The sequence below is a fragment of the Gymnodraco acuticeps genome, unplaced genomic scaffold, assembly GCF_902827175.1.
Source record: "Gymnodraco acuticeps unplaced genomic scaffold, fGymAcu1.1, whole genome shotgun sequence".
Taxonomy (NCBI): Eukaryota; Metazoa; Chordata; class Actinopteri; order Perciformes; family Bathydraconidae; genus Gymnodraco; species Gymnodraco acuticeps.
Genome location: NW_022991358.1, coordinates 251,312 through 386,607, shown reverse-complemented (window position 1 = coordinate 386,607; position 135,296 = coordinate 251,312). Strand labels below are relative to the sequence as shown.

The following is a 135,296-nucleotide window of genomic DNA, read 5'->3' as shown; positions in this document are numbered from 1 at the left end:
TGTGGTAAACAGTGATTAAAGATTAAACTGTGATACGAGTTCTGTGGTTATCAACCAGCGATCATGTTTAATATTTCTTTTTGTAGTCCTCGCTGTACGCGTCCGCATATCGGCATCGCAACCACAACCTCACACACTGGTACTGAAAAGTTGAGTAAAGTTAGAACGATATTGGCAGATTCGGATTTCACGGATCAATAACTCATGAACAAAACGTTATTCACACACAAATGATGTCTCCTATGTACCGTGGTAAGGTTGACAACGAACTACAATCATATGTTGATAAAAAAAAACAATATGCGCCGTCCTCCGAGCTGGACACATTAAATTGGTCTCTTTCAGCAGCCGGAGATGAAACAAGTGCTCAGGGACCGTCTGCAAAGTGCAACTCCGAAAAAAGAAAATACAATAATATTCAATAACGTCACTATTATACAGTATATTTCTACCAAACTCACTACACACATCAATAGTCTCCTGGTGGTTGGACTACAGCAGAGAGTTTGAAAGAATGTGCTTTGGAATAATTTGAATAATTTTGGTGAATATTTATAGTGTCAAATCTTCAATAAATATGGTATAATCTTCAATAGCGTCACTATTATACAGTATATGTCTCCCAAACTCACTACACACATCAATAGTCTCCTGGTGGTTGGACTACAGCAAAGAGTTTGGAAGAATGTGCTTTTGAATAATTTTGGTGAATATTTATAGTGTCAAATCTTCCATAAATATGGTATAATCTTCAATAGCGTCACTATTATACAGTATATGTCTCCCAAACTCACTACACACATCAATAGTCTCCTGGTGGTTGGACTACAGCAAAGAGTTTGGAAGAATGTGCTTTTGAATAATTTTGGTGAATATTTATGGTGTAAATTCTTCAATAAATATGGTATAATCTTCAATAGCGTCACTATTATACAGTATATGTCTCCCAAACTCACTACACACATCAATAGTCTCCTGGTGGTCAGACTACAGCAAAGAGTTTGGAAGAATGTGCTTTTGAATAATTTTGGTGAATATTTATGGTGTAAATTCTTCAATAAATATGGTATAATCTTCAATAGCGTCACTATTATACAGTATATGTCTCCCAAACTCACTACACACATCAATAGTCTCCTGGTGGTTGGACTACAGCAGAGAGTTTGGAAGAATGTGCTTTTGAATAATTTTGGTGAATACTTATAGTGTAAAATCTTCAATAAATATGGTATAATCTTCAATAGCGTCACTATTATACAGTATATGTCTCCCAAACTCACTACACACATCAATAGTCTCCTGGTGGTTGGACTACAGAAGAGAGTTTGGAAGAATGTGCTTTTGAATAATTTTGGTGAATATTTATAGTGTCAAATCTTCCATAAATATGGTATAATCTTCAATAGCGTCACTATTATACAGTATATGTCTCCCAAACTCACTACACACATCAATAGTCTCCCGGTGGTTGGACTACAGAAGAGAGTTTGGAAGAATGTGCTTTTGAATAATTTTGGTGAATATTTATAGTGTCAAATCTTCCATAAATATGGTATAATCTTCAATAGCGTCACTATTATACAGTATATGTCTCCCAAACTCACTACACACATCAATAGTCTCCCGGTGGTTGGACTACAGAAGAGAGTTTGGAAGAATGTGCTTTTGAATAATTTTGGTGAATATTTATAGTGTCAAATCTTCAATAAATATGGTATAATCTTCAATAGCGTCACTATTATACAGTATATGTCTCCCAAACTCACTACACACATCAATAGTCTCCTGGTGGTTGGACTACAGCAGAGAGTTTGGAAGAATGTGCTTTTGAATAATTTTGGTGAATATTTATAGTGTCAAATCTTCAATAAATATGGTATAATCTTCAATAGCGTCACTATTATACAGTATATGTCTCCCACACTCACTACACACATCAATAGTCTCCTGGTGGTTAGGTCCCCAACACATTATATCATATATTTTGCATTTAAAAGGTCAAATGCTTATTTTTAAAAGCTTGGTTTTACATTTGTATTACCCTCTACTATAAAACATCAATGTTATTTACCCAGGATATTCAAAATGCTAAATAATTAGTCTGATTTTAGCACAAGTAGGCCAAATTGTTGTGTCCCAAATCATGTTTGCTCAACTTCTCTAACAGATATAAACAAAGAAATCAAATTCTACATTTTTGTCACTATTGTATAACCCTTTTATTAATATTCCTCACCAAATTTAAATTGTTAATTCAATTTTCTTGATTTAATTTTTTTTTAAAGTGTGTGTCTCCTGTTTTAATGTCCCCCCTGTTACTCTGATTTGAATCCCTCTGGACACGGCCCTTTACTATTCTACTATTTGTATGACTCAAGAAGAAGGATACATTTTGAGTGGGAAAATCATCTTCAAGAAGCAGAGTAAGTATGCACTCTTCCTTCAACGATTTTTTTAATGTTTTTAACGAACTTAACTATTGCGGTAAAGCATAACATGTCCACCCTGTTATGCTCATTTTGTGTGGAAACTGATCAAAATGTTTACATTTAGAAAAAAATGTGAATATATCTATCAAATATCTTTCTCTGTTGTCACAAGTGCTAGCTTGATTATCATCACACATGTAGCAATAGCCAAGTTTAGCATGAAATGTCCACCTTGTTACCGTCTACCCTGTTACTATTTTTCACAGTAACAGGGTGGAATTATTTAAACATAATATCCTGAGTTTAACCAAAACATGTTTCTTATACTTTAACAAGCCATCATTCAGATTAAATTAAAAAAATTATGTTTTTTTATTTGTATTAACCTAGCTGAAGTTAGTTAGTATTTGATCAACTGAAATGTTACTGAATTAAAACTACAAACAAATGTTATTTGTTCCTGTGATGTAATATTACACATTTTAAAATGACAAATGACTATTTTTGCAAACCAAAACAAAAACCCAACTTAGTGTTACATATTTGAACACAGTTTTTTATTATATGTGCTTCTAAAAAGTTTACTTTTTATCTTTTTATATTGAGAAAAACTATTTCGCTTTGCCTTTCCTCCTTTAGGTTAGAGGAAGTTTGAAAATAATGGGAAGAGTTAAAAAAGGAAAGAGGGCCCAGAGGAAGGACTTATGGGCAATGGCTGGTGGAATGGAAGCATTGGTCCGAGGACTGAAGAGTGTTCACATTACCAAAAGAGATACAGGACATTCTTCATATATTTGGTCGGAACTCGCTATAATCCTTTTTGGTCATGATGATAAGAAACACCGTCATTGGCTGTGGGTTGTATGGACCAACAATCGAAAAGGATTGAGGGATTTGATCAATAAACGTCAAAAATCATTAGAGCAGAAGGAAGTTCAGGTAATGGAGGAAAATCAAAACGAGAGAGATGTTGGAGGGGAATGTTCTGAAGACTGTCTTTCAAAGGACTTGCCTCTGAGCATGATTCAGCATAAGGTATCAGATGAGGACATAGACAAGAATGAGGCAGAAGACAAACAACAAAGGATGTCTTCTCAGAGTGGACTTGAAGATGACCAGTTATCAGATGAGGACATAGACAAGAATGAGGCAGAAGACAAACAACAAAGGATGTCTTCTCAGAGTGGACTTGAAGATGACCAGTTATCAGATGAGGACATAGACAAGAATGAGGCAGAAGACAAACAACAAAGGATGTCTTCTCAGAGTGGACTTGAAGATGACCAGTTATCAGATGAGGACATAGACAAGAATGAGGCAGAAACTGAAGAACAGAATTTGCAAAGAGGAGCACAAGATGTCAATAAAAACACAGGCACCAAAACACATTGGCGGAAGTTGCCAGTAGTATCTAAAAGGTTCGGAATAACAGTAAATAGAAAGAAATGGCAAAAGATTGTTCCTTTGACGGGTTCAAACAAACTGAGGCAACCGTGGACCGACGTGTTGTACAAGAGTTTCCGAGAGAAAAATCCCTGTTGTACGCTTGCCTTCAAGAGTCACCACATAAAAACTCCCAACAGCAGGAAAATTAAAAGTCCGTACTTAAACATCTGTGCAGTTTGTACATTCCCTTCCTGCAGGGCCAAATTCTTCTTTAAAATCCAAAATCAGCCAGTGGGAGACACCCTTGTTAAAATATCTGTGCTGCAAAGAGGGAAAATGACACACAAAGCAAATGAGACAAAATTCCGACCAGCAGCAAACAGAAGAAGAGGCAGAATTGCAAGAGCCCTGCATAAAGGAGTGAGTCAAGTATTTTACAGTAAACTTAAAAAAACACCTGTTGCTGAACTGATTTCAGGAAACATAAGCCGTAGTCTGAACAAAAATGTTCTCAAAGTGATACGTTCAGAAGTAAGAAGAGGTAAAAGAATCCATGAGGATGTTTTCATGGAGATGTACCTCACACAAATGATCATTAAGGAATGTGACTCAAATGATCGCAGGATGCCTGGGTACATACAGCATTTTCAAGTTGACCCATTTGGAGTACATATGTATTCTGAAACCGGAGTAAACATAGTTGTGCAACACCTGAGAAAGAAGACACCGCTGACCCTATATCTGGATGCTACAGGTAATGTTGCATCCAAAGATCCAGGTCAGACCAAAAGAGTGCTTTATTACTGCCTCACTCTTCCTGGAGGTGGTCAGCAAGTACCTCCCCTCCCAGTCTGTGAAATGCTGACAAATGAACACTCCATTCCACCAATCACATTCTGGCTAATGCAGTTCCTCCACAAACTGTCACAGTACACTAACATAAAAGTACATCAGGTAGAAACAGACTACAGCTGGGCCCTGCTCCAAAGTGTTCTCCTTTCTTTTAACAAAGAGAGCATTGTCAGTTACTTGGACAGGGCTTTCGCTATCTGTTCAAAGCTGAAGTCATGGAAGGAAATCAAAATGTTGACAGTGCTACACATTTGCTCTGCACACGTGCTGAAAGCTGTAGCTCAGTCAATTGGGAGAAGGACTGCAGACAAGGGTTTGAAGGAATTTGCAACATTTGCATTTGCGAGGTTGCAAAATGCTACTTCAATGACCACAGCACTACACATCTTCCGCTCACTGTGCACTGTGTTGATTGGAAAGCACAATTCCAATGCTGTCCTGATCCATCTGAAAGCCATGAAGGACTTCATAAAAGAATGCAGGATTCCCGACATGGAAGAGGGGGACAAGTTAGGAGACAGTCCCTTAACTCAGGAGGAAGATGATGAAGAAAGAAGAAATGCCCACACAATTGTTGGCAGATCTCCCTTCACATATGAGTTTAGGAAGGTCATGGAGGAGGTACAGGGAGAGCTTGAAAAAGAGGAGGTCGAAACCCCACAGGATGAAAATCCATACTTTTGCCCTGGCATTGTTGATGTCCTTTTTGACAACTATCTAGGGATTTTTCCCCTTTGGAGTGGGCTGCTGTTGGGGAATTTGAAAAGATATGCAACTGACACAGAGGAAGACACATTTGGCCAAAGTAAAACAAGGGACACAAACTGCCATGTGGAGAGATGGTTTGGAATAGTCAAACATTCTATTCTAAAAAAGCAGAGACGACTGAGGCCAGCGACATTCATCAGAAAGATGTATGGCTCTCTCCAGGGGAGCTACAGAGAACACATAATGGCACATCACTTATCTGAGCAGTTACTCCTCAAAACTTTGCTACCAAAAGACATCAGTCAATCGAAGGAAGGTTGGGCAAAGAGAGATGGAGCAAAGCCTCGCACTTCCAGCTCCAAATATTACACCACTCCAGACATTCTTCCAGTTCCAAAAAGAGCAAAGTTAACTCTGAACACTGGTGAAGATATTCAGAGCAGCACAGATGTGGAGAACAGCAGCAACCCCACAAGTAAAGGGTCCAAGCCGGCAACAGAGGTATTGTTTTGCTATATTAAAATGTATGCTTTAAAAAGAGTAACAAAGTAAGCACTCCACTGTATAATAGTGACGCTAGTGAATATTATTGAATATTATTGTATTCTCTTTTTTCGGAGTTGCACTTTGCAGACGGTCCCTGAGCACTCATTCCTTTTCCGGCTGCAGATAGAGACCAATGTAATTTGTCCAGTTTTGAGGACGGCGCATATTGGCTTTTTTTTATTATCAACATGTGATTGTAGTTCGTTGTCAACCTTACCACGGTACATAGGAGACATCATTTGTGTCTGAATAACATTTTGTTCATGAGTTATTGATCCGTGAAATCCGAATCTGCCAATATCGTTCTAACTTTACTCAACTGTACTGAAAGTGCATCAAAGTGTTCCTATGCAGCCAAATATACCAAAAGATTTATGCAAACGACAGAAGAAGCGATCGAAATGTGTATTTCCTGGTTATTCGACAAAGGCCACGCCCCTGGTACATCTGCCTATACGTTATAGAATATCACCAGTTGTTCGGCCCACATCTTATTCGGTAACACCGGCCCCCGGGCCGTAGTTTGGACACCCCTGGTTTAAAGTGTTAATTAAGAGTAAAGGGAACAGACCTGCTCTGTGTATCCGAAGCTGAGGCTGTAAAACAGCGTCCAGTAGTTTCTGGAGTCTCTTGTTCTCCTCTTTTAAACGAGACAGCTCCTCTTCGTACTCTGCTATCGTTTTTTCAAACAGAGCAAATATCTCTTCAGCAGTGAGTCGCTGCTTCTTCAACGACAGCAGCATTTGGACTTTACTCATGTTTCCTAGATCACCTGTTCCTGCAAACTCCGTTAAACACACCGTTTCTCTCTCCATCAAACTCTCAATCTGACTAGTGTTGCCAACGTGTTTCCAGCTAGCATGCTAAGCTAGCTCCTATAGTCCGCGGTAAACGCTCCAGAAAAAAGAGCACAGAGTCCATTCGGAGGTTTATCCAAACACACAGATGATGGATCAGTAGAGCTGGAGCTCACACACACTTTCTCAGGAACACAGAGAGAGAACCGTAGCGACGAGACGCCTCCTGGACCCAGGGTGACTACCCGATCTGAATGCCCGATTTTCAATGCGCATCTGCTTCTTCTTCTTCTTCTCTCGTTTTTGGCGGATTGCAAACAACTTAAAAGGTGCATACCGCCACCTACCGTACATGAGTATGAATCATCATATCATTCCACTCTTTAACCTATGATCTAATCAAAATAAATCAACAAAAACATAAAATAAATAAAACAAAATTAAAAATCTATGTTCTTTCCTGACCTAATGTTAAATCATTTTAAATCAAACAGTGCCTTTCTGGTAGCTCTTACTCCCTCTCCTTTTGTTCCCAAAACACCAACCACACTCCATTCCCTCTCTGCCTCTAAAACTTCAGCCTTTAGTTGTTCTCTTTCCGCTTTATAGATGTCACAATGTAACAAGATATGTTCTACATCTTCTTTTACTCCACAGTTCCCACACTTGTTACTGTCACTTGTCCCTATGATCAAGGCCGGATTAACCATATGGGCAACCTGGACAAGTGCCCAGGGGCCCTTGAGCAAAGAGGGCCCTCAGTGACAAGATACACATTTTTTTTAATTATTTTTTTTATCTTGTCTTTTTCGGGCTCAACCTCACTCATCATACATTCTTTTAAATGACACTCACTCTTCACCATAAATAACACAGCTTTTCTATAGGGTGAAATTAATATATTTTCTGAACCGTCTCTGTACTGTAGGTCTCACTATGTATGCGCTCAACTTTATTACTACGCAGCGGCGGTGTATAGCCGAATCACAGCCCCACCCTCACTCATGTCACATTTTGTCACGTGAGCTGAACAAATGGATGGTGCCGGTAGCAGCCAAACGCCCAGCAGGGCTGCGAAAAGAAAGAAAAAGAAGAGAGAGTGGCGGCTGCATTAAAAAATGTCCCAACAATAAATAGCTTTTTCAAAAAAGCAAAAAGTTACGAAATAGGTCAGCAACCACAAGGAACGGTGGCGGTGGTCACGGAGGATGTTGTTGAGCTAGCGAGCAATGTTAGCCTTGAGCCTTGGATTTTGATGACCTAATCACAGACTTTTCAAAGAGAAAGGCAAGGAAGAAACACTTCTAAAAGGTAAGATCCACTGCCTCTCACACACACTCATTCTCTCGCGCTCTCTCTCACACACACACACACACACACACACACACACACACACACACACACACACACTCACACTCACTCTCTCTCCCTCTCACATATACACACACACACACACACACACACACTATCTTCCATCACATATACTGATCACTTAGTTGAGCAACCACACAATTTCACTATATATTTTACTTTTGTAACTCTCAATGTTTGTGACTAATAGAAATCCTTGTGTACTTGTACAGCCAGCCAGTCATATTTTGGCATTAAGAGATCTTATCCATTTTATCTTTGTCTTGTGATTTCTGACTGAAAGGGCAAAAGGCTAGACCTACTTTGGTTGAACTATGTGGCTGCATCCCTGCTTTTGACAAATAGGTGTGCGATTTTACATACCAGATTGACATGTTGGGTAGGCGTGGTGTTACTTGTTGGTACGTGGGTTTGGGGCAGGGGCAGACTGGCCATTGGGAATACCGGGAGTTTTCCCGGTGGGCCGGTGCTGTACGTGGGCCGGAGGGCCGCTCGGATTTGGAAAAAAATACAATACGATGCTGCGCATTACATTCCCCCAGCCCGCCACTGGTTGGGCGGGGGGGCATGAGCGCTCAGTGCCCAGGGGCCTCTGGAGGTACTAATCCGGCCTTGCCCATGATATACAGCGTACCATTGAAAGCCGTGTGATTTATTCTGAGTCTCGCTATCATGATTTCCTCCCATCTGTTTCTTTCTTTATAAATATTAATTGTAATTGTCTTTTGTACTTTGTGATACTCTTTGCCTTTCTGGTCTTCCTCCCACCTTTTCTGCCAGATCTCCATCCCTTTTTTCTTCATTACTGCTTTTCCTTCTCCTTTTCCAAGTTGAACTGGTAATGTTATTTCCTTAGTGCACTTTTTGCTCATTTATCAGCACACTCGTTCCCTTTCACCCCCTCATGTGCAGGCACCCAGCAGAACTGCAGATCTACCGCCTCTGTGAAGTCTTAACAGGCTGTGGTTAAGTTCTATGAGAATGTCTTCTCAGACAGTTGTTGTTGATTGTATACTTTTTAATATGGACTATGAATCTGTGCATATCACCACCCTATCTGGTCTGACCTCTTCAACCCACTGTAATCCTATTATTACAGCAAACATTTCTGCTGTGTACACTGATAATTGATCAGACGCTCTTTTTGAAATCGATATTTTAAAGTCTGGGATGTATATACCAACTGCAAAACACTCTTCCTTGTTTTTACAGAACCATCTGTATACATTTGTAGGTAATTGTAGTACTTTTCGTTCAGGTACATACTTGTTTTAATTCCCACTTCATTTATTTGCCACTCTTTTTTCCTTTCTACAATACTCATATCTATTTTAGCTTCTGGGAAAAGCCATGGGGGAACACTGCTAAATGGGGTTGCTTTGGCAAACGTGATGGTCTCCACTCCATATGCCCTCGTTCTCTCCTTACTCGTCCAGCCAAACCCACGCCCCTGGGACTTTCCATATTCCCAGCAATCCTGTAGTATTCTTTTTGAAATATTTTCTTCTCCACTTCCTTGTAGCCTGACCCAGTATGACAGAGCAAGTTTCTCTCTTCTGATCTCCAGAGGTGTCTCTCCTGCTTCTGTCAGAACTGCATTGATAGAAGATGACTTTATCGCTCCAATACACAGCCGCAATGCTTTATATTGTATTCTATCTATTTTTAAAAGTGATGTTTTTGCTGCTGCTCCATACGCTATACAACCATAGTCTATTGTGGACCTCATAATTGATCTGTAAATGTCTATTAATGCTTGTTTGTCTGCGCCCCAGTTGCATCCAGCTACAGCGCGCAATAGATTTAATACATTTTTGCATTTTGTTCCACTTGATTACTATGCATTTTCCATGTATATTTGCTATCAAACCACAGTCCTAGGTATTTGAACTCATTCACCTTTGTCATTGGACGATCATTTAATGTTCGCTGTTGGCCATCAATCTTGCGTTTGTTTGTAAATACCATGTAGCATGACTTGCTTTCTGACATTTTGAATCCACAATTATATGATCACCTCTCCACTTTTTTAATCGCTCTAGCTATATTCTCCATTACGTATTGGGCATGTCTTCCCTCATCCAAATAGCCCCATCATCTGCGTATAGAGCCGATTGGATGCATGTGTCTAAGCATGTAAATATGTCATTAATCATGATGTTAAACAATATTGGGCTAACTGCACTCCCTTGGGGGATACCATTTTCTATTTCAAAATAATTGGAAATATCTGCTCCAACCTTTACTCTAAATGTCCTGTCTGTTAAAAAGGCCTTTACCCAATTGTACATTCTCCCTCCAATACCAATTCTACTCAATTTGATCAGTAATCCATTCCTCCACATAGAGTCATACGCCTTTTCAATGTCAAAGTACACTATTGCCATTATCTCTTTCATTTTCAGTGTTTTTTCCACATCATTACTCACTCTTACATTACATGTTACTAAAGCATATATTGTGCACCGCCCTTTACGAAATCCGCTCTGAAAACTACTCAGCAGCCCTTTCTGTTCCAGTACATGTGAGAGCCTATGGACAATGATCTTTTCCATCCATGTACATAGGTGTGATGTAAGAGCTATTGGTCTATAGTTACTAGGGTTAGCTGTATCTTTCCCTGGCTTATTGAATGGTAGCACGACTGCTGTTTTTCACACACTTGGTATATCTCCTTCTCTCCAGATTGTATTGAAAAGACTCAGCCCCATTGTCATAGTTTCCATAGGTAACAGTCATAGCATAGCTGGTCTTGTCCTGGGGCTGTATATCCTGTACCTTGTAAGTATATTTTGAGTTCTGACATTGTAAATTCCACATCAAGAGCTGACCTATTACTAGTGATGGCAAAATGAAGCTTTGAATGAAGCATCGAACCACTTGGACAATTGTGTCGGAAATAGGTTCATTTCTCGAAGCTTCAGTTACAGCGACCTCTCCTGGTGAAGTGCAAGGCTGCAGTGGGTTTAACATATCTTTGCCTTGAAAAATATTCGATGCACACACACACTAAGACTGAATATCATGTTCTATTTGCAATTAAAGATTGGTAATTGTGTGTATTGGGTTATTGAGAAGAGACTAGAGAGTGCTAGACATGTTTTTGGGAGGAGAGGGCCTTTTATCAGTTATTAAAGTTGAAAAGCAATGATTCAAATACATCCATTCCAGGCTTTGAACCAGCTGCGCGGAGGACATCGCCGCATTTGGGCCGCCGGCTGTATCCACTGGGCTATCTATTCCTTGAAATATTGAAGTGTTTTTATATTACTGATAATTGTCTTTTTGTTCACAACTTCTCCACATTTCGAAGTGTTTCCCGAGCCAGAACGACCTATCTTTCTTCCTGGTTTGATCTATAATGATATCAAATGCAATACCAACAACAACTCAACAGCAACAACGCAAACTACAACAACAACCCACACATTGAGCATTGTTTAGAGCGGTCATAAAGTGTTGAAGCGCTCAAATTCGAAACTGTTTCAACCTGTCACCTGTCAGAATCGAGACGAGGCAATGCATTGAATCGCGTGAATGGACCGCGAACCAGTCAAGTGATTCATTCAGGAAATGAAGCAGTTGCTGCTTCGGACGTCACATGTCACGTGATTTAAAGCAGTTGCTGCTTCGGACGTCATATGTCACGTGATTTGAAGCAAGCTTCGAAGCACTGCTTCTATGGAATAGGAAGTCCAGGGTTGAAGCTCCGTTCGAAGCTTCAGTGTCAAACTGCCATCACTACCTATTACCCTGTCTCTTCTCCTTCACGTTTTCATTCTCTGCTAGTAACTGCTGTTTTTGCTACCTATGAATATCACTGAGATGCTCCCCACTATGTAGGCCTACTGCTGCAAGTGTCCTTCCTAACATATCTGCCTTCTCTTTATCTGTCACTGCCAGCCTCTCCCCATCAACCAAAGCTGGAATTGTAATGGGTTTCCTTTTCCCACTCATCCGCTTAAACATGGAGCAGACATCACCTAATTGTATTCCTCTGCCAATGGTAGAACACAATTCTCTCCATGTTTTCTTTTTTGTGTATTTGATTGTCCTTCGAGCAGCTGGCCTTTTCCTTTGATACTCTATAACATTGTTTTGTGTCATGATTTTCTTTAATTCTCTAAATGCATAATGTTTCTCTTTAAAAGCCCTGCTGCATTCCTCATTCCATCATGGCACCACTTTCTTCCTACCCTTGGTTGTTGTTTTGGGTATACTGTTCTCTTCTGCATTTAGTATTTGTTGCGTGAGGGGGAGAAAAAGAGATCTCCGTCCTCCGTGTTTTATTCTTATATGATTATATAGAGTCATTATTCATTTGTTTTAAAGCTCAATAAATAACAAAGAAGACCTTTGACCGGCACTTTTCTAATTTTGTCCGGAAGATTTCAACTTTAACGGATATGTTGACTGGCGAAAAAAAATCTAACTGAAACTCTGCCGCACGGTCCCCTCGTCCCTTGGAAGAGGCGGAGAGGTGGGTGTTTGTCATCTGCTGGTGGACTAACGGAGAGAATTACAGTGCTTGCCTCAACGGGGAGGGATTGCAATGAATAACAGCAGCAGGAGCAAACGCTTGCCTCGGGGATGGAGAAAAATAGCCACAGCGGAGAATAAACAGAAAGGGAACCATGCAAGGGAAGTCTTCTTCGCTGCTTTTGTGGCAGAGTACAGCGCCACTTACAGGCCTGGCATATGTACTACAGCGTCTCCAGCGCTTTCGAGTGACAATGGCCGGCCGTGGCCCAACCCCACATTCCCCTGATAGGTGGAGAGTTGGCCATATAGGCGGAGCTCCTCGTTCCTGACGTCAGAGCATTTTCAAATCTGTATCAGTCTGTATCAGATCCATTGCAGCCCAGTTTTTAGAGATTTGGGTATAGAGGAAAAGAGAGAGGGTTGTGTTTTCTGACACTTGGTGAGTTCCCTGACACATCGGGGACACATATTCATGTATACAAGATGTACAAAAGTGCATTTTGCATGATAGGTCCCCTCTAACTTTATCTCTGGTAGAATTCTGATCAGGCATTAGCTCCGCCTCCACTTTAAAAAAAAAAAACTAAGGACCCAAAATCCGCGTTTCTCTAACAGGGCTGCAAAAGAGGGGTATGAGCAGTATGAGGCATGGCTACAATGGGTGAACTGTTTGGTATTTTAAGCAAAAAACTTCACAGACATGTTTTGTATAGGTATGGCCCTACAATATATGTTTCCAATATAGCATATTAGGTCCACTTTAATTTACATCAGAATCAGAATTATTTTCTTTTTTTTTAATAATGTTTGAGAAGCCCTGCTCTATATCATCAGGGGATTGCACCTCCCTACTGTATATGCCACACCATCTTTGAGAAACGTGACACACACTCCACCATTTTGATTATTAGCTTGCATTATACAGCTAAATCCTGGAATGACAAAGTCTAATTGAGGTCGTGACTAGATTTCTTGCACACATATTACCTCAGGGACTATCTAGATCATATATATATTTCTTGAATTCTTGACCATTAGCTATCAGGCTTCTTGCGTTCCACTGTAGTATCTATCAATCAATTAATCAATCAATCAATCCATCAATCAATCAATCAATCAATCAATCAATCAATGTTTATTTATATAGCCCAATATCACAAATGTTACATTTGTCTCAGTGGACTTCACAGTTTGTACAGAATATCAGTATGACAATATGACACCCTCTGTCCTTAGACCCTCATATCGTACAAGGAAAAACTTCCGAAGAAAACCCACAGTTTAAAGGGAAAAATGGGAGAAACCTCAGGGAGAGCAACAGAGGAGGGATCCCTCTCCCAGGACGGACAGACGTGCAATAGATGGCGTGTGTAAATTGAAAAGATAATACATTTGCAACATAGGTAGTCCAAATGTTTAGAAATGCATGTGTGTATAATAGGAAGATGAATCCACGAGGATATCCATCCAGGACCTATGATCCAGGACCACAGCCACGATTCAAGATCCAGGGCTCGCGATGCAGGACACAGGACCGCAGGATCATCCATGACTCCGGATCCCAGCATATATAGACACCAAAAAGAAAGACATTTGGGGAAGCTGGGTTAATCGGAACATGAGAGTACACAGGTATAGACAGAGAGAAGGAAGAAGTAAGATGTACCCCGACAAACTAAGCCTATATCAGCAAAACTAGGGGCTGAATCTAATCAGCCCTAACTATAAGCTTTATCAAAAAGGAAGGTCTTAAGCGCACTTTTAAAAACGGATAGGTTGTCTGCCGCCCGAACACAAACTGGAAGCTGATTCCACAAATGTGGAGCTTGATAAGAAAAGGCTCTGGCTCCCATTCTACTTTTAGAGACTCTAGAAACAACCAACAACCCTGCATTCTTGGAACGCAATGCCCTAGTAGGACAGTAGGGTATAATGAGTTATTTAAGGTAAGATGGCGCCTGCCCATTAAGGGCTTTGTAGGCGAGAAGAAGAATTTTAAATTATATCCTGTGTTCTATAGGGAGCCAGTGTAAGGCAGCCAGAACAGGAATAATGTCGTCCCTTTTCCTAACTCTGGTTAGTACACGAGCTGCAGCATTTTGAATCAGCTGAAGTGACTTGACTGACTTCTTGGTACACCCTGATAATAAAGAGTTACAATAATCCAGCCTTGAAGTAACAAATGCATGGACTAGTTTCTCTGCATCGTTTTGAGGCAAGATATGCCTGATTTTTGCAATGTTACGTAGATGGAAGTAGGCGGTCCTTGAAATTGATTTTATGTGGGCGTTAAAGGATAAATCCTGATCAAATATAACACCAAGATTCCTTACAGTCTCACTGGAGACCAAATTAATGCCATCCATAGTTAGTATATCCTTAGATAATTTGTTTCGTAGATTCTTCGGGCCAAGTACAATAACTTCAGTTTTGGTCGTGTTTAACATCAAAAAGTTTAAGGTCATCCACGTTGTTAAGTCCTTGAGGCAGTCTTGAATTTTATTTAGATGATTAATTTCATCAGGCCTGATTGATAAATATAGTTGAGTATCATCCGCATAACAATGAAAATGTACAGAATGATTCCTTATAATATTGCCTAACGGAAGCATATATAATGTGAACAAAATAGGTCCGAGCACTGAGCCCTGTGGCACTCCATGGCTAACTTTGGTTTGCGTGGAAGATTCATCATTGACACATACAAACTGAGAGCGTTCAGATAGATAGGACCTAAACCAACCTAAAGCAGTTCCCTGTATGCCAACTAAGTGCTCTAGTCTTTGCAATAAGATATCATGATCAATAGAATCAAATGCAGCACTGAGATCGAGCAAAACAAGAATAGAGACACGTCCCTTGTCAGAGGCTATTAGAATGTCATTTGTGACTTTAACCAGAGCTGTCTCTGTGCTATGATGTGTTCTAAAGCCAGACTGAAAATCTTCAAATAAATCATTGTTTTTTAAGTAATCACACAACTGTTTTGCGACTGCTTTCTCAAGAATTTTTGAGAGGAACGGAAGATTAGAAATAGGTCTATAATTGGCTAAAACCTCTGGATCGAGGTTGTGCTTTTTAAGAAGCGGTTTTATCACTGCTACTTTGAATGATTGTGGAACATAGCCTGATAATAAAGACATATTCATAATATTTAATAAAGAAGTGCTAATTAATGGAAAAACTTCCTTCAACAGCTTAGTTGGAATTGGGTCTAACATACACGTTGATGGTTTAGAAGAGAGAATCATTGAATTGAATTGTTCAAGGTTTATGGCTGAAAAGCATTCTAGTTTACTATCTAGTGTAATATTAGAACTTACATTTCCGGGAGCTGTTGATAACACTATACTGGTCAAAGGCAAGAGGTCATTAATTTTGTTTCTAAGAGTAACAATTTTATCGTTAAAAAAGCACATAAATGTTTATGTTTTTAGGTATAAAATGTTATATAATTCACCCTTCTCTAAAAGCCTTCAACAATGACAATATTCATAGTAATTTAATAAATCCTTCCAACACACATTGTAAAAAATAGCCTACTGTAAGTTAAGAAATCATTCCAATATGTACATCTTCTGATGTAACAACAATAACATTATAAATAGTAACATAGCTGAACATGGTATTGCTCATTTAGCTTTGAGTGTTACTGACCTGAGATGTTTTTATTACATGAATTAAGGTGACTGAGGCTTTTTAACATAGACAGAGCACAACTGAAACATGACATCTGAAACGATGTAACAACATAATACACCTTTGGGAATGCAGCTTGGGATGTGAGGAGTGAATGACACGGCTTAGAACGGCGTGTCGCCTACTGAATGAAACGGCAGCTTAGTTGTGTATTTACACAACTAATGGCCCATCAACCACAGCTCTCCCCCCCCCCCCCCTGATCTTTCTTCTCCAGCAGCTAAATTAACTGTAGGTTACTAATTGATTGATTGATTGAAAAGTTTATTAACAGCTTGTATATTGGGTACAGTACAGTACAGCTCAAAACATACAATTGTTAAGGGGATGCAGACCAGAGAAAGACTTTCGTCTTGTTTACATCAGGGTCCCCCATTTCCAATTCATTATATCATTTAAGACATATAAGACATATTTGACATACAGATGGCTTATTTACAATTTACATACAGGTGGTTTTTTACATACAGATTGCTTATTTACAATTTTCATTTTAGATTTCGTTCTAATACATCCTAACCGGACATTTAAGACATACCAAGTCTACAGATATACAGTTAGTAACAGAGTCTAAAATGCGAGTATATACATAGATGGGGGGGGGGGGGGGGAAGCTGTCCATTGAACGACAGGTTGAGATTTGTACCATTACCGGGGCCAGTTTTGCAATGCTCTCCCCCGAAGGTGCTCTTTAAGAGAGGTTTTGAAGGTAAGTATAGTACATATTCTGAGTGACAAGCTTACAGTTAGACACAACACTGTCATTGCAAGTGACCCTCAGTTAGTTGACTTTTATGTTCAACTGCTAAATTCGTTACTGATAAAAAAAGGGCTTCTACTGTACCTAATTACCTTAACACTAGAACCGCCAGAGGTTTTTGTATAGGCCTACCTAAAACCGTCAAATCCCGCCATTAGAATGCAATTGTTAACAACATAGAGTGCTACATAACACACTTTCAGGAAAAGTCACGGACTGGGAGACTTTAATATTTTATTGAAAAAAAGTTACATTGCACACACACAACACACAACACACATCACACAAATTGACCCGATTGGCGGTTCTAGTGTTAAATAAACTCACTAATTAATTAAACCAGTTCAATACGCATTATTCTTATTCGCATCATTCTTTATGAGCGCAGAAATAGTCTTAAAATCAGACCTGTTTTTTAAATGAAATCTGACGGCAGGCAGTTAGCTCTGATCACCTATGATAAATGCGCCACATCTAATCGCTGGCCATTCAGCCACAGAGCTCCCTCTATACAAATCAAACTGTATACGGTGTGAAAGCACCTATTGTTTTAAATAATGGTCAGAATGTGACCTGTGAGCCTTCTGAATTACCGTGGGACAGCACATTCTAAACTAAAATGTTCAATCAATAAAGTAACATCTTATCTTATCTTATCTTAATAATATCTTCATATTAATAATAATAATAAATCATACAGTATGTGTCCGAAAGGGAGCAGGAGGAAGCAAACACAAAAATATACAAAAAATATACTGCATATTAAAGCAAACGATTGTAAAGGTAAAAGTATGAGCATAACAAATAAAGAAGTGTAATGTAAACATTCACATTATTATTATGATTATTTAATATATGAAGACTATATATTATTGAATTACAAGATTAGATATACTTTATTTGATCTAAAATATTGATGTGTTCAAATGTTCTTCAAAACACAACTGAAAGTCCATGAAACTTGTCTTTCTGTATTTGTGAATGAAGTGCCATCTCCTGGTTAAAACCTGAAATTGAAAATCTGGCAACGACCTCTTGGAAAATAGTGGGAGGGCTGAACATTCCTCGATACTGGTCTTAGGCAGGTCGTAGGCAGGAAGCTGTAAGCTGGAGTCTAAAATGAGGTGCTACATCTGTAGTGTAATATTAGAACTTAGGTTTCCGGGAGCTGTTGATAACACTATACTGGTCAAAGGCAAGAGGTCATTAATTTTGTTTCTAAGAGTAACAATTTTATCGTTAAAAAAGCACATAAAATCATTACCACTGAGTGCTATGGGAATAGAACGCTCAATCGAGCTGTGGCTCTCTGTTAGCCTGGCTACAGTGCTGAAAATAAATATTGCATTATTCTTATTCTCATCTATTAATGAAGAGTAGTAGGCTGCTCTCGCTTTACGCAGTGCTTTCTTATATTCATTGAGAGTAATATGCCAAATTAAACGAGATTCTTCAAGTTTAGTGCAACGCCATATCCTTTCAAGTTGTCTCGACTTTTGCTTTATTTTGCGGGTATGTGCAGTACCACGATTAAGGATCTAACCCTCATCCTGAATTTCATTTTCCCCAGCTCCATGTATGACATGAGGAGAGTCAATGTACAGTTTATGCAAATCCGGCAAAAATAACAGTCTAATGCTACCGTTTCTGTATGTTTCCGAGTTTTCCGATTCTCTCTGAGCTATCTGCAACGCATCTCCGACTTCAATTCCTTCTTCCGGTCTGCAATCCACGTCACGCCAGCCCGACTCGCTCAATCCAGCCCGGACGTTGCATTACCGCCTACTAGCCTACTGGATAAATAATAAAACCGCCCTTTCTTCGTTACTGTACTGTACTTATACATCTTTCTGGTATCAATACTTCACTTCGTACTCCACTACTTATTGTTCTGAGGACTTTTTACTTTTACTTCTTACATTTGTAACACAAATACCTGTAATTTCTACTTCTTACATTATTAAAACAGGTTTGTTACTTTAGTTTTAATCTGTATTTGGTGGCATGATCATTATTATTTAGAGTCTTCAGCGTTGCTGACATTAACAGTTTCTAATAATAGGAAAAACAATAATATGAAAAGTGTTAAAGTTTATTGAAATGGTAAAACACAGTGGAATATTTTCTTTTTAAAGACAGAAACTTAAGAAACTATTAAGGTGAAGCTTAATCTAAGACGATAAAGGACTGTTTATTTACTGTCTGCTGCATTCGACACGGTGAATCATCAGATCCTCCTTCGCACTCTCCAAAAACTTGGAGTTTCTGGCTCTGCACTTTCCCTCCTCACCTCATACCTGAAAGACCGTACCTACAGGGTGACTTGGAGAGGGTCTGAGTCCGACCCTTGTCAATTAACTACGGGGGTCCCTCAGGGCTCTGTTCTTGGTCCCCTCCTCTTCTCCTTGTACACAAACTCGCTCGGATCAGTCATTAGCCCGCATGGTTTTTCTTACCACTGCTACGCTGACGACACCCAATTAATTCTGTCCTTTCCCCGCTCAGAGACCCAGGTCGTCGCACGCATCTCTGCTTGTCTAGCTGACATCTCTCAGTGGATGTCTGCTCACCACCTCAAGCACAACCTTGACAAGACTGAGCTGCTCTTCCTCCCGGGAAAAGATTGTCCAACTCTTGACCTGAAAATCAACATCGGCACCTCAGTTGTTTCCCCGACTCAGACTGCAAGGAATCTGGGTGTGACCCTAGATAACAACCTGTCCTTCACTGCAAACATCGCTGATACAACCCGCTGCTGCAGATACACGCTTTACAACATCAGGAAGATACGTCCCCAGCTGACTCAGAAAGCGACTCAGGTTCTGGTCCAGGCTCTCGTCATCTCACGCCTAGACTACTGCAACTCCCTCCTGGCTGGTCTACCTGCATGTGCCATCCGACCTCTGCAGCTCATCCAGAATGCAGCGGCTCGTCTGGTTTTCAACCTTCCTAAATTCTCCCACACCACTCCGCTCCTCCGCTCCCTTCACTGGCTTCCGGTAACTGCTAGAATCCACTTCAAGACACTGGTACTTGCTTACCGTGCTGCGAATGGATCTGGCCCTTCCTACATCCAGGACATGGTTAAACCGTACACCCCAGCGCGTGCACTACGCTCTGCATCAGCCAAACGACTCGTTGCGCCCTCGCTGCGAGGGGGACCCAAGTTCCCATCGGCGAAAACACGTGGGTTTGCTATCCTGGCTCCAAGATGGTGGAATGAGCTCCCCATTGACATCAGGACGGCAGATAGCTTGCACATCTTCCGGCGCAAACTGAAAACTCATCTCTTTCGACTCCACTTCGAGCGTTAGAACGATTAACGAAGCACTTTTATACCAATAAAGGACTGGATTACCTAAAGCCAGTTGAGTAGCACTTGAAATGTTTGGCTCTATGAAACCTGATATACTTATATGATTCTGTTTTCTTCAAGGTTGTGTCTTCCTGGTCGAATGTACTTATTGTAAGTCGCTTTGGACAAAAGCGTCAGCTAAATGCAATGTAATGTAATGTAATGTAATTTACCAGATCATCCCCTCAAACAGGTTGTGAATGATGAGGTGAGACTGAGTCACCATGATCAGCAGAGTCACATGAGCCCAACCAAACTGTGGAGACAAAAAACATCATTAGGAAAATATGTTTACAATAATTTGCCTGACAACCAACCCAATTATATTCACGAGTGTCCTTGTTACAAATATGTATTGATAGATTTGATGATGGTACAAAAACATTATGATGTAAGTATTTTTTTTGTTTTGTTTGTATTGCTCCGCTTGCAAGGTTGGATGAACCTTTATCAAACACTTCTTTTTTTGAAGGTATCACAGTTTCTTTCTTGTTAATTTACAACTTTATGAGTTATCTCCCAGACTAATACGCCCTTCCGCTGGCTTTTAACCAACATAGGCCCTCAAACACTGTGATATCCTTCTCTATGTGAACATAGAACCTGGATTATGACCAAAATCACAGGAGTGATGTGTCGTGTACGCTGAGTTGATCTCATCCGCTTCACAAATGTTGTCTTAGATGATTGCTTTCCCTTTGATTTAACAGGCACTGATTTTTCTGCTTGAATATTTCTGTCTGTGAAAGACTTGAGCTAAGTTCACAAGTGTTTAAATCTGCAGGGTATCTTCCAGTCGTCTTATTAATAAATGTCAGACTTGCAGTGTGGTATAAAAGGCAAAATAACAAAAGTGAGTCTCTTTCTCTTTTCTGACTTTTTTTTATGGGTATTTTACTTTATATTAAATACATAACAATAACAGTGCAGAACATCTAACCTCACTATGAATCCAGAACAATACACCTGCAGGAGTATGGATAAAGCGAGAGGTTTGCATGCATTTTGAGCCGATTTGGGCAGAATCCAGCAGAGTGGATCGTGATGTTCATCCTAATGTCTATGTAAAGAAAAAAAGTCTAAATATTTAAAGATAAAAGCTGTGAAACAATCTCAATAATTGGCAGCATGCTGAGATAGGAAGTTTTAATATCTTAAGAGAAGAGCTTGGATATTAAAAGATACAAAATCCAAACTCTTTTGGCTCCTTCCTGTCTTTCTACTGGGTCTTTCTTGGCTTTGTACTGGCTATCTTCTAGCTCTATTCAGGTTTTAGGAGTTTCTTTCTAGCTCTGTCCCTGATCATTTTCAGAACCTGAAGGCTCTATACGGACTATCCTCTGGTTCTTTTCTGGATCCATCCACTATCTCGTCTCTGTCCAGTGAATTACACTTGTGTTACTGGAGCAGGTAAAGCATACAACAGATACTTTCAGCATTATCGGAGCACAAAGTGGAAGCTTGGATGAAACACAGCGGACTTCTAAACAATGAACACCCGCAACTTAGAAGAAATAAAGTTGGGTTTTATGTGTTCTAATATTGCAATGCAAACCCATGATGTAATGACAGTAATTAAGAATAGTTTAGTCATTGAATGCTCATTTCAGTAGATTTAATCAAACAAAACATGAAGATATTGGACATGGCCTCAAGACTGTAACCTCTTCACATTCTGTTGAAATAGTCAATTACTAGCCATATCTTACACATTGCTGTTTTGAATCATTAATATGTGGATGACAGTTGAACTGGAAAATGTAACATGTGTGCCACCTGCTGGAAAAAAGACGTATCGCTCTTTTGGCGTCGTTTGGTCAACAAAAACAGAGTTAAACTCTCATTTCATAAACAATCTTTGAGTACAGACACCGTCCTGCAGAGAGCACACAACCCAACAGCACGTTTTTGGTCTAGCATCACTTTACAAAACGTTTGCATTAAGACACTAAGACTAGCTGGTCCATTGTAAAGGTCAGTCCACCTTAAATGAGCAGTGGGTGATCAGCAGGGGAAAGGCAGGACACAGGAACTTGGTCCTGAGGAGATGTAACAATTATTAAACAAGAAAGTTGTCGAGTCAAGGGGTCAAATAAATAAACATTTGTGATTATTAACGAATCGGTTGCAGGCTGGTGAAATCAGGCTTAGGGAGTAACTAAAACCAAAACTAAGGAGCTCATTGTTGATTTCAGGAGGACAAAAAAAGGAAGTCCCCCTCCACAGAGAAGCAGTGGAGAGCGTGGAGGACCTACGGTTCCTTGGAGTCAACATCTCCAATCATTTAACTTGGACCTCAAACCTGGTGAAAAAGGCACAGCAGAGACTGTTTTTCCTGAGGAAACTGAGACAGGCCAGGCTTCCACAAAAACTGCTGGTAAACTTCTATCGGTCGACTATTGAAAGCACCCTGACCAGCTGCATAACTGTGTGGTACACCAGCTGCACAGCCACAGAGTGGAAGGACCTGCAACGGGTGGTGAAGGCTGCTCAGCGCATCGTTGGGACTGAGCTGCCCAACCTTGACAACATCTACAAAAGTCGACTGCAGAAGAAAGCCAGCAGTATCATCAGAGACGTCACTCAGCCCGGCCACTCACTGTTCGAAACGCTGCCGTCCGGCAGACGGTTCAGGTCAATAAAATCACGCACCAACAGACTGAAGAACGGCTTCTTTCCCAGAGCTGTGGCCTCCATCACTTCCATCCCTGTCCAGCCAAAAAACTCACTATAACTTTGAACATGCACACATACAAACACACTACCTCCCATCAAAGACTGTAGCCAAAAATATCATATTATTTATCTGTATATTTCTTAACTATCAAATTGTAGCTTTTCAAGTGGCAAGGGGCGTTATGTATGAATGCAGCATGAGTGCTCGAGTTGACTGCCTGAACCAGCTCGCAGGCTTCGCCCCATTAATCAGAAAATCAGTATGACAAAAACATTAAACATATTGTCCACTTATATTGATAAAGATAGAGTTTGTTTAAGTCTTATATGAATGCCGTGCAACAATGTTGATCCAGTCAGGCAGATTTTTTATCCTCAGTTTGAATTTCATTAAGCTTTGAGGACTGACAACCAACACACTTGTGTCTATTGAGACACATACGCCATTTAAATCTTTTGTCACAAACATTGCAGCTGTATATTTCCTCTCCTGTGTGGATTCTCTTGTGTTCCTTTAAAATTCTACTCCGTGAAAAAGCCTTCTTACAGACTGAGCAGCTGTATATTTCCTCTCCTGTGTGGATTCTCATGTGTTCCTTTAAAATTCCACTCCGTGAAAAAGCCTTCTTACAGACTGAGCAGCTGTATGGTTTCTCTCCTGTGTGGATTCTCATGTGTTCCTTTAAACTTCCACTCCGTGAAAAAGCTTTCTTACAGACTGAGCAGCTGTATGGTTTTACTCCTGTGTGGATTCTCATGTGTCTATCTAAAGTTCCACTCAATGCAAAATATTTGGTACAAACTGAGCAGCTAAAGGGTTTCTCTCCTGTGTGGACTCTCATGTGTCTTTTTAAACTTCCACTCTGGGAAAAATGTTTCTTACAGACTGAACAGCTGACTGGTTTCTCTCCTGTGTGGATTCTCATGTGTAGCTTTAACTCTATATTCTGTGAAAAAGCTTTCTTACAGACTGAGCAGCTGAATGGTTTCTTTTCAGCACTCCGTTGTGGATCACTGACAGATTCATGTCTATTTTTCAGTAAGTTTGAGCCTGATGCAGGTTCTCTGGTCTCCTTCCAATCAGCACTGTCTTCAGTGTCAGGTTCAGAAGAGTCTCCAGTGTCAGGTTCAGAAGGGTCTCCAGTGTCGTCCTCAGTCTTTGGTTGTAAACTGCTCTCTGGATCTGAGTTCCTGGCTGGTTCTGGTCCTCGACAGTCATCTCCATCAGCTTCTGTTTCCATGTGTTCAGTTTGTCTTTGATGAGGCTGTGAGGACTGAGGTTTCTCTTTATCATCTGCACTCTTCACAGGGTCAGGAGTGAAGGTGGACTTGGTGATATCAGCCTCCTCCAGCTCCTGAAGCTGCTCTCCCTCCTGACTGATCCTGAGTCCCTCCTGTTCCTGCTTAATGTGTGTGGGGGGCTCTGCGTCCTCCTGGTCCAGACTGGTGCTCCATTCCTGCTGGTCAGGGGGAACCTCTTCTTTAACCGCCACCAGCTGCTGGACGTCTGCAGGAAACAGGAAACACAGTCAGAAAAAAACTGTAAGTGTTAGCATTTAAAAATCTAATCACCATTCAAACGGGAGACATTTTTCAGCCCTAATAATGCCTTTATTTGTATACTTTAATATTATCTTTCTTAGTCCCACGTATTGTGTATTTTTGGTGGCTCAATTCACCTCACGTAGCACAGCCCCATTCCACTTCCAGTTAAAAATGAAAAGGGGTTATACAGACTATACAGAAAAAAACATGTTTCTACCCCTGGCTCCATACATTTGTATTATCGATATAGTTAGATTCCACCTTCATGATTATGGATCTGTAAGTGAATTGTTTTCTAATACGACCCTTTTATTTATATTAGGTATTAAAGTTTTTGCATAAATCAGGGCGTGGTCACTTTGATGGACAGGCACGTGCCTCACTGTCAGCTAACAGCAACTTGTCCACTCTGCTAGGCTACAACCATAGAGGCTACAACGTTAGTTAGTCGTAGTTACTGTACTTGACCCTTTAGCTTTAGCCGTGATTGTGGGAATATTGTTACAAATACCAGACAATTAAAATGTCGTGCTGTGCGCTTGAATGTACTAACAGAACTTCCAAGAAGTCTACTCTCAGCTTTTTTCGGTGAGTAAAATGATAATATTATACATGTTAACCCCGTTAGCAGGTGTTTGTGTGCTTGTTAGCTTAGCTTGTTGTGTAGCTTATTAGCCAGCTAAGGACGTAACCCTTTATACATGTGTGTATATATATATATATATATATATATATATATACAGTTTAGTTTATGATTCAGCCTTGGGTAAGACTTTTATAGTCTATGGCTATGACGCCCATAATGCTAAATGGGAGTTAAAAGGGGACCCAATTATCCCAGTGGTGGCCGCCGGAGTCCGCCGCCGAAGCTAACCGGAGCCGTAGCTAGCCCTTTGCGGCTCCGTTAGCTTCGGCCAGCGGCGGAGCCCGGCGTTATAACTGGAGATCAAGGAATGCAGCGAAACGCGGAATTGGTTCGCCTGCAGCCTTCTATAGTATTAGCTAAAGAAATGATGTTGAGCAAGGCTTATTAAGCTGAACATCGCCACAATTGTTCTGCTATGTATCGGTACTTATTTTATTTTCTTAACGTGTGAATGACAAGCATTAAGAATAACACCAAATAGCTATTTATCTTGCATATTGTCTCGTTTGATTATGAATGTAACGTTTATATAGTGGAACTACACTGTTTTATCAAAACCAAAGTGCCACGCAGTAACTTGGTAGGCCCATGCATGTATTTCAGCAGGAAATGTGCAACCTAGATGACATTTACCAACACAGACTATATAGAAATATTGGTAACAGTTGTTCATGCGTTATTAAGTGAATATGGCATTAACCCTCCTGTTGTCTTTTGGGTCGGTTTTCATGTATTTTTGAATAAAGGTTTCCTTTAGGTGATCCAGACAGGCTGGACCAGTGGGTGCTGAACATCAGCAGGAATAAATGGACCCCCAACGTTTCTTCTCGCCTGTGCAGTGAACACTTTGAGAGTCATCACTTCAGCACGGACTCATGGGTACAGATCCTTTTTTTTTTTAAATAACTTGGTTCCATTTGTGAGTGTAAATTGTTGTTACTAATTAAATACATGTTATACATCATACAATGCTAAATAATTGTTATGGCACAGCTTGCACATCAGTGATGAGTAATGTTCTTTTGATTAAAGGCCAAATTAAGATTTTTCCAGTTAAGTATAGAAACATAGAAATCGAATATCTTTGCAAACCATCACATTTCTCTTCAATTTATGCAAATACTCTTTATCATAGATAGAGAATTGCCATTTTCCCCCACATACTCTATGTTAAAAACAGATGAATTATATTACCTTTTTTTACATTATTTTAATAGCAACATTCATTCATCTGTTGTCATCTTATAACTTATTTATCTTAACAGCTATCACTGTAAAAAAAAAAGGATTTAATTTCATTTTACTATACAATATTTATCTTTACATTCTGTTCTTGCATATGTCTTATTATATTTACGTGTATATAGATTTCTGCCTGCACTCATTTATTATTCTTAAGTTAATTTTGAATTTATTTTATTGTTTTATGTCCTATATAACTATGTTGCATTGTTGGAGGAGCTCGGGACAGATGATTTTCATTGCCATTCCTACACTGTAGCCTATGTGCATATGACATAAATCCTTTGAATCTGAATCTTGGAAACATTTAATTGTTGAATGGATTAACTGCACAGTTAACATGTTGGCCCTCTATTGTCTTTTATAATGCACTCTTAAATTTAAAACAACATTATTCAAAAGAAAGTTGAATATCTACAGACCTCAAAAAGTTATTTTATGTGTTTTTGTTTATTATTTTTATTAGGGAAGGAGATGCCTGAAAAACACTGCAGTGCCCACCATTTTCTATTTCACCAATGGCAAAGAACAACAGCCTAGAAGGAAAAGCAGGGTGAGTAACAATGACGAGGTAAGTGACAGTCCTAGTTCGACTGTTAACAGCAATGAGGAGGTTGCAGATGTAGACCATGGTAGTGGTGAAAACAGTCTTGCTGCTGATCAGAGCAATATCATTATGATACAAGACACACCTGAAGAAGCCTTTGTTGTTCCACATGTGGAGCATAATGACATTCCAACAGTGAATGCTTGTGAGGATGTTGGTTTGGGTAGCAGCAGCCAACAAACAAAACAAATTGGAAAGCAGGCAGACTCCGCCTCTGTTCACTCTTACACTTGGGCTTTAAACTAAGACGGGTCATACTGAATAGTTTGTGCACACATTTTTAACATGTGATCTTTCTTTCATGTAGGACGCTTGAGGGAAGCTGCAACGCCTCGGCCAATGTGATGTCTTCTCCACGTGAAAGAGATTGAAGGCATAATTTATAACTACATTACATTACATTACATTGCATTTAGCTGACGCTTTTGTCCAAAGCGACTTACAATAAGTACATTCGACCAGGAAGACACAACCTTGAAGAAAACAGAATCATATAAGTACATCAGGTTTCATAGAGCCAAACATTTCAAGTGCTACTCAACTGGCTTTAGGTAATCCAGTCCTTTATTGGTATAAAAGTGCTTCGTTAATCGTTCTAACGCTCGAAGTGGAGTCGAAAGAGATGAGTTTTCAGTTTGCGCCGGAAGATGTGCAAGCTATCTGCCGTCCTGATGTCAATGGGGAGCTCATTCCACCATCTTGGAGCCAGGATAGCAAACCCACGTGTTTTCGCCGATGGGAACTTGGGTCCCCCTCGCAGCGAGGGCGCAACGAGTCGTTTGGCTGATGCAGAGCGTAGTGCACGCGCTGGGGTGTACGGTTTAACCATGTCCTGGATGTAGGAAGGGCCAGATCCATTTGCAGCACGGTAAGCAAGTACCAGTGTCTTGAAGTGGATTCTAGCAGTTACCGGAAGCCAGTGAAGGGAGCGGAGGAGCGGAGTGGTGTGGGAGAATTTAGGAAGGTTGAAAACCAGACGAGCCGCTGCATTCTGGATGAGCTGCAGAGGTCGGATGGCACATGCAGGTAGACCAGCCAGGAGGGAGTTGCAGTAGTCTAGGCGTGAGATGACGAGAGCCTGGACCAGAACCTGAGTCGCTTTCTGAGTCAGCTGGGGACGTATCTTCCTGACGTTGTAAAGCGTGTATCTGCAGCAGCGGGTTGTAGCAGCGATGTTTGCAGTGAAAGACAGGTTGTTATCTAGGGTCACACCCAGATTCCTTGCAGTCTGAGTCGGGGAAACAACTGAGGTGCCGATGTTGATTGTCAGGTCAAGAGTTGGACAATCTTTTCCCGGGAGGAAGAGCAGCTCAGTCTTGTCAAGGTTGAGCTTGAGGTGGTGAGCAGACATCCACTGAGAGATGTCAGCTAGACAAGCAGAGATGCGTGCGACGACCTGGGTCTCTGAGCGGGGAAAGGACAGAATTAATTGGGTGTCGTCAACTAGACAATTTTCCAAAAGTTATGACTTTTATTGGCTTAGGCAGTAATGGATTACATCTAACACGAATCAAGATCGCATAGAAAAAAAGGAAAGTGTAATCGTTAGTGACATAGGAAAAGATGTAATCGGATTAGTTTGACTTTTTTTAATAATAGGGAAACTCAGGATTACAATCTTATTCAAAACCTAAAAAGAGCATATAGTGTTTGTTGTAAAAAGATCAAATTGTATCTCTTCTCTGGAAGCGGTACTGTTCTGTAGGCTAATACTTTAATTGTGAATCTATACACCTACTGCCTGAATCTGCTTTATGGTATTATATTATACATTTAAGTAAAAAAATCATATTAATATTTCTTCTCTCCTGTGTTTATTTGCATTGCATTTGATATTGAGGTAATCCAAAAGAAAAATAAAGTTATCAGGTTACATTACTTTTATATCTTGATACTCACATTAAGTTACTGGTTGTGTTTTTGGCAAGTAGCCCTCCCAACCCTGAACATAAGTTATATCATTTTAATTACCGATACAGTTGTTGCACATCTTTAATTTATTTTCTAGTGTACTTAAGTCATAAAATTATTCTTTACTTTTCATAAAATGCAAGATGTAACTTTCAATGTGGCTTCTGTATTTATCACATTTTCAATGTGAAATAGATCTGATTAAATACAGAGTAAAAGCACAATCTTAAATGTCGACATTTATCATTTTCCTATGCTTATTGTTAATGTAGTGGTGTTATAAACAAAATGTTGTCGTAAAGGAAATTAAGATGTTTTTTATTTGTTGACAAAAGATTTAAAGTTGATGCTCACAACATGTGGGAACATTTATGGAGAAAAATGTTTCTATTGTAAAACAAATATTTATCTGCATACTGAACAATTTCGAAACTCTCTAAAAGGTATTATCTTTTGTGATGTTACGACCCTGTTGGGATTGTGGGTATTGCACTTCATAATTACATTCTATGGTATGCTTATGACATATTTGATGCCAAAACACATGGGATTAGGGGAGACCTTCTTGTTGTTTGCATTGTCACTGATAAATGACAGCGTTTCATTCATTGTCAAGATTTTGTGTTTTTAAACTTGGGACTCTTTTCAGACTGCTACGGCTTGGGAAAAGATTTGAGCCTTAATGTGTAATGTTTTCTGTATTGTATGGTAAGCTTATCCTTTCATTTGATAGTCCCATTTGGATGTGATAGCTAACATTTTCAGTAAGCAGTAGACAAAAGAAGTGAAAATATGAATGTAATTTATTTTCAATATTTACATAAATACAGAATTATTTTAACAAATAAACAAAAAACATCATAACAAATACAAAATAAAAGGTTTGACAGACAGCCATGCCCAGCATGGGCCTGGAGAGCTACAGAGTCCATTGGGGGAAGAGGGGGGGGTGGGATGTGGGGAAGAGGAAGAGCAGCCATGTTAACAGTGTTATGGCTACAGATGTAATATCTAACTCAACATTAGCCATGACAGTCTGGGCTTAGCAAGGGCCTTAGAATACATACTCTAAAGGCCAAATCCAAAAACAGTGATACTGACATTTTAGCAGTTCACAGTCTTTGGAGGTGGTCTTTCAGGCAATTGGCTAGTGACTTTAAAAAAATATCATTTCCCCTAGGGGTGAAATGAACTCTATCTCGCAAAAAAAGCCCAGGACTGTCATGTCTAATGTTGGAGTGGTCAACAATGACACCATTTAGGCTATGAACAAAAGTAGCCATAACACTGTTAACAAACTTCCGGGCCTTGTCAATTTTGACAGCATTTGCACCAGCCCTCCACAGGCGCCTCTGGTTGATCTGGGAGAGCATGATCTTCATGCCAGGGTGCCGATGGTGAAGCTGGTGCAGGTCCTCCTTCATCTGGTTCAGCAACTGAACACTGGGCACATCCCCCAAGTCACAGTGGATGAGGAGGACATCCGGGACTGCTATTCCTCGCAGGGAGTAGGAAAAGAAAGGGAGGACACCTCTCCAGCGCAGTCCACCCCAACTGAACCAGCACACCCTCAGGTCGAGGCCAAGGTTGCTGCCGATGGTCTCTGTAGCTCTCTGGGCTCCACGCCGGACGTAGCTGTCTCCGATTATCCATACAGTCACTATGGGAGGAAAATAAATGAGTGTAACAAATGCTTCAGATAATGAGGAATATCAAAGTAAGTATAAAGGGTTGCTCATGTTGTTCCTTTGACAATAACATACAAAATAACTATGAAATCACACCTGTATGGTTAAAAGTAACAAGAGAGCAAAACCTCAAAAAACAGATTAACAGCACACAGTTTATATATATATATATATAAATATTTATATACTGCGTGCTGTTTATCTACAATTGTGCACACATGTATATATATATATATACACACACATATATGTATAGTATGTTTGTGTGTAATGTCAACCATCTGAAGTCATGTAAAGTAAGCCAGGACCATCAACTTACAGGTTGTGCAGTTTGGCGTGGAGGAGGTTGCCATCTTCTTTTTTCTTAATGCTGAAAGAAATAAAAATGGTTTAATCAATATAAAAGCACCTTTCTTTTTCTACAGTCATATTTCATTCATTACATTTAATTCATGCAACACTGGCCATATCTCTGCTAGTTTACAAAGTTTAGTTACAAATGACATTTATATTTGAAAAACGGTGAAGCACTTAAAAAACAATTGTATAGTGTAGGTTCAAGAACATTTAAATCAAAAGGACAAGTTTTGTAAAGTTACAGGGTATCTTACCTTCAGAATATGCCGGGAACGAGGAGCAGTGACCGCAAGCTGGGTTGTTAGCATAGGCAGGGTTGTTAGCATAGACTGTGTTGTTAGCTTAATACTGAGAGCATGTTAGCTTAGCTTCTTAGCCTGAGCTAGGTCTGGAACATCACGCTCGTTGGCAGCAGGTCCCGCCCTGTCCCGCCTCGGCTCCGCCTCTTTGCCCTTATTTGGAGCAGGCGGGAGTTAGACTCTGACGTCACTGTCGAGCCGTTAGTGGCCGACTCCGCCTACTAAGGGCTTCACGGCAACTCTGCAGAATCCTATGGGTGACGTCACGGACCCTACGTCCATTTATATATACAGTCTATGGTTTTAACACAACCGGCAGTTAAAAGAAAAGTGGACGAGCCGTCGACAAGTCTTTCAGCTTTAATGCCAAAATCAACAAAGTGTGATGAGGCATATATCTCCCTTGACATCTAACGTGTTTGGTGCAGAGATCTCTCTTTCTCTCTCTCTCCTCTGTGTGGGGGGCGGGGCATCTCGCTCACAGACGATGTGGTCAATGCTCGTTTGCCATAAGTATTTTCACGGAAACACGAGCAATCTCTCCGTCAGCTGGCCAAAAGGCATCATATTCATACGGAGAAATGCACCGTTTTCAACTTCCTTAACTCGGAGTTCTGTTGCCCCAATTACGTGTAAGGTGGGAGAAGTACTCAGAAGGAGGCCCGGACTGGCTATCGGGAGGACCGGGAGGTTTCTCGATGGCCTGGCCTGTTGAGTGACCTGCTGATTTTTTAAATGTTTTATTAATATATTGTGAACGCAACGCTGTGGGTTTTCCTCACACAGGGTGACGTCTGTCTAAATTATGTGGCCTGCCGACATGGCCTATCCCATACCGATCATAAATCAGGGTGTGTGTATGTGTGGCGCGAGCGAGAGAGAGCGAGAGTGTCCACCGGTTACTTGTAATTTTGTTGTTAGCATCTGGTTAGTGTTAGAAATTAAAATCAATGTTTTGATGGCATAAAGTACCTTAAATGTACCTTCAGTTTAAATGCTGTTTTATACTGAAAAACCAGAAAATTATTGTGCACAACCAGTTAAGCTTTTATTCTGAAAATCCGTCATCTCCGGTTAGCATGTGGCTAGTTTACCATTTCTTATAGAGGTTAATTTAGTAGCGAAATGACATGGAGTGATGCACACCGAAACCTACTGATTTTAACACTGCAACTATAGAAGTATTATTATTGCTGAATATTAAATGAAGGTATAGTTTCTTTGAATAAAGTTATTGTTTACAGACGTGGGTAAGATGTGACAACATCCGGAATGACCAGAAACCAAACCAGCCGTGAAGTATTTTCTAGAATATTAACTACAACGTTTAGAATGTGTTAAAGGAAAAGTGATGAAAGACAATATGAGGAGAAGAGTCGTGTTTAAGTATATATTGAATGTACAAAGCCTGAATCCTCTGTTTAACGTAACAACGGACATTAAGATGTGGAGGGCCGACCCGCAGGGAGGAGCCTACAGAAGCTATATAAGAGCAGCACCTGAGCGGTTCGGCCTCTTTTCTCTGCTAGCGAGGGCCAGAGACAGCTGCTTTTCTGTCGGACAATATCCTGTTTGTGACTGTACCACGCTTTTTATTAATTAAAGTACCAATTTGAAAACATCTCAGAGACTCCATTTAGTCTCCTTTTTAAGCTTCTCTTTCCTGGACGCGAGAATAACCATCACAGTTAACAATTGGTGCTCCGCGACGTGATTCTCGTTGGACAGAAGAGACTACACAACCAGCTGTTTTCCGGAGACGCGGCTTCCGTTCGACACAACGAGCTCGAATACTTGGTAAGAGGAAACCTGTTAAATCAAATTCTTCATAGTTTATGCAGTACAAAATAGGTTTGTGTTGGACGGAGGCCAGCGGATCCTGAAAATAGCTGTGTATTTAATGTCAAAACAACCAAATTTATAACAATAAGAATTCCATAACACATGGCGTTGCATTTTCACAATCAGGGTGAGTTCCAATTTCTTTTTTTCTTATATCTAACCCTGCATGCTATTAATTTGTGTGTGTGTAGTATTTTAAAATATAAATGTGTGAGGCCATTGTACTTTGGGTAGGTGTCTTGTTGTGTTTTCATGTAGGTGTCTCTGGTTACGTCAGTAGTTAAATTAGCCTATGACGTAAGGATATATAAGTCCATTTAACGATTATTGTTAAGATCTGTGGGACATAGCGAATTGATTAGGGATCAAGTAATTGAAAACAAACAAGGCATAGCGAATCAACTTAGGGTTGAGTAACTGAAGACAGTGTTAGTCGAAAACAGTTGAGAACTGTTTTAAAAAAGTCCTTTTGAGGAAAGGCTTGATTAAGGTGTAAGCTTTATCAGTGGTCATAACTGTTCTAGTTTCAACCAAGATATTGCGGGTGGAATACGAGATGTGGAGTTACAACAGCATTACGTTAAATTGACGACGGTCATTTAATAGTCGCTGATAAGTTACCATAATACTCCCACCTAGCGTGTCGAAATGGCAGCAGTTGACCAATAGTGGACTATAAAGTCAAATAATACGTAGATAGGTTTATAGCTTATGCGTAAGGGTTCCTAACTTTAAGTGATGATATCAATAAGATAAAGCCCATTTTTTTCATAGTAAACTAGATAGAAATGTTATTTTAAACTGCAGTGTTGTTTTGTGTTCAATTTTCTTGACAAGATTACACCCCGCCATTATTTAAACTCCCCTCTGAGAGCCACGAGGTGTTTTCAAATCCCTTTGTTCTTCAGGTCAAAGGTTGGAAAATCAGTTGCCATCTTGTCTTGTCCTCATGCTGAAAATAAGCCACACGGCAGTCGCCATTTCGTGAAATGCTAATTGAAAGTACTCTGTTTGTTTTGACACACAGTCCCACTCACATGAGGCTAGGCACTCCATATTGAGAAGGACAAATCATATTTATTGGCAGAAGTTGGAACTATAAAATAGACAGGTTATCTTACCGTGGGAAGTTTGGTATTTGTAGGAGTCTGGTTTTGAAAATATTGTTGTTTGCAAGTGCGTATTGGCGGTTTATTTGAGATATTCTTGTTTGCAAGTGTGTATTGGCGGTTTATTTGAGATATTCTTGTTTGCAAGTGTGTATTGGCGGTTTATTTGAGATATTCTTGTTTGCAAGTGTGTTTTGGCGGTTATGTGCTGTGTTGTTTAACCATATTCACATTTTCTTCCCATTTTTAAGGAAATAAGCTTCTTCTTGTTAAAAAGAGGTCAGTTTTGCAACAGCTATCCCTAGTGGATTAAGCTGGAAATTACAACAGCGCACTCTGCTGGTAATACAGAATTATTACAAAGATATTATAACATTTTGAAGCTTAATTTTGAGTGTTATTGATGAACACATTCGCCGGGACAGAATTACAAAGTGGTTTCTAATTAACATATGAGAAACTTTACATCATAGACTTTCAAACTAGACTGTAGAATATTCAAACACCAATTGATTAAATCTAACACAAATTATGACATTTACATAGTTCCATACATTTCAGTATGCACTGTACACAGTAGATTTAGATTTTCACAAGACTTCGATTTTCTTATCTCAAAGTCAAAAACGATACACTGTACAATTTTTATTTTAAAATTTCAAAAAAATGTTATCTTTTAATTTATTAATATTTTACAAAAAAAAAAAAAAAAAAACTTAAATCATAAAAAAAAATATATATATATTCTAAAAAAAAAAAAAAAAAAACCTACCCAGATTTAAAGTTAAGTTCGGATGACATAGGATATTATTTATCAGGAACGAAGGTGCTAGTCGGAGGATTAGTGTTTCAATCTTTGATAACTTAATAATATTCATTCGAATAGTTAGAGAACATGTCACCAAAAGAAACTAAATTGAGACTAGACGCAGAGCCAGGCTCAACCGCAGATATCAAGGAAAGGGTAATAATCTGATCAGATGCTTTAACCTTTCCAATTAAAAGAACTATCTGGAGTGAAGATGAAGAAAGATTTATAAGAGTTACAAGTCTGATACTCCATCTGGAATATGCCAGCCTATTGGCACACAGCATAAATGTGGTCCGAGTAGCAGACCTGCCAGTGAGGGAAGACATAGCAGAAAAAACAAGACACCGTAGCTTGTAGGAACAAGACAAGGAGAAGGGAGGGGAAACTTCCAGAGAAGGCAGGGCAGACACCTCCAACAATTCAAGCTCAGGAAGAACCAGAGAATGCAGAGCAGACACCTCAAACAGTTAAATCTCAGATAGTGCCAGAGAATCAGATGCAGAACCAACAACCAGGAGGTTTCCAAGGAGGCACAGGCAGAAGACGTTTACGGTTTGAGGGATGTTACCATTGCAACCAAATGGGCCATTGGACCAGAGATTGCCCGCAACTACTAAGGCAACATGCACCAAACAATGGCCCTCCATGTAGTTACCCTGGGGGAGGTTTCCATGACTACGACAGAAGCAGGGGGTCTCAGGGATGTCAAAGACGAACAGCATTGCCAAACATGACCCAAATGCCACTGACACCCTGGTATCAACCACAACAATGAGGAAGCTCAGAGGGCCAGACCACCAGGTGATGCATCTTCAGCACAAGGGTATTTTGAAATCCAGCTACATTGAGCCATATATGTCACCACAGAAGGGAGAGGTTTAATGTTTAATGTAAAAACAGAATCGAGAGTAGCATTTGCATTTACACATAAAGCATCCACAGAATAGAACATTTAGCAGACTATTTTTGTAATTATGAGAAGGAAAGAGATTACGAGTGATGTTGTTCCCCCACACAGAAAACTATTGTGTCCACACAGCTAGTGAGGTCAAGACGATGGGGTTTCCACCCAAAAATATGAAGACGGAAACCTAGTACTCGCCCAAGACGGAGGATCCATACCAAATCCTCCTGTTTACACCGACTGCAGTTCAAGGGGCGGCGATACACCTGACGTGGAGCTGTTGAGACCTAAAAACAGAAACTCGCTTCTGCTGTGGTGAAGTCTGGCTACAAAGGGAGGTGTCCGATAGGGTCGCTTGTCTCAAACCAGTGAAGAAGTCAACAAGAACCCAGCAGAACTAGAGAGTGACTGTTAGCGGGAGAACAGTGACGGAGCGACAGAGACTGGCACAACATTTTCCAGCCAGTACATAGATAGACCCCGTCAGAAGACCGGGGCTGTGTTTAAAGGGGAACTTCATTTATTGTTAGTGGAAGTGTAGTTTTTTAGTCAAACAATTATGTGATTTATGGAGTCAGATTACATTTTTCTCAAACACAATTTTATAATCGGTCTGAAGTATCTGTTTTAAGGCAATGAGCTGCAGATTAAATAACATAACACTGATTGAGAGCTTGGATGAAGAAGTTGTAGGGTTTTAACAACAGTTTAAAGAATCAGTTTTTATTTATTTATTCTTGAGTAATTTTACTGATTTATAGTGTAGTGCGTAAGGCACTATCTCATTTTGAGTGAGGGGCACCAGCCCTTCATGCATGTCACCCTCTGTGAGAATGGTTCGTATGTTTCCCTCTAGTTTAGATAAATATTATTTTATCATATCTTTGTTCAGCAGTATCAAACAATCCTCTAATCCTAGAATTATTGAGACGCATTAGCGACACCAGGGGTATTGTTTTTCGCAGCAACAATGATGCATAATACCAGGACAAAAGCCATTATTGCAACATGTAAACCATTTTTGTGCTAATGGCAGATTTGAGTGAATATGTTTTTATACCATCAGAAAGCCACACATCATACGATATTTTGTACGCCTTATGGGTACACGGAGAAGTTATATTTATTTAATGCAACGTTATGGGTTTTACATGTCCTGTTCAGAATAGGGTAATCATTGCAATATTAATTGAGCATGTTCTGCTCAAAGGAGGGAGTGTCATGATTATACAGATATGTTGATTTCAGTGACGTTGTAGTTAATGAATAATAAAATGTAGTTAATAATAGGTCTCATAACGACAAAAGGTATGCCAAAGCTTGGGCCTCCTCCAAGGAGGGAGTGGTCCAGTTTTGGATATTAGACGAATAGAAGTGATGAATATGTCAGAACTCTGAGTAATATTATCCAAGTTTTGTCTACACAGGCTAGGAAAGCTACAGAGATACAAGACGAGACACCAGAAGAGACTCCTGTTCTGCCAGGTGATTGGGTGAGGGTGAAAGTTCACAAAAGACAGTGAGCTGATCCCCGGTGGACGGAACAGTGAGAAGTTGTAACGAACTTCACACGCGCTCCGGTTTAAAGGTAAAGAAAAAGGAGCAAATTGACACCACCTCACACATTGTCACCCTTCACTGGCAACTTCCAGAACATTATTGGGAGTTAGGACTGATTTGGCAGAGCTGGAACAAAACAATAAATAGAAATAAGATAAAGATAGAAACAGCTCAAAAGACGAATTGTCTATAGATTTTTATAGATAGTACACTAAAGTGAAAACCTATTTTTGTTTTACATCTGAAAAAGAGTCAAATTTTAGTATACGTTATTATAGTACTCATTATTTAAATTCTGTAACTGACACAACCAGGGAGAAAATAGAGATGATGTCAAGAACAAAGCCAAAGCTATTGTGGGGTCCCCTAGGGATAAGAGTCAGAATAGCATTGTTGATTGTGCTCATTACACTTGGCACCTTTCTGGTTGGATGGGGAGTACAATATCAAGTAAGACATGGATCCATTAGTCCACTCATAGAGAATGCCCACATCACTAACAAAACTCCAGCTGTGTTTCAGAGACTTTCACTTATCCCCAGAGCCAAAAGATCAGCTGAGCAACAAGAGGAGGAGTTAGAAATACTTGGTCCCAAAGGTGAGGCGGTTATAATCAAGATGATTCACCCCCCATATATGCAGTTCTTGTATCAAATGATGAGATGGGTTTAAGTGATTGGGATATGTAGGTGATGGGAATTTACAGATTAGGGGAATCTAAAAATACACTGGATCCATGTTTTAGTCTGTGCCAGAAACACCCCTGTTAAGTTTATGGACAACCAACCGGTGAACTGAGCACAATTATTGAAAAATGATTACAGTAGAAACAGGCTACTAACCCACAAGTACAGCTTTGTACGTACAAACTCTATGAACAAAATTCCCCAGCAGATTGTGGCGACATTGCAGATATGTTCAGTCACAAAAGTTACTTATGTTCTAAATAACAGTGAGATTTAAAGTAATGGAGAAAATATGGGGACGTTCTTTTATAGTGTGTGAAATATGTGGTGCTTGAAACATGTAGGTATTTTTAATCTATAGAAGAAAATGGTTTCCTGAAAGAGTTATTTGGAGTAGCCATGTTACAGTGGGTGGAAACAATGTTTAGGGATATGGCACAACCATTAGTAGACATTAATTGGGTTTAGATGACATTTAACATCTAAGACAGATAGTAAGATTAGGAAAATAGAGTGGAAAGGATTGGATATATTTTACCTCAGTGTGTTAGAATTAGCTATAGGTAATGCTGCCCGAGATCTCTCTCTCTCTCTCTGCCTGTCAGAACGCTACGACCCCATCTTCAGACAAATGACCTCACCACAGGAGACTCCTCCTCCGATTTAAAGACAGACAACCCGAGCTGAACCAACAACCACCTGAGGCATCCAGAACCATCTCCACCTGAGGCATCCAGAACCATCTCCACCTGAGGCATCCAGAACCAAACCAGCATGCTGACAAAGAGGCAAACTCTCATCGGTCCCTCAAACAGGACATGAAGTTCCAAACTGAGCCGCGAGATTTGGCACAAGAGCAGAGTGGGACATGAGAGCAGAATACACCACTCCATGCAACAGCCAAGAGACTGAAAAGGAGGAGATGAAATGCAAAGCAGTTTGGCCACTGAAAAGAATTACAGCGGGAAGATCCAAGTGCGGATGGACTGAGGAGAAGACAGGATGGAGGAGGAGACAGAACCAGAGGAGTTGGCATGGGCCAGCAGAACGTGAGGGGGTCGTGGCTTGACGACCAGAGGGGGAGAGAAGGAACACAGGAGTGAGTGAGTTTACACATAAACACACTTATTAGAAAATAATCCTAAAAACACACTGAGGGTAGAACATATTATTCAATCTTTTCATAATATAAACAAATTATTCTTATAGAGATTCTTATTCATGTGAGAATTTGGGGAAGATTTAATTTGTTACAATATAGATAGCAGGCAAATCTTTATTTGAATGGAAAATGTTAAAGGTAGAGCTGGAACCAAGCCAAAGAAAGTATTCCAATCTAGAGTATTGGTTTCACCATTGTAGCATGGTTATTACCACAGGAGAACTGTTAAGGTGGAAACAACATTTGTTTGTCGTCCAAGATGTAGAGTTTTAAAAAGACACTAGGCAAAGAGCGATTGAAGATTTTAATTTTGAAAAAACTAGTACAATTGGGAGTAATACATGCGGGGCCTTGGATCACTCATTTTAATGGTGCATATTTTCAACAATAAATATCGTTCAGGGAGAAGGGGTTGCTCAACCCACCCTGCAGATGTTTTAAATCTTACTTACAGCTTCAGAGGGAGCGCACGGCACCAGAGTATGAGTTTTAAAAGACAAGTGCCACCACCTCCTAATGCTCCTCCATTTAATCAGTGATGACCTGACATTTAGAGATGTTATTTAAAAGGAGAAACATATCTGCCATGAGTGAAAATTCCTGAATTGAACTACAAACCATTAATGAAATGACTTCTGTTTTTGAAGTCCTTGTTAGAGCACCCAAGGTTCCACACACTGTTTAAAGGGGGTTAGCATAGTTATTTAAGTAGACCAGAAATGAAAATAAATTAGTATAATGAGTTATTGATATTCCACCGGTTTTCACACCATTTCAGGGACTTTATCACTGTATTAGAACAGACCACCCCAAAGCCAGTAGGGCTAAGAGACCAGTCCCAGGGGGAGTTTAGGCTCCAGGGTACAAGGATAGCATAGGGGCGCCCAGGGGAGGCCTAAATGTAGCACTAATTCCATGTCCTAAAATACCGATTGATTACAACGGCCTCTTCTAGAGAACATATTACTTTCATACCTTAAATGGTATGAAAGGAGGGAGGGTACATTTCTCATGAGGAGACAGTTACAAATGCTAGCAGAACAGGACGATCCACCCCCGTATACAGATGTAGATGAAAATGACGAGTTAGTTTGAATGATGTTAAATGATGTGGATGTTCAGAGATGAGATTGTTCAATGAATGTCCAGCCGATGTGACTCTTTAAATGATTAAATCATCTGAAGAAGTGAGCAAAATAAAATGCTAAAATGGAGTGAATCCATTTCACTGAACTCTATACTATTCCAAGATAGTGTATTTTTATTTTTAATTACTCTATACTATTCCAAGATAGTGTATTTTTTGTTTTATTATTACATTACACTGGTACAAGATAGTTTATTTCATTTTTATTATTTTTCACTGTTCTATATGGTAGATTTCATGTATTTTCGAATCATTACAATTCTAAAATGAATAGTTTATTTTCACTTTGTAAAAACAAGTGCCTTAACACTGAGCGTGGTATAAGAACGGTTTCTGTGAAAGGAGGGAGGAAGAAATGTTCTGATACCAAGCCATTGCTGCTATTTTGAAGAGCCATATTGAATGTTAACACTAGAAGTTATGCACAAGGGAAAACTTTTATGTTTGAACACAGTCAAAGTATTTTTGTATTTTTGTAAAGTTGAGGATATTCGCACTATTCCATTTTGATTGTATGTTTTTGATATGAATTATGTACTATGCAGAGTTCAGATGAAGAACTCATTGATTTCAGTATTATACACACCTTTTAGGTGTGTAAGGAGGGACTGTTAGAAATTAAAATCAATGTTTTGATGGCATAAAGTACCTTAAATGTACCTTCAGTTTAAATGCTGTTTTATACTGAAAAACCAGAAAATTATTGTGCACAACCAGTTAAGCTTTTATTCTGAAAATCCGTCATCTCCGGTTAGCATGTGGCTAGTTTACCATTTCTTATAGAGGTTAATTTAGTAGCGAAATGACATGGAGTGATGCACACCGAAACCTACTGATTTTAACACTGCAACTATAGAAGTATTATTATTGCTGAATATTAAATGAAGGTATAGTTTCTTTGAATAAAGTTATTGTTTACAGACGTGGGTAAGATGTGACAACATCCGGAATGACCAGAAACCAAACCAGCCGTGAAGTATTTTCTAGAATATTAACTACAACGTTTAGAATGTGTTAAAGGAAAAGTGATGAAAGACAATATGAGGAGAAGAGTCGTGTTTAAGTATATATTGAATGTACAAAGCCTGAATCCTCTGTTTAACGTAACAACGGACATTAAGATGTGGAGGGCCGGCCCGCAGGGAGGAGCCTACAGAAGCTATATAAGAGCAGCACCTGAGCGGTTCGGCCTCTTTTCTCTGCTAGCGAGGGCCAGAGACAGCTGCTTTTCTGTCGGACAATATCCTGTTTGTGACTGTACCACGCTTTTTATTAATTAAAGTACCAATTTGAAAACATCTCAGAGACTCCATTTAGTCTCCTTTTTAAGCTTCTCTTTCCTGGACGCGAGAATAACCATCACAGTTAACAATAGCTAGCTGCTTTAAGGAGCCGTTTCAACAACAAGGTGAAGGGAGAGTCCTCTGCTGTCAGACTGAGAGAGATAACTACAGCTCAGGTGAGGTTAAGGACTCTCTGAGTGTTTAGATAGTTAATTTATGGCGCGTTTCCACTGCAGCGCGGAGTTCGCTTTAAGCGTGCCGAGCCGTGCGGGGCCCGTTTTTGGTTGCGTTTCCACTTGGCCTAGTACTGGCTAGCGGGTCCTAATTCACAGTTTTTCTGGCCCCATAAATTCGTGGTTCTAGGGCCAGGAACAACCAGGCTGAGTCGGGCTAAGTATGCTAAACTAGAGAGAGAATCGCTGGCAACCCCCTTGCCAGCGATTCTTTACAACTACAACAAGATGAACATATTTGACCGTGATTTAATTGTAATACATGTTTCAAAATGATGCCGAAGTAACAACATACTGATACCGGTTAGTAAAATCCATGAATTAATGCTTTGACAAGTCTGCAGACAGACGGCAGGAGAGACACCCTTTTAAAATGCATGTTTTCTAAATGGAGCTTGGCTAAGCTAACGTTATATATGAAACCAGCGACTGTATTCGCCATGACACAGACAGTCTGTGGTTTGTACTTCTTTAACTTTTGTCTAGTTTCTGAACTAAATTAGGAGCTGTGAGCTCTGAGGGCTAACGGCTGTGTTGTTTTTATGGGGCTCTCATTGAAGATGACATCACGGCTCCGCCTACACTGCGTTACTATAGATACTACCCCAGTTCCTAAACTGTAATGGAAATGCGCCATAAAGTGAGCCAGTCCTAACGAGGCCTAGCCATACCGAGCGAGGCCGTGTAGTGGAAATGCGTCATAAGTCTAAGTCATCTCTGTGGGTCTCAAACGGTTTGGTCACCATTTATGTAAACACATATTTCCATTTGAGGGGGGAGTGATTAGTCAAATATGCATGACTAAAAAGAAAAAAAAATGTAAATGGGTGAAAAAAAAGGTAAGAAACTTAAAAAACTTGTTGAGAGCTAAAACTAGTCTTTGCTGCTGCCTCAAAGAGGAGCAGGGAGGAGCAGGGGGGAGAGGAGGGAGACAGGTGAGGCTTATTCAGAAGCCCAGACACACTCACAACTATAAATGAACCAAAAATAAATAAACAACTTTCAAAAAAAGTGTTTGTATTGGATATGGTATGTTTTTGGTTAGTTAGGCTTTGTTAGGACTGGCTCACTTTATGCTGCGTTTCCATTACAGTTTAGTAGCTGGGGCCAGGGCCGCCTTAATGCACGGGCTGACCTGGGCTGAAGCCCAGGGGCCTACGGAGATCGGGGGCCTATCTAGAGCCAATTAAAACAAAAAATTAAAAAATCAAATTATTATTTTTTTTAAATAAACAAAGTCTTGGCTTTCAGAATATGACATTTTTATTTCCAAAATCACACGATAAATACATTTTTGAAGCTTGTAAAGGGAAGAAGACTGCTCTCCCTCGCCACTCTGCTGTTCCACAGCAAATTATTAATGTAAGAGTATAGTAATCATAGATAACACAGCAGGGTCCGTTACAGTTTGTTTTTATCTGATTTCAAATAAACTAAGTCTTGGCTTTCAGAATATTAAACTTGTTTCGGCAAATTCAGATGATAAATACAACTTTGAAGCTTGTAACGGCATAATTACAAGCGGAAAACAGAGTAATTTGAAACAGCCAGTGTTTCTCGTGAGTGTTTTCCCCGGGAAACAAACACAATACACACAAACGCAAAAATACACAAACACGTATACACTAGGGCTGTGCATCTTCACTGGTCTCACGATTCGATTACGATTATCCTGTCAACGATTCGATTCAATTTGATATCCCGATGCATCACGATTCATACCAATGCGTTGCATCCTCAATTTTCTATATTACTGCACATGGCTTATTTTTCATCAATGCATTCATGCAGTAAATACATATGAACTCTCTTTTTATTATTTAGAAAGTGCTTCAGAAATCAATAACATAAATGTCTTGACATTCATTTATAAACCAAAATAAATGAATTGTATAGGTCTAGCCTCCCTATATCTGTGTGTGAAGTTGTTCCATCCTCAAAAACAAAAAAATAATGCTTCTGCAGTCTAGCTGCAGCTTCTAGCAACGGTCTTCTGTTAAAAAAAGGACACTGAATGTCCTGAATGTGGCATCACACACAGGACTTGAGTCTGAACACAGCAGACAACAGGAGTATTTACAACAGCATATAACAACTAAAATACTGCATGTGGGTGCACACTTACATTCTCTGTCTTACTGTTACATAAATCCCATGAATGAATGAGATTAAATTAGCTTCATTATATCTCAGTGATTAAGTGAATAATAACGTTTCTATCGGGTCACTATCAGCCTGTCACTCATTATTTTCAGGGAGGGGGCGGGATTTGGAGGAACGGAGAGGAGACGGTGCTCGCGGAAGCTTTTTTCCTCTTGCCTTCACAAACTTTACACACGTATATATCGTCTGAAAATTGCTAGAGGACATTCATACTTTGCAATCCAAGACTTAATTAACTGCTACGACTGCTACGTGTTTGGTGTTGCTGTGCCGCTGTCACGTCTGTTCCCTGATCTCTGCGTCACCGACCGATTTGATATTAAAGTGACAGAAAAAAAAAACTTTATAGTAAAGCCGCGGCCGGAAAATCAGGAAGCAACGTTACTACGCTATAACCGATTATCTTCCGTCACTGCATCGAGACCGAATCGTCCACGTCCGCATCGCAATGCATCGTAGAAACGATTATTTTCAACACCCCTAGTATACACACACATTCGTGAGCTTCCCCCAGACCAGCAGTAATCCAAACGAAAATATCTTCCCTCCATACTATTTTGATCATTTGCTCCGCTAATCAATCAGATCGATGGTTTCCAGAGATTTCTCTCAAAAATGATGACTCCGAAACAGTCAGTGGGAACCACTTAACAGCCAATTAGAATGAGAATATGTTTCACATGTGACTTATACAAATTGCGAGTGATTGAGTAACAGATGAAGGTTGTTTAGGAGAAAATGTCGGAGAAGAAAAAGTTTGAGTGGCGCTCGGAAAAGGAAATTGTTGAGGGAAAAGGAGTTTCGAGACAAGCAGCTATTACAAAACATGTCGAAGCTTACAGGTTATTTTAAACCTGTAGGCCAGGATGAGGAGGAAGGACAGATGAGTTCTGTACCGAGCGGCAGCGGTGCCGGTGTCGGTACCATATGTGTTCGGGGTACCATATGTGTTCGGGGTCCGTCTCTTACCAATGACGTCATGACGTCATGCATTGTGATTGGCTGTACGGTAATTTACCGGTAATTTCGATGTATATTTCCATTGAAAATGCTAACCGCTAGCCGCAAAGCTAGCATCGCAGCCACTGCTCCGTTTTCGGAGATTTTGCACACGTTTTTCACAAACATTTTCACACGCTAGGAGTATGGGAGTACTTCCATTCGCTTCGTCTTGGTCTGTAGATGTGATTTGATGTGTCGTGTGTCACCCAAAAATAACAATCGACAGTGTAAACATAATTATGTAAATAACCCAATTTGTGTTCTGTGAAACGGAAAAGGATTTTACATTGTTTTTGTTACTTTCGTTGCAGTGTCTTAAATGTAATTTAGGTTAACTTCCTGTTTGAAGTTGTTGCTATGGAAACAACATGACGGAGAAAAAAGTAATATCTTCTACATATAATAACGGACAAAGTAAAGAATGAAGTGTAGGCTATGTTTAAATGTTCGGAATTTGACCGTGTATGATGATCCTCTTGAGTTGCCTTACAGCCAATACGTCACTCATCTGGAGGAGAGGACCAGGCGCGCGTAGAGCAGAGTGGAGAAGTGCGATCACAGAGCCTGCCGAGGCTATAAATGACTTTGATTTGTTGTTTAAATAGGGGGCCTACAAAACCTATCAGCCCCAGGGCCTGATGGCAGGTTAAGGCGGGCTTGGCTGGGGCAGTAACTATAGTACGCAGTGTAGGCGGAGCCGTGATGTCATCTTCAATGCGAACTACAGAAAAACAACATCAGCCGTTAGCTGTTAGCACTCAAGCCACATTTCACCAATGACGTCATAGGAGCCAAATCCTGGATCTGCTCGTTTGCACCCCCGTTTTCTTTTGTTGAGATGTGGGTAAGGAGGAAAAGTGAGAGGGTTGTATTTTCTGAATATTTGAGTCTCCTTACACACCAGGGACACATATTTATGTATAAAATACATCAAAAAGTGCATTTTGCATACTAGGTCCCCTTTAAGTAAAAGTACTTAAAAGTATTCTCAGAAAGATGTACAGCACCTTCTTATGTAAAAGTAATGATACTGCAATAAAATGTTCCCTGTCAGTGTTTGATTTATGACGTTTCTTGATTATTGTCAGTGTCGCATTTTACTGTGTGCATGTTTAAGGTTGCACTTCTATAAATGATGATAGAAGAGGGAACCCGCAATCTGAATACACCCAAAATGTAAGTTTGTATTTCTTGTCTCAAGATGAAAAAATAAATACATACATTTAACAATGAATTAATCATTAAAAAATACCTTTATAATGGGGAACATTAAAAAAATGAAGAGAGATAATTAGTGGAACAACTGCAAAAGGAAACATTTATTATTTTATTAATTAAATATTTTCCACATTTATTTTGTAGATTACTTTTTGGTCAATATAATTGCATGATAATTAATTTATTAATTCCTTATATGTAATGTATTCACTTGTCTTTAAATCAAAGAAATTATTGTTCAGCTTGAAAAAGAGTTGAAAGTGTTAACAAAATGAGAGCATTTTGCTGCAGTGCTCACATGAACCAACACAGAACATAAGTGGGGGGACAGAAACATGGAGAAAGGTACCAAACTCTTACATGAAGGTTTGTATGCATGTAAATGGTGTGCAGAGTCAAAACCCTCAAAGTACACCCTGTAGCGAGTAAAACTCTAACACAGAAAACGCCAAAACGCCTCGTTGGAGATACGTCATTGTCAATTTTATTCTTCCGGGTACATCATGATGTCATGTCGTCCCCGGAACGAAATGGACCAATCCGTGGAGCTGTTACGTTACGTCCGCGGAGCCGTTACGTTAAGCCCCCGCTGATTGGTCCAAATTGACCAATCCACGGACTTCCTCACACACTCAGTGCATGCAGCTCCACTGATTTCTCCTCCCTGGCTGCAGGCTGATAACAGACAGTTGGGATCGCGGCGAAATTCTCTCTGCAGACCCATTCTCTCTGCAGACCCATTCTCTCTGCAGACCCATTCTCTCTGCAGAACCATTCTCACAGCGTTTATCAACCTTTTTCTTACTCAATATCAAGCCACACTTATTGTTTTTACTTGGGCTGTGACTTTGTGTGTGCTCAGGGTGAGTTTGGCTGTGTATCGCTAAAAAAGGAAATCACACCTCCACGGAGCTCAGCGCGATTCACAACGTCCCGACCAATCGGAGCACACTGGGCTCACAGGGAGGGGGGGGGCAAGAGCTGCAACGAGCCGTTTAGTGGAGAGAGTGAATACTGCTGAATAGACATACTTTACAGAGATGCTGTATGCGAAACCAATGTGAGTTTGGAAAATTGCACAGTATAAATCTATTCTAGTAGACCTCAACAATGGAATTATGATCAGTGGAAATGGCCATGACATGGGACCTTTAAGTTATAAGTTAGCTAAATTAGGCTTAATACATTAATATGCTTTAAGAAAAAAACAGCCTATATCAAAGCTTTCTATCGGGTTTCATTTATCGTGTACAGCTCATCCCTTAAAAACAGAAGTCTCAGAGTGATTATAATAACATGAAATATGAAGGGTCTATTTCAAGCTTGTTGCGTTAATAAGTTATTAGGCTTTTTTTCATCAACTAAGATTTGTTAGAACATTTTATCAGCATGAATTGACTGAATTTATTTTAAAAGTGAGCTTATTAACACATGAATACTAGTGTGTAATATGGCTGTACATATATATTTAAGAAGTACAATATGAGAAAAGCACATTTTATTTGTGGGCCATATTTCCCAAATACTTTTTGAATTAGCTGAGGGCCGGTGTTCCCGAATAAGATGTGGGCCGAACAACTGGTGATATTCTATAACGGTATAGGCAGATGTATCAGGGGCGTGGCCTTTGTCTAATAACTAGGAAATACACATTTCGATCGCTTCTTCTGTCGTTTACAAAAATATTTTGGTATATTTGGCTCCATAGGAACACTTTGATGCACATTCAGTACCAGTGTGTGAGGTTGTGGTTGTGATGCCAATATGCAGACGCGTACAGCGAGGACTACAAAAAGACACATGAGGTGACTGGGGATGTGTGTTCAAAACATTGCAAGCTTGAATAAATCATTTAAACCATTTATTTTTGCCAGACTTATTACTGAATATCATTCTTAATGTGATACCAAGTCCATCTGAGACCTGTGTATACCTTCAGACAGCCTACAAGTGAAGCACACGTTGTTTACTCACAGTTTGAAAGCAGCGTGGAGAAGTCTTCAGCTGTGGAGCCGTGATCCGCCCAGGATAAACTGTGATACGACTTCTGTGGCTTGTTGTTCTTGTTGTCAGTCTTATATTTCATGTATCGTTATTACAACTACAACAAGATGAAAATATTTTACCGTGATTTAATTGTATTACACGTTTCAAAATGATGCCGAATTAACAACATACTGATACCGGTTAGTAAAAACCAAGAATTAATGCTTTGACAAGTCTGCAGACAGACGGCAGGCGAAAAACCCTTTTAAAATGCATGTTTTCTAAATGGAGCTTGGCTAAGCTAACGTTATATATGCTCCGACCGTCCACACTCACAACAACGGCCTATACAGACATAAATAAACCAGCGACTGTATTCTCCATGACACAGACAGTCTGTGGTTTGTACTTGTTTAACTTTTAGTTAGTAGTTTCTGAACAGATCGTATCTGTCGCCGGCTGTTTGAAGAGCAAGCATGGGAAACAAAAGACAGCATTTACCTGTTTGCATCCAGCTAGCCATGCCTTTCTGGTGTACAAGCTACGTGAGAAGCCTCGTTGATACGTTTTGTCTTTTTCACGAGCTTGCTGCGATATATACAAATCGGGTTGGTCCGGTCCAAGGTCTTTAAGCAACAGTTTATCTCCCAAACTTCTCCTTTCGAAAGGATTGGAGATTAGCTCTTGAACGGAATTGGGCGGGGACCGAGGTCCGGCGACTACACCTGCACATGAAGCCATTCTCATCCAACTACTGCGTCACCTTGGTCACTCACGAGTCTAAAAAACAACTCACGTCAACGCACGTAAGCAACGTGGGCGCCAACGTGAGCGCCCTCGTGACCAAAATATTTGACGGCGCTGATTGGCTGAAATTATGTTTCGGCGGCACAGTTTACTATTGAGACTTTTGCAACGTGCTGGTTGCTGCTGTTTGGCTCGGGGGCTCCGCCCGGTAATGATAAACTAATGCCACGGGCAAGGCCAGGCAGGAATCATGTGACTTATCAGTAACTTTAGACATCGTAACACAATTTAAAACGAGATTTTATTGTAGATTATACATTTTACTGATACCAATTGTATGATATTTACCTTGTTCATTAAAAATAGAAATATAAAATATATGTTTTTTAAAAAAAAATGTATTTAATATTTTTTTTGTATGTGGGAAGAGGTGGGGCGGCGCCCCTAGCGCCCCTATGGGCCGGCCGCCACTGGTACTCACATAGGCTACGTTGAGAACTAGAAACACATATATTCATACTTTTTCACTGTTGTTAACATGTTTTAGTTTCTAACTTAACGTTTATGCGTTTATCTATGTGGTCTTTGTTCTCATGTGTTTTATCTATTTCTGTGTAACTTGGTAATATTAATATAAATTCCTTGTTATTGTTGTATTTCCATGACCGGTGATGATTATAGCTACTACATAACGAAACACATGGCCTGATTTGCATATGTGAACTTAATGTGTGCACTAGAATAATACGTAAAATGACCACTTATCACAACGTAATGTAGGCTCGCAGGCTGATGAACTAGGATATGATCTCGTGGGTCTTAATGATGCTCAGTCAGTATATACTATTTCAAAGCAAATGCCTACTGTAATATTTATATTATATGGCTTAAAGTGTGCATACATTCGCTCACATTATAAAAGATGGTCGGGTTGAATTGTTTAGACTCTTTTAACAATGTTAATGTGAGAAAATAAACTGGAATGATAAATTACATCGTATTGATCCGTGGCTCACTCATAACGTGCATGGCAGGAGGGATTTTTGCTATTGGGACTGGGGTTTGAGTACAGCATGAACTTTGTTATTTTCATGTCAACGGACATTGAATAATATTTTTGAAAAGAGGATTCATAATATTGTTTGCCGAGAACAAAATTAACGATCAAGCAGCATTTTAAATTCTAAATATCCCTGCAAATGTAGCAATAACATTTCTGCTTCTATCTTTGCAAAACGAGTAAACAGTCAAATGTGATCTGGATAAGTCTGGCAAAGTGCAGAATACCGTTTTGATAAGGGGGATACATGTGTGTAGTCTTTAATATTAAACATGATCGCTGGTTGATAACCACAGAACTCGTATCACAGTTTAATCTTTAATCACTGTTTACCACAGCTCTCCACGTTGCGTTGGAGATGGGTGTAAAGTTTACAACTCAGACAGACTGAATGTTTCACTAACAGACGGTATGAAAGTATAAACGGGTCTCAAATCAACTCGATATCATATTAATAACGATATACGATACAAATATAAGACTGACAACAAGAACAAGCCACAGAAGTCGTATCACAGTTTATCTTGGGCGGATCACAGCTCCACGCTGCTTTCAAACTGTGAGTAAACAACGTGTGCTTCACTTGGAGGCTGTCTGAAGGTATACACAGGTCTCAGATGGACTTGGTATCACATTATGAATGATATTCAGTAATAAGTCTGGGGAAAATAAATGGTTTAAATGATTTATTCAAGCTTGCAATGTTTTGGTCACCTCGTGTCTTTTTGTAGTCCTCGCCCGCATATCGGCATCGCAACCACAACCTCACACACTGGTACTGAAAGTGCATCAAAGTGTTCCTATGGAGCCAAATATACCAAAAGATTTATGCAAACGACAGAAGAAGCGATCGAAATGTGTATTCCCTGGTTATTCGACAAAGGCCACGCCCCTGGTACATCTGCCTATACGTTATAGAATATCACCAGTTGTTCGGCCCACATCTTATTCGGTAACACCGGCCCCCGGGCCGTAGTTTGGACACCCCTGGTTTAAAGTGTTAATGAAGAGTAAAGGGAACAGACCTGCTCTGTGTATCCGAAGCTGAGGCTGTAAAACAGCGTCCAGTAGCTTCTGGAGTCTCTTGTTCTCCTCTTTTGAACGAGACAGCTCTTCTTCGTACTCTGCTATCGTTTTTTCAAACAGAGCAAATATCTCTTCAGCAGTGAGTCGCTGCTTCTTCAACGACAGCAGCATTTGGACTTTACTCATGTTTCCTAGATCACCTGTTCCTGCAAACTCCGTTAAACACACCGTTTCTCTCTGCATCAAACTCTCAATCTGACTACTGTTGCCAACGTGTTTCCAGCTAGCATGCTAAGCTAGCTCCTATAGTCCGAGGTAAACGCTCCAGAAAAAAGAGCACAGAGTCCATTCGGAGGTTTATCCAAACACACAGATGATGGATCAGTAGAGCTGGAGCTCACACACACTTTCTCAGGAACACAGAGAGAGAACCGTAGCGACGAGACGCCACCTGGACCCAGTGACTACCGATCTGAATGCCCGATTTGCAATGCGCATCTGCTTCTTCTTCTTCTTCTCTCGTTTTTGGCGGATTGCAAACAACTTAAAAGGTGCATACCGCCACCTACTGTACATGAGTATGAATCATCATATCATTCCACTCTTTAACCTATGATCTAATCAAAATAAATCAACAAAAACATCAAATAAATAAAACAAAATTAAAAATCTATGTTCTTTCCTGACCTAATGTTAAATCATTTTTCCTACCCCAGTTTCACTCAAGAATGTAAACAGTGCCTTTCTGGTAGCTCTTACTCCCTCTCCTTTTGTTCCCAAAACACCAACCACACTCCATTCCCTCTCTGCCTCTAAAACTTCAGCCTTTAGTTGTTCTCTTTCCGCTTTATAGATGTCACAATGTAACAAGATATGTTCTACATCTTCTTTTACTCCACAGTTCCCACACTTGTTACTGTCACTTGTCCCTATGATCAAGGCCGGATTAACCATATGGGCAACCTGGGCAAGTGCCCAGGGGCCCTTGAGCAAAGAGGGCCCTCAGTGACAAACAAAACAAACAAAATTTAATTATTTTTTTTATCTTGTCTTTTTCGGGCTCAACCTCACTCATCACACATTCTTTTAAATGACACTCACTCTTCACCATAAATAACACAGCTTTTCTATAGGGTGAAATTAATATATTTTCTGAACCGTCTCTGTACTGTAGGTCTCACTATGTATGCGCTCAACTTTATTACTACGCAGCGGCGGTGTATAGCCGAATCACAGCCCCACCCTCACTCATGTCACATTTTGTCACGTGAGCTGAACAAATGGATGGTGCCGGTAGCAGCCAAACGCCCAGCAGGGCTGCGAAAAGAAAGAAAAAGAAGAGAGAGTGGCGGCTGCATTAAAAAATGTCCCAACAATAAATAGCTTTTTCAAAAAAGCAAAAAGTTACGAAATAGGTCAGCAACCACAAGGAACGGTGGCGGTGGTCACGGAGGATGTTGTTGAGCTAGCGAGCAATGTTAGCCTTGAGCCTTGGATTTTGATGACCTAATCACAGACTTTTCAAAGAGAAAGGCAAGGAAGAAACACTTCTAAAGGTAAGATCCACTGTCTCTCACACACACTCATTCTCTCGCGCTCTCTCTCACACACACACACACACACACACACACACACACACACACACACACACACTCACACTCACTCTCTCTCCCTCTCACATATACACACACACACACACACACACACTATCTTCCATCACATATACTGATCACTTAGTTGAGCAACCACACAATTTCACTATATATTTTACTTTTGTAACTCTCAATGTTTGTGACTAATAGAAATCCTTGTGTACTTGTACAGCCAGCCAGTCATATTTTGGCATTAAGAGATCTTATCCATTTTATCTTTGTCTTGTGATTTCTGACTGAAAGGGCAAAAGGCTAGACCTACTTTGGTTGAACTATGTGGCTGCATCCCTGCTTTTGACAAATAGGTGTGCGATTTTACATACCAGATTGACATGTTGGGTAGGCGTGGTGTTACTTGTTGGTACGTGGGTTTGGGGCAGGGGCAGACTGGCCATTGGGAATACCGGGAGTTTTCCCGGTGGGCCGGTGCTGTACGTGGGCCGGAGGGCCGCTCGGATTTGGAAAAAAATACAATACGATGCTGCGCATTACATTCCCCCAGCCCGCCACTGGTTGGGCGGGGGGCATGAGCGCTCAGTGCCCAGGGGCCTCTGGAGGTACTAATCCGGCCTTGCCCATGATATACAGCGTACCATTGAAAGCCGTGTGATTTATTCTGAGTCTCGCTATCGTGATTTCCTCCCTTCTGTTTCTTTCTTTATAAATATTAATTGTAATTGTCTTTTGTACTTTGTGATACTCTTTGCCTTTCTGGTCTTCCTCCCACCTTTTCTGCCAGATCTCCATCCCTTTCTTCTTCATTACTGCTTTTCCTTCTCCTTTTCCAAGTTGAACTGGTAATGTTATTTCTTTAGTGCACTTTTTGCTCATCAGCACACTCGTTCCCTTTCACCCCCTCATGTGCAGGCACCCAGCAGAACTGCAGATCTACCGCCTCTGTGAAGTCTTAACAGGCTGTGGTTAAGTTCTATGAGAATGTCTTCTCAGACAGTTGTTGTTGATTGTATACTTTTTAATATGGACTATGAATCTGTGCATATCACCACCCTATCTGGTCTGACCTCTTCAACCCACTGTAATCCTATTATTACAGCAAACATTTCTGCTGTGTACACTGATAATTGATCAGACGCTCTTTTTGAAATCGATATTTTAAAGTCTGGGATGTATATACCAACTGCAAAACACTCTTCCTTGTTTTTACAGAACCATCTGTATACATTTGTAGGTAATTGTAGTACTTTTCGTTCAGGTACATACTTGTTTTAATTCCCACTTCATTTATTTGCCACTCTTTTTTCCTTTCTACAATACTCATATCTATTTTAGCTTCTGGGAAAAGCCATGGGGGAACACTGCTAAATGGGGTTGCTTTGGCAAACGTGATGGTCTCCACTCCATATGCCCTCGTTCTCTCCTTACTCGTCCAGCCAAACCCACGCCCCTGGGACTTTCCATATTCCCAGCAATCCTGTAGTATTCTTTTTGAAATATTTTCTTCTCCACTTCCTTGTAGCCTGACCCAGTATGACAGAGCAAGTTTCTCTCTTCTGATCTCCAGAGGTGTCTCTCCTGCTTCTGTCAGAACTGCATTGATAGAAGATGACTTTATCGCTCCAATACACAGCCGCAATGCTTTATATTGTATTCTATCTATTTTTAAAAGTGATGTTTTTGCTGCTGCTCCATACGCTATACAACCATAGTCTATTGTGGACCTCATAATTGATCTGTAAATGTCTATTAATGCTTGTTTGTCTGCGCCCCAGTTGCATCCAGCTACAGCGCGCAATAGATTTAATACATTTTTGCATTTTGTTCCACTTGATTACTATGCATTTTCCATGTATATTTGCTATCAAACCACAGTCCTAGGTATTTGAACTCATTCACCTTTGTCATTGGACGATCATTTAATGTTCGCTGTTGGCCATCAATCTTGCGTTTGTTTGTAAATACCATGTAGCATGACTTGCTTTCTGACATTTTGAATCCCCAATTATATGACCACCTCTCCACTTTTTTAATCGCTCTAGCTATATTCTCCATTACGTATTGGGCATGTCTTCCCTCATCCAAATAGCCCCATCATCTGCGTACAGAGCCGATTGGATGCATGTGTCTAAGCATGTAAATATGTCATTAATCATGATGTTAAACAATATTGGGCTAACTGCACTCCCTTGGGGAATACCATTTTCTATTTCAAAATAATTGGAAATATCTGCTCCAACCTTTACTCTAAATGTCCTGTCTGTTAAAAAGGCCTTTACCCAATTGTACATTCTCCCTCCAATACCCATTCTACTCAATTTGATCAGTATTCCATCCCTCCACATAGAGTCATACGCCTTTTCAATGTCAAAGTACACTATTGCCATTATCTCTTTCATTTTCAGTGTTTTTTCCACATCATTACTCACTCTTACATTACATGTTACTAAAGCATATATTGTGCACCGCCCTTTACGAAATCCGCTCTGAAAACTACTCAGCAGCCCTTTCTGTTCCAGTACATGTGAGAGCCTATGGACAATGATCTTTTCCATCCATTTACATAGGTGTGATGTAAGAGCTATTGGTCTATAGTTACTAGGGTTAGCTGTATCTTTCCCTGGCTTATTGAATGGTAGCACGACTGCTGTTTTTCACACACTTGGTATATCTTCTTCTCTCCAGATTTTATTAAAAAGACTCAGCACCGTTGTCATAGTTTCCATAGGTAACAGTCATAGCATAGCTGGTCTTGTCCTGGGGCTGTATATCCTGTACCTTGTAAGTCTATTTTGAGTTCTGACATTGTAAATTCCACATCAAGAGCTGACCTATTACTAGTGATGGCAAAATGAAGCTTTGAATGAAGCATCGAACCACTTGGACAATTGTGTCGGAAATAGGTTCATTTCTCGAAGCTTCAGTTACAGCGACCTCTCCTGGCGAAGTGCAAGGCTGCAGTGGGTTTAACGTATCTTTGCCTTGAAAAATATTCGATGCACACACACACTAAGACTGAATATCATGTTCTATTTGCAATTAAAGATTGATAATTGTGTGTATTGGGTTATTGAGAAGAGACTAGAGAGTGCTGGACATTTATTTGGGAGGAGAGGGCCTTTTATCAGTTATTAAAGTTGAAAAGCAATGATTCAAATACATCCATTCCAGGCTTTGAACCAGCTGCGCGGAGGACATCGCCGCATTTGGGCCGCCGGCTGTATCCACTGGGCTATCTATTCCTTGAAATATTGAACTGTTTTTATATTACTGATAATTGTCTTTTTGTTCACAACTTCTCCACATTTCGAAGTGTTTCCCGAGCCAGAACGACCTATCTTTCTTCCTGGCTTGCTCTATAATGATATCAAATGCAATACCAACAACAACTCAACAGCAACAACGCAAACTACAACAACAACCCACACATTGCGCATTGTTTAGAGCGGTCATAAAGTGTTGAAGAGCTCAAATTCGAAAATGTTTCAACCTGTCACCTGTCAGAATCGAGACGAGGCAATGCATTGAATCGCGTGAATGGACCGCGAACCAGTCAAGTGATTCATTCAGGAAATGAAGCAGTTGCTGCTTCGGACGTCACATGTCACGTGATTTAAAGCAGTTGCTGCTTCGGACGTCATATGTGACGTGATTTGAAGCAAGCTTCGAAGCACTGCTTCTATGGAATAGGAAGTCCAGGGTTGAAGCTCCGTCCGAAGCTTCAGTGTCAAACTGCCATCACTACCTATTACCCTGTCTCTTCTCCTTCACGTTTTCATTCTCTGCTAGTAACTGCTGTTTTTGCTACCTATGAATATCACTGAGATGCTCCCCACTATGTAGGCCTACTGCTGCAAGTGTCCTTCCTAACATATCTGCCTTCTCTTTATCTGTCACTGCCAGCCTCTCCCCATCAACCAAAGCTGGAATTGTAATGGGTTTCCTTTTCCCACTCATCCGCTTAAACATGGAGCAGACATCACCTAATTGTATTCCTCTGCCAATGGTAGAACACAATTCTCTCCATGTTTTCTTTTTTGTGTATTTGATTGTCCTTCGAGCAGCTGGCCTTTTCCTTTGATACTCTATAACATTGTTTTGTGTCATGATTTTCTTTAATTCTCTAAATGCATAATTTCGCTCTTTAATAGCCCTGCTGCATTCCTCATTCCATCATGGCACCACTTTCTTCCTACCCTTGGTTGTTGTTTTGGGTATACTGTTCTCTTCTGCATTTAGTATATGTTGCGTGAGGGGGAGAAAAAGAGATCTCCGTCCTCCGTGTTTTATTCTTATATGATTATATAGAGTCATTATTCATTTGTTTTAAAGCTCAATAAATAACAAAGAAGACCTTTGACCGGCACTTTTCTAATTTTGTCCGGAAGATTTCAACTTTAACGGATATGTTGACTGGCGAAAAAAAATCTAACTGAAACTCTGCCGCACGGTCCCCTCGTCCCTTGGAAGAGGCGGAGAGGTGGGTGTTTGTCATCTGCTGGTGGACTAACGGAGAGAATTACAGTGCTTGCCTCAACGGGGAGGGATTGCAATGAATAACAGCAGCAGGAGCAAACGCTTGCCTCGGGGAGGGAGAAAAATAGCCACAGCGGAGAATAAACAGAAAGGGAACCATGCAAGGGAAGTCTTCTTCGCTGCTTTTGTGGCAGAGTACAGCGCCACTTACAGGCCTGGCATATGTACTACAGCGTCTCCAGCGCTTTCGAGTGACAATGGCCGGCCGTGGCCCAACCCCACATTCCCCTGATAGGTGGAGAGTTGGCCATATAGGCGGAGCTCCTCGTTCCTGACGTCAGAGCATTTTCAAATCTGTATCAGTCTGTATCAGATCCATTGCAGCCCAGTTTTTAGAGATTTGGGTATAGAGGAAAAGAGAGAGGGTTGTGTTTTCTGACACTTGGTGAGTTCCCTGACACATCGGGGACACATATTCATGTATAAAAGATGTACAAAAGTGCATTTTGCATGATAGGTCCCCTCTAACTTTATCTCTGGTAGAATTCTGATCAGGCATTAGCTCCGCCTCCACTTTTTTTTTTTAAAACTAAGGATCCAAAATCCGCGTTTCTCTAACAGGGCTGCAAAAGAGGGGTATGAGCAGTATGAGGCATGGCTACAATGGGTGAACTGTTTGGTATTTTAAGCAAAAAACTTCACAGACATGTTTTGTATAGGTATGGCCCTACAATATATTTTTCCAATATAGCATAATAGGTCCACTTTAATTTACATCAGAATCAGAATTCTTTTCTTTTTTTTTTATAATGTTTGAGAAGCCCTGCTCTATATCATCAGGGGATTGCACCTCCCTACTGTATATGCCACACCATCTTTGAGAAACGTGACACACACTCCACCATTTTGATTATTAGCTTGCCTTATACAGCTAAATCCTGGAATGACAAAGTCTAATTGAGGTCGTGACTAGATTTCTTGCACACATATTACCTCAGGGACTATCTAGATCATATATATATTTCTTGAATTCTTGACCATTAGCTATCAGGCTTCTTGCGTTCCACTGTAGTATCAATCAATCAATCAATCAATCAATCAATCCATCAATCAATCAATCAATCAATGTTTATTTATATAGCCCAATATCACAAATGTTACATTTGTCTCAGTGGACTTCACAGTTTGTACAGAATATCAGTATGACAATACGACACCCTCTGTCCTTAGACCCTCACATCGTACAAGGAAAAACTTCCGAAGAAAACCCACAGTTTAAAGGGTAACATGGGAGAAACCTCAGGGAGAGCAACAGAGGAGGGATCCCTCTCCCAGGACGGACAAACGTGCAATAGATGCCGTGTGTAAATTGAAAAGATAATACATTTGCAACATAGGTAGTCCAAATGTTTAGAAATGCATGTGTGTATAATAGGAAGATGAATCCACGAGGATATCCATCCAGGACCTATGATCCAGGACCACAGCCACGATTCAAGATCCAGGGCTCGTGATGCAGGACACAGGACCGCAGGATCATCCATGACTCCGGATCCCAGCATATATAGACACCAAAAAGAAAGACATTTGGGGAAGCTGGGTTAATCGGAACATGAGAGTACACAGGTATAGACAGAGAGAAGGAAGAAGTAAGATGTACCCCGACAAACTAAGCCTATATCAGCAAAACTAGGGGCTGAATCTAATCAGCCCTAACTATAAGCTTTATCAAAAAGGAAGGTCTTAAGCGCACTCTTAAAAACGGATAGGTTGTCTGCCGCCCGAACACAAACTGGAAGCTGATTCCACAAATGTGGAGCTTGATAAGAAAAGGCTCTGGCTCCCATTCTACTTTTAGAGACTCTAGAAACAACCAACAACCCTGCATTCTTGGAACGCAATGCCCTAGTAGGACAGTAGGGTATAATGAGTTCTTTAAGGTAAGATGGCGCCTGCCCATTAAGGGCTTTGTAGGCGAGAAGAAGAATTTTAAATTATATCCAGTGTTCTATAGGGAGCCAGTGTAAGGCAGCCAGAACAGGAGTAATGTGGTCCCTTTTCCTAACTCTGGTTAGTACACGAGCTGCAGCATTTTTGAATCAGCTGAAGTGACTTGACTGACTTCTTGGTACACCCTGATAATAAAGAGTTACAATAATCCAGCCTTGAAGTAACAAATGCATGGACTAGTTTCTCTGCATCGTTTTGAGGCAAGATATGCCTGATTTTTGCAATGTTACGTAGATGGAAGTAGGCGGTCCTTGAAATTGATTTTATGTGGGCGTTAAAGGATAAATCCTGATCAAATATAACACCAAGATTCCTTACAGTCTCACTGGAGGCCAAATTAATGCCATCCATAGTTAATATATCCTTAGATAATTTGTTTCGTAGATTCTTCGGGCCAAGTACAATAACTTCAGTTTTGGTCGTGTTTAACATCAAAAAGTGTAAGGTCATCCACGTTTTTAAGTCCTTGAGGCAGTCTTGAATTTTATTTAGATGATTAATTTCATCAGGCCTGATTGATAAATATAGTTGAGTATCATCCGCATAACAATGAAAATGTACAGAATGATTCCTTATAATATTGCCTAACGGAAGCATATATAATGTGAACAAAATAGGTCCGAGCACTGAGCCCTGTGGCACTCCATGGCTAACTTTGGTTTGCGTGGAAGATTCATCATTGACACGTACAAACTGAGAGCGTTCAGATAGATAGGACCTAAACCAACCTAAAGCAGTTCCCTGTATGCCAACTAAGTGCTCTAGTCTTTGCAATAAGATATCATGATCAATAGAATCAAATGCAGCACTGAGATCGAGCAAAACAAGAATAGAGACACGTCCCTTGTCAGAGGCTATTAGAATGTCATTTGTGACTTTAACCAGAGCTGTCTCTGTGCTATGATGTGTTCTAAAGCCAGACTGAAAATCTTCAAATAAATCATTGTTTTTTAAGTAATCACACAACTGTTTTGCGACTGCTTTCTCAAGAATTTTTGAGAGGAACGGAAGATTAGAAATAGGTCTATAATTGGCTAAAACCTCTGGATCGAGGTTGTGCTTTTTAAGAAGCGGTTTTATCACTGCTACTTTGAATGATTGTGGAACATAGCCTGATAATAAAGACATATTCATAATATTTAATAAAGAAGTGCTAATTAATGGAAAAACTTCCTTCAACAGCTTAGTTGTAATTGGGTCTAACATACACGTTGATGGTTTAGAAGAGAGAATCATTGAATTGAATTGTTCAAGGTTTATGGCTGAAAAGCATTCTAGTTTACTATCTAGTGTAATATTAGAACTTACATTTCCGGGAGCTGTTGATAACACTACACTGGTCAAAGGCAAGAGGTCATTAATTTTGTTTCTAAGAGTAACAATTTTATCTTTAAAAAAGCACATAAATGTTTATGTTTTTAGGTATAAAATGTTATATAATTCACCCTTCTCTAAAAGCCTTCAACAATGACAATATTCATAGTAATTTAATAAATCCTTCCAACACACATTGTAAAAAATAGCCTACTGTAAGTTAAGAAATCATTCCAATATGTACATCTTCTGATGTAACAACAATAACATTATAAATAGTAACATAGCTGAACATGGTATTGCACATTTAGCTTTGAGTGTTACTGACCTGAGATGTTTTTATTACATGAATTAAGGTGACTGAGGCATTTTAACATAGAAAGAGCACAACTGAAACATGACATCTGAAACGATGTAACAACATAATACACCTTTGGGAATGCAGCTTGGGATGTGAGGAGTGAATGACACGGCTTAGAACGGCGTGTCGCCTACTGAATGAAACGGCAGCTTAGTTGTGTATTTACACAACTAATGGCCCATCAACCACAGCTCTCTCCCCCCCCCCCCCTGATCTTTCTTCTCCAGCAGCTAAATTAACTGTAGGTTACTGATTGATTGATTGATTGAAAAGTTTATTAACAGCTTGTATATTGGGTACAGTACAGTACAGCTCAAAACATACAATTGTTAAGGGGATGCAGACCAGAGAAAGACTTTCGTCTTGTTTACATCAGGGTCCCCCATTTCCAATTCATTATATCATTTAAGACATATAAGACATATTTGACATACAGATGGCTTATTTACAATTTACATACAGGTGGTTTTTTACATACAGATTGCTTATTTACAATTTTCATTTTAGATTTCGTTCTAATACATCCTAACCGGACATTTAAGACATACCAAGTCTACAGATATACAGTTAGTAACAGAGTCTAAAATGCGAGTATATACATAGATGGGGGGGGAAGCTGTCCATTGAACGACAGGTTGAGATTTGTACCATTACCGGGGCCAGTTTTGCAATACTCTCCCCCGAAGGTGCTCTTTAAGAGAGGTTTTGAAGGTAAGTATAGTACATATTCTGAGTGACAAGCTTACAGTTAGACACAACACTGTCATTGCAAGTGACCCTCAGTTAGTTGACTTTTATGTTCAACTGCTAAATTCGTTACTGATAAAAAAAAGGGCTTCTACTGTACCTAATTACCTTAACACTAGAACCGCCAGAGGTTTTTGTATAGGCCTACCTAAAACCGTCAAATCCCGCTATTAGAATGCAATTTTTAACAACATAGGGTGCTACATAACACACTTTCAGGAAAAGTCACGGACTGGGAGACTTTAATATTTTATTGAAAAAAAGTTACATTGCACACACACAACACACATCACACAAATTGACCCGATTGGCGGTTCTAGTGTTAAATAAACTCACTAATTAATGAAACCAGTTCAATACGCATTATTCTTATTCGCATCATTCTTTATGAGCGCAGAAATAGTCTTAAAATCAGACCTGTTTTTTAAATGAAATCTGACGGCAGGCAGTTAGCTCTGATCACCTATGATAAATGCGCCACACCTAATCGCTGGCCATTCAGCCACAGAGCTCCCTCTATACAAATCAAACTGTAGACGGTGTGAAAGCACCTATTGTTTTAAATAATGGTCAGAATGTGACCTGTGAGCCTTCTGAATTACCGTGGGACAGCACATTCTAAACTAAAATGTTCAATCAATAAAGTAACATCTTATCTTATCTTAATAATATCTTCATATTAATAATAATAATAAATCATACAGTATGTGTCCGAAAGGGAGCAGGAGGAAGCAAACACAAAAATATACAAAAAATATACTGCATATTAAAGCAAACGATTGTAAAGGTAAAAGTATGAGCATAACAAATAAAGAAGTGTAATGTAAACATTCACATTATTATTATGATTATTTAATATATGAAGACTATATATTATTGAATTACAAGATTAGATATACTTTATTTGATCTAAAATATTGATGTGTTCAAATGTTCTTCAAAACACAACTGAAAGTCCATGAAACTTGTCTTTCTGTATTTGTGAATGAAGTGCCATCTCCTGGTTAAAACCTGAAATTGAAAATCTGGCAACGACCTCTTGGAAAATAGTGGGAGGGCTGAACATTCCTCGATACTGGTCTTAGGCAGGTCGTAGGCAGGAAGCTGTAAACTGGAGTCTAAAATGAGGTGCTACATCTGTAGTGTAATATTAGAACTTAGGTTTCCGGGAGCTGTTGATAACACTATACTGGTCAAAGGCAAGAGGTCATTAATTTTGTTTCTAAGAGTAACAATTTTATCGTTAAAAAAGCACATAAAATCATTACTACTGAGTGCTATGGGAATAGAACGCTCAATCGAGCTGTGGCTCTCTGTTAGCCTGGCTACAGTGCTGAAAAGAAATCTTGCATTATTCTTATTCTCATCTATTAATGAAGAGTAGTAGGCTGCTCTCGCTTTACGCAGTGCTTTCTTATATTCATTGAGAGTAATATGCCAAATTAAACGAGATTCTTCAAGTTTAGTGGAACGCCATATCCTTTCAAGTTGTCTCGACTTTTGCTTTATTTTGCGGGTATGTGCAGTACCACGATTAAGGATCTAACCCTCATCCTGAATTTCATTTCCCCCAGCTCCATGTATGACATGAGGAGAGTCAATGTACAGTTTATGCAAATCCGGCAAAATAACAGTCCAATGCTACCGTTTCTGTATGTTTCCGAGTTTTCCGATTCTCTCTGAGCTATCTGCAACGCATCTCCGACTTCAATTCCTTCTTCCGGTCTGCAATCCACGTCACGCCAGCCCGACTCGCTCAATCCAGCCCGGACGTTGCATTACCGCCTACTAGCCTACTGGATAAATAATAAAACCGCCCTTTCTTCGTTACTGTACTGTACTTATACATCTTTTTGGTATCAATACTTCACTTCGTACTCCACTACTTATTGTTCTGAGGACTTTTTACTTTTACTTCTTACATTTGTAACACAAATACCTGTAATTTCTACTTCTTACATTATTAAAACAGGTTTGTTACTTTAGTTTTAATCTGTATTTGGTGGCATGATCATTATTATTTAGAGTCTTCAGCGTTGCTGACATTAACAGTTTCTAATAATAGGAAAAACAATAATATGAAAAGTGTTAAAGTTTATTGAAATGGTAAAACACAGTGGAATATTTTCTTTTTAAAGACAGAAACTTAAGAAACTATTAAGGTGAAGCTTAATCTAAGACGATAAAGGACTGTTTATTTACCAGATCATCCCCTCAAACAGGTTGTGAATGATGAGGTGAGACTGAGTCACCACGATCAGCAGAGTCACATGAGCCCAACCAAACTGTGGAGACAAAAAACATCATTAGGAAAATATGTTTACAATAATTTGCCTGACAATCAACCCAATTATATTCATGAGGGTCCTTGTTCCAAATATGTATTGATAGATTTGATGATGGTACAAAAACATTATGATGTAAGTATTTTTTTGTTTTGTTTGTATTGCTCCGCTTGCAAGGTTGGATGAACCTTTATCAAACACTTCTTTTTTTGAAGGTATCACAGTTTCTTTCTTGTTAATTTACAACTTTATGAGTTATCTCACAGACTAATACGCCCTTCCGCTGGCTTTCAACCAACATAGGCCCTCAAACACTGTGATATCCTTCTCTATGTGAACATAGAACCTGGATTATGACCAAAAATCACAGGAAGTGATGTGTCGTGTACGCTGAGTTGATCTCATCCGCTTCACAAATGTTGTCTTAGATGATTGCTTTCCCTTTGATTTAACAGGCACTGATTTTTCTGCTTGAATATTTCTGTCTGTGAAAGACTTGAGCTAAGTTTATAAGTGTTTAAATCTGCAGGGTATCTTCCAGTCGTCTTATTAATAAATGTCAGACTTGCAGTGTGGTATAAAAGGCAAAATAACAAAAGTGAGTCTCTTTCTCTTTTCTGACTTTTTTTTAATGGGTATTTCACTTTATATTAAATACATAACAATAACAGTGCAGAACATCTAACCTCACTATGAATCCAGAACAATACACCCGCAGGAGTATGGATAAAGCGAGAGGTTTGCATGCATTTTGAGCAGATTTGGGCAGAATCCAGCAGAGTGGATCGTGATGTTCATCCTAATGTCTATGTAAAGAAAAAAAGTCTAAATATTTAAAGATAAAAGCTGTGAAACAATCTCAATAATTGGCAGCATGCTGAGATAGGAAGTTTTAATATCTTAAGAGAAGAGCTTGGATATTAAAAGATACAAAATACAAACTCTTTTGGCTCCTTCCTGTCTTTCTACTGGGTCTTTCTTGGCTTTGTACTGGCTATCTTCTAGCTCTATTCAGGTTTTAGGAGTTCCTTTCTAGCTCTGTCCCTGATCATTTTCAGAACCTGAAGGCTCTATACGGACTATCCTCTGGTTCTTTTCTGGATCCATCCACTATCTCGTCTCTGTCCAGTGAATTACACTTGTGTTACTGGAGCAGGTAAAGCATACAACAGATACTTTCAGCATTATCGGAGCACGAAGTGGAAGCTTGGATGAAACACAGCGGACTTCTAAACAATGAACACCCGCAACTTAGAAGAAATAAAGTTGGGTTTTATGTGTTCTAATATTGCAATGCAAACCCATGATGTAATGACAGTAATTAAGAATAGTTTAGTCATTGAATGCTCATTTCAGTAGATTTAATCAAACAAAACATGAACATATTGGACATGGCCTCAAGACTGTAACCTCTTCACATTCTGTTGAAATAGTAAATTACTAGCCATATCTTACACATTGCTGTTTTGAATCATTAATATGTGGATGACAGTTGAACTGGAAAATGTAACATGTGTGCCACCTGCTGGAAAAAAGACGTATCGCTCTTTTGGCGTCGTTTGGACAACAAAACAGAGTTAAACTCTCATTTCATAAACAATCTTTGAGTACAGACACCGTCCTGCAGAGAGCACACAACCCAACAGCACGTTTTTGGTCTAGCATCACTTTACAAAACGTTTGCATTAAGACACTAAGACTAGCTGGTCCATTGTAAAGGTCAGTCCACCTTAAATGAGCAGTGGGCTATCAGCAGGTGAAAGGCAGGACACGGGAACTTGGTCCTGAGGAGATGTAACGATTATTAAACAAGAAAGTTGTCGAGTCAAGGGGTCAAAGAAATGAACATTTGTGATTATTAACGAATCGGTTGCAGGTGGTTGAAATCAGGCTTAGGGAGTAACTAAAACCAAAACTAAGGAGCTCATTGTTGATTTCAGGAGGACAAAAAAAGGAAGTCCCCCTCCACAGAGAAGCAGTGGAGAGCGTGGAGGACCTACGGTTCCTTGGAGTCAACATCTCCAATCATTTAACTTGGACCTCAAACCTGGTGAAAAAGGCACAGCAGAGACTGTTTTTCCTGAGGAAACTGAGACAGGCCAGGCTTCCACAAAAACTGCTGGTAAACTTCTATCGGTCGACTATTGAAAGCACCCTGACCAGCTGCATAACTGTGTGGTACACCAGCTGCACAGCCGCAGAGTGGGACCTGCAACGGGTGGTGAAGGCTGCTCAGCGCATCGTTGGGACTGAGCTGCCCAACCTTGACAACATCTACAAAAGTCGACTGCAGAAGAAAGCCAGCAGTATCATCAGAGACATCACTCAGCCCGGCCACTCACTGTTCGAAACGCTGCCGTCCGGCAGACGGTTCAGGTTAATAAAATCACGCACCAACAGACTGAAGAACGGCTTCTTTCCCAGAGCTGTGGCCTCCATCACTTCCATCCCTGTCCAGCCACAAAACTCACTATAACTTTGAACATGCACACATACAAACACACTACCTCCCATCAAAGACTGCAGCCAAAAATATCATATTATTTATCTGTATATTTCTTAACTATCAAATTGTAGCTTTTCAAGTGGCAAGGGGCGTTATGTATGAATGCAGCATGAGTGCTCGAGTTGACTGCCTGAACCAGCTCGCAGGCTTCGCCCCATTAATCAGAAAATCAGTATGACAAAAACATTAAACATATTGTCCACTTATATTGATAAAGATAGAGTTTGTTTAAGTCTTATATGAATGCCGTGCAACAATGTTGATCCAGTCAGGCAGATTTTTTATCCTCAGTTTGAATTTCATTAAGCTTTGAGGACTGACAACCAACACACTTGTGTCTATTGAGACACATACGCCATTTAAATCTTTTGTCACAAACATTGCAGCTGTATATTTCCTCTCCTGTGTGGATTCTCATGTGTTCCTTTAAAATTCTACTCCGTGAAAAAGCCTTCTTACAGACTGAGCAGCTGTATATTTCCTCTCCTGTGTGGATTCTCATGTGTTCCTTTAAAATTCCACTCCGTGAAAAAGCCTTCTTACAGACTGAGCAGCTGTATGGTTTCTCTCCTGTGTGGATTCTCATGTGTTCCTTTAAACTTCCACTATGCGAAAAAGCTTTCTTACAGACTGAGCAGCTGTATGGTTTCACTCCTGTGTGGATTCTCATGTGTCTATCTAAAGTTCCACTCAATGCAAAATATTTGGTACAAACTGAGCAGCTAAAGGGTTTCTCTCCTGTGTGGACTCTCATGTGTCTTTTTAAACTTCCACTCTGGGAAAAATGTTTCTTACAGACTGAACAGCTGACTGGTTTCTCTCCTGTGTGGATTCTCATGTGTAGCTTTAACTCTATATTCTGTGAAAAAGCTTTCTTACAGACTGAGCAGCTGAATGGTTTCTTTTCAGCACTCCGTTGTGGATCACTGACAGATTCATGTCTATTTTTCAGTAAGTTTGAGCCTGATGCAGGTTCTCTGGTCTCCTTCCAATCAGCACTGTCTTCAGTGTCAGATTCAGAAGAGTCTCCAGTGTCAGGTTCAGAAGAGTCTCCAGTGTCGTCCTCAGTCTTTGGTTGTAAACTGCTCTCTGGATCTGAGTTCCTGGCTGGTTCTAGTCCTCGACAGTCATCTCCATCAGCTTCTGTTTCCATGTGTTCAGTTTGTCTTTGATGAGGCTGTGAGGACTGAGGTTTCTCTTTATCATCTGCACTCTTCACAGGGTCAGGAGTGAAAGTGGACTTGGTGATATCAGCCTCCTCCAGCTCCCAAAGCTGCTCTCCCTCCTGACTGATCCTGAGTCCCTCCTGTTCCTGCTTAATGTGTGTGGGGGGCTCTGCGTCCTCCTGGTCCAGACTGGTGCTCCATTCCTGCTGGTCAGGGGGAACCTCTTCTTTAACCACCACCAGCTGCTGGACGTCTGCAGGAAACAGGAAACACAGTCAGAAAAAACTGTAAGTGTTAGCATTTAAAAATCTAATCACCATTCAAACGGGAGACATTTTTCAGCCCTAATAATGCCTTTATTTTTATACTTTAATATTATCTTTCTTAGTCCCACTTATTGTGTATTTTTGGTGGCTCAATTCACCTCACGTAGCACAGCCTCATTCCACTTCCAGTTAAAAATGAAAAGGGGTTATTTATTCTGGTTTAGCACTAGCTGCAATGTAAACAATGAATTGTATTTGGGATTGTTCACAGCTACACTACGCCTATAGAAAGGTAATACTAAAAATATATTGTAGGGCCATACCTATACAAAACATGACTGAAGTTGTTTGCTTAAAATACCAAACAGCTCACCCATTGTAGCCATGCCTCATACCCCTCTATTCCAGCCCTGTTCCAAAAAGGTTGATTCTGTGACCATAGCTTTAAATGGAACAGCTGCTGCTAGCCACGCCCCTTTGTAGCATCATGCAGCTTTCCTCTGCTAAGAGAAACTCAGCTAAACGCTGTCGTGATTTAATGCCATATTATGTTCCAAATCACTTCAAGCATTATGTCTCCTGCAGACATCATGCTGAATACACAGACACACAGCTGCGAGAGGGGATTCAGCTAGACCAGTGGTTCCCAACCTGGGGGCACAGTGCTATTGCAGGGGGGGGGGGGGGGGGAAAGAAGTTGTAAATAAACATTGTTTGCTCGTAAAATCAATAACATTGACACAGTTTTAACCAAGCGGCAAACTCTGGGGAAGAGCAGGGAAGCCAATACGGAAGTGCCACACACTGCAGTTCATATATTGGCCGATAGGCGATGGCTGCAGAAAGGAGCAATTTCCATAGAGCCCCATGTTAAAATGCCCAATTTTACAGCAGAAAAAAACATGTTTCTACCCCTGGCTCCATACATTTTTATTATCGATATAGTTAGATTCCACCTTCATGATTATGGATCTGTGAGTGAATTGTTTTCTAATACGACCCTTTTATTTATATTAGGTATTAAAGTTTTTGCATAAATCAGGGCGTGGTCACTTTGATGGACAGGCACGTGCCTCACTGTCAGCTAACAGCAACTTGTCCACTCTGCTAGGCTACAACCATAGAGGCTACAACGTTAGTTAGTCGTAGTTACTGTACTTGACCCTTTAGCTTTAGCCGTGATTGTGGGAATATTGTTACAAATACCAGACAATTAAAATGTCGTGCTGTGCGCTTGAATGTACTAACAGATCTTCCAAGAAGTCTACTCTCAGCTTTTTTCGGTGAGTAAAATGATAATATTATACATGTTAACCCCGTTAGCAGGTGTTTGTGTGCTTGTTCGCTTAGCTTGTTGTGTAGCTTATTAGCCAGCTAAGGACGTAACCCTTTATACATGTGTATATATATATATATATATATATATATATATATACAGTTTAGTTTATGATTCAGCCTTGGGTAAGACTTTTATAGTCTATGGCTATGACGCCCATAATGATAAATGGGAGTTAAAAGGGGACCCAATTATCCCAGTGGTGGCCGCCGGAGTCCGCCGCCGAAGCTAACCGGAGCCGTAGCTAGCCCTTTGCGGCTCCGTTAGCTTCGGCCAGCGGCGGAGCCCGGCGTTATAACTGGAGATCAAGGAATGCAGCGAAACGCGGAATTGGTTCGCCTGCAGCCTTCTATAGTATTAGCTAAAGAAATGATGTTGAACAAGGCTTATTAAGCTGAACATCGCCACAATTGTTCTGCTATGTATCGGTACTTATTTTATTTTCTTAACGTGTGAATGACAAGCATTAAGAATAACACCAAATAGCTATTTATCTTGCATATTGTCTCGTTTGATTATGAATGTAACGTTTATATAGTGGAACTACACTGTTTTATCAAAACCAAAGTGCCACGCAGTAACTTGGTAGGCCCATGCATGTATTTCAGCAGGAAATGTGCAACCTAGATTACATTTACCAACACAGACTATATAGAAATATTGGTAACAGTTGTTCATGCTTAATTAAGTGAATATGGCATTAACCCTCCTGTTGGTCGGTTTTCATGTATTTTTGAATAAAGGTTTCCTTTAGGTGATCCAGACAGGCTGGACCAGTGGGTGCTGAACATCCGCAGGAATAAATGGACCCCCAACGTTTCTTCTCGCCTGTGCAGTGAACACTTTGAGAGTCATCACTTCAGCACGGACTCATGGGTACAGATCCTTTTTTTTTTAAATAACTTGGTTCCATTTGTGAGTGTAAATTGTTGTTACTAATTAAATACATGTTATACATCATACAATGCTAAATAATTGTTATGACACAGCTTGCACATCAGTGATGAGTAATGTTCTTTTGATTAAAGGCCAAATTAAGATTTTTCCAGTTAAGTATAGAAACATAGAAATCGAATATTTTTGCAAACCATCACATTTCTCTTCAATTTATGCAAATACTCTTTATCATAGATAGAGAATGGCCATTTTCCCCCACATACTCTATGTTAAAAACAGATGAATTATATTACCTTTTTTTACATTATTTTAATAGCAACATTCATTCATCTGTTGTCATCTTATAACTTATTTATCTTAACAGCTATCACAGTAAAAAAAAAAAGGATTTAATTTAATTTTACTATACAATATTTATCTTTACATTCTGTTCTTGCATATGTCTTATTATATTTACGTGTATATAGATTTCTGCCTGCACTAATTTATTATTCTTAATTTAATTTTGAATTTATTTTATTGTTTTATGTCCTATATAACTATGTTGCATTGTTGGAGGAGCTCGGGACAGATGATTTTCATTGCCATTCCTACACTGTAGCCTATGTGCATATGACATAAATCCTTTGAATCTGAATCTTGGAAACATGTAATTGTTGAATGGATTAACTGCATAGTTAACATGTTGGCCCTCTATTGTCTTTTATAATGCACTCTTAAATTTAAAACAGCATTATTCAAAAGAAAGTTGAATATCTACAGACCTCAAAAAGTTATTTTATGTGTTTTTGTTTATTATTTTTATTAGGGAAGGAGATGCCTGAAAAACACTGCAGTGCCCACCATTTTCTATTTCACCAATGGCAAAGAACAACAGCCTAGAAGGAAAAGCAGGGTGAGTAACAATGACGAGGTAAGTGACAGTCCTAGTTCGACTGTTAACAGCAATGAGGAGGTTGCAGATGTAGACCATGGTAGTGGTGAAAACAGTCTTGCTGCTGATCAGAGCAATATCATTATGATACAAGACACACCTGAAGAAGCCTTTGTTGTTCCACATGTGGAGCATAATGACATTCCAACAGTCAATGCTTGTGAGGATGTTGGTTTGGGTAGCAGCAGCCAACAAACAAAACAAATTGGAAAGCAGGCAGACTCCGCCTCTGTTCACTCTTACACTTGGGCTTTAAACTAAGACGGGTCATACTGAATAGTTTGTGCACACATTTTTAACATGTGATCTTTCTTTCATGTAGGACGCTTGAGGGAAGTTGCAACGCCTCGGCCAATGTGATGTCTTCTCCACGTGAAAGAGATTGAAGGCATAATTTATAACTTGAGACAATTTTCCAAAAGTTATGACTTTTATTGGCTTAGGCCAGGGGTACTCAAATACAAATCTTAAAGGTCCAAAATAAATGTTTCAATAAGACAAAGGTCCGTTTATTACGGTCATTCAAACTTTTAAACAATTGCAACAAGATTCTTTAACACGAGGTTGCAAAAACAAAAATAATCTGTATGCAGCCGTTTTCATTGTTATTGTGTCTGTGCTTGACCCCTCAGAGTCGCAGTGTAAGAGCTGCACAGTTATGAATAAAGGCAGCTGCACCCTCTTTCATTCAGCATTCCCATTATTGCTTTATAAATGTCTTGCCCCCTTGTGTGTCCACTGAGGTTCGTCAGGCCCAACACATCTTCAACAAACTCCCCCTTTGCCTCATCATAAAAACCCACAAACACCAGCAACTGAGCATTGTCAGTGGTGTCAGTGGACTCACCCACAGCTAAGGAAATGCACTGTGCATTTTTTATTCCATCACAAAGCTGATGAATCAAATCACCAGCCAGTATTTATGTTCTTCTGGTTGCTGTGCAATCTGAGAGGGGCTTGATTTGACCTGTTATTTCCTCTTTTTGTTTGCCTTCAACATGGTCTCCATCACTTCAGTCATACATTCTTTTATACTGCAGTTATTATCCAGTGGAAGGTCCTTACCTACTGGCCTAGTTCAATCAAAGTGGTTACTTTTTTTTGGCTGGGCAGTGTAGTTTTACACACCGTCTGATTTGACTTTCTCAGGACTTAAAACAGTTTTTTGGGGGCAGACCCCCTCAAAGAAAAAAATATATTTACATACGTAAGGTCATCATCTTAATAGTTGTGTATGCTCATCCGTGAGCAGAGCATCAAGTTCACACGTCTATTACAGCTGAATGCGGCGATTACCATTTTGTTCAGCAAAACGCCTCACAAACGTATTAAGATCAACAGCTTCAGTGCGTTTTGATTCAATGCTGAGTACAGCCAAACTGACAGTCTCTTCTCTGTCATTGTAGACCGCAAATACCTCATTCCTTCAGTGCTTGGGTCCGAATGCTTCTCGTTTTGCGCCGTCCAGTTCAAAATGAAATCGCCGCCAATCGTATGTCCACGCTCGCGCCAGGACCGGGGGAGGGGTTACATGACGTGCATCTTGTGCTGCATTCACTTGCACTCGGACATTAGAGACTTTCTCTCATAAATGTCCGATGAGCCACAACTTTTCTTTCAAAACAAAGCTGCCAACTGGGGTGGCAGCTGGGGTGGCAAGGCCTATTTTTAGGGTGTCAGTTGCCACCCCAGTAGGTGAAACTAGGCTACTAGCTACAGTACAGATGGAACTAGATGAGCTGTTAACTCTCGCTCTGAATTTTTTTTTTTTAATTCTCGCTCTGACTTAGACAGGTTGAAAGAGACACACACATTTTCCCCACCCGCAGTCCGCGAAGACCCGCCCTACTGTGCCTCTGATTCGCAGATTGTTTGGGGGGAAAAAACGCTGACTGGATGCTGAATGTGATTGGACCAAAGCGTTGACACACACAGGTGGAACACAGTGGAACAGTCAGACATGCAGAGCGCTGTTTGCAGTGGACATAGCGGAGCATTTTGACTCGTTGCGAATGCGTTGTGGCGATGTCTCACATATAATACAGAGAGATAATACATATGAAAAGTATAATTTGCTCAGAGTCCGGAGACAGTGGTGGTTCGGTCCGGATCCGGACCGGAGTCCGTAGTTTGAGGATGCCTGGCTTAGGCAGTAAGCCTAATCAAGATCGCATAGAAAAAAAGGAAAGTGTAATCGTTAGTGACATAGGAAAAGATGTAATCGGATTAGTTTGACTTTTTTTAATAATAGGGAAACTCAGGATTACAATCTTATTCAAAACCTAAAAAGAGCATATAGTGTTTGTTGTAAAATGATCAAATTGTATCTCTTCTCTGGAAGCGGTACTGTTCTGTCGGCTAATACTTTAATTGTGAATCTATACACCTACTGCCTGAATCTGCTTTATGGTATTATATTATACATTTAAGTAAAAAAATCATATTAATATTTCTTCTCTCCTGTGTTTATTTGCATTGCATTTGATATTGAGGTAATCCAAAAGAAAAAGAAAGTTATCAGGTTACATTACTTTTATATCTTGATACTCACATTAAGTTACTGGTTGTGTTTTTGGCAAGTAGCCCTCCCAACCCTGAACATAAGTTATATCATTTTAATTACCGATACAGTTGTTGCACATCTTTAATTTATTTTCTAGTGTACTTAAGTCATAAAATGATTCGAAACCTTTACTTTTCATAAAATGCAAGATGTAACTTTCAATGTGGCTTGTGTATTTATCACATTTTCAATGTGAAATAGATCTGATTAAATACAGAGTAAAAGCACAATCTTAAATGTCGACATTTATCATTTTCCTATGCTTATTGTTAATGTAGTGGTGTTATAAACAAAATGTTGTCGTAAAGGAAATTAAGATGTTTTTTATTTGTTGACAAAAGATTTAAAGTTGATGCTCACAACATGTGGGAACATTTATGGAGAAAAATGTTTCTATTGTAAAACAAATATTTATCTGCATACTGAACAATTTCGAAACTCTCTAAAAGGTATTATCTTTTGTGATGTTACGACCCTGTTGGGATTGTGGGTATTGCACTTCATAATTACATTCTATGGTATGCTTATGACATATTTGATGCCAAAACACATGGGATTAGGGGAGACCTTCTTGTTGTTTGCATTGTCACTGATAAATGACAGCGTTTCATTCATTGTCAAGATTGTGTTTTTAAACTTGGGACTCTTTTCAGACTGCTACGGCCTGGGAAAAGATTTGAGCCTTAATGTGTAATGTTTTCTGTATTGTATGGTAAGCTTATCCTTTCATTTGATAGTCCCATTTGGATGTGATAGCTAACATTTTCAGTAAGCAGTAGACAAAAGAAGTGAAAATATGAATGTAATTTATTTTCAATATTTACATAAATACAGAATTATTTTAACAAATAAACAAAAAACATCATAACAAATACAAAATAAAAGGTTTGACAGACAGCCATGCCCAGCATGGGCCTGGAGAGCTACAGAGTCCATTGGGGGAAGAGGGGGGGGTGGGATGTGGGGAAGAGGAAGAGCAGCCATGTTAACAGTGTTATGGCTACAGATGTAATATCTAACTCAACATTAGCCATGACAGTCTGGGCTTAGCAAGGGCCTTAGAATACATACTCTAAAGGACAAATCCCAAAACAGTGATACTGACATTTTAGCAGTTCACAGTCTTTGGAGGTGGTCTTTCAGGCAATTGGCTAGTGACTTTAAAAAAATATCATTTCCCCTAGGGGTGAAATGAACTCTATCTCGCAAAAAAAGCCCAGGACTGTCATGTCTAATGTTGGAGTGGTCAACAATGACACCATTTAGGCTATGAACAAAAGTAGCCATAACACTGTTAACAAACTTCCGGGCCTTGTCAATTTTGACAGCATTTGCACCAGCCCTCCACCGGCGCCTCTGGTTGATCTGGGAGAGCATGATCTTCATGCCAGGGTGCCGATGGTGAAGCTGGTGCAGGTCCTCCTTCATCTGGTTCAGCAACTGAACACTGGGCACATCCCCCAAGTCACAGTGGATGAGGAGGACATCCGGGACTGCTATTCCTCGCAGGGAGTAGGAAAAGAAAGGGAGGACACCTCTCCAGCGCAGTCCACCCCAACTGAACCAGCACACCCTCAGGTCGAGGCCAAGGTTGCTGCCGATGGTCTCTGTAGCTCTCTGGGCTCCACGCCGGACGTAGCTGTCTCCGATTATCCATACAGTCACTATGGGAGGAAAATAAATGAGTGTAACAAATGCTTCAGATAATGAGGAATATCAAAGTAAGTATAAAGGGTTGCTCATGTTGTTCCTTTGACAATAACATACAAAATAACTATGAAATCACACCTGTATGGTTAAAAGTAACAAGAGAGCAAAACCTCAAAAAACAGATTAACAGCACACAGTTTATATATATATATATATATATATATATATATATATATTTATATACTGCGTGCTGTTTATCTACAATTGTGCACACATGTATATATATATATACACACACATATATGTATAGTATGTTTGTGTGTAATGTCAACCATCTGAAGTCATGTAAAGTAAGCCAGGACCATCAACTTACAGGTTGTGCAGTTTGGCGTGGAGGAGGTTGCCATCTTCTTTTTTCTTAATGCTGAAAGAAATAAAAATGGTTTAATCAATATAAAAGCACCTTTCTTTTTCTACAGTCATATTTCATTCATTACATTTAATTCATGCAACACTGGCCATATCTCTGCTAGTTTACAAAGTTTAGTTACAAATGACATTTATATTTGAAAAACGGTGAAGCACTTAAAAAACAATTGTATAGTGTAGGTTCAAGAACATTTAAATCAAAAGGACAAGTTTTGTAAAGTTACAGGGTATCTTACCTTCAGAATATGCCGGGAACGAGGAGCAGTGACCGCAAGCTGGGTTGTTAGCATAGGCAGGGTTGTTAGCATAGACTGTGTTGTTAGCATAGGTTGTTAGCTTAATACTGAAAGCATGTTAGCTTAGCTTCTTAGCCTGAGCTAGGTCTGGAACATCACGCTCGTTGGCAGCAGGTCCCGCCCTGTCCCGCCTCGGCTCCGCCTCTTTGCCCTTATTTGGAGCAGGCGGGAGTTAGACTCTGACGTCACTGTCGAGCCGTTAGTGGCCGACTCCGCCTACTAAGGGCTTCACGGCAACTCTGCAGAATCCTATGGGTGACGTCACGGACCCTACGTCCATTTATATATACAGTCTATGGTTTTAACACAACCGGCAGTTAAAAGAAAAGTGGACGAGCCGTCGACAAGTCTTTCAGCTTTAATGCCAAAATCAACAAAGTGTGATGAGGCATATATCTCCCTTGACATCTAACGTGTTCGGTGCAGAGATCTCTCTTTCTCTCTCTCTCCTCTGTGTGGGGGGCGGGGCATCTCGCTCACAGACGATGTGGTCAATGCTCGTTTGCCATAAGTATTTTCACGGAAACACGAGCAATCTGTCCGTCAGCTGGCCAAAAGGCATCATATTCATACGGAGAAATGCACCGTTTTCAACTTCCTTAACTCGGAGTTCTGTTGTCCCAATTACGTGTAAGGTGGGAGAAGTACTCAGAAGGAGGCCCGGACTGGCCATCGGGAGGACCGGGAGGTTTCTCGATGGCCTGGCCTGTTGAGTGACCTGCTGATTTTTAAAATGTTTTATTAATATATTGTGAACGCAACGCTGTGGGTTTTCCTCACACAGGGTGACGTCTGTCTAAATGATGTGGCCTGCCGACATGGCCTATCCCATACCGATCATAAATCAGGGTGTGTGTATGTGTGGCGCGAGCGAGAGAGAGCGAGAGCGTGCACCGGTTACTTGTAATTTTGTTGTTAGCATCTGGTTAGCTAGCTGCTTTAAGGAGCTGTTTCAACAACAAGGTGGAGGAAGAGTCCTCTGCTGTCAGACTGAGAGAGATAACTACAGCTCAGGTGAGGTTAAGGACTCTCTGAGTGTTTAGATAGTTAATTTATGGCGCGTTTCCACTGCAGCGCGGAGTTCGCTTTAAGCGTGCCGAGCCGTGCGGGGCCCGTTTTTGGTTGCGTTTCCACTTGGCCTAGTACCGGCTAGCGGGTCCTAATTCACAGTTTTTCTGGCCCCATAAAATCGTGGTTCTAGGGCCAGGAACAACCAGGCTGAGTCGGACTAAGTATGCTAAACTAGAGAGAGAATCGCTGGCAAGGGGGCTACAACTACAACAAGATGAAAATATTTTACCGTGATTTAAATTGTAATACATGTTTCAAAATGATGCCGAAGTAACAACATATTGATACCGGTTAGTAAAAACCATGAATTAATGCTTTGACAAGTCTACAGACAGACGGCAGGCGAAAAACCCTTTTAAAATGCATGTTTTCTGAATGGAGCTTGGCTAAGCTAACGTTATATATGCTCCGACCGTCCACACTCACAACAACGGCCTATACAGACATATATAAACCAGCGACTGTATTCTCCATGACACAGACAGTCTGTGGTTTGTACTTGTTTAACTTTTAGTTAGTAGTTTCTGAACAGATCGTATCTGTCGCCGGCTGTTTGAAGAGCAAGCATGGGAAACAAAAGACAGCATTTACCTGTTTGCATCCAGCTAGCCATGCCTTTCTGGTGTACAAGCTACGTGAGAAGCCTCGTTGATACGTTTTGTCTTTTTCACGAGCTTGCTGCGATATATACAAATCGGGTTGGTCCGGTCCAAGGTTATTAAGCAACAGTTTATATCCCAAACTTCTCCTTTCGAAAGGATTGGAGATTAGCTCTTGAACGGAATTGGGCGGGGACCGAGGTCCGGCGACTACACCTGCACATGAAGCCATTCTCATCCAACTACTGTGTCACCTTGGTCACTCACGAGTCTAAAAAACAACTCACGTCAACGCACGTAAGCAACGTGGGCGCCAACGTGAGCGCCCTCGTGACCAAAATATTTGACGGCGCTGATTGGCTGAAATTATGTTTCGGCGGCACAGTTTACTATTGAGACTTTTGCAACGTGCTGGTTGCAGCTGTTTGGCTCGGGGGCTCCGCCCGGTAATGATAAACTAATGCCATGGGCAAGGCCAGGCAGGAATCATGTGACTTATCAGTAACTTTAGACATCGTAACACAATTTTTACTGATACCAATTGTATGATATTTACCTTGTTCATTAAAAATAAAAATATAAAATATATATATGTTTTTAAAAAAAAATGTATTTAATAGTTTTTTTGTATGTGGGAAGAGGTGGGGCGGCGCCCCTAGCGCCCCTATGGGCCGGCCGCCACTGGTACTCACATAGGCTACGTTGAGAACTAGAAACACATATATTCATACTTTTTCACTGTTGTTAACATGTTTTAGTTTCTAACTTAACGTTTATGCGTTTGTCTATGTGGTCTTTGTTCTCATGTGTTTTATCTATTTCTGTGTAACTTGGTAATATTAATATAAATTCCTTGTTATTGTTGTATTTCCATGACCGGTGATGATTATAGCTACTACATAACGAAACACATGGCCTGATTTGCATATGTGAACTTAATGTGTGCACTAGAATAATACGTAAAATGACCACTTATCACAACGTAATGTAGGCTCGCAGGCTGATGAACTAGGATATGATCTCGTGGGTCTTAATGATGCTCAGTCAGTATACTATTTCAAAGCAAATGCCTACTGTAATATTTATATTATATGGCTTAAAGTGTGCATACATTCGCTCACATTATAAAAGATGGTCGGGTTGAATTGTTTTGAGTCTTTTAACAATGTTAATGTGAGAAAATAAACTGGAATGATAAATTACATCGTATTGATCCGTGGCTCACTCATAACGCGCATGGCACGAGGGATTTTTGCTATTGGGACTGGGGTTTGAGTACAGCATGAACTTTTTTGTTATTTTCATGTCGACGGACATTGAATAATATTTTTTATAATAATATAATATATTGTTTGCTGAGAACAAAATTAACGATCAAGCAGCATTTTAAATTCTAAATATCCCTGCAAATGTAGCAATAACATTTCTGCTTCTATCTTTGCAAAACGAGTAAACAGTCAAATGTGATCTGGATAAGTCTGGCAAAGTGCAGAATACCGTTTTGATAAGGGGGATACATGTGTGTAGTCTTTAATATTAAACATGATCGCTGGTTGATAACCACAGAACTCGTATCACAGTTTAATCTTTAATCACTGTTTACCACAGCTCTCCACGCTGCGTTGGAGATGGGTGTAAAGTTGACAACTCAGACAGACTGTATGTTTCACTAACAGACGGTATGAAAGTATAAACGGGTCTCAAATCAACTCGATATCATATTAATAACGATATATGATACAAATATAAGACTGACAACAAGAACAAGCCACAGAAGTCGTATCACAGTTTATCTTGGGCGGATCACAGCTCCACGCTGCTTTCAAACTGTGAGTAAACAACGTGTGCTTCACTTGTAGGCTGTCTGAAGGTATACACAGGTCTCAGATGGACTTGGTATCACATTAAGAATGATATTCAGTAATAAGTCTGGGGAAAATAAATGGTTTAAATGATTTATTCAAGCTTGCAATGTTTTGGTCACCTCGTGTCTTTTTGTAGTCCTCGCCCGCATATCGGCATCGCAACCACAACCTCACACACTGGTACTGAAAGTGCATCAAAGTGTTCCTATGGAGCCAAATATACCAAAAGATTTATGCAAACGACAGAAGAAGCGATCGAAATGTGTATTTCCTGGTTATTCGACAAAGGCCACGCCCCTGGTACATCTGCCTATACGTTATAGAATATCACCAGTTGTTCGGCCCACATCTTATTCGGTAACACCGGCCCCCGGGCCGTAGTTTGGACACCCCTGGTTTAAAGTGTTAATGAAGAGTAAAGGGAACAGACCTGCTCTGTGTATCCGAAGCTGAGGCTGTAAAACAGCGTCCAGTAGTTTCTGGAGTCTCTTGTTCTCCTCTTTTAAACGAGACAGCTCCTCTTCGTACTCTGCTATCGTTTTTTCAAACAGAGCAAATATCTCTTCAGCAGTGAGTCGCTGCTTCTTCAACGACAGCAGCATTTGGACTTTACTCATGTTTCCTAGATCACCTGTTCCTGCAAACTCCGTTAAACACACCGTTTCTCTCTCCATCAAACTCTCAATCTGACTAGTGTTGCCAACGTGTTTCCAGCTAGCATGCTAAGCTAGCTCCTATAGTCCGAGGTAAACGCTCCAGAAAAAAGAGCACACAGTCCATTCGGAGGTTTATCCAAACACACAGATGATGGATCAGTAGAGCTGGAGCTCACACACGCTTTCTCAGGAACACAGAGAGAGAACCGTAGCGACGAGACGCCACATGGATCCAGGGTGACTAACCGATCTGAATGCCCGATTTGCAATGAGCATCTTCTTCTTCTTCTTCTTCTTCTCTCGTTTTTGGCGGATTGCAAACAACTTAAAAGGTGCATACCGCCACCTACCGTACATGAGTATGAATCATCATATCATTCCACTCTTTAACCTATGATCTAATCAAAATAAATCAACAAAAACATCAAATAAATAAAACAAAATTAAAAATCTATGTTCTTTCCTGACCTAATGTTAAATAATTTTTCCTACCCCAGTTTCACTCAAGAATGTAAACAGTGCCTTTCTGTTAGCTCTTACTCCCTCTCCTTTTGTTCCCAAAACACCAACCACACTCCATTCCCTCTCTACCTCTAAGACTTCAGCCTTTAGTTGTTCTCTTTCCGCTTTATAGATGTCACAATGTAACAAGATATGTTCTACATCTTCTTTTACTCCACAGTTCCCACACTTGTTACTGTCACTTGTCCCTATGATCAAGGCCGGATTAACCATATGGGCAACCTGGGCAAGTGCCCAGGGGCCCTTGAACAAAGAGGGCCCTCAGTGACAAGATACACATTTTTTTTTCTTTTTTTTTATCTTGTCTTTTTCGGGCTCAACCTCACTCATCATACATTCTTTTAAATGACACTCACTCTTCACCATAAATAACACAGCTTTTCTATAGGGTGAAATTAATATATTTTCTGAACCGTCTCTGTACTGTAGGTCTCACTATGTATGCGCTCAACTTTATTACTACGCAGCGGCGGTGTATAGCCGAATCACAGCCCCACCCTCACTCATGTCACATTTTGTCACGTGAGCTGAACAAATGGATGGTGCCGGTAGCAGCCAAACGCCCAGCAGGGCTGCGAAAAGAAAGAAAAAGAAGAGAGAGTGGCGGCTGCATTAAAAAATTTCCCAACAATAAATAGCTTTTTCAAAAAAGCAAAAAGTTACGAAATAGGCCAGCAACCACAAGGAACGGTGGCGGTGGTCACGGAGGATGTTGTTGAGCTAGCGAGCAATGTTAGCCTTGAGCCTTGGATTTTGATGACCTAATCACAGACTTTTCAAAGAGAAAGGCAAGGAAGAAACACTTCTAAAAGGTAAGATCCACTGTCTCTCACACACACTCATTCTCTCGCGCTCTCTCTCTCACACACACACACACACACTCACACTCACACTCACACTCACTCTCTCTCCCTCTCACATATATACACACACACACACACACACACACACACACACACACACACACACACACACACACACACACTATCTTCCATCACATATACTGATCACTTAGTTGAGCAACCACACAATTTCACTATATATTTTACTTTTGTAACTCTCAATGTTTGTGACTAATAGAAATCCTTGTGTACTTGTACAGCCAGCCAGTCATATTTTGGCATTAAGAGATCTTATCCATTTTATCTTTGTCTTGTGATTTCTGACTGAAAGGGCAAAAGGCTAGACTTACTTTGGTTGAACTATGTGGCTGCATCCCTGCTTTTGACAAATAGGTGTGCGATTTTACATACCAGATTGACATGTTGGGTAGGCGTGGTGTTACTTGTTGGTACGTGGGTTTGGGGCAGGGGCAGACTGGCCATCGGGAATACCGGGAGTTTTCCCGGTGGGCCGGTGCTGTACGTGGGCCGGAGGGCCGCTCGGATTTGGAAAAAAATACAATACGATGCTGCGCATTATATTCCCCCAGCCCGCCACTGGTTGGGGGGGGGGCATGAGCGCTCAGTGCCCAGGGGCCTCTGGAGGTACTAATCCGGCCTTGCCCATGATATACAGCGTACCATTCAAAGTCGTGTGATTTATTCTGAGTCTCGCTATCGTGATTTCCTCCCTTCTGTTTCTTTCTTTATAAATATTAATTGTAATTGTCTTTTGTACTTTGTGATACTCTTTGCCTTTCTGGTCTTCCTCCCACCTTTTCTGCCAGATCTCCATCCCTTTCTTCTTCATTACTGCTTTTCCTTCTCCTTTTCCAAGTTGAACTGGTAATGTTATTTCCTTAGTGCACTTTTTGCTCATTTATCAGCACACTCGTTCCCTTTCACCCCCTCATGTGCAGGCACCCAGCAGAACTGCAGATCTACCACCTCTGTGAAGTCTTAACAGGCTGTGGTTAAGTTCTATGAGAATGTCTTCTCAGACAGTTGTTGTTGATTGTATACTTTTTAATATGGACTATGAATCTGTGCATATCACCACCCTATCTGGTCTGACCTCTTCAACCCACTGTAATCCTATTATTACAGCAAGCATTTCTGCTGTGTACACTGATAATTGATCAGACGCTCTTTTTGAAATCGATTGATTACTATGCATTTTCCATGTATATTTGCTATCAAACCACAGTCCTAGGTATTTGAACTCATTCACCTTTGTCATTGGATGATCATTTAATGTTCGCTGTTGGCCATCAATCTTGCGTTTGTTTGTAAATACCATGTAGCATGACTTGCTTTCTGACATTTTGAATCCCCAATTATATGACCACCTCTCCACTTTTTTAATCGCTCTAGCTATATTCTCCATTACGTATTGGGCATGTCTTCCCTCATCCAAATAGCCCCATCATCTGCGTATAGAGCCGATTGGATGCATGTGTCTAAGCATGTAAATATGTCATTAATCATGATGTTAAACAATATTGGGCTAACTGCACTCCCTTGGGGGATACCATTTTCTATTTCAAAATAATTGGAAATATCTGCTCCAACCTTTACTCTAAATGTCCTGTCTGTTAAAAAGGCCTTTACCCAATTGTACATTCTCCCTCCAATACCAATTCTACTCAATTTGATCAGTAATCCATCCCTCCACATAGAGTCATACGCCTTTTCAATGTCAAAGTACACTATTGCCATTATCTCTTTCATTTTCAGTGTTTTTACCACATCATTACTCACTCTTACATTACATGTTACTAAAGCATATATTGTGGACCGCCCTTTACGAAATCCGCTCTGAAAACTACTCAGCAGCCCTTTCTGTTCCAGTACATGTGAGAGCCTATGGACAATGATCTTTTCCATCCATGTACATAGGTGTGATGTAAGAGCTATTGGTCTATGGTTACTAGGGTTAGCTGTATCTTTCCCTGGCTTATTGAATGGTAGGACGACTGCTGTTTTTCACACACTTGGTATATCTCCTTCTCTCCAGATTGTATTGAAAAGACTCAGCCCCATTGTCATAGTTTCCATAGGTAACAGTCATAGCATAGCTGGTCTTGTCCTGGGGCTGTATATCCTGTACCTTGTAAGTATATTTTGAGTTCTGACATTGTAAATTCCACATCAAGAGCTGACCTATTACTAGTGATGGCAAAATGAAGCTTTGAATGAAGCATCGAACCACTTGGACAATTGTGTCGGAAATAGGTTCATTTCTCGAAGCTTCAGTTACAGCGACCTCTCCTGGTGAAGTGCAAGGCTGCAGTGGGTTTAACGTATCTTTGCCTTGAAAAATATTCGATGCACACACACACTAAGACTGAATATCATGTTCTATTTGCAATTAAAGATTGGTAATTGTGTGTATTGGGTTATTGAGAAGAGACTAGAGAGTGCTAGACATGTTTTTGGGAGGAGAGGGCCTTTTATCAGTTATTAAAGTTGAAAAGCAATTATTCAAATACATCCATTCCAGGCTTTGAACCAGCTGCGCGGAGGACATCACCGCATTTGGGCCGCCGGCTGTATCCACTGGGCTATCTATTCCTTGAAATATTGAACTGTTTTTATATTACTGATAATTGTCTTTTTGTTCACAACTTCTCCACATTTCGAAGTGTTTCCCGAGCCAGAACGACCTATCTTTCTTCCTGGCTTGCTCTATAATGATATCAAATGCAATACCAACAACAACTCAACAGCAACAACGCAAACTACAACAACAACCCACACATTGCGCATTGTTTAGAGCGGTCATAAAGTGTTGAAGAGCTCAAATTCGAAACTGTTTCAACCTGTCACCTGTCAGAATCGAGACGAGGCAATGCATTGAATCGCGTGAATGGACCGCGAACCAGTCAAGTGATTCATTCAGGAAATGAAGCAGTTGCTGCTTCGGACGTCACATGTCACGTGATTTAAAGCAGTTGCTGCTTCGGACGTCATATGTGATGTGATTTGAAGCAAGCTTCGAAGCACTGCTTCTATGGAATAGGAAGTCCAGGGTTGAAGCTCCGTTCGAAGCTTCAGTGTCAAACTGCCATCACTACCTATTACCCTGTCTCTTCTCCTTCACGTTTTCATTCTCTGCTAGTAACTGCTGTTTTTGCTACCTATGAATATCACTGAGATGCTCCCCACTATGTAGGCCTACTGCTGCAAGTGTCCTTCCTAACATATCTGCCTTCTCTTTATCTGTCACTGCCAGCCTCTCCCCATCAACCAAAGCTGGAATTTTAATGGGTTTCCTTTTCCCACTCATCCGCTTAAACATGGAGCAGACATCACCTAATTGTATTCCTCTGCCAATGGTAGAACACAATTCTCTCCATGTTTTCTTTTTTGTGTATTTGATTGTCCTTCGAGCAGCTGGCCTTTTCCTTTGATACTCTATAACATTGTTTTGTGTCATGATTTTCTTTAATTCTCTAAATGCATAATTTCGCTCTTTAATAGCCCTGCTGCATTCCTCATTCCATCATGGCACCACTTTCTTCCTACCCTTGGTTGTTGTTTTGGGTATACTGTTCTCTTCTGCATTTAGTATATGTTGCGTGAGGGGGAGAAAAAGAGATCTCCGTCCTCCGTGTTTTATTCTTATATGATTATATAGAGTCATTATTCATTTGTTTTAAAGCTCAATAAATAACAAAGAAGACCTTTGACCGGCACTTTTCTAATTTTGTCCGGAAGATTTAAACTTTAACGGACATGTTGACTGGCGAAAAAAAATCTAACTGAAACTCTGCCGCACGGTCCCCTCGTCCCTTGGAAGAGGCGGAGAGGTGGGTGTTTGTCATCTGCTGGTGGACTAACGGAGAGAATTACAGTGCTTGCCTCAACGGGGAGGGATTGCAATGAATAACAGCAGCAGGAGCAAACGCTTGCCTCGGGGAGGGAGAAAAATAGCCACAGCGGAGAATGGAGAGGCGAAATCACGCCCATCTACTTCCGGACCATGGGACCCCGGAAGCGAAAAATTTACATTGAATTCAATGGAGAGAGAACACGTATCTTTTGATCCCGTTTGAATTGTGCCACGAACTACACATATGATGTTTTTCAATCTTAAACAATCATTTCCATGTCAAAAAAGTCACATTTTGTCGTAAAACTGCTGAAATATAAGACTATGAAAAATACGCTACTACAAAGACTACAAATCCCAAATCCCATTCTGGGTCGCGTAAGTGATGTCACAGGCATGCTCGGTGATTTATAATAAGACTCGTAATTAAAGCGAAGAAGAAGAAGATCTCATAACTGATTTATTTCCTCCAATAAATTATAGATCGCTAAAAATAAATTCACTTGTACAAGATGCCTGTGTGCTTTGTACCAGGTTGTAGTCATAAAAGTGATCATACCACTTGCTCCTTCTATCGATTCCCGTCTGATGAAAGGACCAGGAGTCGCTGGATCAGACATATCAGGTAATATCATAGGTAATATACATGTTGTGCATGGAACATAGTCAAGTTAGCTACCTAGCTAGTAGCGACGAGTAGCGAGCACGTTAGTTAGCATTACATTACTTAGCCTTGTCATTTTTAGTAGCCTTACCATGAAGTTATTATTTGATTACATGAAGTAAACCAAAATGTTAAACAGTAACCAAACATGATGGTAAGTATTTCGTGAAACATTTGAAGAGTAGCCTACTGCGCCCTCCACCGGGTGCTAAGGAAGCAGTTCAGGGAGAGTCGAAGGCAGGCATGGAGCTTTGCATGTCATTCTTCTGGACGTGTTTCATTGTGATGACAATCTGTTTGTTGGAAAGACAGTCGTTGTGTGCTTATTGAGAGAAAATTGTTAGAAGAGATAATTATTCAAAGTGTTGTTACTTTAAAGTGTTGTTACTGACCTTTTTCTCTTTTATTTTCTTTACCTCACCTGTAACTGCTGAGACGTTGAGGAACATGCACACTGACCTGCTCTGGCAACCTGATTTCCACTGTACGTAATAGTATTTGGTTATGGTATATTATTTATATACATCAAAGGCACAATGCACCCCCCAGAGACACACATGTATTGAGTGTGATATTTTGCATAGGTCATGTGAAATCATCTTTACATACTAGAAAACTGTAGGAGCGGCAACTTGTTTTGAAATTGAATTTTTAATATCCGATAATAAAGTTGATCTGTTTTCTTTATTCTTCTCTCTTCCCAGCTCCATCCATCACCATTCTCTGTTCCTGCAGGTCCTGCTTGCTAATCAATGCTCATATTTTTTTACACAATTACAAATAAAGTCATTGTATTGTATGACATGAAGTTGTGCTTCATTCGGAGTCAATAATACATTCATTCTGCCTTCAACTGCGCAATGATTGTGGACTGCACCGACATCCATGTAGCTGCCCCCTAGTAAGATGAACCAAGCAAAGAGGGTCCCCATCATGCCCAAGGACATCCAGCTGGCCCGCCGCATCCGCGGAGAGAGGGCTTAGACTGACCTGAGACCAGCACACCCAAACACAACGGCTCTTTTAAGAGCCACCTACATTTTCAAAGAGTTGCAATCCTACGTTATTATAATGATTAAACTGGTTCATGTATCACTTAGTTTACTGAACCGTGATGAATGAAAGTGAAATGAGTGAGGTAGTGGTTTACTGAAGTTACAAAGACATTAATATATGAGTAACAGGTCAGTGTAAACACAAGCTTCTGTCAATTATGGATCATTCAAACTATTTATATAAAAATATGTAATAAAGTTCTAAAACAAGTATTCGGTATATTCTTTGATAGCTTTTGGAGAAGGTTGTTTTTAAGTTTACTAAAATCTATCGTTTCAACTGTTTCACTTTATAAAAAGGGAACGGGTGAGTAGAGCATCATTGAGTTTCTTATTCTGTCAGTAAATGATCCAAATGAATGTTTTTCATTATTTTAGTCAACCCTAAACAAATTGATTGTACCTTTTAATGATGACCTTACATGGTCGGCAAAGTTAAATTAACTTCAGAAAATCAAATCTGTTCTGAGAAAAAACTAATAAATGTTTAAAGATAGGAACTTGCCATCCCACTGAAAAACAGTCCGTAGAGATTTAAAGGCGTAGTTGTAGTTCAGTCCAACGTTTCATTTGGATTCATTTGACAACAGTCAACTATTTTCATAAAGAATATATATATTTTTCAAAGTCAACTTTATTGTCAATCTTACTCAATTTGTGTTTATAGACAGAGAGATCAAAAAGACGTTTAAATAAAATTATACAATTTACAGATATGTATACAAATATATATATCCTATATACACCATCATGTATTATGATGGTGTATGATGTAGAAGGAAGTGTGGTAGATAACAAGTAAATATAGAGTTACATACAGATCCATGTTACAGCAAAAGATGGAATAACTAAGAAGCACGCAGTATAATAATAATGACATGCAACAATTAAATAACTGCTCAGCATCTCAACCACAATCCCAATCTGCTGTGTCCTGTTTTCCTCTCCTCTGCATAACACCCCATCACACATACCAAACACAACGCAGAGTCCGAGGGTGTTAAGAGTATGTTTATTTAAATGTCCTCCTCTCTACTGGCCAACACAGGGAGCATATGCTGGGTGTAGAATTTTTCCAGGAGGAGGAGATTTCCATGCCATGCAGGGTCTTTGGGGATGGGGATGATGATCACCTCCTTCGTGGTCCACACAACAAAGTAGCAGAGACTCCGGTCTGTGATATGCAGCTGCCCTTGGACCTGGTGCCAGTATGGGTGATTCTCCTTGAGAATATATTACCCACCCTCCTCACGGAGACAGAAGGATGGTAACTGGACTGCCTCCGCGATGGTCATGTTCCTCTGGCTGTGTGGACACTTCACCTCCAGCAGGGCAGATGGCTGCACAAGTCCATCGGGTGATGCTCCCAAAACACCCGACTCACTCACAAAGAGACCAGACTCGATTCTAACACTGTCACTTGATAGGCCTCCACAAAAGCCTTCACCCCTTCGGCCTCGTTTACAACCCCCAGTTGACAGTTGGCGATGTCTCTGGCCAGTGGGTTGTATGTCTCCTCTCGCTGTTGGTAAAGTTGAGACACCGGCTGGACTATTTTGGAAGTGCCAGGCTTCCTCCACTGGCACTCAACATCTGTGGAGCTGATCTGCCACATGGCAAATATTGCCAATGCTGCAGCGTGGCTGCATTTGTACATCTCCTGTGCACAATCACAGACAGCGCTCTGCATCGCGCCATCGTCTCCCATGCAAATCTGTAAAAATAAAGTAAGTACCATTTGTTAGCATGCTATAATATATTGAATGAGCAATAATACAAGGATGGTCCGGATCTGGGGGTGGGAGGGTTTATTTTTCCATAGTTTTGTCCTCTTGTCTGATTGTTGTTATTGTTTGTTTTTTCTGTATTTTTTGTAATTTGTGTTGTATTGGTTGTGATTGTACATTGTATTTTTCTAAATGTGTATGAATACATTTTTGAAAAACATTTGATCAACAATAAAAAAGGATTTGGTCAGGATCTAGACTCAGTGTGTAGTTTATTAATTAATCAATGCTCTCTACATTAGGAAAAACACATACCAGTGTACCAGAGGGAGTCACACACAGCTGTGCCTAGATAACCAAAATCCTTGAATCTACACACAGCAAATAAACTCAAATGACACAACGAGAAAAAGGAGATCACACATACAGTATAGTCGATATAAAACTGGCCGCTTCAATCTGAAGAGCAACTAAAACAACACACGGGAGTGTACCTTGTTCTTGTGAACACTAATGTTATCCACAGCATAAACAGAGACCACGAAGTTCTTAAGGAGAAAACTAGTTGCTAAAACAAAACACGTTAGTGTACCTTGTTAGCTAATGTTAGCTAGCTGACATTAACGTTACACATTGCACTCATATTACTCACCGAAACCTTGTAAAGCCGGTCCCGCATGCTGGCTCTTACAGAACCGACTAACTCCCCTTTCATATAGGTACAGTTCTCAACGTGCCCAGACTTGTAGTGATTTTCACCTCGTAAAATACTTTTATTCTCATTCTGAAAGAATGTGGTGAAATGTGCTAATGTGACGGCCATCTTTATGTTGGTGACGCGTATTGTGCGAGACCAGAGACCTGTAGTTCACTGAGCGGTTTCACACAAAAAAATGTGTAACTTCACAGTTTTACGACACATTTTTATTTTTTTGACTTGCAAAATGTTCTTTTAAATTGACAAACATCATATGTGTCATTCGTGGCACAATTCAAACGGGATCAAAAGATAACCTTTCTCTCTCCATTGACTTCAATGTATAATTTTCCGCTTCCGGGGTCCCATGGAGGCTTTCGGAAGGGGAGGGACTTCGCCTCTCTATAAACAGAAGGGCAACCATGCAAGGGAAGTCTTCTTCGCTGCTTTTGTGGCAGAGTACAGCGCCACTTACAGGCCTGGCATATGTACTACAGCGTCTCCAGCGCTTTCGAGCGACAATGGCCGGCCGTGGCCCAACCCCACATTCCCCTGATAGGTGGAGAGTTGGCCATATAGGCGGAGCTCCTCGTTCCTGACGTCAGAGCATTTTCAAATCTGTATCAGTCTGTATCAGATCCATTGCAGCCCAGTTTTTAGAGATTTGGGTATAGAGGAAAAGAGAGAGGGTTGTGTTTTCTGACACTTGGTGAGTTCCCTGACACATCGGGGACACATATTCATGTATAAAAGATGTACAAAAGTGCATTTTGCATGATAGGTCCCCTCTAACTTTATCTCTGGTAGAATTCTGATCAGGCATTAGCTCCGCCTCCACTTTTTTTTTTTTAAACTAAGGACCCAAAATCCGCGTTTCTCTAACAGGGCTGCAAAAGAGGGGTATGAGCAGTATGAGGCATGGCTACAATGGGTGAACTGTTTGGTATTTTAAGCAAACAACTTCACAGACATGTTTTGTATAGGTATGGCCCTACAATATATTTTTCCAATATAGCATAATAGGTCCACTTTAATTTACATCAGAATCAGAATTCTTTTCTTTTTTTTTAATAATGTTTGAGAAGCCCTGCTCTATATCATCAGGGGATTGCAGCTCCCTACTGTATATGCCACACCATCTTTGAGAAACGTGACACACACTCCACCATTTTGATTATTAGCTTGCCTTATACAGCTAAATCCTGGAATGACAAAGTCTAATTGAGGTCGTAACTAGATTTCTTGCACACATATTACCTCAGGGACTATCTAGATCATATATATATTTCTTGAATTCTTGACCATTAGCTATCAGGCTTCTTGCGTTCCACTGTAGTATCAATCAATCAATCAATCAATCAATCAATCAATCAATCAATCAATCAATCAATCAATCAATCAATCAATCAATCAATGTTTATTTATATAGCCCAATATCACAAATGTTATATTTGTCTCAGTGGACTTCACAGTTTGTACAGAATATCAGTATGACAATACGACACCCTCTGTCCTTAGACCCTCACATCGTACAAGGAAAAACTTCCGAAGAAAACCCACAGTTTTAAAGGGAAAAATGGGAGAAACCTCAGGGAGAGCAACAGAGGAGGGATCCCCCTCCCAGGACGGACAGACGTGCAATAGATGCCGTGTGTAAATTGAAAAGATAATACATTTGCAACATAGGTAGTCCAAATGTTTAGAAATGCATGTGTGTATAATAGGAAGATGAATCCACGAGGATATCCATCCAGGACCTATGATCCAGGACCACAGCCACGATTCAAGATCCAGGGCTCGCGATGCAGGACACAGGACCGCAGGATCATCCATGACTCCGGATCCCAGCATATATAGACACCAAAAAGAAAGACATTTGGGGAAGCTGGGTTAATCGGAACATGAGAGTACACAGGTATAGACAGAGAGAAGGAAGAAGTAAGATGTACCCCGACAAACTAAGCCTATATCAGCAAAACTAGGGGCTGAATCTAATCAGCCCTAACTATAAGCTTTATCAAAAAGGAAGGTCTTAAGCGCACTTTTAAAAACGGATAGGGTGTCTGCCGCCCCAACACAAACTGGAAGCTGATTCCACAAATGTGGAGCTTGATAAGAAAAGGCTCTGGCTCCCATTGTACTTTTAGAGACTCTAGAAACAACCAACAACCCTGCATTCTTGGAACGCAATGCCCTAGTAGGACAGTAGGGTATAATGAGTTCTTTAAGGTAAGATGGCGCCTGCCCATTAAGGGCTTTGTAGGCGAGAAGAAGAATTTTAAATGATATCCTGTGTTCTATAGGGAGCCAGTGTAAGGCAGCCAGAACAGGAATAATGTGGTCCCTTTTCCTAACTCTGGTTAGTACACGAGCCGCAGCATTTTGAATCAGCTGAAGTGACTTGACTGACTTCTTGGTACACCCTGATAATAAAGAGTTACAATAATCCAGCCTTGAAGTAACAAATGCATGGACTAGTTTCTCTGCATCGTTTTGAGGCAAGATATGCCTGATTTTTGCAATGTTACGTAGATGGAAGTAGGCGGTCCTTGAAATTGATTTTATGTGGGCGTTAAAGGATAAATCCTGATCAAATATAACACCAAGATTCCTTACAGTCTCACTGGAGGCCAAATGAATGCCATCCATAGTTAGTATATCCTTAGATAATTTGTTTCGTAGATTCTTCGGGCCAAGTACAATAACTTCAGTTTTGGTCGTGTTTAACATCAAAAAGTTTAAGGTCATCCACGTTTTTAAGTCCTTGAGGCAGTCTTGAATTTTATTTAGATGATTAATTTCATCAGGCCTGATTGATACATTTAGTTGAGTATCATCCGCATAACAATGAAAATTTACAGAATGATTCCTTATAATATTGCCTAACGGAAGCATATATAATGTGAACAAAATAGGTCCGAGCACTGAGCCCTGTGGCACTCCATGGCTAACTTTGGTTTGCGTGGAAGATTCATCATTGACACGTACAAACTGAGAGCGTTCAGATAGATAGGACCTAAACCAACCTAAAGCAGTTCCCTGTATGCCAACTAAGTGCTCTAGTCTTTGCAATAAGATATCATGATCAATAGAATCAAATGCAGCACTGAGATCGAGCAAAACAAGAATAGAGACACGTCCCTTGTCAGAGGCTATTAGAATGTCATTTGTGACTTTAACCAGAGCTGTCTCTGTGCTCTCTCTAAAGCCAGACTGAAAATCTTCAAATAAATCATTGTTTTTTAAGTAATCACACAACTGTTTTGCGACTGCTTTCTCAAGAATTTTTGAGAGGAACGGAAGATTAGAAATAGGTCTATAATTGGCTAAAACCTCTGGATCGAGGTTGTGCTTTTTAAGAAGCGGTTTTATCACTGCTACTTTGAATGATTGTGGAACATAGCCTGATAATAAAGACATATTCATAATATTTAATAAAGAAGTGCTAATTAATGGAAAAACTTCCTTCAACAGCTTAGTTGGAATTGGGTCTAACATACACGTTGATGGTTTAGAAGAGAGAATCATTTAATTGAATTGTTCAAGGTTTATGGCTGAAAAGCATTCTAGTTTACTATCTAGTGTAATATTAGAACTTACATTTCCGGGAGCTGTTGATAACACTATACTGGTCAAAGGCAAGAGGTCATTAATTTTGTTTCTAAGAGTAACAATTTTATCGTTAAAAAAGCACATAAATGTTTATGTTTTTAGGTATAAAATGTTATATAATTCACCCTTCTCTAAAAGCCTTCAACAATGACAATATTCATAGTAATTTAATAAATCCTTCCAACACACATTGTAAAAAATAGCCTACTGTAAGTTAAGAAATCATTCCAATATGTACATCTTCTGATGTAACAACAATAACATTATAAATAGTAACATAGCTGAACATGGTATTGCACATTTAGCTTTGAGTGTTACTGACCTGAGATGTTTTTATTACATGAATTAAGGTGACTGAAGCTTTTTAACATAGACAGAGCACAACTGAAACATGACATCTGAAACGATGTAACAACATAATACACCTTTGGGAATGCAGCTTGGGATGTGAGGAGTGAATGACACGGCTTAGAACGGCGTGTCGCAACTAATGGCCCATCAACCACAGCTCTCTCCCCCCCCCCCCCCCCCTGATCTTTCTTCTCCAGCAGCTAAATTAACTGTAGGTTACTGATTGATTGATTGATTGAAAAGTTTATTAACAGCTTGTATATTGGGTACAGTACAGTACAGCTCAAAACATACAATTGTTAAGGGGATGCAGACCAGAGAAAGACTTTCGTCTTGTTTACATCAGGGTCCCCCATTTCCAATTCATCATATCATTTAAGACATATAAGACATATTTGACATACAGATGGCTTATTTACAATTGACATACAGGTGGTTTTTTACATACAGATTGCTTATTTACAATTTTCATTTTAGATTTCGTTCTAATACATCCTAACCGGACATTTAAGACATACCAAGTCTACAGATATACAGTTAGTAACAGAGTCTAAAATGCGAGTATATACATAGATGGGGGGGAAGCTGTCCATTGAACGACAGGTTGAGATTTGTACCATTACCGGGGCCAGTTTTGCAATGCTCTCCCCCGAAGGTGCTCTTTAAGAGAGGTTTTGAAGGTAAGTATAGTACATACTCTGAGTGACAAGCTTACAGTTAGACACAACACTGTCATTGCAAGTGACCCTCAGTTAGTTGACTTTTATGTTCAACTGCTAAATTCGTTACTGATAAAAAAGGGCTTCTACTGTACCTAATTACCTTAACACTAGAACCGCCAGAGGTTTTTGTATAGGCCTACCTAAAACCGTCAAATCCCGCTATTATAATGCCATTTTTAACAACATAGAGTGCTACATAACACACTTTCAGGAAAAGTCACGGACTGGGAGACTTTAATATTTTATTGAAAAAAAGTTACATTGCACACACACAACACACATCACACAAATTGACCCGATTGGCGGTTCTAGTGTTAAATAAACTCACTAATTAATGAAACCAGTTCAATACGCATTATTCTTATTCGCATCATTCTTTATGAGCGCAGAAATAGTCTTAAAATCAGACCTGTTTTTTAAATGAAATCTGACGGCAGGCAGTTAGCTCTGATCACCTATGATAAATGCGCCACATCTAATCGCTGGCCATTCAGCCACAGAGCTCCCTCTATACAAATCAAACTGTATACGGTGTGAAAGCACTTATTGTTTTAAATAATGGTCAGAATGTGACCTGTGAGCCTTCTGAATTACCGTGGGACAGCACATTCTAAACTAAAATGTTCAATCAATAAGTAATCTTATCTTATCTTAATAATATCTTCATATTAATAATAATAATAAATCATACAGTATGTGTCCGAAAGGGAGCAGGAGGAAGCAAACACAAAAATATACAAAAAATATACTGCATATTAAAGCAAACGATTGTAAAGGTAAAAGTATGAGCATAACAAATAAAGAAGTGTAATGTAAACATTCACATTATTATTATGATTATTTAATATATGAAGACTATATATTATTGAATTACAAGATTAGATATACTTTATTTGATCTAAAATATTGATGTGTTCAAATGTTCTTCAAAACACAACTGAAAGTCCATGAAACTTCTCTTTCTGTATTTGTGAATGAAGTGCCATCTCCTGGTTAAAACCTGAAATTGAAAATCTGGCAACGACCTCTTGGGAAATAGTGGGAGGGCTTAACATTCCTCGATACTGGTCTTAGGCAGGTCGTAGGCAGGAAGCTGTAAGCTGGAGTCTGAAATGAGGTGCTACATCTGTAGTGTAATATTAGAACTTAGGTTTCCGGGAGCTGTTGATAACACTATACTGGTCAAAGGCAAGAGGTCATTAATTTTGTTTCTAAGAGTAACAATTTTATCGTTAAAAAAGCACATAAAATCATTACTACTGAGTGCTATGGGAATAGAACGCTCAATCGAGCTGTGGCTCTCTGTTACCCTGGCTACAGTGCTGAAAAGAAATCTTGCATTATTCTTATTCTCATCTATTAATGAAGAGTAGTAGGCTGCTCTCGCTTTACGCAGTGCTTTCTTATATTCATTGAGAGTAATATGCCAAATTAAACAAGATTCTTCAAGTTTAGTGGAACGCCATATCCTTTCAAGTTGTCTCGACTTTTGCTTTATTTTGCGGGTATGTGCAGTACCACGATTAAGGATCTAACCCTCATCCTGAATTTCATTTTCCCCAGCTCCATGTATGACATGAGGAGAGTCAATGTACAGTTTATGCAAATCCGGCAAAATAACAGTCCAATGCTACCGTTTCTGTATGTTTCCGAGTTTTCCGATTCTCTCTGAGCTATCTGCAACGCATCTCCGACTTCAATTCCTTCTTCCGGTCTGCAATCCACGTCACGCCAGCCCGACTCGCTCAATCCAGCCCGGACGTTGCATTACCGCCTACTAGCCTACTGGATAAATAATAAAACCGCCCTTTCTTCGTTACTGTACTGTACTTATACATCTTTTTGGTATCAATACTTCACTTCGTACTCCACTACTTATTGTTCTGAGGACTTTTTACTTTTACTTCTTACATTTGTAACACAAATACCTGTAATTTCTACTTCTTACATTATTAAAAAAGGGTTTGTTACTTTAGTTTTAATCTGTATTTGGTGGCATGATCATTATTATTTAGAGTCTTCAGCGTTGCTGACATCAACAGTTTCTAATAATAGGAAAAACAATAATATGAAAAGTGTTAAAGTTTATTGAAATGGTAAAACACAGTGGAATATTTTCTTTTTAAAGACAGAAACTTAAGAAACTATTAAGGCGAAGCTTAATCTAAGACGATAAAGGACTGTTTATTTACCAGATCATCCCCTCAAACAGGTTGTGAATGATGAGGTGAGACTGAGTCACCACGATCAGCAGAGTCACATGAGCCCAACCAAACTGTGGAGACAAAAAACATCATTAGGAAAATATGTTTACAATAATTTGCCTGACAATCAACCCAATTATATTCATGAGGGTCCTTGTTCCAAATATGTATTGATAGATTTGATGATGGTACAAAAACATTATGATGTAAGTATTTTTTTTGTTTTGTTTGTATTGCTCCGCTTGCAAGGTCGGATGAACCTCTATCAAACACTTCTTTTTTTGAAGGTATCACAGTTTCTTTCTTGTTAATTTACAACTTTATGAGTTATCTCCCAGACTAATACGCCCTTCCGCTGGCTTTTAACCAACATAGGCCCTCAAACACTGTGATATCCTTCTCTATGTGAACATAGAACCTGGATTATGACCAAAAATCACAGGAGTGATGTGTCGTGTACGCTGAGTTGATCTCATCCGCTTCACAAATGTTGTCTTAGATGATTGCTTTCCCTTTGATTTAACAGGCACTGATTTTTCTGCTTGAATATTTCTGTCTGTGAAAGACTTGAGCTAAGTTTATAAGTGTTTAAATCTGCAGGGTATCTTCCAGTCGTCTTATTAATACATGTCAGACTTGCAGTGTGGTATAAAAGGCGAAATAACAAAAGTGAGTCTCTTTCTCTTTTCTGACTTTTTTAATGGGTATTTCACTTTATATTAAATACATAACAATAACAGTGCAGAACATCTAACCTCACTATGAATCCAGAACAATACACCTGCAGGAGCATGGATAAAGCGAGAGGTTTGCATGCATTTTGAGCCGATTTGGGCAGAATCCAGCAGAGTGGATCGTGATGTTCATCCTAATGTCTATGTAAAGAAAAAAAGTCTAAATATTTAAAGATAAAGCTGTGAAACAATCTCAATAATTGGCAGCATGCTGAGATAGGAAGTTTTAATATCTTAAGAGAAGAGCTTGGATATTAAAAGATACAAAATACAAACTCTTTTGGCTCCTTCCTGTCTGGGTCTTTCTTGGCTTTGTACTGGCTATCTTCTAGCTCTATTCAGGATTTTAAGAGTTTCTTTCTAGCTCTGTGCCCGATCATTTTCAGAACCTGAAGGCTCTATACGGACTATCCTCTGGTTATTTTCTGGATCCATCCACTATCTCGTCTCTGTCCAGTGAATTACACTTGTGTTACTGGAGCAGGTAAAGCATACAACAGATACTTTCAGCATTATCGGAGCACGAAATAGAAGCTTGGATGAAACACAGCGGACTTCTAAACAATGAACACCCGCAACTTAGAAGAAATAAAGTTGGGTTTTATGTGTTCTAATATTGCAATGCAAACCCATGATGTAATGACAGTAATTAAGAATAGTTTAGTCATTGAATGCTCATTTCAGTAGATTTAATTAAACAAAACATGAACATATTGGACATGGCCTCAAGACTGTAACCTCTTCACATTCTGTTGAAATAGTAAATTACTAGCCATATCTTACACATTGCTGTTTTGAATCATTAATATGTGGATGACAGTTGAACTGGAAAATGTAACATGTGTGCCACCTGCTGGAAAAAAGACGTATCGCTCTTTTGGCGTCGTTTGGACAACAAAAACAGAGTTAAACTCTCATTTCATAAACAATCTTTGAGTACAGACACCGTCCTGCAGAGAGCACACAACCCAACAGCACGTTTTTGGTCTAGCATCACTTTACAAAACGTTTGCATTAAGACACTAAGACTAGTTGGTCCATTGTAAAGATCAGTCTACCTTAAATGAGCAGTGGGTGATCAGCAGGTGAAAGGCAGGACACGGGAACTTGGTCCTGAGGAGATGTAACGATTATTAAACAAGAAAGTTGTCGAGTCAAGGGGTCAAAGAAATAAACATTTGTGATTATTAACGAATCGGTTGCAGGCTGGTGAAATCAGGCTTAGGGAGTAACTAAAACCAAAACTAAGGAGCTCATTGTTGATTTCAGGAGGACAAAAAAAGGAAGTCCCCCTCCACAGAGAAGCAGTGGAGAGCGTGGAGGACCTACGGTTCCTTGGAGTCAACATCTCCAATCATTTAACTTGGACCTCAAACCTGGTGAAAAAGGCACAGCAGAGACTGTTTTTCCTGAGGAAACTGAGACAGGCCAGGCTTCCACAAAAACTGCTGGTAAACTTCTATCGGTCGACTATTGAAAGCACCCTGACCAGCTGCATAACTGTGTGGTACACCAGCTGCACAGCCACAGAGTGGAAGGACCTACAACGGGTGGTGAAGGCTGCTCAGCGCATCGTTGGGACTGAGCTGCCCAACCTTGACAACATCTAAAAAAGTCGACTGCAGAAGAAAGCCAGCAGTATCATCAGAGACGTCACTCAGCCCGGCCACTCACTGTTCGAAACGCTGCCGTCCGGCAGACGGTTCAGGTCAATAAAATCACGCACCAACAGACTGAAGAACAGCTTCCTTTCCCAGAGCTGTGGCCTCCATCACTTTCCATCCCTGTCCAGCCACAAAACTCACTATAAACTTTGAACATGCACACATACAAACACACTACCTCCCATCAAAGACTGCAGCCAAAAATATCATATTATTTATCTGTATATTTCTTAACTATCAAATTGTAGCTTTTCAAGTGGCAAGGGGCGTTATGTATGAATGCAGCATGAGTGCTCGAGTTGACTGCCTGAAACAGCTCGCAGGCTTCGCCCCATTAATCAGAAAATCAGTATGACAAAAACATTAAACATATTGTCCACTTATATTGATAAAGATAGAGTTTGTTTAAGTCTTATATGAATGCCGTGCAACAATGTTGATCCAGTCAGGCAGATTTTTTATCCTCAGTTTGAATTTCATTAAGCTTTGAGGACTGACAACCAACACACTTGTGTCTATTGAGACACATACGCCATTTAAATCTTTTGTCACAAACATTGCAGCTGTATATTTCCTCTCCTGTGTGGATTCTCTTGTGTTCCTTTAAAATTCCACTCCGTGAAAAAGCCTTCTTACAGACTGAGCAGCTGTATGGTTTCTCTCCTGTGTGGATTCTCATGTGTTCCTTTAAACTTCCACTATGCGAAAAAGCTTTCTTACAGACTGAGCAGCTGTATGGTTTCACTCCTGTGTGGATTCTCATGTGTCTATCTAAAGTTCCACTCAATGCAAAATATTTGGTACAAACTGAGCAGCTAAAGGGTTTCTCTCCTGTGTGGACTCTCATGTGTCTTTTTAAACTTCCACTCACGGAAAAATGTTTCTTACAGACTGAACAGCTGACTGGTTTCTCTCCTGTGTGGATTCTCATGTGTAGCTTTAACTCTATATTCTGTGAAAAAGCTTTCTTACAGACTGAGCAGCTGAATGGTTTCTTTTCAGCACTCCGTTGTGGATCACTGACAGATTCATGTCTATTTTTCAGTAAGTTTGAGCCTGATGCAGGTTCTCTGGTCTCCTTCCAATCAGCACTGTCTTCAGTGTCAGGTTCAGAAGAGTCTCCAGTGTCAGGTTCAGAAGAGTCTCCAGTGTCGTCCTCAGTCTTTGGTTGTAAACTGCTCTCTGGATCTGAGTTCCTGGCTGGTTCTGGTCCTCGACAGTCATCTCCATCAGCTTCTGTTTCCATGTGTTCAGTTTGTCTTTGATGAGGCTGAGAGGACTGAGGTTTCTCTTTATCATCTGCACTCTTCACAGGGTCAGGAGTGAAAGTGGACTTGGTGATATCAGCCTCCTCCAGCTCCTGAAGCTGCTCTCCCTCCTGACTGATCCTGAGTCCCTCCTGTTCCTGCTTAATGTGTGTGGGGGGCTCTGCGTCCTCCTGGTCCAGACTGGTGCTCCATTCCTGCTGGTCAGGGGGAACCTCTTCTTTAACCGCCACCAGCTGCTGGACGTCTGCAGGAAACAGGAAACACAGTCAGAAAAAACTGTAAGTGTTAGCATTTAAAAATCTAATCACCATTCAAACGGGAGACATTTTTCAGCCCTAATAATGCCTTTATTTTTATACTTTAATATTATCTATCTTAGTCCCACTTATTGTGTATTTTTGGTGGCTCAATTCACCTCACGTAGCACAGCCCCATTCCACTTCCAGTTAAAAATGAAAAGGGGTTATTTATTCTGGTTTAGCACTAGCTGCAATGTAAACAATGAATTGTATTTGGGATTGTTCACAGCTACACTACGCCTATAGAAAGGTAATACTAAAAATATATTGTAGGGCCATACCTATACAAAACATGACTGAAGTTGTTTGCTTAAAATACCAAACAGCTCACCCATTGTAGCCATGCCTCATACCCCTCTATTCCAGCCCTGTTCCAAAAAGGTTGATTCTGTGACCGTAGCTTTAAATGGAACAGCTGCTGCTAGCCACGCCCCTTTTTAGCATCATGCAGCTTTCCTCTGCTAAGAGAAACTCAGCTAAACGCTGTCGTGATTTAATGCCATATTATGTTCCAAATCACTTCAAGCATTATGTCTCCTGCAGACATAATGCTGAATACACAGACACACAGCTGCGAGAGGGGATTCAGCTAGACCAGTGGTTCCCAACCTCGGGGCACAGTGCTATTGCAGGGGGGGGGGAAAGAAGTTGTAAATAAACATTGTTTGCTCGTAAAATCAATAACATTGACACAGTTTTAACCAAGCGGCAATCTCTGGGGAAGAGCAGGGAAGCCAATACGGAAGTGCCACACACTGCAGTTCATATATTGGCCGATAGGCGATGGCTGCAGAAAGGAGCAATTTCCATAGACCCCCATGTTAAAATGCCCAATTTTACAGCAGAAAAAAACATGTTCCTACCCCTGGCTCCATACATTTTTATTATCGATATAGTTAGATTCCACCTTCATGATTATGGATCTGTGAGTGAATTGTTTTCTAATACGACCCTTTTATTTATATTAGGTATTAAAGTTTTTGCATAAATCAGGGCGTGGTCACTTTGATGGACAGGCACGTGCCTCACTGTCAGCTACCAGCAACTTGTCCACTCTGCTAGGCTACAACCATAGAGGCTACAACGTTAGTTAGTCGTAGTTACTGTACTTGACCCTTTAGCTTTAGCCGTGATTGTGGGAATATTGTTACAAATACCAGACAATTAAAATGTCGTGCTGTGCGCTTGAATGTACTAACAGAACTTCCAAGAAGTCTACTCTCAGCTTTTTTCGGTGAGTAAAATGATAATATTATACATGTTAACCCCGTTAGCAGGTGTTTGTGTGCTTGTTAGCTTAGCTTGTTGTGTAGCTTATTAGCCAGCTAAGGATGTAACCCTTTATACATGTGTATATATATATATATATATATATATATATGTTGGTTTGGATAGCAGCAGCCAACAAACAAAACAAATTGGAAAGCAGGCAGACTCCGCCTCTGTTCACTCTTACACTTGGGCTTTAAACTAAGACGGGTCATACTGAATAGTTTGTGCACACATTTTTAACATGTGATCTTTCTTTCATGTAGGACGCTTGAGGGAAGTTGCAACGCCTTGGCCAATGTGATGTCTTCTCCACGTGAAAGAGATTGAAGGCATAATTTATAACTAGACAATTTTCCAAAAGTTATGACTTTTATTGGCTTAGGCAGTAATGGATTACATCTAACACGAATCAAGATCGCATAGAAAAAAAGGAAAGTGTAATCGTTAGTGACATAGGAAAAGATGTAATCGGATTAGTTTGACTTTTTTTAATAATAGGGAAACTCAGGATTACAATCTTATTCAAAACCTAAAAAGAGCATATAGTGTTTGTTGTAAAATGATCAAATTGTATCTCTTCTCTGGAAGCGGTACTGTTCTGTCGGCTAATACTTTAATTGTGAATCTACCTACTGCCTGAATCTGCTTTATGGTATTATATTATACATTTAAGTAAAAAAATCATATTAATATTTCTTCTCTCCTGTGTTTATTTGCATTGCATTTGATATTGAGGTAATCCAAAAGAAAAATAAAGTTATCAGGTTACATTACTTTTATATCTTGATACTCACATTAAGTTACTGGTTGCGTTTTTGGCAAGTAGCCCTCCCAACCCTGAACATAAGTTATATCATTTTAATTACCGATACAGTTGTTGCACATCTTTAATTTATTTTCTAGTGTACTTAAGTCATAAAATGATTCTTTACTTTTCATAAAATGCAAGATGTAACTTTCAATGTGGCTTGTGTATTTATCACATTTTCAATGTGAAATAGATCTGATTAAATACAGAGTAAAAGCACAATCTTAAATGTCGACATTTATCATTTTCCTATGCTTATTGTTAATGTAGTGGTGTTATAAACAAAATGTTGTCGTAAAGGAAATTAAGATGTTTTTTATTTGTTGACAAAAGATTTAAAGTTGATGCTCACAACATGTGGGAACATTTATGGAGAAAAATGTTTCTATTGTAAAACAAATATTTATCTGCATACTGAACAATTTCGAAACCCTCTAAAAGGTATTATCTTTTGTGAAGTTACGACCCTGTTGGGATTGTGGGTATTGCACTTCATAATTACATTCTATGGTATGCTTATGACATATTTGATGCCAAAATACATGGGATTAGGGGAGACCTTCTTGTTGTTTGCATTGTCACTGATAAATGACAGCGTTTCATTCATTGTCAAGATTTTGTGTTTTTAAACTTGGGACTCTTTTCAGACTGCTACGGCTTGGGAAAAGATTTGAGCCTTAATGTGTAATGTTTTCTGTATTGTATGGTAAGCTTATCCTTTCATTTGATAGTCCCATTTGGATGTGATAGCTAACATTTTCAGTAAGCAGTAGACAAAAGAAGTGAAAATATGAATGTAATTTATTTTCAATATTTACATAAATACAGAATTATTTTAACAAATAAACAAAAAACATCATAACAAATACAAAATAAAAGGTTTGACAGACAGCCATGCCCAGCATGGGCCTGGAGAGCTACAGAGTCCATTGGGGGAAGAGGGGGGGGTGGGATGTGGGGAAGAGGAAGAGCAGCCATGTTAACAGTGTTATGGCTACAGATGTAATATCTAACTCAACATTAGCCATAACAGTCTGGGCTTAGCAAGGGCCTTAGAATACATACTCTAAAGGACAAATCCAAAAACAGTGATACTGACATTTTAGCAGTTCACAGTCTTTGGAGGTGGTCTTTCAGGCAATTGGCTAGTGACTTTAAAAAAATATCATTTCCCCTAGGGGTGAAATGAACTCTATCTCGCAAAAAAAGCCCAGGACTGTCATGTCTAATGTTGGAGTGGTCAACAATGACACCATTTAGGCTATGAACAAAAGTAGCCATAACACTGTTAACAAACTTCCGGGCCTTGTCAATTTTGACAGCATTTGCACCAGCCCTCCACCGGCGCCTCTGGTTGATCTGGGAGAGCATGATCTTCATGCCAGGGTGCCGATGGTGAAGCTGGTGCAGGTCCTCCTTCATCTGGTTCAGCAACTGAACACTGGGCACATCCCCCAAGTCACAGTGGATGAGGAGGACATCCGGGACTGCTATTCCTCGCAGGGAGTAGGAAAAGAAAGGGAGGACACCTCTCCAGCGCAGTCCACCCCAACTGAACCAGCACACCCTCAGGTCGAGGCCAAGGTTGCTGCCGATGGTCTCTGTAGCTCTCTGGGCTCCACGCCGGACGTAGCTGTCTCCGATTATCCATACAGTCACTATGGGAGGGAAATAAATGTGTAACAAATGCTTCAGATAATGAGGAATATCAAAGTAAGTATAAAGGGTTGCTCATGTTGTTCCTTTGACAATAACATACAAAATAACTATGAAATCACACCTGTATGGTTAAAAGTAACAAGAGAGCAAAACCTCAAAAAACAGATTAACAGCACACAGTTTATATTTATATATATATATAAATATTTATATACTGCGTGCTGTTTATCTACAATTGTGCACACATGTATATATATATATACACACACATATATGTATAGTATGTTTGTGTGTAATGTCAACCATCTGAAGTCATGTAAAGTAAGCCAGGACCATCAACTTACAGGTTGTGCAGTTTGGCGTGGAGGAGGTTGCCATCTTCTTTTTTCTTAATGCTGAAAGAAATAAAAATGGTTTAATCAATATAAAAGCACCTTTCTTTTTCTACAGTCATATTTCATTAATTAAATTTAATTCATGCAACACTGGCCATATCTCTGCTAGTTTACAAAGTTTAGTTACAAATGACATTTATATTTGAAAAACGGTGAAGCACTTAAAAAACAATTGTATAGTGTAGGTTCAAGAACATTTAAATCAAAAGGACAAGTTTTGTAAAGTTACAGGGTATCTTACCTTCAGAATATGCCGGGAACGAGGAGCAGTGACCGCAAGCTGGGTTGTTAGCATAGGCAGGGTTGTTAGCATATACTGTGTTGTTAGCATAGGTTGTTAGCTTAATACTGAGAGCATGTTAGCTTAGCTTCTTAGCCTGAGCTAGGTCTGGAACGTCACGCTCGTTGGCAGCAGGTCTCGCCCTGTCCCGCCTCGGCTCCGCCTCTTTGCCCTTATTTGGAGCAGGCGGGAGTTAGACTCTGACGTCACTGTCGAGCCGTTAGTGGCCGACTCCGCCTACTAAGGGCTTCACGGCAACTCTGCAGAATCCTATGGGTGACGTCACGGACCCTACGTCCATTTATATATACAGTCTATGGTTTTAACACAACCGGCAGTTAAAAGAAAAGTGGACGAGCCGTCGACAAGTCTTTCAGCTTTAATGCCAAAATCAACAAAGTGTGATGAGTTATATATCTCCCTTGACATCTAACGTGTTCGGTGCAGAGATCTCTCTTTCTCTCTCTCTCCTCTGTGTGGGGGGCGGGGCATCTCGCTCACAGACGATGTGGTCAATGCTCGTTTGCCATAAGTATTTTCACGGAAACACGAGCAATCTCTCCGTCAGCTGGCCAAAAGGCATCATATTCATACGGAGAAATGCACCGGTTTCAACTTCCTTAACTCGGAGTTCTGTTGCCCCAATTACGTGTAAGGTGGGAGAAGTACTCAGAAGGAGGCCCAGACTGGCCATCGGGAGGACCGGGAGGTTTCTCGATGGCCTGGCCTGTTGAGTGACCTGCTGATTTAAAAAATGTTTTATTAATATATTGTGAACGCAACGCTGTGGGTTTTCCTCACACAGGGTGACGTCTGTCTAAATGATGTGGCCTGCCGACATGGCCTATCCCATACCGATCATAAATCAGGGTGTGTGTATGTGTGGCGCAAGCGACAGAGAGCGAGAGCGTGCACCGGTTACTTGTAATTTTGTTGTTAGCATCTGGTTATCTAGCTGCTTTAAGGAGCTGTTTCAACAACAAGGTGGAGGAAGAGTCCTCTGCTGTCAGACTGAGAGAGATAACTACAGCTCAGGTGAGGTTAAGGACTCTCTGAGTGTTTAGATAGTTAATTTATGGCGCGTTTCCACTGCAGCGCGGAGTTCGCTTTAAGCGTGCCGAGCCGTGCGGGGCCCGTTTTTGGTTGCGTTTCCACTTGGCCTAGTACCGGCTAGCGGGTCCTAATTCACAGTTTTTCTGGCCCCATAAAATCGTGGTTCTAGGGCCAGGAACAACCAGGCTGAGTCGGACTAAGTATGCTAAACTAGAGAGAGAATCGCTGGCAAGGGGGCTACAACTACAACAAGATGAAAATATTTTACCGTGATTTAATTGTATTACACGTTTCAAAATGATGCCGAATTAACAACATACTGATACCGGTTAGTAAAAACCAAGAATTAATGCTTTGACAAGTCTACAGACAGACGGCAGGCGAAAAATCCTTTTAAAATGCATGTTTTCTAAATGGAGCTTGGCTAAGCTAACGTTACATATGCTCCGACCGTCCACACTCACAACAACGGCTTATACAGACATAGATAAACCAGCGACTGTATTCTCCATGACACAGACAGTCTGTGGTTTGTACTTGTTTAACTTTTAGTTAGTAGTTTCTGAACAGATCGTATCTGTCGCCGGCTGTTTGAAGAGCAAGCATGGGAAACAAAAGACAGCATTTACCTGTTTGCATCCAGCTAGCCATGCCTTTCTGGTGTACCAGCTACGTGAGAAGCCTCGTTGATACGTTTTGTCTTTTTCACGAGCTTGCTGCAATATATACAAATCGGGTTGGTCCGGTCCAAGGTCTTTAAGCAACAGTTTATCTCCCAAACTTCTCCTTTCGAAAGGATTGGAGATTAGCTCTTGAACAGAATTGGGCGGGGACCGAGGTCCGGCGACTACACCTTCACATGAAGCCATTCTCATCCAACTACTGTGTCACCTTGGTCACTCACGAGTCTAAAAAACAACTCACGTCAACGCACGTAAGCAACGTGGGCACCAACGTGAGCGCCCTCGTGACCAAAATATTTGACGGCGCTGATTGGCTGAAATTATGTTTCGGCGGCACAGTTTACTATTGAGACTTTTGCAACGTGCTGGTTGCTGCTGTTTGGCTCGGGGGCTCCGCCCGGTAATGATAAACTAATGCCATGGGCAAGGCCAGGCAGGAAACATGTGACTTATCAGTAACTTTAGACATCGTAACACCATTTTAAACGAGATTTTATTGTAGATTATACATTTTACTGATACCAATTGTATGATATTTACCTTGTTCATTAAAAATAAAAAAATAAAATATATATATGTTTGTTTTTTTTTAAATGTATTTAATATTTTTTTTGTATGTGGGAAGAGGTGGGGCGGCGCCCCTAGCGCCCCTATGGGCCGGCCGCCACTGGTACTCACATAGGCTACGTTGAGAACTAGAAACACATATATTCATACTTTTTCACTGTTGTTAACATGTTTTAGTTTCTAACTTAACGTTTATGCGTTTATCTATGTGGTCTTTGTTCTCATGTGTTTTATCTATTTCTGTGTAACTTGGTAATATTAATATAAATTCCTTGTTATTGTTGTATTTCCATGACCGGTGATGATTATAGCTACTACATAACGAAACACATGGCCTGATTTGCATATGTGAACTTAATGTGTGCACTAGAATAATACGTAAAATGACCACTTATCACAACGTAATGTAGGCTCGCAGGCTGATGAACTAGGATATGATCTCGTGGGTCTTAATGATGCTCAGTCAGTATACTATTTCAAAGCAAATGCCTACTGTAATATTTATATTATATGGCTTAAAGTGTGCATACATTCGCTCACATTATAAAAGATGGTCGGGTTGAATTGTTTAGACTCTTTTAACAATGTTAATGTGAGAAAATAAACTGGAATGATAAATTACATCGTATTGATCCGTGGCTCACTCATAACGCGCATGGCACGAGGGATTTTTGCTATTGGGACTGGGGTTTGAGTACAGCATGAACTTTGTTATTTTCATGTCGACAGACATTGAATAATATTTTTGAAAAGAGGATTCATAATATTGTTTGCCGAGAACAAAATTAACGATCAAGCAGCATTTTAAATTCTAAATATCCCTGCAAATGTAGCAATAACATTTCTGCTTCTATCTTTGCAAAACGAGTAAACAGTCAAATGTGATCTGGATAAGTCTGGCAAAGTGCAGAATACCGTTTTGATAAGGGGGATACATGTGTGTAGTCTTTAATATTAAACATGATCGCTGGTTGATAACCACAGAACTCGTATCACAGTTTAATCTTTAATCACTGTTTACCACAGCTCTCCACGCTGCGTTGGAGATGGGTGTAAAGTTTACAACTCAGACAGACTGAATGTTTCACTAACAGACGGTATGAAAGTATAAACGGGTCTCAAATCAACTCGATATCATATTAATAACGATATATGATACAAATATAAGACTGACAACAAGAACAAGCCACAGAAGTCGTATCACAGTTTATCTTGGGCGGATCACAGCTCCACGCTGCTTTCAAACTGTGAGTAAACAACGTGTGCTTCACTTGTAGGCTGTCTGAAGGTATACACAGGTCTCAGATGGACTTGGTATCACATTAAGAATGATATTCAGTAATAAGTCTGGGGAAAATAAATGGTTTATTCAAGCTTGCAATGTTTTGGTCACCTCGTGTCTTTTTGTAGTCCTCGCTGTACGCGTCCGCATATCGGCATCGCAACCACAACCTCACACACTGGTACTGAAAGTGCATCAAAGTGTTCCTATGCAGCCAAATATACCAAAAGATTTATGCAAACGACAGAAGAAGCGATCGAAATGTGTATTTCCTGGTTATTCGACAAAGGCCACGCCCCTGGTACATCTGCCTATAGCCTACGTTATAGAATATCACCAGTTGTTCGGCCCACATCTTATTCGGTAACACCGGCCCCCGGGCCGTAGTTTGGACACCCCTGGTTTAAAGTGTTAATTAAGAGTAAAGGGAACAGACCTGCTCTGTGTATCCGAAGCTGAGGCTGTAAAACAGCGTCCAGTAGTTTCTGGAGTCTCTTGTTCTCCTCTTTTAAACGAGACAGCTCCTCTTCGTACTCTGCTATCGTTTTTTCAAACAGAGCAAATATCTCTTCAGCAGTGAGTCGCTGCTTCTTCAACGACAGCAGCATTTGGACTTTACTCATGTTTCCTAGATCACCTGTTCCTGCAAACTCCGTTAAACACACCGTTTCTCTCTCCATCAAACTCTCAATCTGACTAGTGTTGCCAACGTGTTTCCAGCTAGCATGCTAAGCTAGCTCCTATAGTCCGAGGTAAACGCTCCAGAAAAAAGAGCACACAGTCCATTCGGAGGTTTATCCAAGACACACAGATGATGGATCAGTAGAGCTGGAGCTCACACACGCTTTCTCAGGAACACAGAGAGAGAGAACCGTAGCGACGAGACGCCACATGGACCCAGGGTGACTACCCGATCTGAATGCCCGATTTGCAATGAGCATCTTCTTCTTCTCTCGTTTTTGGCGGATTGCAAACAACTTAAAAGGTGCATACCGCCACCTACTGTACATGAGTATGAATCATCATATCATTCCCTGACTGCAGCACGCGGAAAGGGGCGTGGTCAGATGTGGGCGGGGCTGGACGTCCGATGGGCGGGGTGTATGGATATCCTAATGAGACAAACAGCATCATCTGCTGGACAACTACAAGAAGTACAAATACAAATCTGCACTCGACTAAATATAATTAAAAAACTAAATATAAAACTTCATACTAATTAAATGCATGTATTTAAATATACCTTTTTATACCACATGTGCAATGTGGTATAAAAAGTCATATTTTATATATTAGTGTATTTAAGTTCATTATTTAATATTTGTTTTAATTGATTATTCATTTAGTCAGTTCTGTGCATACTCATATCTAGTCCATATATTTCAAATGATACATTGCACTGCATTTCATAGAATGATAGAAAAAGCATTTATTATTTACAACATTTATCATATAACAGAACAATCATTAAGATAACAGAACCGAAAAAGCAAATACAGTAAATATTTAAAAAAAAAACAAGTATATAAAAAAAAAATCTATACAACAGTGAAAGGCTTTGCTGATGCAAACATTCAACTCTTCAAAAACAGGCATGAACCTTAAGGTTTTCTTTATCAATGCACTGCTCAAAAAACATTAAATAGTCCGACACAAAAGCAACAACATATGTGAGATAATCATATTTTTCACAAAACGAAGACCACACCATCGGGAAGCTTAACGTCTGTTTAATAAAAATAAGGAACAGGGGGAGGCTTGCAAAGCTCTGGGAGTTGAGACTCAGGTGCAGGGTGAGGGTCTCATTGCAGGTCTTCAGGCTCCATTGAATCCCCCTGGGGTTCTTGTGCTGAAAGAGGGAGACAGGAGAAAGGGTTAGATACATCTAGCAACCTAGAGGATGGGAAATTGCTGACCTATTTTAAACGTACCTTGTGTTTTCACTCTCACTTAAGTCCCTCTCCCTTTGCCATCAATCCAACATCAGCTGAGCTGCAACATAATACAGACAGGTAATAATCAACAGAATCACAAAGACATAATATGACTGCTAAAAACACTCACCCATAAGTTATGTTTTTGTTTACTGTTTGGAAGTCTCAAATATCCACTCTAAATCCATATCAATAGCGATGTATCACAAAAATAGCTCTCTTCCTTATTATTGTGTAACGTTAACTATATTATACTAGCTTGAACTCCAAAATGGATATCCTCATTTCACCACCTCCACCCACTACAATCACACGCCCCAATGTTATATTTAACTAATATGTAACTCCCTCCACCCCGGATAAAAGCACGTTAAGAAGCCCCTTTTCTCTAATTCCACAACGTTGGAGGAAATAACATGAGGAGAACGGATTAATAGGCTGTTCGTGGTTAACGTGTGTTGCTAACTTTATCCGGCATTCTAGCCTAATCTGTTATCTGTAAACGTTAAATATACTAATTGAAGGGATAATCCACTAACATCCTTTAATACGCATGTGTAGTTAATTTGATTCAGATGTTCTGATAATATCCGCAATATAAATCTTTAAACGTCTTCTTACCTTTAAAAGTCCATCACGAACGGTCTATTATGCTACAACTCTACTGCGCTGCTAGCCGGAGATCCTCTCAATAGTTTCCCGGAAGTTAGTTAACTTCCGGGGAAACTACTGAGAGGCTCCGCGATCCGCCATTGCTGTAAAAAACTGGTCCATAGCTTGGTTTCACGTGACGTCACACCGTTGCGTTCCTTTGGCGCGAAATTCCATTGGAGGTCAGGAAGTAATTTTCTACAGAGGATCTAGCTGCTGTTACCATTGTGAAAATGCTGGTGTGTTGTGTAGTTTACGGTTGTTCCAATCGATCCGGCCGAGAGAAAAACAAGAGGTTTTACCGAGTGCCGAAGGTTGTCCATAAAGCTGAGCAATTTAAGAAGCTAACCGAAGAACGCCGGAAAAAATGGCTTTCAAACCTACATCTGCGGTCGGGAGGAGCAGAGTTGTCTAATGCACGGGTCTGCAGCGACCACTTCATCAGAGGTATTAGCTAACTTGGTTTTTGTGGCTTTGTTTAGGTATTATTGGGTTGTGGTTAAATGCGTATTTACTTAGTAATACTGATCATGTTTAAGTTACCTGTAGTCTAATATGGACTTTGTTGGGACTTTTTAGGGTGCCCTAGCGCTTTGGGTGACGTTGAGTCGGTAGACTGGGCTCCCACTGTTAGCCTCGGTTACCACACAACAAGTAAGCCCAGATCAGAGGCATCTCTTCGACGAGAGCAGAGGATGGAGCTCAAGGAAGACCAACAAAGACAATCAGAATGTGCAGAGGCTTTGTTGGATCTCCTGCAGACAACCGAGAGCCCAGAACCGACGCAGCCCCCGTCTGACAGCCCACAGCCAGAGGACACCAGTGGGATATTAAATGACCAACAAGGTAAATTAACCACCAGCATTATTATTAAATATTACAAATGTGATTGTCAGAAAATCAATGCAAACTTTGAATTTTAGGTTTAGAAAATAGAGCACTAATTTGAGAATCTGCAATAATTGGAACAGAGAACTTGCATGTCTGTAAAAAGGTTGTCAAAAAGATAACTTCACAAAAATTCACATTCATATTTGACTATTTTAAATAACTAATTATGCTTGCTACTGCTATATTGTATGCCATACTGATTTAACGATGGAGGACATCGAGAGGATGGAGGATGTTCTGAGACAGAACACAACAGAGCTAGGAGATCTTCGGACAAAGGCACTGGACACAAAGTTCAACCAGGAGTCCTTTGAGAACAACGAAGAGAAAACAAAGTTTTACACCGGGCTCCCCAACTTCTTAGTTTTACTTCAGGTTTTTCAACTGTGCGAGCCCTATGTCTGTGCTCTCCAAATTTGAGCAGTTCATTTTAGTTTTGCTGAGGCTGAGACTAAATCTCCCTCTGAAAGATTTGGCTTTCAGGTTCAACATGTCTCTCTCCACTGCTTCTAGAATTTGGCATAAGTTAATTGACATACTTCACGAGAGTACAGAATTTATAATTGAGTGGCCAGAGCGACATGTACTTCAAGCTACAATGCCAATGGGATTCAGACAGGCATTTGGATGTAGAGTTGCTGTGATTGTTGACTGTTTTGAAGTTTTTATTGAGAGGCCCTCTAATTTACTAGCTAGAGCACAAACATGGTCCAACTACAAGCATCACCATACTGTTAAATTTCTGATTGGTGTTGCTCCCCAAGGCTATGTTACCTACATATCTTGTGCCTGGGGAGGAAGAGTTAGTAATAAACAGATCACAATACAGAGTGGGCTCCTAAAAAACCTGTTACCTGGAGATATTGTCCTAGCAGACCGTGGGTTCGATATTGCCGATAGTGTGGGATTTTACTGTGCTTCACTAAAGATGCCTGCATTCACCAGGGGGAAAAGTCAGCTGTCAGCATACGAGGTGGAAGAGACAAGAAAAATAGCTAATGTGCGTATTCATGTTGAAAGAGTCATAGGATTAGTCAGAAGAAAATATCAGATTTTGCAAAGCAGGGCTGTGCCCATAGAGCACATGCTAACAAAACCAGGTGAGGGCACTAGCATTAATTGACAAGATTGGGGTTATTTGCTGTGCCTTGTCTAATCTGTCAGTGTCTGTTGTCCCATTGGAGTAAAGTCATGGAGCTGTAGTCTTGTAAATAAGAAACCATGTATTATTCAGTATCATTTAATCTTTTCAGTAAACATCTTTTTGTGTTGAAAATTGTGTAGCCCTACTCAATATACAACTTTCATCTACATTCAGGCTTAATTCATTCAACAATATTCTAGAGATGACAATTGGTCTGGTGACGCTCCCATGTATGGCCATTGAGGGTTATTGTAAATGTAAATAAGAAACCATGTATTATTCAGTCTTAGTATCATTTAATCTTTTCAGTAAACATCTTTTTTACAATAGCAATATATCACACAGCCCTACTTCCTCTAGTGAGTGTGGTCAGTGAATATGAAGGTGCTGTAATGCAGGTTAAAGAGCTGCCACTGTGCAAATGTTCCCTTGTAAATATAGGGGTACAAAGGGAAGTAGCGACACACAACATAACCGGCCGAGAGAAAAAGGAGAGGAAACTGATCTCTGACGCCATAAAGTGGTCTTTTAATTAACACAACGAAAAAGGGCTCACCAGCCAACTTGTCAAACAAAGCTTAAGATAAGGGGAGAGCGACTGCAACCTTCCTCATGTCCTATATGGAGGCGCTGATTGGAGATTGGGAGCACCTGGGGAGATCAGAGGGAGAGAGAAAAAGACACCCACACACACCCAAACACCAGCACCCACTACGGCACGTAATAATAATGCAACAAGGAGAGAACCACAACTTCCGGGACCAGGACAGACCACAGTGCTGGTAATCACGCCTCCTCTCCCTCCTGATCATCTTGCAACTGAAACTGAAAAATGGAACAGCAGACAGGGAGAGGAGGCTTTTAGTCACCTGATAGTTATGCACTAACATGTTCTTGTGGAAAAAAATGAGCACACCAACTCTTTATGACTTTTACCTTTCCCCTTGTAAGGTGCTGTCCCAACACTTCAGGGAGAACACATAGTCTGAAGAAACGCTCAACTCTGGGAATGATGTTGTCCCACAGGTCCACATCACGCACAATTCTCTCTACAAAGAGGTCATTGTTAGTCCAGACAACAAAGTCGCAGTAGTCAACATCAACGAGGTGGAGCTGAGCCTGTATTTGATGGTAGTAGGCATGTCTCCTGTCCAGCTTCACAGTGCCCTCATCGTTGACGAGACAGAAGCCCTGTTCTCCAGCACACAGGCGAAGATTGGCCTCCTCTTGTTTGCTGTGTGGGCACTAAAAGTTCAATGAAAAGAAAAGTAATATATTGTACTGTAAATAAGTGTCTGCAGCTCAAAATGTATTGGGAGAGGATCCCCAGACTCAGGATCACGTCACAATCCTATACTTACCCGCTTTACTGTAGCACAATACTGAACAAATAACTTACCTTTATCTCACAGATACCAGTTCCATGGCAGGTGCACGTGACACCTCCGTCTGGCGACGCTCCCATGTATGGCCATTGAGGGTTCAGCCAAAGCCCGCTGTCTTTACAGCTGAAACCCTGGTACGTACGTACACACACACACACACACACACACACACACACACACACACACACACACACACACACACACACACACACACACACACACACACACACACACACACACACACACACACACACACACACAGTATTTTTATGCATTGAATATTTTGTGAATCATGTTTTGTAATGATAATGAATTTAGTTATAAGTTACTTGTACTGTAACTTACTGATATACGTGATATAATCAGCGTATACCACGGGTAGAATTGTAAGTTACTTTTCACAACAAGTCGGTATCCCTCCGCGTCTGAGAAAAACTGTATACAGTTTGCTTTTCTGATTGGCTCCCTAATCCCCAATAAATACCTTGTTGCAGCTGTAGAGAACTTGTATGCCTCTGGGTAGCATATGGACTTGATCAAGGACTTTGATGGCTGTGCAAGACTAGTCTGGAGAACCTGCTTCAGTCTTGAGGCTGTGATCATTCCTGCTCTTTGGCTAAACCATATTGCTGATAAGCTCTGGTTTCTGGTCTCCTCCTCTACTGCCTGGACCTGTGGCTGTTTCAGCTCTTCCTGTCTGAAGTCCTGGCATGCATTCTGCAACTCTGTTGGGGATAGCTGTAGCATCTCTGGTGTCCTATACTGAGGTAGTGGTTTAGGTAGCTTGCTCACAGATTTAGGGACAAATTCTCTGTAATATGGTTCCCTGGACATCAGTGCAGCACTTCTTGGGGAATTTCTGCTCAAAGTCTTGAAAAACTGCATATACCTCTCTGATCCTCGCTCCAATTTTGAACCCTGGACTGTGGGACGCTGAAATGTGTGCTTCTCACCTGTCCTTCCAGCAATGGCATCATCCAGTTTTTGCTTTTTGGATTTTGCGGATGAAAAGTCTATCATCGCAACTGGAGCAGCAGGAATCTGCACATGTGAGAGACAGACCAACATGTATGTGAACATACATGTAGGTGCAGTGTAACAATGAGACAGGCAAGGACAGCATGAACAGCTGACTGACCACTGGGGTCTGAATACCTTTTTGACATGTGATGGCATTAGCCACTTGCACTTCTCAGTGGTGCAGGATGCAGTCTCTCTCATCTTCACACCTGCTTCGATTGCAAACAGAACTGCTCCAACATGTGAGCAGGATTCTGACAAACTGTATAGACAGAGACATACTAGAATAACTAGATTGATCGTAAAAGCTAGTAATGGTATAACATGAATATTATAGCAGGCATTATTTTGTCTGAGCTTAAGTGTTGTGTCAAATATGCTTTGGGTTGGGATATTTATGTTATGACTTACCCAGCCATACAGTTACAGTGTGCTGTAACAACCTCTCCATCTTCTTTAGCTACAATCCACGTTTTTAAAATGGTGTTTCTCCAGACCTCTGGGAATGGTTGACCTACACAATTGAAGCTCCAGTTCACAACTTGCGAGTTGGTAACAACATCACAAGCAACACATAACCAGATGGTCTTGGTAAAGAGGTTGTTTTTAATATTAACCTCAACATAGAGTGATATAAACAACGTGCAGGCTGTTCAAAGGCTCTGAGCTGTCTATACACACAAAACACAATATATCCTAAGCTAATCACATAACAAACATACACATATATACACACACAACACACTCACAGGCCAGTTAATGCTGAAGGCAAGGCGACAGCCGTAACACTGCCTTACATGAGTCCATGTAGCTAAAGTTAGCTAGCTAGAGGTCTCCTAATAATGCTACTTAGAGGTAAGAAGGTATAGGTAGTTAACACTCACCCGGGCAAAAACAAGGCGACATTTGTTTAATGCCTCTTTGGTGCCGAGGTCATTCACCCATCCACACACGAAGTAGTTGAAAGCTTCCAGGCTTTTATACGCTTTCATCTGGCTAGCCGTGTAGTAGGAGGTATGAAGGACGAGGTAGCTGGTGATATCCATCGCCTGGACAGCGGGCAAATCGGATAAATCACAAGAAAAGTCGTTTTTTTTCAGCTGATACGGATCGTATCCGATGTGTGCTGTGATTTGTTCACGATATCTGCGGCGTGCAGGTTCATTTAATTGTTTGACATAGTCGGTGTCCTCCATGATTCCTGCGTTGATGAATGATTGCGTTTTCACTTCCTGACCTCCACTTGAATTTCGCGCGTCATAGAAGTCACGTGACTGAAACCAAGCTATAGGAGTGCACGGAGATGTCGTAACTCTTCTCTGGGCGGGGTCGGACATCCAACCCCGCCTTTTATCCGACCCCACCCCATTCCGCGTTCCGCAGCGAGGACCTTCTCCATTGGTTAGCCTCGGTTAGCCTGCCCTGGAACGATATTTAGTTGTATTTGTCTCTCCCTGTCTGCCGCTAACATATGGCAGTAGCGATGGCATATTCCTGCCCGGTGAAAATAGTGCCGGTCTCATTGGTGTTTTCATTAATTGAAGGCATTTAACAGGGACATGAGTTTTTAATTTTTTTACGATATACAGCAAGTGAACCACCGAGTTCCATTCGCCATTATCAAAAGAAGAACTTCAAGCGGACAGATTGATGACTACGAAAAGCTAAGCGGCGGATGAATACGTTTTTGTAAAGCGATGTGACAGTGAGTGAACATGACCTACAGAAGGGGTACGCAGATCTTTTCGGCTGATGAACCACTGACGGACAGGCAAAGTGAGGTGAGTGGCTGCATATTTAATGGTTCCAGGCAAAACGAAAAGTAGCTAAATGGAGTTAAATCAACACCTAACCGGTGTTTGAACGTTTATAAAGAGATTTTATTTGTGAGTGTTATGAAAATGTCAGTTAACCAAGCTAACATTACAGGATTATGATTATCCAAACTTGTATTAAATAAATAAGTTTCAAGCATTGTTACAATTATTTATGACGCTTGTGATTTTTTCAAAGTTTTGAATGGTAACTGCCTATGTTTGTAGCTTAATTTAGAGAGTTTTTGTTTGTTCCTTGCAGTAATTAGCCGTGTCCCGGTGTTCCGGATTAACTTGTTTCCCGATCAACTTGTTTCCCGATCAACTCGTTTCCGTGGGGTGCGTGGCTTTCGACTGAAATACACATTTCGATCGCTTTCTTCTGTCGTTTACATACATCTTTTGGTATATTTGGCTTCTTAGGAACACGTTGATGCACATCCAGTACCAGTGTGTGAGGTTGTGATTACGATGGCGATATCCGGACGCGAACAGCGAGGACTACAACAAGACAAACGAGTTGCTCGAATAAATCATTTAAACCAGCTATTGTTTCCAGACTTATTACGGAATATCGTTGTTAATGTCCAAGTCCATCTGTGTATACCTTCAGACAGCCTCCAAGTGAAGCACACGGTGTTTACTCACAGTTTGAAAGCAGCGTGGAGAAGTCTTCATCTGTGTTAAACTGTGATATTCCCACGGAACTGGGACCCGCCCACGTTAAAATGTGACCCGCCCGCGTCTATCGTTATTCCAACCCAGTTTAGATTTTGCTTCCGCATTACGCAAGAACGTAGCTGCCCAGGTTAAATTGTGTTACGATTTCTGTGGCTATCTACCAGCGATCATGTTTAATATGAAAGACTACCCACACATGTATCCCTTATAAAAACGGTATTGTGCAGCACTCATCCAGATAAGATGTGACTGTTGCCTCGTTTTGCAAAGATAGCAGCAGAAATGTCATTGGGGATATTTAGACTTTAAAATGCTGCTTGGTCGTGAATGTTGGTGTCGGCAAACAATATTACGAATCGTCTATTCAAACATAATATTCAATGTGCATCGACATGAAAATAACAAAAAAGTTCATGCTGGACTCAAACCCGAGTCCCAACAGTAAAAATAAATCATGCCCTGCGTGTTATGAGTGTGTATATATATATATAGTATATGTTGCACTTAAACTCATGGTCAATGTCCAGTAGAATGTTGATGCCAATTGGTCTGACATAATTGTCACCTGCAGAATGGCACAACCTTTATTGGATGTCTACATTTTACTCTAACTGTTAAACGTGTGGCTTTAATCCCATCATGACACAGGCGACAGTCCACGCCCTCGCAGCTGTACTCTCGATTTCCCTTGAAAGAGCAAAGGAAACATATAAATGTGGACCCGAGTATGACTGGAGGTAAGCTGGAAACATGAGGAGAATGCTAATACAATTTCCATTAAAGTGTACAACCCCTGATGCATGTGAATTTATAATATTACATATGACTTCTTTATACCATCTTGTCTTATCAGTGAGCTGGAACTTTGTTCTCATGACCCCACCAAGAGCATGAGTGAGGAAGCGCACCAAAGGCTGAAGGACTTCAGTGAAAGATTCCGAAGAGCTTTGGATTCCGAGGAGTTTTTAAATAGACTTTAAAGCAAGCCTTTTTACTGCAAGTCAATCCTGGCTGCTTACATTTTTATTTAAAATCATGTTGATTTTACTGTTGGGATCCATTTAAAAGGTTTAAAAAAAAAAAAAAAAGGCTTGCTTGAATCAAATCAATACAATTCCCACATGCCCTACCCCGGAACCTGCAGTCTTCAGACTCTGGCCCCCCGCATCAACCTGCGATCCTTCAGGGACAGAGCCTTCAGTATGGCAGCCCCCCACTCTCTGGAACGCTCTCCCTGCGAGATCTGCAACATCCCCACGCTTGACGCCTTCAAAAAGGCCCTCAAGTCCCATCTGTGTGCCAAGGCCTTTGCCCCCAAATCTATTTGTTGTTTTGTCTGTCCAACTGTTCGTCTGACTGCCTTTTGTTATGTTTGTTTCTACTCCTGTTCTTTTTAAAGCGACCTTGGGTCTCATGAAAGGCCTATATAAATCCAAGTTATTATTATGAATACATCCCATACATCATTGGAACGGTAAGAATCTCAGCTACAACACTGACTAAAGCCTTTCCATCTCCAGTGTGCCTACATGACAAGCATTTTTATAATATACAGTAAACATATCTTTGACTTATTGCTAAATTAAGTCAAAGATGCTGTCATTCTGGCTTTGACTGTTCAAATTAGATGTCAACCATCAAAATGGGATAAGGGGTTCCAAGGGGGTTTCATACAGATAGACTAGGTTATTAATTTATTTACCTAATAGTTGCTTAAAATGCTACAAGAACATTTGCAATTCTGCCATGTACGGTCTCTCAGCCACCGTAGTATCGTGTCAGGTGGGCGTGTCGTGTAGTATCGTCAATTCACTTTTAATCTGCCACGTACGGTAATGTTTCTCAGCCACCGTAGTGTCGTGTCAGGTGGGCGTGTCGTGTAGTGTCGTGTACTTCATAGATATATATAAACACTAGATGACTCACCCGCGCTGCTGGCCAATGGAGACCGACGTTGCCACTTGGCCGCCGCTACAGGCAGTTCTCTCATTCATAACATTATGGTTTACTATTTAAATAACCATAGCTTGCTCAATTTTCAACCAATTTTCAAACGGTTTGGTTTTTTATAAACATCAAAGATGTAGTTATGATACTGCATACTTATAATCATGGACTTTCATATGAAAATAACATTAATCAGATAAAGCAATAGCTATACACACAAGGTATTTATATTAAATATTTGCCGGCGTATATATTTCCATTAATTTTATTATATTGTTAATATTTAAAATAAATTATAAAATTAAAATACATTTATATTTTATATATAAAAATCGGTCTCATGTTACCACTCTGTAAGCCAAGAGTTGTTAATTTAGCAATGCCTTAGCTTTAAGAACAGGGACACAACTAATGACAATAGCATATGTTGGTATATTATTTAGATATTCACACCTTTATCAGAAGAACCAAACCAACATAATATGTGCTCACAGACAGGCCAGTTCTGTCTAATTTATCACAATTATTTTTGACATGAGATCTTCATATTACTATACTAGTTTTGTATTTAGTTTCTAGATTTGTAAACAAATCCAGAACCTTTGAAATATGTTATTGAAAAAAGACCAAGAATAATATAAACTGTACCATGTGTCCTTCTGTAGTCCATTTGTGGTTTGTCTCGTCTCACCCCGGCTGATATATCACAAAATTCACTGTTTAAATTGTTCCCTATATTGCCCCTGTAAGGTGTCCTTGGGTCCTTGGGAAAGGCGGCCCCCCCAAAATAAATGTATTATTATTATTAAGAAGAACAACTTGGTGTGGTGTGGAGGGGATGTAGGAAGCAGGAGCAGGTGGGGAGAGATGGGGCTTCAAGGTTATTTGTTTTAAATGTGTCTTGGAGATAAGGACCAGCTGCACACAATAAAATACAGTATAACACAAAACCAATAAGACACACGGTGACACATGGCACACCAACAATCAATCATCGTCCAGCCTCAGCTTTGGTATTCTTTCACAACCATGTTATGGGTTTATTAGACTGAGCAAACATAAACATATGTGGGGAACATAGTGCTGCGTCTCATGGAACATGAAGATTTAATAAATACATAGTAGGTGGCGATATATGCTCCTAGTGGTAGCGATTCGCCATTAGTCTGCCCTGTCCGGTCAAATTCCTCACTCCTGAAGTGCTCACTGCAGAGCAGTGTCCTGTCACAGGAAACAAACCCGTCTCTTCTTAGGGCGAGTTCCCACTGCCTTAAACCTTAAAAACATGAGAAAGGTAGCCAGATATATAAATTATTGTCAACATTTTCCTCCCTTCTTTCCTTTAACATTAAGGGTAAGGACAAAAATACACACCGAAATTATCATATTTTTGGTATGTATGCATGTATGTATAGCCTACTTTAAGAATAAGACAACCACACTAAGAGTAATAAAAAAGGTGTCCAAAAGAAACATTAAATAATTGTGTAAAGAAATGGTAGCAACATATTCTAAAGAGGCTGGGTCAACAACAATCTTGCAATACTATTATCTCACATAGCCCCACTGATCCTGTGTAGCAGGACTTGTAATGTACATACATCCACTAAGTAATTAACGATTATCCTAATTTTAGTCATAATATTGTCATATCTTACAGGTGAAAGGTGATCCCACGGGTTCTTGTTTGCAGACTGCGGTGATTAGAGCAGCCGTAGGCTGCACAAAAGTCCGGCATAGTCAGGTACTTCTGTAAACACAAAGCCAGCAAATTCCTGTATCATAATGCAAGATGTTTTTAACAAGCCAAACCACTTGGAAGAAATCATGTGTAACTTAAGTTATGTTGAAAAGAAAGAGCAGTTCTGCCTCTCCCACTGGTGTAAAGTTGCTGGGTCAACTTTGTAATATAGGTCTCACTCACAGCCTCTTGTTATTAGCCAGCTAATAAATACAACCACATATACAAAGAAAAGCTGCAATTTCAACATGTCCAAGCATCCTGTATCATAGCCATGCTAATAATGTTTATAATAAACCAAACCGTTTGTAAATCAGTCAAGATTTCAGCGAGTTAAGAGTATTTTTGTGCAGATCACTCACCTTACAACAGCTACCATAGCGCAAATCAGAGTAACTGTTGACTGTAGCAAGATGGCGGCCGGTCAGCTACGCTGGAAAATCTCCCATGAGCCATCTAGTGTTTATATATATCTATGGTGTACTTGCCCACAGCCAAAGTGACGCGGCAGCTCCAGCTGAAAGGGTCGGAGTTCGCAACAACATTATCATTATGAAGAGGTCCAAGCCTTCAAGTGCAACCGGAAGGAAACGGAAAAAAGAACAGGAGGAAACGAGAGCCAAATACAGAGGTACGTCGGCTTGTGTAAAAAATAAAATCAGTATGTACGGCAGGGGTAGACATTTGATTTGAAGCTAGCTAGCTAAGGAGGTAGCCATGATACAGCTGTGATGTCATGCTAGCCGCGAGCCTCCGATACAGAAAGAATGATAAATACAAATGATTTTAGGTTTTTAGTTATTTGTTATTTTTCATAATCCAGCAGCTTCTTCTCAACAACACAGCAGAACCTCTGAAACACTGGTGAGTGCACTACAGAGACACAACGCCTCAGTAAACACGAGACAAAGAACAGGAACAGCAGTTAGCCCAGGCCTGCTAACAGCTAACTATCCTAGCTCAGATTGTTTGTGTTGTCTGTAAAGGCACGACATTTACATTGTACAACTTATTTAACTGTTATACACTTTGGTCAGCAGCCGTTAACTTATAACCCTTTCTTTCTCAACTTCACTGTAGTTACTGCTGTTTGTCTTTTTAAAGCAGTGTTGTCAAAGTATCATATAATCAGGGGTGCACATAACTTTTTTGCCCTGGTTCTCAAAGGAGCACCTGGAGATGTTGCTTGGTGCTCATCCTTAAAATGAAATAAACCGTAACTTTTGAGGGGGTCTTGACTTTATTTGCCAGACACACGACACTGAACACACATGCAGAGGTGAACACTGAACACACGTGCAGAGGTGAACACTGAACACACATGCAGAGGTGCACACATAACACACATGCAGAGGTGCACACAGAACACACGTGCAGAGGTGAACACAGAACACACATGCAGAGGTGAACACAGAACACACGTGCAGAGGTGAACACAGAACACACATGCAGAGGTGAACACAGAACACACATGCAGAGGTGAACACAGAACACACGTGCAGAGGTGAACACAGAACACACGTGCAGAGGTGAACACAGAACACACGTGCAGAGGTGAACACAGAACACACATGCAGAGGTGAACACAAGACAACATTAGCACGACCAGTAATCCTACAAGCTGTCATCACTACCCTCCTGACTGTTCTCCTCACTGTCTTCCTCTCTGTCAGACATGGTAGCTGATGATGTAGGCCTACTTCTTTCTCTCTGGTTGAGTCTGTGATTAGCTGCTTGCATCCACAAGTCAACAGCTGGGTTTGGGTCGAAAGTCTCTGTTGTCATCTTAGACAAGTGGATGTAATCAAATAAGTATGTGAACATAACCAATAACCTACCATAGCCAATAACAAATTAATGTAACTTATTTTATTTGTGTTGTTCATTCATATCTTATTTTACCTTAACATTCATTTATGCATTTTTTTTATCTCTCCAGTTTTAAAGGATATTTTTGTTTACTGTCCTATAGTATACATTGGAATGATTTAAAACCTGTTTATCCCAATAATTATAAAGGAGTGCCTTGGAAATATTTGTTTACATAAATTGCGACCAAACCGTTTGAACTTAGACTTTACCTCACTGAGCTGTAGTTATCAGTCTGGCTGGAGAGGACTCTCCCTCCACATTATTGTAAAAACATCTTCTTATATCCGTTAGAGCAGCTAGCACCAGATTCTAATAACAACAGCGCTGGTACCGGTGCACCCTCCCTCTCTCCCTCTCTCCCTCGCATTTTGGCTGTGAGCTGCGGGCGCCAGATAAACCAACATCCCCCATTTTCATCACTTACAGCGCCCATCGTACAGGGCAAATGAAACGTGTAACCGGGGTGAAAAGGGTGTTACATTTACTTAATTATGAATATCGTTACATCAAGGCCGAAAATTAGGATGAGCCCCAACGGTCAAAAAAAATGTTTCCCTCCCAGAACTGCCAGCGCAGCGCCTCCACAGATCTGGCGCCCTAGGCGAACATCTAGCCAGCGCTACGGGCCGACCCTGAGTTCATATCATGGTTCATACATGTATGCAACTCGCAAATATCTTTCTCTCTCTTCTCTCTCTCTCATCTCTCCTCTCTTTTCTCTTTTCTCTTCTCCCTTCTCTCTCTCCCTCTCTCAATGTTGGTACGCAAATGCGCTTTGTTTCAAATGACCCGGTGCTCTTTTTTTGGCGGAGGTGCGCATGCGCACCTGCGCACCAGTTATGTGCAGCCCTGCATATAATCATTCATCATCATATATATGTCTTATACTCTGATTGCCTTTTACTATTTTAAATTGTTTTCTTAGTCTCATACGTGTTTAAAAGATCTATATATATATGTATGTTTAGGTTTTACATTTCAGAGGGCAAAAGGTGGATTTGCAAGAATGGTTAAGGACTGGGAGGTTTTATGGTGGGAATGTTTAGAGAATGTCTAACAGAATGTTTGGGTAGGATTAGTAGACTGTTTTCTTTCTTCTACATAGTGGGAATGTGAGCTGTGTTCGGGGTGCAGAAGACCCTCTTTATCCTGTGAGGGTGAAGCTGCTCTGTTCCTCCATTTTAGATGTATTTTACTTTCTTTATTACTTTGTTAAAGACAAACTTTCTACAGGACTCATTTATCAGTTTCTCTGAAGGGAATTATAATTTCTAGCACAAGCAGCAAAGCTGATAATTGACAATGTTTCAACATCAGGTATAAACTCCAAACCTCAGGAATTCCTCTCAGGGAGATTTTTTAAGAAGCCCTATTATGCTTTAGGGTGTTTCCCTTTCCTGTAGTGTTCTATAGGTTTCTGTGCATGTCAATGGTCTGCAGAGGATAACATCCATGTGCTCCTTCTCTTTGAATAACTAACACGCAGCTAATAGCCACATGCTTCAGTCATTTAAGACTGGTAGCAGGCAGGGATCAGAGGCTATGATTACATATTCTGATGGATTAGGCTTTTCAAATAATATAATTGAGTTGTGGTCATGTGTTGTTTATGGGACCCTATGAGTTATAGAAAACTGTAAAATTATCTACATGTTTAACACATTAAGGATAGTATTTAACTTTTAAAGCAAGCAGTGAACTTTAGTGTCAGCCTTTTACATTCTGTATGCATACCGTATTCACTACTACATTTTGTTTAAACCTTGGTTTTTTTGCCCATTTTATTCTTACAGACATGTCTGCTGCCAGCTGTCTGCTGACTGAAGATCAGTTTCTGTGCTCCATCTGTCTGGATGTGTTCACTGATCCAGTCACCATACCATGTGGACACAACTTCTGTAAAGCCTGCATCTCTGAATACTGGGATATTGATGTCCCGAGTCAGTGTCCCAACTGTAAAGAAGTTTTCAACATAAAGCCTGAGCTGCGGGTCAACACTTTCATCTCTGAGATGGCTGCTCAGTTCAGACAGTCAGCTCAACAGAAAGCCAGCAGCAGCAGCTCAGAGCAACACGTTGTCAAACCAGGAGAAGTTCCCTGTGACGCCTGCACTGGAACCAGACTGAAGGCCCTGAAGTCCTGCCTGGTGTGTCTGGAGTCCTACTGTGAGACTCACCTGGAGCCTCACCTGACAAGAGCAGGCCTGAAGAAACATCAGCTGATCGACCCTGAGGAGAACCTGGAAAGCAGGATGTGTGTGAAGCACGATAAACTGCTGGAGCTGTTCTGTAAGACCGACCAGGTGTGTGTCTGCATGCTCTGCACTGTTTCAGACCACAAGACACATGATGTTGTTCCTCTGAAAGAAGGATGTGAAGGAAAGAAGGCTGAGCTGGGGAAGACAGAGGCTGAAATTCAGCAGCTGATCCAGAAGAGACGACTGAAGATCCAGGAGATGAATCGCTCAGTGGAGCTCAGTAAGGAAGGAGCAGACAGAGAGGTAGCAGATGGTGTTCAGGTCTTCACCGCTCTGAAGGAGTCTGTTGAGAGAAGCCAGGCCGAGCTCATGGACACCATCAAAGAGAAGCAGAGAGAGACAGAGGAACAGGCTGAAGGCTTCATCAAAGAGCTGGAACAGGAAATCTCTAAGCTGAAGAAGAGAAGCTCTGAGGTGGAGCAGCTCTCACGCTCTGAAGACCAGCTCCACCTCCTCCAAAGCTTCACGTCCCTGAACGCTGCTCCACCCACCAAGAACTGGACAGAAGTCAGGGTCCGTCCACCTTCATATGAGGGGACTGTGAGGAGAGCTGTGACTCAGCTGGAGGAGACGCTCAGGAAACAGACGAAGAAGCTGCTCGAGCTGAAGAGGGTCCAGCAGTCTGAGGTGGAGGTGACTCTTGATCCTGATACAGCACATCCTGCACTCATCCTGTCTGATGATGGAAAACAAGTGAAACTTGGTGATGTGAAGAAGAATCTCCCAGACAATCCGGAGAGATTTGATTTGTGTGCTTGTGTCTTAGCAAAGCAGAGTTTCTCTTCAGGAAGATGTTATTACGAGGTTCAGGTTAAAGGGAAGACTAAGTGGGATCTAGGAGTGGCCAGAGAGTCGATCAACAGGAAGGGAAAGATCCCAGCGTCTCCTCAGAAAGGTTACTGGCTGATAGTGTTGAGGAATGAAAATGAGTACCAAGCTTTTGCTGTTCCTCCAGTCCGTCTCTCTCTGAAGTCTCAGCCTGAGAAGGTGGGGGTGTTTGTGGATTATGAGGAGGGTCTGGTCTCCTTTTATGATGTTGATGCTGCAGCTCTGATCTACTCCTTCACTGGCTGCTGCTTCAAAGAGAAACTCTACCCATTCTTTAGTCCTTGTCCTAACTATGGTGGTAAAAACTCTGCCCCTCTGATCATCTCTCCTGTCAATCAAACTGAGTAGAACAACCATTTGATGTTTCACACGGGGTTCGCTATAATTTCATGTGATAAATGTATGTATTTTGGGGGGATGCCCCCTCTATACATTGTTTTTACCAGATTTGTATTAAAAATAAATTATTTTATTTTCTGTAAAAATATTTCTTTGTGTCACATTGTTACAAACAACATGAAACCAATCAACTGCAATGATTCAAATGATCTCTTAAAATCTTTTAAACTGTAGCAACTTCCTTCAAGACTGTAAAATTCAACATACGACATGCAAGTGATTCTACTTTCATGAATTTCTGTTTCAGAGACAACAGTATTTGTCTTATCCTTGTTTATATGAGAATTTAACAAAACAGCATTTTATGAAAAACACAAGTTTGTGAATTGTATCTCTTTTTTTTTTGTGAAAGAAATAAAAATACATTCTGATTAAACTGCAAAGGCTAAAATCTTCCAATAACTACACCAGAAAATCAGACCCCAGACTCAGAGAGCTCAGGTTCCAGCAGCAGTTGGTTTGTGGAAGAAGCTGTGGATTTGCTGAGCTGCAGCCTGACCCACACTATTGTATTACTATTAAGAATTACTAGAAATACCACAAAAAACTATCAGTATTATTATAGTAATTATATTTATTTTTGGAACACACTATAGAGCAGGGGTATTCAACTAAAATTCAATGAGGTCCAGTTAGAGAAAATCTCCCCATGCAAAGGTCCGGAACATCAACATGTCTAACTTGCTTTATGAATTAGTGTGACATATTGAAGTAGCTGTAACTTTATCAACGTTGTAATCAACAACTGACTGCCAATCAAATAAAGTAAAATTCATAAACAACAATATTTATTATCAATTAACATTGAACTATACAGATATACAGTAAATACTGTGGATATGTGTAATGTTCCTCTCGGGCTGCATTTGAAAATAAAATAGAGAAAATAAATAAAATAGCTTTTAAAAATGTGCATCTTAAAAGTGCTTAATTTTATATAAATAAAATAAAGTGTAGCAGCAGCTTGAGTTTCCCTTTTTCTTTGTTAACCGTTTCACATCATGACTTAACAGTTTCAGCCGATTATAGAACAATATCAGTCTTTACACATCATAACAATTGAACAGTTTAAAAGTTTCTCTTTCTTTCCCTCTTATATTGCAGTCCCTCACTCACTTGTTTTAACTCAGTGCGAGAATTGAGCTGGAGCTTGTCCTGCCAGGAGTTTAAATCTGGGCTGAAATGGTGTCAGGTTTCATTCTCATACACGCAGGTGCTCATTGGTTAGCCTCGGTTAGCCTGCCCTGGAACGATATTTAGTTGTATTTGTCTCTCCCTGTCTGCTGCTAAAATATGGGATTAGTTTTGTGTCATAAAGATAAAGCAACACTTTCTCAGAATAATGCAAAACTATGAGTTTAAAAGAAAAATGTTTCAGAGTGGCCTTTTATTGTGGCCAGCCTAAGGCACACCTGTGCAATAATCATGCTGTCTAATCAGCAGCTTGATATGCCACACCTGTGAGGTGGGATGGATTATCTCGGCAAAGGAGAAGTGCTCACTATCACAGATTCTTTCAGATTTGTGAACAATATTTGAGAGAAATGGTTATTTTGTGTATATAGAAAATGTTTTAGATCTTTGAGTTCATCTCATGAAAAATGGGAGCAAAAACAAAAGTGTTGTATTTATATTTTTGTTCAGTGTATCACCTTTAGCGTGAAAATACATAGATGTGTTTTTTTATCTATAAAATAAATAAATAGACAGACAGACACTTTATCAATCCCAAATTGGGAAATTAACAGCAGCAGTGTGTTCAGGTATTAAAATATTTAAAGTTGGAATAAAGTATAAACTACACAATAATAATAATACATTTAATTTATATAGCGCTTCTCATCTGCCAAGACAAATCTCGAAGTGCTTCACAACAAAGGATACTAATACACTTTGATAGATTAAACAAATAATTGTAATAATAATAAGAAATCAAAAAATAAAATATAAAATAAAGTACAAAAATAAAAGTCGGTGATAGCGATATAAATGGCAATACTCCAGGTGTACCATGCTCAAAGTTTATTGGAAGGCCTGCCGAAAGAAGAGGGTCTTAAGGCCGGTTTTGAAGACCTCGGTGGAAGGGGCAGATCTCAGCTGATCTGGGAGGGAGTTCCAGAGGCGCGGGGCGAGTGAGCAGAAGGCTCGGTCTCCCATTGTTCGGAGACGTGTGCGGGGGATGTAAAGAAGAGGAGCGTGGCTGGAGCGGAGCGAGCGGGTAGATGTCTGGGTATGGATGAGGTCACAGAGGTATTTTGGGCTTTGTCCATTCAGGGCTTTGTACGTGAGGAGCAGAACCTTAAACTGGATCCTGTAGTGGACCGGGAGCCAGTGTAGTTTTGCAAGTATGGGGGTTATGTGTGCGGACCTTTTTGTACCGGTGAGAACTCTGGCTGTGCTGTTCTGGACAAGTTGCAAGCGGTTGATGGATTTGGCTGGGAGACCGGAGAGGAGTGCATTGCAATAGTCTAGTCTTGAGAAGACGAGTGCATGAACCAGTTTTTTGATGTCATCAGTTGAGAGTGAGGGCTTCAGTCGGGAAATGTTTTTCAGGTGAAAGAAGGAGGTCTTGGTGATATGTTTGATGTGGGCTTGGAAAGACAGAGTGGGGTCAAAGCTTACACCGAGGTTGGTGACAACGGAGGAGAGAGGAATGAGCTGACCATCAAGGGAGGGGCTGATGTTGGCGGCCTTGGCAAGCTGGTCGGTGGTGCCTATCAGGATTGCCTCCGTCTTGCTGCTGTTGAGCTGAAGGTAGTTGGTGGTCATCCAGGAGCGGATGTCTTCCAGGCAGGTGTTTAGTGTTTGGATAGTGGTGGTATTGGGTTGTGTTTTGATGTAGACCTGAGTGTCGTCGGCATAGCAGTGGAAGTTGATGTTATGTTGTCTGATGATATGACCCAGAGGTAATAGATAGATTAAAAACAGGATCGGCCCCTGCACTGAGCCCTGTGGGACCCTGCATGTCACTGCGGTGTCGTCAGACCTGGAACCCCCCAGAGACACGTGGTACTTCCGGTTGGTGAGGTAGCTTGAGAACCACTTCAGAGCCGTGTCCGTCACCCTGGTGTAGGTCTCGAGGCGGTGGAGGAGGATGGTATGGTCCACTGTGTCGAAAGCCGCACTCAGGTCAAGAAGGACCAGGATGCTGGGTGACCCAGAGTCGGCTGCCATCAGTAGGTCGTTGGCTACTTTTATTAGGGCTGTTTCTGTACTGTGTGCAGGGCGGAAACCTGATTGGAAGGTCTCATACATGTCATTGTCAGACAGATGAGACTGGAGCTGTGCGGCCACGACCTTCTCAAGTACTTTGGCAAGGAACGGGAGGTTGGAGATAGGTCTGTGGTTGGAGAGGAGTTCTCGGTCGATATTTGTTTTTTTTAAAAGTGGGGTGACAACTGCTGTTTTGAAATGGACAGGCACCTCACCAGTCTGTAGTGACTTGTTGATGAGTGTTGTCAGGAAATTAACCAGGGTTGGCGAACAGGCTTTTAGCAGCGGGGTGGGTATGGGGTCGAGGGAGCAGCTGGTAGGCTTTGATTTGCCTATGATGGCTAGCAGTGCAGATGACGTCACCTCGTTGAAGCTGCAGAGGGTGATTCCGTTGATGAAGGGAGAGCAGGTGGGTGGGGTCCGAGCTACTGTTGAGGCTGTAATGGTTGCTCTGATATCTGCGATCTTGTTTTTAAAGAAAGCAGAGAAGTCATTGCAGAGTTCTGGAGAGGCAGCTGGGGGGCCTGTGTTGGTAGAGTTGAGAAGGCGGTTGATAGTGGAGAATAAGGTTCTAGGATTGCTTTTGCCGTTGTCTACTATTGACGAGTAGTATGCAGAGCGGGCGTTTTTTAGAGCAGTAGCATAGGCACTTTGGTGTTCTCTGAAGGCCAGTAAGTGGACGGCGAGAGCCTGCTTCCTCCATAGTCTCTCCAGCTGTCGACCGCAGGTTTTCATGCGGCAGAGGGCGTCCGTGAACCAGGGAGAGGACCGTTGGAAAGTGGCTTTCCTCTTTTTTTCCGGAGCCAGGATGTTGAGCGTGGTGGTCATGGTGTCGTTGTAGAGCTCAATCATGTCGTCGGGGCAAAGCGAACGGAGGTCAGTTGAAAGGTTTGCTGTTATGGTTTTGAGAAAAAGTGGAGTGTCCAAATTATTGATGTTTCGGTACTTCATGACTCTCTCAGTGGGGGGTGGCTGGTTGGAGGATGGGATTGTCAGCGTTAGGGAGATAGCCTTATGGTCAGACACTCCAAGACACAAGTATAATGCACAGCAATCCATAAGATAAGTCCGATCTGTTCATGAAAACACCCCAGGAGACACCGACACTAACATGGCCGAGTGGACTCCGGAGTTTGCTGCATGAGTATGATCTGTGGTGTAGTGGGCTGTCACTCAAAAACGGAGTAGCCAATGGGGACGCACCCCTGAAAGTCCCGCCCATCTGGGACGTTTGTGTCAAAATCTCAAACAAAAAATGAGGGAGCGCAAACGAGAAAAGCTGCAGCGAGAGCAAAAGTCTGATCATTGAGAAAGAAGAAACAAGAACTGCAAACAAAAACCTATGTTAAAACAAAGAAAAAAGACTTATAGTTTACATGATTACACAAATGATTTGTTTGCAACTTATAGTTTTATTTTGCTTGACTCAGTTTTTTGTTTTTTTTAACTCATAGTTTTGCTTTATTCTGAGAAAATGTTGCTTTATCTTTATGATACAAAACTAATCCCATACTTAACATGGCAGTAGTGATGACATATTCCTGCCCGGTGAAAATAGTCCCGGTCTCATTGGTGTTTTCATTAATTGAAGGCATTTAACAGGGACATGAGTTTTTTTTAGTTTTTTTACGATATACAGCAAGTGAACCACCGAGTTCGATTCGCCATTATCAAAAGAAGAACTTCAAGCGGACAGATTGATGACTACGAAAAGCTAAGCGGCGGATGAATACGTTTTTGTAAAGCGATGTGACAGTGAGTGAACATGACCTATAGAGACCTACGCAGATCTTTTCGTCTGATGAACCACTGACGGACAGGCAAAGTGAGGTGAGTGGTTGCATATTTAAAGAGCCTGTGACACAAGTTTCCCCCATCATCCAAACCCATCAATTTGAGTAAATATTGTCCCCTTGAAAACCGTTACTGAACTGATTTTGGATATTTGTACTTTGATAACCATTAATCTGCCCTTCAATGTTGACCATTTTCTGGATCTTCTCTGGGATTCTTCAAGTCCCGCCAAATGATGTGTGACGTCATTTCGGGCACAGCGCTCCAGCTGCACCGTTCAGGATCCCAGCATCTGCATGTAAACGCACGATGGTGCACACAGCAGCAAGCTCAGACAGCGATGACAGTTTAATTTTGAACGTGTCTGAGAGCTCATATGAGGCTGAAGGATCGGTTTATGTTGAATCTATTAGAAGTTTAGGAATTAGGTGCGTCAATATGGGCGATCATACGGTCATGTAGCCAGTGGTGGAATGGGACTAAAAATCATCCCGGGACTCTCGACCGGCCCACTTCGGTACCGCTAGTAAATTGTCAACGGGGGGAGTGGGGGATGTCAGGGGCGGCGGGTGCTGTAGATAGTAAATGTAAATATGTAAATATTTGTGTCACTGCATCCTGGTAAAATACAAATATAATGTATAATGTCTGTGTCTTTGACATTAGCGCTGCCAGCCACCTGTGCCCTGTACTACGAAGCCAGTTCAACATACCCTGGATATGTTTGAGTAACACACAAACTAACAACAACAAACTAACAAACGAGATCTAGCTAAGCGGTCCTACGACGCTGGTTATCAACTCGGTAAATCAAGCCAGGGTTTCTCTCTCCAGCTGAGAGCGCGTTCACGTCTAAGACACGAGTGGATCTGACTTTAATTACATTTGACTCGAGTATTTCGTCAACATAATGTGTTGCTTAAATTAATACTTCTGCATACAGTATGTGACACTGTAAGTGTTGCACGGCCAGATACGGCTGGAGAAGCTGACTCAGATAAGGAAATATATGATATATTATGATATTATATGATCGATGATCTGATTGATGATGTAATATGAATGATAAGTGCGACACGTCGGCGTCTTCTCTGCATACCGCAGTTTAAACTGTATTTCCTTTATCCTGTAATATGACTTGAGAGATTTAAACTCCGCACACTGAGTTGATCTCTTTTCTATAGACGCCGGAGCCGGGCAGCGTCAGGTAAAAAAAGTTATTTAGCCTTCCCAAACCTGAGCCTCACGCGCCGCCTATGGGGGATGTGCTAGTGACTTATCCGACCGGCCCACTTCGGTACTGGCACATCGGGATTGGTCCCAATGGCCAGTCCGCCACTGCACCCAGCCCACGCCACGTAAACTGTCAACGGGGGGAGCCTCGCTGCGGGGAAACGGTGGACCAAGTGTCCCGATCGGAGTGGGAATAATAATAATAATAATCCGTGCATTTTATCCATTAATTTCCCCAACATTGTGGTGAAAAAAACACACGTTTAATCCATGTTGGTGTACTACAACTACAAAAAGCATCGGGTGGTTTTCTCATCAGGAAATGCAGACCGGCTCAAACAAACGATTTTGAATCATCATCCTCACGATCATTTAATGTATCATATGTTCGCCGAATTGACATGAAAGCACTAATAAATGTAGTTTCATCCACTTGAGTTTACAACTACAAAAATAATCGATTTGTTTTCATATCACATCCTACGGGAGGAAATTCAGTAGCTCTCACTACCGATTTTTAATCCTAATGTAATCATCATCTTCACCACGATCATTTATGTTTATGTTCGCCGAATTGACATGAAAGCACTGACAAATATGAATATACTGTAGTCAACTTCATTAAAATGTTATTAACGTGCCTAAACTCAGTAATTCACAATTTCTACGCATGACAACACACTTTGTCCGTGTTTGGCTCTCTCGCCGCACAGTGAAGCGTTCCCGCATTGACGTCACTTCCGGCTTACCCCAAAACTTCAAAATGAGTCGAAGGAATTTCCCCGCGATGTTCGAAATTATTGATATTTAACGGAACGGTATCGCACCTTCTTTTTTAAACTGACGGTTCGAGATTACTAGTAGCCCAATATTTCATTGCACAATAGTTGTTGGGACGCTGTCACAGGCTCTTTAATGGTTTCAGGCAAAACGAAAAGTAGAATGGAGTTAAATCAACACCTAACCGGTGTTTGAACATTTATAAAGAGATTTTATTTGTGAGTGTTATGAAAATGTCAGTTAACCAAGGATTATTACAGGATTATGATTATCTAAACTTGTATTAAATAAATAAGTTTCAAGCATTGTTACAATTATTTATGACGCTTGTGATTTTTTAAAAGGTTTGAATGGTAACTGCCTATGTTTGTAGCTTAATTTAGAGAGTTTTTGTTTGTTCGTTGCATTAATTAGCCGTGTCCCGGCTCTGTTCGGCTAAATATTGAAGCTAAATTAACGTGTTTCGGTGAGGTGGTGTGTGTTAGTCGTGTCTTGGCTCTCTGTTCGGTCAAATATTAAAGCTAAATTAGCGCGTTTCAGAGAGGTTGTGTGTGTTCCTGCCAGTAATTAGCCGTGTCCCGGCTCTCTGTTCGGCTAAGAATTGTAGCTTGTTAGCCCCTGCTAACAAGCTACAATTCAAGTGATTCTATCTTTGCAACGTTTTTCTGGTTCAGCTCACGCTAAACCTGCCTCGCGCAGGGTTCTGGAAATCCTTGAAAATGCTTGAAATTGTACGAGGTGTTTTCAAGGTTTGAAAAGTGCTTGCATTTTGGGAATGGTGCTTGCATTTGGGATAAAGTGCTTGAAATTGTAAATGCTTTACTTCGCTTTTACATAAAACAGCTCTGCTCCGGCCTTCCCGCGCTATGCGCGTGACCGGTGTTGTGTCAAATTATGCCCCCCCGTCATGAAATGCCCCCCTTGTCACGGGAACGCGCATTTCTAAATGACACCTTAAAACGATGTTTAAAACGAAAAGTAAACGTTCAGGGTTTTTATTAATGGTAATTTTCAAACTGTGAGTTGTTTAGTGGTACTGGTAGCTCATATAGTCTTGATTCTTCTGGTTTAACTTTTCGCTCCGTATTTGATGGTAGTGGTGTCGAAATTCATTCGTCACTTCCTTTTCAGTTTTTGTTGGTACCAATA

The 135,296-nt window shown here is 40.5% G+C and overlaps 6 protein-coding genes and 1 long non-coding RNA gene across 11 annotated transcripts; 2 read left to right on the top strand and 5 right to left on the bottom strand.

Annotated features, from left to right (window-relative positions):
• The first annotated feature begins 2,356 nt into the window (after nucleotides 1-2,356).
• On the top strand, nucleotides 2,357-4,680 carry LOC117562788. The gene is made up of 3 exons (XM_034240677.1): nucleotides 2,357-2,423; nucleotides 3,069-4,235; nucleotides 4,570-4,680. Exons 2-3 carry the CDS (start codon nucleotides 3,090-3,092, stop codon nucleotides 4,678-4,680), a joined length of 1,257 nt encoding a protein of 418 aa, XP_034096568.1. The 5' UTR covers nucleotides 2,357-2,423; nucleotides 3,069-3,089.
• Nucleotides 4,681-23,576: 18,896 nt separating this feature from the next.
• On the bottom strand, nucleotides 23,577-80,609 carry LOC117562789 (zinc finger protein 2 homolog; the record flags this gene model as incomplete). Its single annotated transcript, XM_034240678.1, has 4 exons — nucleotides 80,104-80,609; nucleotides 67,040-68,020; nucleotides 66,718-66,740; nucleotides 23,577-24,581 (listed from the first exon to the last, which is right to left on the bottom strand). Coding segments are annotated over exons 1-4 (2,253 nt in total), but the record flags the coding sequence as incomplete, so codon positions are not given.
• On the bottom strand, nucleotides 29,086-51,554 carry LOC117562790. 2 transcript variants are annotated; one of them, XR_004571619.1, is made up of 3 exons: nucleotides 31,312-32,267; nucleotides 31,020-31,070; nucleotides 29,086-30,672 (listed from the first exon to the last, which is right to left on the bottom strand). XR_004571619.1 is itself a non-coding variant. In XM_034240679.1 (3 exons), exons 1-3 carry the CDS (start codon nucleotides 51,536-51,538, stop codon nucleotides 30,125-30,127), a joined length of 843 nt encoding a protein of 280 aa, XP_034096570.1. In that variant the 5' UTR covers nucleotides 51,539-51,554; the 3' UTR covers nucleotides 29,087-30,124. The 2 variants fall into 2 exon arrangements, 1 of the variants encoding a protein (XP_034096570.1); XM_034240679.1 differs by lacking the exon at nucleotides 31,312-32,267 and adding an exon at nucleotides 51,295-51,554 and having other exon boundaries at nucleotides 29,087-30,672.
• A 22,550-nt stretch (nucleotides 80,610-103,159) lies between the features above and the next one.
• LOC117562785 lies at nucleotides 103,160-109,464 on the bottom strand. 2 transcript variants are annotated; one of them, XR_004571618.1, is made up of 3 exons: nucleotides 104,940-105,871; nucleotides 104,648-104,698; nucleotides 103,160-104,302 (listed from the first exon to the last, which is right to left on the bottom strand). XR_004571618.1 is itself a non-coding variant. In XM_034240674.1 (3 exons), the coding sequence occupies exons 1-3, from the start codon at nucleotides 109,241-109,243 to the stop codon at nucleotides 103,755-103,757; spliced, it is 843 nt and encodes a 280-aa protein (XP_034096565.1). In that variant the 5' UTR covers nucleotides 109,244-109,464; the 3' UTR covers nucleotides 103,168-103,754. The 2 variants fall into 2 exon arrangements, 1 of the variants encoding a protein (XP_034096565.1); XM_034240674.1 differs by lacking the exon at nucleotides 104,940-105,871 and adding an exon at nucleotides 109,000-109,464 and having other exon boundaries at nucleotides 103,168-104,302.
• A 5,429-nt stretch (nucleotides 109,465-114,893) lies between these two features.
• LOC117562787 lies at nucleotides 114,894-117,120 on the bottom strand. Its single transcript, XM_034240676.1, has 5 exons — nucleotides 116,473-117,120; nucleotides 116,000-116,102; nucleotides 115,724-115,850; nucleotides 115,053-115,609; nucleotides 114,894-114,912 (listed from the first exon to the last, which is right to left on the bottom strand). Exons 1-5 carry the CDS (start codon nucleotides 116,492-116,494, stop codon nucleotides 114,894-114,896), a joined length of 828 nt encoding a protein of 275 aa, XP_034096567.1. The 5' UTR covers nucleotides 116,495-117,120.
• A 3,919-nt stretch (nucleotides 117,121-121,039) lies between these two features.
• Nucleotides 121,040-122,186, bottom strand: LOC117562783. The gene is made up of 3 exons (XR_004571617.1): nucleotides 122,134-122,186; nucleotides 121,689-121,780; nucleotides 121,040-121,306 (listed from the first exon to the last, which is right to left on the bottom strand). It is a non-coding gene; the product is annotated as an uncharacterized LOC117562783 (long non-coding RNA).
• A 47-nt stretch (nucleotides 122,187-122,233) lies between these two features.
• On the top strand, nucleotides 122,234-127,213 carry LOC117562782 (E3 ubiquitin-protein ligase TRIM39-like). 3 transcript variants are annotated; one of them, XM_034240669.1, is made up of 2 exons: nucleotides 122,234-122,402; nucleotides 125,437-127,213. In XM_034240669.1, exons 1-2 carry the CDS (start codon nucleotides 122,324-122,326, stop codon nucleotides 127,074-127,076), a joined length of 1,719 nt encoding a protein of 572 aa, XP_034096560.1. In that variant the 5' UTR covers nucleotides 122,234-122,323; the 3' UTR covers nucleotides 127,077-127,213. The 3 variants fall into 3 exon arrangements, with proteins under 3 accessions (XP_034096560.1, XP_034096561.1, XP_034096562.1); XM_034240670.1 differs by lacking the exon at nucleotides 122,234-122,402 and adding an exon at nucleotides 122,416-122,635; XM_034240671.1 differs by lacking the exon at nucleotides 122,234-122,402 and adding an exon at nucleotides 124,775-124,794.
• Nucleotides 127,214-135,296: the final 8,083 nt, after the last annotated feature.

What these genes read in the sequence shown, in the direction of transcription:
- LOC117562790 (XM_034240679.1), bottom strand. Translation starts at nt 51,538, where the DNA reads ATGCAGAGAGAAACGGTGTGTTTAACGGAGTTTGCAGGAACAGGTGAT. An exon ending in GCTTCGGATACACAGAGCAG is followed by an intron (nt 31,071 to 51,294) that starts GTCTGTTCCCTT and finishes TATTTCTTTCAG; the next exon opens with CATTAAGAAAAAAGAAGATG. An exon ending in CACGCCAAACTGCACAACCT is followed by an intron (nt 30,673 to 31,019) that starts GTAAGTTGATGG and finishes TTCCTCCCATAG; the next exon opens with TGACTGTATGGATAATCGGA.
- LOC117562787 (XM_034240676.1), bottom strand. Translation starts at nt 116,494, where the DNA reads ATGTCGCCTTGTTTTTGCCCGG. An exon ending in CACTGTAACTGTATGGCTGG is followed by an intron (nt 115,851 to 115,999) that starts GTAAGTCATAAC and finishes CTGTCTATACAG; the next exon opens with TTTGTCAGAATCCTGCTCAC. An exon ending in TGCCATCACATGTCAAAAAG is followed by an intron (nt 115,610 to 115,723) that starts GTATTCAGACCC and finishes TCACATGTGCAG; the next exon opens with ATTCCTGCTGCTCCAGTTGC.
- LOC117562785 (XM_034240674.1), bottom strand. Translation starts at nt 109,243, where the DNA reads ATGGAGAGAGAAACGGTGTGTTTAACGGAGTTTGCAGGAACAGGTGAT. An exon ending in GCTTCGGATACACAGAGCAG is followed by an intron (nt 104,699 to 108,999) that starts GTCTGTTCCCTT and finishes TATTTCTTTCAG; the next exon opens with CATTAAGAAAAAAGAAGATG. An exon ending in CACGCCAAACTGCACAACCT is followed by an intron (nt 104,303 to 104,647) that starts GTAAGTTGATGG and finishes TCCCTCCCATAG; the next exon opens with TGACTGTATGGATAATCGGA.
- LOC117562782 (XM_034240669.1), top strand. Translation starts at nt 122,324, where the DNA reads ATGAAGAGGTCCAAGCCTTCAAGTGCAACCGGAAGGAAACGGAAAAAA. An exon ending in AACGAGAGCCAAATACAGAG is followed by an intron (nt 122,403 to 125,436) that starts GTACGTCGGCTT and finishes TTATTCTTACAG; the next exon opens with ACATGTCTGCTGCCAGCTGT.
- LOC117562788 (XM_034240677.1), top strand. Translation starts at nt 3,090, where the DNA reads ATGGGAAGAGTTAAAAAAGGAAAGAGGGCCCAGAGGAAGGACTTATGG. An exon ending in CAAGAGCCCTGCATAAAGGA is followed by an intron (nt 4,236 to 4,569) that starts GTGAGTCAAGTA and finishes TGGATGCTACAG; the next exon opens with GTAATGTTGCATCCAAAGAT.